Source organism: Caloenas nicobarica, chromosome 2, assembly GCF_036013445.1.
Source record: "Caloenas nicobarica isolate bCalNic1 chromosome 2, bCalNic1.hap1, whole genome shotgun sequence".
NCBI lineage: Eukaryota > Metazoa > Chordata > Aves > Columbiformes > Columbidae > Caloenas > Caloenas nicobarica.
This window is the reverse complement of record NC_088246.1, coordinates 141,033,769-141,177,028: the sequence shown is the minus strand read 5'-3', so window position 1 is coordinate 141,177,028 and position 143,260 is coordinate 141,033,769. Positions and strand designations below refer to the sequence as shown.

Sequence of the window (143,260 nt, the reverse complement as noted above, 5' to 3'; positions counted from 1 at the left end):
TAAATAACACCTCAAAGAAAAGTGGTATGAATTAAGCGCTGATAATGTGAGTGGGCTGAGATTTCAAATACCTCTGCAGACAGTAGGTAGAGGCAGGAAATGGGCACTGGGATGTTTACTTGTTGTGTTTTGTTTTTGTTGTTGTTGTTGTTGTTTGTTGTTGTTGTTGTTGTTGGTTGTTGTTGTTGTTGTTGGGGTTTTTTTGTTTAAACTGCTGCAGGTTGTGTAGTTGATTTGCAATTAAAATACCAAAGACCAAGTGGCCCCAGGAATACAGTCATTTTCAACTGCAGCAGTGAAAGACAAGAATGTTGAAATTTCAGTGAGCGTTATTCACAGCCTCTTACTTATCAAAAGAACCATGTTATTTAAAGGTAACTAATGGATAAAATATGAATAAAGATTAAACTACAAAGGCTAAAAAGGATTATTTAGAGCACTTCCATTATGCAGAGTCCTGACATTAATATTTAGACACTCGTGAACACTTACATAACCACAGCTTATTTTTAATGGTCTTCTGTCTTGCTTTGTTAACAGGCTGACAAAAAGTAATTTAGGACTATAAGCTGTGAGCCCCACATGGAGAAGAAAAGCCTATAATTCACATCATGCTCTGGCTTTTAAGATTTAGGAGACGATGGCGATTATATGGCAGAATGCAGCTTGCAGGGCAATATCCATTTACATGCCATTTGAGACCCTCAGGCTATGTGAAGCACTGCAGAATGCATCATAAAAAAAGAAGGAAGAAAAAGAAGCCGGTTTAGTTACAATTGAACTGACACGATGGCAAATTAATTCATAAGGTAAGGGGAAGAAAAGAAACTCTGGTTCCATCAGCGTGGCCACCTACCCACTGACTCAGGAATGTCACTGACTTCACTTTGCATCATTGATTCTTCACTCCAGATTTTCTGTCCTTCCCTTGATGCAAAACCACAGAAAGGGGGTAAAGCATCAGATCAGCATTTCCCAGTCAAATAGAAAGTCAAGCAGAGCCAAAGTTAAAAAAAAAAAAAAAAGGTTTTGTGTGTACTAGGAAATCAAGGTTATTAGTTAACGTTTGTTTTCTCCTCATCCAGCCTGAAGTTAATAATTATTAAGCCTGTTTTGAGAAAGGCAGGGCTGGGGCTTGACCCATGTTAAGCACAGATGTCACCAGTAATTAGGCAGGACTGTATCTGACATGCTCCCTGGGGACTTGATGTGGGTGCCAGGCCACAGAGGTGCAGCTGCAGCACCTTAGCGGCTGATCCATCTCTAATTTCCATGGCTGCAGCTATTTTCCACTTGGAGGCACTTCTTGCCCGTTAATGTTGTTAGCGGTTCCTCGAGGGAGACCCTCATGTCGTGACCTCTGAAGCATGAAGGCAAAGTTCTGCCCCTGCTGCCCACGCTCAGGTGCAAGGAGCCAGGCACATGGGGATGAGGACACCGGGGTCTGGTGGCTGCTGCAAAGAGAGGAGCCCCGGCCAGCCTGGGGCGCGGGCCGACACTGCCACCGGTCCTGGGGCATGTCCAGAGCATGGCTGGAGGGCCGTGCCACCTCCCTCTCAGTTAGTTGCCTCACGGAACCACTGGCCTCTAAGGAGTTGAGTGGGGGTCTTGTCTCTTTACTTGCAATGGTTCATTCTGTTCATCTTCTCTGCCTGAGAAGGCTTCAGAGACAGCCATGGCTGCCGGTGTCCTTGTGCTTGGGAACAGGATGTGATGTCACGTTATAGAACCGAGCTAACAAACTCCCTTCCCGATGACTCTGGGGAAACCTCACAGGTCCAAGCTGTGACAGGGGACTGCGATGGCAGCAGCTGGTGCCTGCCCTTGGACCAGGAGCCTGCGTCCCATCAGAAATGCAGACGGGGGAAGGAAGAGGCAAGAAACTCCTGAGCCCTGACTGACATCTTGGGCAAATATGACAAATTGTGAGGTTTTTCATATGTGCTAGGACTTCTGTTGTGTTAACAGCAACGTTAGCGTCCTTTTGGTTAGGCTGTGAAGGGCAAGGAAGAGGCTGGTGACAGCCCTGCAAGAGTCACACCAGAGCGAGTTGCCGTCCTGTGCGGTAGCTCGTGTTAGCCCTTGTTAAGTAGTTACAATTCAGACTCAGCAGAAACAGATCTCCGCTGATTCTGCTGCTAAAAGAGGTTTCTAAGCAACACCTCTACAACCTGCCTATATTTTCGTATGTGTAAATACCTAAATGTATCACTCCAGCTCAGGACAAACTATGCAAAAGTCACAGGCAGAGTGGCTGTTAGCCCAGGGCTCCAACAGTGCGCTGGAAAAGGGATGTGACAAGACGTGCTGGGGACACCACTCATTTTGCATGGGCTCTTACAAAACTGCTTGTCAGTGCTGTTTGTGATCACAAGGTTACTTATTGAAAGCTTGATATTGCTGTTAGTGGCTAAAACTAAAATTCCTTTCCAATCCCCCGATGTCCCAAGAAGCAACATGGGTTAGCTGTTGTAGGGAAGTCATCCTTTTAACATGGCAATATTTGTCCTTGCCAGGCAAATTCGACTGAAGAACTCTCTAAGTAACACTGTACAAGATGATATATATTCCTGTTACTGAATGTTTTTGTTGCTTGGGTAGTATTAAACATGAAAATTGTTTAGGCTTTGTAAGGAAACAGTTATGAAGAACATAAAAAAAGCTTGCGGCGTTTCTTTTGCTATGGTTCTCAGGGGCTCTTGAAATCCATAGTAAATAATAATATTTATTAATAATATTTAACATTTACAATATGGTAAATAATTGCAATGCATTAGGCATGCTGTTCAATAACGTTTTGCTGCTGCCTTGAATTCTTGTAATAGAGTGTGGTCCCAGAGTTTTGAAGTAATGTCGTTTTAAAGAAATGCCTGCTCATGCCCTGCTGTGGATGGAGGTTTGGTGCGCAGGCTTGAGCCAAAGCCAGCGGATGCTGGAAACAACCCCGAATGCTGGCTGATGGACTTTGGAACTGCCAAGACATGGCTAGAATGAGCATCTTTAGTCAGAGCAAAGACTAATTTTGCCCTAGTAGCACATACTGGACAGTGTCATTTATTTAATTTAACTTTTTGTCTCTATATTCTTGATGCAAGGTAGTCCATTAAATATCAGGCGACAAATCAATGGTTTGTAAATGCTGTGTGCTGCAGAGAGGCTTCTGCTCATTTCCTGTGTGAAACTGTTTATTTATTTCCTACGAAACCTGTAGACTGGAAATTCAGGCTTTTAAATTGAACATAATTTTTTCAGCACAGCAGGATAGCCACCATATTCCACACAAAATCATCTGTAGTAATAAAAATGCAACATAAAACTCAGACCCCATGATGAAAAAGTCCTCTTCTTCTAATTTTTTAAACCTTCTTCTTCTTCACAATAGTGATACTCTTCACTTACATCTTGCTTTAGTAGTACTGCAAGCCCAGATGAGTCTGCCACAGTGGTTTAATTTTCTTCTTAGAATATGAAAAAAAAAATCATTACCAGAGATACATAGTTATCAACCTGCCAAAGAAGGACTTTTCCATGGTACGGTGGCTGCTGCTTTCTTCTGTCTATCTCAATTTTTAACCTCTCTGTTCATGATTAACTGGGCACCAAGGATGGGGATTATTTTGGGGTGCTGCAGAGTTTGAGGTTTCAAGGTTATTTGGTTTTAAATGTTCCTTTCCTTGACATCTCCTCCGCTCCCAGGCCACAAGGCACCATGAGGAGCAAAGAAGCCCCACATGACTCTTGTCCCTGCTGTGGACTGCAAAGCAGCCCAAGCAACCACTCGAAGGTGAAAGCCTATCACTGCTCACTGGTGGCCAAAATGCATGAAACCTCCCTCCTTCTGAGGTCCTGAACCCAGCTGGGGCATCCTCACTGCACAGGCTTGAAGCTTCACTGAGTGTCAATGGGAAATGAGTCTGCTTTGGGGAACAAAAAACTTGGGTTTGGGTCCACGAACATCCTCTGAGTCTGGTTCTTTAGGCTTCTGGTAGGCAATTTCGCCTTGGATTTCATCAGGGATTTGTCTTGATGCTCGGCGGATCATTTCCTTGGCTTTACCTGCTGGCGTCAGGATTGTGGCTAGACGCAAATTGATTCTCTGATGTCCTTGCAAATGAATTAAAAAATCATTTCAAATACAGTTGAGAAAGGTTTTTCAGGCTCCTGTGAACAGCCACCTTTCAATGCTAGATGGTTCTGGCTCCAGATCTTTTCCTTGAAAATAAACACTCAGAATCCCATAAAACTGGTTAACTTGATTAAGACTGAAATAATAGTTGCTGTTCATGATAAATGATCAATCTGATGATGGAAATTTTTGAATTAGCTGTTTTAATTTCCAAACTAGAAAATTAGATTGAAGAAGAGAATAGAATGGCTTGTCTAACACAGAAATGACAGGAATGGATTTCCCCCTCCTTTGCACAGACATGCATTCCTCGGGCATGAGTGCAGTATCAATCAGAGGAGAGCCCAACTTACAGATTTGGGTGCAAGCAAATCCAGGACGGCTGCAGTCAGTAGGACACTCACTTCAGAATTTGTAGGCTCTGATTTTTAGATGAGCATTTTCCTTTAAAGTAAATGCACATCAGCTTTGTTTGTGTGTGTGTATGTGTATGTGGACCAGATGCACAGATTTGTAAGCCCCAGAGAATTTCAGTGCTTTCAAAGGATGTGATGTAAAATTCTGTACACTAAATTTATTTCTTCCCATGCAACTGTGTACAATCAGTTCTAATAGGAACGAGACACTTCCTGCACGTCTGTTTTTTAATGGAATCTGCTAAGTTTTATAAGGGCCATATTTAGCTGTACATCCTCTCAACTCTTAACCGTATTATCCTTTTAAGGAAGTCATTAACTGTTCACTAAACACTCTTCCTATAGTGGTTTTACAGTGCATGCACATTGAAGCATGGTTCTCTGTGGGCTGAATAACTCTTCATAGTAAAAAGAATCAGTGCATACGTATGTCCTAGAATAAAGGAGGAGAACCCCTAAAATGTATGGCACAATTAGCAAATAATTTCTTCTTACTTGACCTCCAACATCTCCTAACACAAACTTCATTTATTTAAGCAATTTCCTTTTTTTTCATTTTTCTTTTTTTTTTTTTTTTTTTACAACTGGTCCTGGGACTATTGCTCATGCTTCCCAGAAATGATATTTTCAGTTACATTTTTGTTTCAGCTTGAAGAAGGGAAATTATTTTCACATTCTGACTGGTTCAGCATTTGCAGCTGAAGCTGTTTTCTTCCTTGCGTCATTCTGGACTAGCTCCTACATTTCATCTCACATTGTTCTGTTATGCTTTCCATGTACAAAGTGGAATCATCAACTTTCAGCCTAAAAGGTCTATTTTAAGATGAAGGGGAAATAAAATGAGGAAGATTGTAAGTGAATTCTCCATGAAGAAGTTCACTGCACTTCCTCTTTATGAAAACAAACTGAAGACTGCCCCTGGCAAATATGGGGTTCATTTTAATGTAAATGTACAGTAAAGACCTTAATCCCTGAACCTACCACAATCCTGCTCTGTGAGGTCTACAGAGAGATTACATGGAGTTATAAATCAGAAAAAGATAGCACCAAAATAAGCAGTCTGTACTTCGTATGGGATAACAGTATTGTACTCTGCTAAACTGCAGGTTAGTTTTTTGCTGTGCCCCTGACGTATTTGAATAATCAAATGTCAAGAAATTAGAAACTGCATTCCTTTTCTCATTTACCTGCATCTGCTTCCTTTGCAAAAGAAAAAAACAAAACAAAACAAAAAACCACCCCAAACGAAACAACAAAAAAATACCCATAGAAATTCTTACTTTCCAATGTATATGTTTTCTTCCTGTGGTTGTGGTTCTTTCTCCCCCTAACCCAGACTTGCGGAGCTACATGAGCAGGTGCCCAAACAATTTCAGGCATTCCCATGTCAGAAAAACTTCCCTTTCCGACTCTGTCGGACTGTGCAGCCCCTGGAGGTGGGTCAGCCGTAACGGGAACAGCACACAGACTTGCCTGATCTCTGCCAGCCTCATCTGTGAGCTTCTCCTCCTGCAGCAGTGGTAGACTGGAGACAAAAATAAATGGCAGGAAAATGATTATTCTACCTCATTTTTTTGAGAATTTTGGTATTTGGGTTCTTTTCTCCTTTCTGATTCTGTCATGGGGAAGGCAAGAATGGATGGAGTCACAACCCCCGTGCAGCAGCAAAATGCCGAGGTATGGACACACAAATAAGACCTGCTAACCCAGCTGGCTGCCAATGTGTATTTCAAGAGAAAGAAACAATGGGATGGCTGGGGAGGGTGGAACCTTGGCAATGTGTGTGCTCCGAACAGGCTAGTAACAAGCCTTGGGAAGGTATTTGTATGTGTCTATATACTGTGGAGGAAAAGAAGAGCACCCTGAGTAACGACATCAGCTGAGACCAGCCCAGCAGGACCGTGTTTCCAGCCAGTTCCCTGGCTCAGGCATGTTAATACTTACAGTCAGTGCCAGGGTTTCTTGGCTCATCCTGGGATGCTGGTGACATCGTGACCTCAGCCCGACTTGTGGTTGCTCTGCCATGCTCTGCCCAGCAGAGGGGAATGGGGGAGTGGGAAGGAGGTGGTAGGTCTTGTCTTCAGTCTGGCAAAAGGACACCTTGTGCGCTCCCAGGCTCTGTGAAGCCAAGGGGCCACACCACATCCTTCTTCCCAAAACTGCAAATCCCAGGAGTATGATAACTGCGAAAATGCAAAGTAAAACATGGAGAAACTTCTTACAGAGTTTTCCATTCATCTGCATTTTAGGAGGCGTGACCAAGCCCTCAAGGTTGTTAGCCTAACATTTGGCATCCATTTAAAAAATATTTATTTTCAACATCCACATAAACAGGATCTTTGTTTTTCTGCCCCTCTGGAAGAAAAAAATATTGTCTGATATGTTTCTAGGAAGCTAAAAGAGAGTAAGAGTGTGTACAAAGCTACATGTGTCTGCTCCCCATAAAGCTCTGCCATGCTCAGGTATTTGTAGGACTTGGTCCTTTATGAATGAAAACAAGAGAAATTCATTGAACTCAACATGCCTCAAAACAAAGATTCCTGGAGGAATAATGTAAGAACAATGGAGAGAAAATATTTCAATTTTTACAGAAAGTAATGGAAAAAACTAATTTTCAAAAAAATCCCCAACCTGCTTTTGCATAAATAGTCAGAGCTTAATGTTTCAGAAATTCTCCTGATTTTTGTTTTGCTAGTTGGGGACTACATCTCTCAATGGAGCAAGGAAAATGTCAGGATGGCAATGTGTGCAGCAGACATGATCTGAGTCACACAGAAGGGCTGTCATCTGCACGTTAGGCTTTTAGGGGGATTCCAGAGGCCTCATTCACAGATTGGACCCCACCGAACAACGCCCTGTGTAAACTCCCTGAAACATGCACAGCCAATTTACTTTTAGGAGCAGAAGTATACAACGAGTCGTTATTATTATACAATAGGAAACGGATGTGGGGGGTATGGTTTTGATTAAGGAGTAGTTTACCTCTATTATGTGCTGGAACAAACGACTACTCAGAGTGTGGGGCAATGGGGAGAACAGTGTTTTTGGTGGAGAATTTCAGTCTAAAAGTAGAACTCTGGTGTTTGGGGTAAAGGCAGATCCCTGCGTCATAGACCTGGTGGAGGAATCACTGTGCACTGACTCCTGGAAGATGCACAGAATCAGATCGCCTTGCTCAGCCTTCTTGACCAAAGGCTTCTGACAAAACTCACCAAAGCCTTGGGGAAACTACAAGATTTGTTACAAGAGGAAACAAAACATTACTTTTTGCAATGGAGGAAGGTCACCAAGAGACTTTTTCAATTTATTTCTGGGACCTTCAATTCAATAGATTCATAAATGACCTAGACAAGGAGGTGGACAGCAAGGTGAGAACATTTTCTGATCATATTCGGTGTATTCAGTATACCAAGGCACTCTGCATTCCCCAGGGCAGAGTTATAAAGTTCAACACAATGCATAAAACACATGAGAGAAACTCCTGAACACATATCTCCTAGTGGCAATGCTTGTAGCTCTAGACTGCAAATGGCATGCTGTATGTGTAAATACACTGTAAATAGATTTATTTCAGTTTATCTTTTAATTAAATTCATGTCTGTAACCTGCAAAAACCAAACACTTCCTGGGGACTCAGAAGAGCTGTGTCGGATGGAATGACGTTCTTCGTCTTTGAATCAGATCTCGCGGCGAGTGAGAAAGTATGATTAAGAAAGACTAAAACATCTGGAAAACAGCTGATGATGACATCCCCCCAAGGGGCATAATCAAAATATCATGAAAGAATATTTTTGTTGCAGAAGCAAGGCCAGTATTGCACACAGAGAAGTTTTTCTTGGGAAAATAAAAAAGTGTCCTCGTCCAAAAGGCTTTTTATTCCTGTCTCCATTAAAATTTAGGAGAAAAAAATTGGAAACAGTAATTCCTCCTTTTTCGGACAATGAAAACAAATGCTTACTAATATCCCCATATTTAGACAGGCCAGCATACTTGGGGGATATAGTCATTCATTTGATATCAAGGGCTCCTTTGTTTGTAGAAACAAAAATAGCATTTGAACAACTCTCATGGACACTTCTGTCTTCAAGCATAACGTGGCTGTAATACAAAATTGCAAGTGATTCAAATCTCCCTTAAAATCAATGTCAAGATCCAGCTCTTTAAGACTTTGCTGGAGAGGTTGACTCCGGAGGGTTTTGCAGGGTGTTTGGGTGAACGTCAGCCAAGCCCCATCAGGTCCATTCCCAGAGCTGTTCTCCTGGGCTCTGCAGCAGCTCAGGCCGCCTTCCAGCAGGACAGCCCTCATTAGCCTTGGTTCTTAATTGGGCAAAGAGATAGCTGCACATCACAGCTCCTTTCTGCGAAGGAAGAGTGACCTGCTGGTGTCATCTTTAAGGCCTGAACTCATTTTCTCCCTGGCAGAGCCGGAGACTTGCTCTCATTCAGCGACACAGGGCTTGGCTCTGTCCTCCATGGCCATGGGGGTGGTGCAGAACCAGGCGTATCAGTCTCCAGCACAGCTCAGCCCAGGATGGTGATCAGAAGTGGTGGATGCTTGAAGGTGACCTGGGACAGCCTCTCAGCTGGCCCCATGCCACCCTGACAGAGCTGTGGCCTTTCCCACCCGCTCTGTCAGAACCGTGCCTTGTCTCCTCCCTGCAGGGTGTAGGAACCCTCTCCAAGTTTTGACCCCAGATGCTTTGTCAATCCACATTTTGCATCATTTAGCCACCCACATTATCATCAAACAGTCATGTATCAGGGGAGAAGCAGTACTCGGAGAGCTCAGTCTACTCAAGTTTTCCTCCAAGACCTGCTCTGCAAAAGTGAAGATTTGAAGGTGATGAGTTGTAGTAAATCCCTCACATCAGGAATAGCACTGGACAGCTTGAGAATTAAGAGAATGAAAGCCCTATATTTTAAAAGGGAGCAGAGAGGAAAACAATCTACGTAACAGACTATTTTCCTAATCACCATAAAGTCCAGTTCTGGAAGGCATTGCACAATTTACAATACATTTTGTGGGGAAAGGTATTTACAAGCATGGAGGTAACTAGAAAAGTGGATAAAATGGTAGATGTAGAAATTTTTCTTTGATAAGGAGCTGATGATGGAAATTTTATGGGTCACAGTTCTCCTCTCTGGACTGCAGTGAACCAACTGATGGGAGAACATAAGGGGAAGTATTTGTTGAAATGGAGAAGAGAGGATCTCAATGAGAAAGAAAAAGATATGGAAAAGTATGAATGGTGAATTAAGAGATTAGACTGAGAAATTTTTTTTTTTTTTTTAGTGTCTTCAGGAATGGTCTTGACACAAAAGACAGAAGTGGCTTAAAAAGCCTGGTTGTGATATACAGCTCCAGAACATTGCCAGGTTGTAATGGGAGGTTAGATGGGGAGAATGAGGTGACTCCTCTGAAAGCACAGGTAACAGATGGGACTTAAAAAAGTGGAATGGAAAGTAGGAATTCAGGATTTCAGGGATAACAGCTTAGGATTCCTACAACAAACCAGGAATTAAAAGGAATAAGGGAAAGACGTAGGTGCCTCAGTTATTGTCAGGCTATAAATCACCAATGCAATGTGACGGACAGTGCAGTAAGTAGTGAGACATTTCCAGTAGAAATCGGAATTGTCTATAGTATTTTTTCAAGCTACTGGTAAGATGTAACCCAGAGGCGTGTGTTCAATCCTGGCTACCGGCAGTCAGAAAGGATGAACTGAGACTGGGAAAAATGCAAGGAAGGAGCAGCAAGTCACATCTAACTGTTCCCAGCCAGGAGGACATCTGTTCCTGATCTCAGTGCGTGTGCTGGGTACATCCCGACCTGCAGCAAGGCAGGAACTGTCAGCACACACCTGGAGAAGGGAAACCTGGGAGCGTGGTCAGGAGAGATGCAGCACAGCTGAGCAGCTCCTTGACCTGGTTAATGAGGAGAATGGCAGCCCAAGTGCTTCTCGGAGAGTGTTCCTTCCCCTTGGCTTTCTAGCTGCCCCAGTCTCCTCTTACTAGACAGGACCACATCAGGCTGGCTCCTCCAGCCTACCGAGGCAAGGCCTGGGCAACCGCTGTCTATAGGTCCTTTTCTAGCTATCCAAGGTCACGGAGACTGTGATCCAGCTTCCTAGTCAGGCCAGCAGGGACAAAAGAATCTGATGAGTTTTAAGATGGAGCTTGATCCATTTAGTAAAGGACTTTAATGGGTTGTTATACCGCTTCTCAACAACCTAGGAACCCCAAGTTCCCAGGAAGCTATAGGCTTTGTATTTTTCCATAAGTACAGTACCAGCTGTGCTCCCAGAGGACCACTGGCAGCATCAAACAGCTGATTTCTGGAGTGTTGTGCAGAGCTACAGAAATGCTGGCCAGTACAATTTTCAGATATTAATCTTTGATGACGGCATTTAGTCAATCCTTGTTCACGCGATGGTAGCAAAAGGTTCCTCCTTATTCCTGATCTTGTTTGTTGCCTGGTTCTCTTCTATTTCTAGGGTATTTTTCTCCAGTTCTTTTACATGTCCAAAGAGGAAACCAGTGAATCAAATGACTTTAAAACAGCATTTTTTCAGCATGATATTTTCCCAATATGTCTTGTGGGCAGCAGTTGCTATTACCAGCTTCTTGTGCCTGTCTCTGTGGGATTTGTTTTTCCCCTCATGGCAGCATTAAGTTAATACAATCCTGCCATTACCTGCAGTGTTTCCAAGGTGAGTCAAGCCATTTCAGTAGGATCTCAGAAGCAGGCACGCTCAGCTGCAGCAACTTCTGGCACATGGCAAGCACTGCATTCCAACATGCCAGCAGCAATTAGCTTCTGCAGTGTGAAGTCAGCCTCGGTAACAAAGTAAGGGAAGTGAGAAAATGGTGAGGAAATGGGAGAGTTGCAATCCAAAATGTTGGGTAGTCAGAACCATCTGAGATCCCACGCTGTGAAGGCTGGGCGAGATATCTATTAGTAAGGCTGCATGATTCAACACCTCAGTCCCTCTTCATGTCTTCGTGCAGCTGTACTGAAGTCGGGGACAGTCCACGTGGCTTCAGAATTTGTGCCTGAGTTTCAAAGAGTTACCAGAATGTAATGGGAAACGTGATCACAAGGAGTCCGGACTTGGTAGCTTTCTTGTTTAGTTAATAAGCCCATTTGTTTAGACTTAGCAATTTCCTGTGGTCTACACCGTATTTCCAGAGAGGAAACTGTAGTGCTGCTGTACAACTGCCGTCTGTAAGTACCACCAAAGAAAGACAACATACAAGCCACTTTCATTATTTCACAATTCGGAAGCAATCACCCTCTTTTGTAGTCATGCGCCTTTTACTGAAAGCTTTCCATGTACTTCCCCTTAACACAAAGTCACTTTCTGTTGCTAAAATTAATACTCCCTGGATACTGATCTCATGCCGGAAGAGCTGGTAACACCACTGACTGTCCACCACCTGCATATGTCACTCTCCCCAGCCAACACCTTGGTAGAAGGAGTCAAACCTGCCCCCAGGTGCAAGCTGGTCCAGCACAGGCTCCATTTCCCAGCACCCTACACATGTCTCCTACTGACCTGCTTTGCCTCCAGCTCCTGAGCACTGTGCTCACACTGTCCTATCCCACATAGAGGTACCCAAAAGAATTCACTTAGCCTGCCCAGCTGTGCTGGGTGTAGGATTTTTGGCCTCTCAAAACTTTGTAGCACCCTGTTGCTGTCCAAAAACAAGAAGAGCATCATCACACAACAGTACAAAAATAAACAGAAAAGGAAAATTAAGTGGGGTATGTTACAACTAGTTGCCAACTCCAGGTAGCTCATGTTATTCCATCAGATCCTCGCAGAGTTCATCCCTGTAACAACGATTAAATCAGTTGTCTGGCTAAAGATGGACCAGGAGGCTGAGTTTAAAACAGAGGAAAAAAAATCATAGCAATAAAGGAAAATGAGTCCAAGATAATATGCATAGCAGCAAACAGTAAGAAATCTGGCTTCTCTTTTCGGCACCATTAACAGTTATTAAATTTCTATGTGAACATTACAGGTGTGTGTGTAGGATGCATCAAATAGTTATAACCCAAGTTCTTGCAGAAGGCTTCAGTTGTGAATGCAGGGACTGGTGAGAGTAATCAAAAATGCTGTGCTGTCCTCCTGTGCTGCTGGCCCCATGCAAGCCTACGCCCTCCAAAGTACCAGCTGGTTTGGCATGGGAAGTCTGGGAAGGGATCTGGAAAACATGTTCACAAAGATGCTGTTTAAGGGACAGAAAATCTAACCGGCAAATTTGTGGTCAGATTTTATTGTAACATGTGTATTTATTGTTTACCCAGAAAATTGACTAATTAACAGTTCTTCTTATAGCCACAGCAACTGAAAGTATTTGTAGTGCTCAGGGCATGCACAGAGACTACCAAGTCAAGCTACAGTTCGCATTTCTAGCCAAGGCTCTTCCCCGAGTCCTTTGCCAATGGGTGTTTTAAAAGAGTGAAACAATCTCCCTGTCCTTCTTTTGGAAAGACTGTCTCATAAGCCTTCAAAATCCCATATTGTCTCCTCTTTCCTTTCTTGTTGTCACATCGTCTCTGCAGATGCTGCCACCAAGACTGGTGGTCCCTTGCCCACGGTAGCCAGTGCTGATGAGGGATCGATGGGAGCGAGTGGAGCAGTCCCCAGCTGATGGGGAAAAGATCGCCCATGTCCAAGCTCCTGAGGCCAGCCCCAGTCTTACCCATATCATTATAAACACACAAGATGCATCATTCTAGTTCATTAACCATGAGGCAGGAGTGGTTTAGCCACCTAGAAACCTCAGCGGGCTGGTGGGGATGGTGCCCAGAGCAGCAGGTCCTGCCTTGCTCTATCCTGGCAGCTGCGTACAGTGTGTGCTCGCCCAGGGTGGCTGTCGCGGCTCAGAGCTGGGGACAAGCAAGCACGCTGCTCACCTAGAAATTGGGAAATATTGACAGATGGGTGGACTTTAATTTGTGGAGGCAAACTCTTATGCCACTATATTGGGGGTGACTGTGGACTGTTCTCACTTTTCCAGTTAGTCCAAGGTCATTTCATTGGAAAGCGCATGTTTTCCCACATACTAGTTTTGAGGGTTTTCTTTGAAGCATGGTCTGGGAGTGACATTTAACTGGATTTTAAGGGTTTCTCAAAGGGAGCTCCATGGGCAGAGGGTCCAAAGGCTGTTGAGCAGCGCTGTATGGATGCTGTTTTGTCCAGATGCGGCATTAGCAATGCTATCCCACCACATGCAACAGAGCAGGCTGTCTTTCATCTGCCCTTCTAAACCATCACAGCGTTTTATTTCAGCTTTTAGCCAAGCAAAAGACTGGAATAGTTTCTCCTGGGAGCACCTGGGCCTGGAGGCTGGGCTACAGATCTAAACCTAAAGCTTCATTCAGTGCGGAAGTCCAACTAAAAGGAAAGTGGCATTAGAAGAAACTTGTCTTGATACTATCATTGCAGTCTCGTTTTCCTCCCAGGCTAAAGATTTGTATTTAAATTAACGCTACATTTCTAACTGGACTTTTCATCCAGTAGGATTGGCGTGGGACGGAAAAGATGTCATAAATTGTTTCCCCATCCTTTAAAATTTTTTTTAATCAAACAAACTCTAGATGAAACTGTTTTACAAAAAAAAAAAAAAGAAATCCAATGAAATTAGGAGACCAATCTTAGTCTCAGTTTCACACTGATTTCTGGAGCAGTCGCATAAAAATACAGGTGTAAAATGCTGCAGAAAATTTGGTTCCAGAAAACTTCATCTAACATCTTTCGTGAAAAGTATGTTTATGTTTGGAGTTATATATAAATTTTTATATATGTAAGATTTTCAGGCCACTATTAATGCCCAGAATGTTAAAAAGTGGCTCACTGTGTCCTTTTTATGCAACAGAAAAACCGACCAGTGATTGCCACCAGTTTCCTCATGCTTAGGTCTGGAATCACCTCCACTCTGTTTGCAGATGTCTTGGGAGACATAACTTGAGAAAAGACGGTGTGAAGCAAAACCCTGCTTGTAAGACATTAGCACATATGGGCTCCAGAAGAGAAACTACAATGACAATTAGATTTGGCCATTGACAATGGAGCAGCTAATCACTGAAGCTAAAATCAGATTACCCAAAATGAAAGTCTGTTGCCTGGCTGCAGCTGAGTTTCAGATGTTCTTACTCTAAGTATACCAAGAGGAATTGCAAGCCCATTATCCAAACAAAGACCAAAAGCCCAAATCAAATGCTGGAAAGATTGAACAGTGACTTCCCACGTCCCTCCACCACATGCGCCCACCTCAATGCTGAGCCCAGAGCCGGGCACAGGCCCTCCTCAGACACCTCCAGCCACGTGCTGCCTTTGGCTCTTCACCTGCAGCGTCCAAGTCAATTCACAGCACCCGACATTCAGCTCCAGTTTAAAAGATGATGTAGATGTAAACTAAAAAGTCTCGGTATTTTGTCTCGTTGGCCTCTTGAGCTTTTCCACTCTTTGTGTTTACAAATGGGTTGCAGGATTACACTTAAATTCAACAACAAATATTTTCTGCTGGACACGTGAACATGGTCAGAGGCAGTGCAATATCATGTGGAAAAACATTTGGGCTTCTTGGTATTTTTGTAAATTTACTAATATTCAGCTGAAGTTTACAGAAGTGTTTAACTGAAATGTCAGTGAAAGAATATCTGCATAATGTAAATCTAATAATCGAGGAAGATGTAGTTTATTTAAATTTAGGAAAAAGCCAAAGTAAACACTTTCAAGAAATCACTCATATATTTGAAGCTAGCAGTGGGGTAATAAAAATAGAAATTATGCACATAGGACCTATTGCGGTATAGAAACTTAACCTCAACATATTGATTGAGGCAGTTCTTGTCCCTGAATTAATATACACTTATGAGTGAGTATTTGTTCTAGGGAAGTTAAACAGAAAGGCCATGAATAAATATAAAGGCTGCGATGAAATAGCCATCTGGACTACATTAGACCAAAATGAGCAATTGAAGCAAAGAGAGTGCGTATCCTTTGATCCAGTCACGCACAACTGAAATGAAAGTAAATGGGCAATTCCTCTTATCTAATAATCAGAGAAGAGTTTGCAGCACATGTGAGCGAGAAGGACCGCTGGAGGGCTGTAGCTGGGGCCGCCTCTGCGGCGTGAGGACCCCAAGTGTGCCAGTTGCAGGTGTCCTTGTGTCGGATGCTACATCAGGACCAGGACTTCAGCGTAAGCCCTAGCTGGGCTTATGCTTAAACTGCTAAAACCATGCATCCATCCTCAGCATCTTTGCTGTTTCCACGGGATTAACAGCAGAGCCATATGGCAAGGCAAGCTTGATCTTGGCTCTTTGTGCAGCTGGAAGGTATGAGGTGGCTTCCTGGTGCCCTGTCCTGCCATGATGGGGACACCCACTCAGTGAGCCAGGGTGGGCAGCCAACCAGGGAAACACTGGTCCCTGTAAATCCAGATCGGTCCCACAAGCAATGGCAGAGAGAAGGGACACGTTTTGTTGTCCCGCTGTCTTGAAGTGTCCTCCGTTTGATTAAAGGTGAGGATGTGTGGATGGGATTGCCAGAAAACACTGGTGGCAGTGAGAGCCCATGCTTCCACAGCCTGAGTTCTGCCTCAGCCTTTGAACCCAGGGCTGCCTTGGGGCTGGTGCTGGTCTTCGGGGTGCACAGCCACACTTAGCAGTAAGGCAAAGGAACAGGCAGAATCCATGTCTTCTGAATAGGTTTTGTAACCTACTGTTGAAATCCCAGCCAGCTTTTGAATGAGCTAAAAATCAATCAGAATCTGCCTTCAGCAAGGTGTACTTTCCTGAGCACTGCCACCTCCTCTCCCAGGCAATACACCACCCATCATCAAATCAAAGCCCGGAGGAGGTGGCTCTGCCTCCTGGCTCCTTGGTCTCTTGGTCAAAAATGCACTGTTCATCAGTCCTGCAAACAGCCCTATCCTGGATCGATAGTGTTGTGCTGGCAGAGCTCTAGTGGGTAAACCAAGGAACATCAGAAACTTTTCCCTGATGTAGGTGACTTGACTCACATTCCTGTTACTAGCCTCATAGACCACTGAGCTTTTCTAAGAGCTGTAACAGCATCAGGAGAGCTTCCCTGGCTGAATAAAGATACCCCTGGAGAGAAAGGCTCAGATTAGACTTCTCCTCCAGCTTTCCAGCTGAGCCCCTCATGTCTGTGGTGCTTTTGAAAATGGTGCCCTAGCCCTGACGTGTATCCTGAACCTGCTCTGCTGCAGCAGAACCTCAAGGGCTGACCTGCTGACGTCTGATACAATGCTGATACAAAACCTCCCACATCGCTTGCTCACCCCATCTCAACCAGATGCAATCAGGGCATAGCATGGGGCTGGGAGGCAGAGGCACCAGCTCAAGGGCTGAGCAGGAATAAGTTGCCTGTTGCTTTGGTGATGGGCAGCACGTTGCCTGGGCAAGGAGGTAGCAGTGCTCAGGAAAGCAGAGCTTGCCGAAGGCAGTTTCTGATTAGCTTTTTGCTTGCTTAGGGTCTGGCTGGGATTTCAACAGCTGCTTCAACCACAGTGGACCACGCTGTCTCCTAGCAAAGCCCTGTCTGGAGTGGGGGAAGAAGAAATTCTGTTAAATCCAAGGAAATAATTTTTCAAGATCCCGTTGTCAACTGTCAGCTTCTGGAACAGCTTTTCCATTTCTCCTGTGCTTCTTGGTTCTGTGCCTGTGGCTTAGTCCTGTGTTTAACACAAAGGGTTTGAGAACAGGGAGAATGTAAAATCAGCTCTTCTGTGCCGAGGGCAACAGCCTGGGCAATAACCTCGAAACAGCTCTGTGTCCAACAGCATAGTATTATCTAATAACTTTTCTTCATTATTTTCCCAGCTCACAGAGCTAAAGAAATGATTTGCAAATGTTCTTTATTTTTATATATGTATGTATATATATATCTATTTGTATATATATTTGTATATTTACATATGTATATACATCTTCTAACATTGCAACATAAAATATTAATGTGGAGAGTTTTTACGTTACTTCCCAAGCTCAAGCAAAAATTTCTTAGAATAGTTCATCTGGCTGACATTATGTAGGCCATTTCATGGTTTTTAGAGGATAGAGATGATGATTCCAGAAAAAGGGGGTGCCAGAGCCTTCTGATTTGGAGAGAGTGGGAAGCTTTTAAAAGTTAAATTTTCAAATCCTTGAAAAACTCCTCACGGACTTCTAGATTGAGACAGACTCATTTCAACTAGCTCTGCTATGCAGTGGTAAAGCTGGCTGAGTAACTGAGAAATGTGTCTGATATGCTTCCCTTAAGGCTACCAAAAATTCTACGATGAGTCCTGTGACATGCTGGTCCTGAGAGATGCTCTTTGGTAACAACCATTAGTCAAGTGAAGTTCGGTGCTTCCTTCCAGCTGTATGCCAGGCCCTTACATCCAGAGCAAAGACAAAGAGATACAGGCAGGCCAGCTGAAAATATATGCTATGCCTTTGAATAACAGCTTTGAGTCCTGATAACTCCCTTACTTAAATCCAATCTCCAAGCTAGAAAAGGATTTGAAACAAGCTTTCTGTCATGGGCTGTATCCACCACTGTCCTGCCTATTCTCTCACTGGAGGATGTCTTCCCTTTGTGCTCAACGGTTTGGAAGAACTTTTTTTTTTTCCCCATTTGCATTTCAACACATTAAATTAGTAAAACTTGCACAAGATTTCAGAGGAAAAGAGGATAGCCCATATCCCAGGCACTCACTCTTTCCCACGCAGCCTGGCCACCCTCCTGCACAGTCCATCTGCCAAGCAAAACTCTACATCGCAGCGATGAACAGCAAGGGGAAAGATTTTGCATGAGAAATGGTGAATTTTCAGAGCAAATACCATATTCATATTTGTCAGGAACAAGAAGTACAGCTTACGGCCACGTGCAGCTGAATATAAATTAGTTTGCACAGCTGAGTTAACCTTTATCCCTGCCGGGGAGGAAAAAATTTTTCTTAAACAAGAAACCCCTGGTCAGATTTCTCCAGCGGTAGCTCCACGCGCTCCTGTACTGGCTCTTTTGGTCACAGCACCACAACCTGCCACCAGCCACCTACATAACAGAGAGGTTTGTAAAGAAAATGCCGTGATCCAGGAGCAGGGGAAAGAAATACAATTGAGGACTTTTTCCACCACATCATTCTCCAGACCTGCATCCAAGCCTGCCTATATTTGCAAACCTACCAGGAAAGCCCTCTGTGCTCTTACTTATCCAGACTTCATCATGGTTCCATGAAATCCAAAAATATTGTCTGAACATTAGGTCAGGGTGACACACCTGAAACAGGAAGGGTGAAGCCAGCGGGTGAGGCAGATCTTTACAATGATAAATAAACACAATTGCTACCTTTTGTCCCATTTCCAAGTCAGTCTCTCAAGGTCTGTGCTTTCTTGTCTGGAGATGTGGCTTCAAGTTCCTGCTCCATTCTGACTGTTCACGTAGGCATTTCTGCTGGAGCTGGTGTCTTCTTTGGCCACTCTTAGCTGCATTTATCCGGCATTCACAGCATCACTGCCCACCCCTGGCTCTGTGCTTGGTGAACACAAGACCCTTCTTCTTTCCTGCAGACTCTGGGAGGTTTGCAGAATAACTCGAGCCTGGTGGGGGGCTCCCCGGTAGGACTTCCCATCACTGATGTGGTGCTGTGTGTGCTGGGCTGGGGAGAGCCCGTCTGCCTGTGACAGCAGCTGCGTGTGCCACTCGCTGCCACCTTCCCCGGGTGGGGAAGCCGAAGGGAGCCCTGAGGTCTCTCTGATGAAGAGGTCCAAGCTCCACAACTTCCTTCGGTATTTGGCAAGGACCAGCTGGGGATACTCAGGGCACATTGTGAGAGCTGATTAGCTGATGTGGAGTCGCTAGTAGCCATACAGGCTGCCAGAGGAAAGATTAGGGGATAGAAAAGAGGGAGGATGCCATACGTCTAGGATTTGTCCTCTTTACACCCTGTGCGTGTTGCCTGAGTTGAGTTGCAAGGCTTGGTACGTGCGCCTGGCCAGCAGCAGAGGGCAGGGGTGGCAGGTGGGCTGTGGCATCCCACCGTGCCAGTGCTGTGCCAGCCCCACGGCAGCGCGGGACGAGCGGGTCCTGTGTGTTCCCGGCATGGCTGGCTCCTGCGCTCCGGCCGGGCCAGCTCAGGAAGGCAGTGGCTGCTCTGCGAGGAAAAGGCATTTATGTGGCTGCAGGCTGGGGGAGCTGGTGTAGTCATCCCTGTTGAGCTGGTGGGTTTGCTGTTGCTGGAGATACTGAGCTGTGGTTTCAGTCAAGTGTCACAGGGGACAGAGGCCAGCCTTGCATCAAGCAACTCCCCTGCAATGAGAAACTGGGGTTTTAAAGAGTTGGGTACTCACATTGTCTCCAGGATAGTACATTTTTTAGTTCATTGTTTGAATCAAAACTAGTAAATTGCGGGCACAAATAGGTAAACCGAGTAACCTGGCCTTAGATTCACTTAAATGGACAGATGGATCCACCTTTGGTAAAATTCCCCCAGCTTTGGTGGCCTTATCCTAGATCAGCAGCTGCCCACATCTTGATCCATCTTTGTGACAGGTGGAAAGGCTGAAGCAGACCATGATGGAGGAGCTTATCCAGATCTTTATTCTGTTCAAGGCCACTTGAACATCAACTGGTCACTTAAAGTACATGCAGTTCCTGGAGCTCAGTAGGGAAGCTGACAGGCGAGTGTTCAGTCCTCCATCCCTAGGCAATAGAGAAAATACAGGAAAGCAAAGCAAAGTTTTTCACAAGGGAAAAAAAAAGTCAGCTCGCACACATGATTTTTATATTGAGATGCACTTGTCAGGAGCCATGAAACCAACACTTCACTAAGAAAGCAGAAGCCATGAAGGGCTCATTTGCTGACAGGCTCAGTCTCCTGTGGCTGTCGAACTTGAGACCTACAGGGAAGTACAATCATTTATACTGTGCAAAAAACACAGGGCTTTATCATAGCCTGCCACGGGAATACAGATGCCTACAGATCTGGGGGCATAGCTCCGATCAGCGGGCAAGACTAGAAAGTCAGGAAAACTTCCCCTGGGGAAAGGAAAACTGAGAGGAAAACAACCCCCCAGCCTTCAAAGGCAGCTTAGCAAGAGAAACAGATCCCACAGGCTGGTTTCTGTAGTCACTGCTTATCATTTCAACTGCTGGAGGTTTCACACTGTAGAGGCTCACTTGCACTACAGTGCTCACACAACTTCGGTATAATAATATTTCCCTCTCCTGCCTGGAGTCAGTCATTATGTTCCAGCTCCCATATGTATGATCCAGATCATAAACACTGTTTGTGGGCTTTTCTGTGGAATTACTCCTTCACATGTAACATCTGAACAATAAATAATTGCAAATCATTCCCGAGGTTTGTTTTACCAATGCTGTCAGATTTTTTTAAGAGACTTTTCAAAAAACACGTGAAACGACTTGTCCTGAAACCATGGGCAGCGATGCTTATAGCTCGTGGTGAGGGAACTGCAGCCTGTATCTGCTGTTCTCTCCTCTCCCCTTCCATCTGCTTGGGTCTCTGTCTGTCTGTCCTGCCACAGTTTGCCAGCCTTTCAGGCAGCCTGCAGACTGGCAGAGGTGGCATGTGAAACCAGGCAAACACCTCGCTCTTCGCATGGGTCCTCATGCATGTGCACCAATAAAACAGGACCAAGCACAAATAGTAAGCGAACCCTCATAATTCAAGGATGGTTTTTATCTGGTGGTGCAGGTAGTAGCCCTGATGTGTTCCCTCTGTTCAAAATGCCCATGTGGTCTGGGCATGCGCAGCTCCGCATCTTTCTAAGTCATCCTTCCATTAAAGAATGTTGAAAACTCACTGCTTTAAATGCTACGTGCAGAGACAGGCAGAACAGACTGGGTTCTCTGCAAAAGAAAAAAAAAAAAAAAGAAAAATAGTAACGTTCTGGGTGATTTTACCCAACCTATTAGGAACTATAGTTCTGACGAAAGACAAATTGCCAGCATCTGTAAATGGCATAACAAAGAGGACCTGAAATGCCCTATATTAGCATGTATGTTGGCTCAGTAAATTACCTTTTTGTCTATTTTTCTATCTCTGGTCCCTGTCTATCCACTGCATTACCTTATGCAACAACAAAATGTTTTCCAAATAAAGCTCCAAGCCCAAAGGCTCTGCACTAGGTAAATTAACTGAAGTAAACAAGCAACCAGCTAACTGGAGCTAATTATATATCTGCTAGCAGCCTTGCTTTTAAGCACCTTATAGGTAAACATTTTAATTACTTAATGTGCTCTATTGTTCTTGAATTAGATGTGAGAAAAATAACATTGATCCAATCCTTTTTTTATTTTTACGCACTGGAGTTGGAAGGCAAGTGGCTTTGTAAGGGGATTACGCTTGTGTTAATCCTCCTTAGCTATGATAAAGTTCTCTGCTTCCTAGTGAGATTGTTTAACCTTCTTCTAACAGCTGCAGCCAGCTCCTAAAGAAAGAAGCTGCAGAAGATGATTTACAGCTTGGGAGAGTTGAGAGATGGGAGGATGGGAGGAAGGGAGAAAGGGAGGAAGGAAGGAAGGAAGGAAGGAAGGAAGGAAGGAAGGAAGGAAGGAAGGAAGGAAGGAAGGAAGGAAGGAAGGAAGGAAGGAAGGAAGGAAGGGAGGGAGGGAGGGAGGGAAAGGGAGGGAAAGGGAGGAAGGGAAGAGAGAAAGGAAAGGAAAGGAAAGGAAAGGAAAGGAAAGGAAAGGAAAGGAAAGGAAAGGAAAGGAAAGGAAAGGAAAGGAAAGGAAAGGAAAGGAAAGGAAGAAAGGGAGGAAGGGAAGGGAAGGAATACCGCTTATCATACTAGTAGGGAAACAGCCTCTAGTTTAGCAGGTCCTCTAAGAAAGCAGGTGAACAACATGTTCATTCCAACATGGATCCCCTCATTTCCCTTTTGATCTGTAGCATCCTAAAAACACACCATGGGGAAGAGGAGTGACAGTAATTCCCATCCCATCAGATGGGAATTATCCACCGCTAGAGTACAGTATTTCTGCGTTTGGAAAAGAAAATCACACTGTGAGGACCAACAGGGAAAAGAGACGGATGGCTCAAATCAGTGGAGCAACACATGACAAGGGCCTGGACTCATCCCTTGTAATTTAGGTGCTTCCAGAAGATGCTGCAGTGAGAAGGCTGGTGTAGCTACACACCTGCTGCCCACAGTGGGGCCTCCTTCGGAGGTCACCTGAGACTCCAGAGGGTGATTAAAACACCCACGACCTCCCTTGATCTTTGAAGGTGCCTACTGAATATTATTGACTGGCAAGGAAGCCTACGGGGACTCTGCACCTAATTTAGGCTCTTCCATCAATTGTCTCGAGTGGAAACAAATCCAGGCGTCCTGTCCTGCTGCTGGAAAGGGGGAGGCTGGCTGCTGCATGAGGGAAAGCGATGTGGCAGCTGAGGGAGAGGAAGAAAAAGTAATTGTGAGTGGAGCAGAACAGAGGCTGAACCAGACCGTCACCAGGACATCTCTGTCATCCGCTGAAAGCTGAAGCCTTGTGGGATCACATTAGATGGAAGAACAGAGATGAGCCAAGAACCCAGCTCAGAAACAAAAGATATAGGGTTTTTTTTCACTTTGAAATGGTTGGCATCCTCCTATCAAGTTCCAAACCTAATTAGTCCTTGATGAAAGATCTCCGATGTGTCAAGGCAGAAGAGCATGGCTGATGGAAGGAAACACCAGAGCCTGGACAGGTTCAAGAACAATATTTAAACAGCAGAAATTGAAACTTTTTAGCCTGGTCCAAACTCACTTGTGTCATAATCTCCTTTACTCTTGCTATAACAAAACAAGAAAAACAGTATGATGCAAAGGTGATCACCTCACCCGGCAATTTTGATAAATGCAAATCCACGGGGTCCTTAAGGTCCTGGTATTAGTGGCAAATCACGCACTTCTACAAATTACAGCTTCCTCATGCAGGTACAAGAAGGCAATGTGTGCCTGGGCACACAAACCCACAGCAAACAGGTTTCTCTGCAACATCATGGAGCTGTTCCACAACAGAAAAAAAGATTTAAATTCATATGGTGGCCAGACTCCTGCCTTACCCCAGCTCTGGGCTTTGCAGACATCAAGGGCTCCAGAGAAGCAACTGATGTTTCAGTGCCTGGTGCTCCAAGTGATTTATGGCAGTATATTTCTGAGTTAGCAGTTGCTCAGAAATACCGTGGTTGTTTGCTGTGGAGTCATGGCCTATGCCAGTTTTAATAGTCAGTGGTGCACAAGGAATATTCACAGCCATCTCCAGAACCAAGCTAATGAGAGCTAAATTTGAAAGATTTGCTGTTGAGAGAGACACAGGAGGACTGTGCTGCCAGCTAATCACAGCAGTTTTTCTCAGAAAGGTCCTCTGGAAACTTGCTAGGGGTCAGATTGTCAGATAAGCAAGAATCAAGTGATGGTCATTGTGGAGGACCACAATAAGGACAATCTTGCAGTAAGCTGAGAGACAAAACTGACTTGAGCTCATAAGAAATGGACACACCCAAGAGAAACAAATGGTCCAAAATAATCTCACACCCCAAGACAGATGTGGAGCATCTCAACAGAGAGCATGGATCTGCAGGGAGAATGGGTACAGCACCTGCATGTGCCCAAAACAGCAGCAAGGAGCCCGTGAGATCAAAACACTCTTTGCCACGTTATTTATTTTAGAACAGTTCCAGCTGCTATTTTTTCATTTATGTGGGGGAACAGTCTTCCAATGGACTAAGATTTCCCTTTGAAGCCAGTTCTGATTCAAGCACAGGATGAGAATCCCACTCCCAACCTCTGGCTGCTGTCCTTTCTGCAGCCCTCGTTCAACCAGGATCGCTGGACTCTGTGGACTGTGAAGAAGGCAAACGGGGCCGTTCCACCCCTTAGGAAGTCAAATGTGTTGGACTACAAGCGCTAAAGAGAAAAGCAGAGAACCGCTAGGTTGCTTCAGAGCCATGGTGCCCCAGCATGCCTTGAAGATCCAAAGATCTTCCACGTTGCTCCACAAATGTTGACCTACCTTTAGGAAACCCTAATTTTAAATTAACAGCTGAGGTGCTGGTCATGAAAGCTCATTGGAAAAGGTAGGTAAATTGACGTCAGCCAGCAAAATAAAATGAAGATCAAAATATATGAATGGAGGGGAGGTATCACCTCACTTCTGTTCCCCCTTTGTGTAACACAGTATGTTTTCACTTTCAAGGATTAAGAGACACACATAACATTCTTGGATTTACTACAGAAGCCCTTTTTTAGCAAGTCTCATGATAATTTTCTGGTAACAGCATGGGAAGCTAAGGTCTGGGATCCTACTCTTTGTCTTCAGCTTCCTGAGGAAACGTAGACAAGTCACTTACCCTTTGTCCCCATTTCCAATCTTTAACATTAACTTACCACGCTCCCATCAAGTTTGCAATGTCCTATGCATTGTTTCAAAGAAATTCCTTCAACATGGATGCGGTGCAAAAAGAAAACGCTACAGCATGAAAGTTCATTACTGGTAATCGTGTTACCATCCCTGTGAGAAGCACCGGGACTGAATGAACAGTATGTGCTTCTGAAACCTGAAGTCAACAAGTGGAACACTTCACCCTGAGAGATATTTTTGGGATGTTTAGAGAACATGTCGCCAGGAAATTGCAATTCAGCTCTTGTCTGGTTTCTCCACCCCCGATCTCTGTCCTGCTATTCCAAATGCATTTTAAATGTGGGCAAACAGAATGCGCAGATCCCAATTTGGGATCTGAATATGGCAAAGTCAGCAAATGGGCAGAAAGAAGACTATATAAAAAGTTGTAAGCATCATTATGCATCACCTACTGCTCTTGCAACACATACACAAGGGGGAAAAAAGCTAAATGTCTCAGCTAATTTGATAAAAGGTCCTCGTTTTCTTCCAGATTATTTACTCGATTAATGGAAATATATGTCCTTTAGTAGTATTTTTCACTGTATTCTTTTTCCTCCCCATTAAATACTGAAGTCAGTCTTCAACGAAACCGATACAGGCTTCTACTAGTGGCCACTCTGTACAGAACTGGATTGAGAAGAGCAAAGACATCATGTTTCCTCCTGCAACGAACGAGGGCTGCAATTTCTTCTCTCAGATGGCCACCTACAAGTTAAATGATCTGGAATTTTTTCCTTATCCCGTAGGAACATCTCATTTTTAACAGATAGAAATCATAGTAATTGATACAATTTGGGTGGTTGTGTGGTTTGTGACCAACAGGATTTTCCAAATCTTCAGAAAAAAATCTCAGTGACTCTCAAGGAAAAATGGGAATTCTTTGCGGAGTGTCATGAAGTTCTGAATGCTTACTGAAACACACTGACCATCCCAAACTCTGAGCCACATAACGGCATGAAGCAATTATAATCCACACACAGGGTCTTGCTTTTCCCAAGCAGGACAGCAGGGATGAGAGACGGGCTCACCCGAGCAAGCAGGTAAACTCACAGCTTCATTGCTACAGCCAGAAACTCAGGCGAGCGGGCAGCACGGGAGACTGCAGCTGCTCCAGCTGTGTTCCTGGGAGCACAAGCCAAACAAACTTCTCAAACAGTGGCTGCACTGTCCCACCCCAGTGCCTTGCACAAAGGGCAGTGGGAACAGGAGGGAAGCCAGAAGAACGCCGCCCAGAGCTTCATCCCAAAGATCATCTGGAGAAAGTAGCGCTCCCTTCAAATGGGGAAGGTACTTCGCAACAAATTGGTAGTCTGTGTGTTTGGTAGAAACCAAAATAGAAGTCTCTTGCTCTCCAAAGACTAGGACTATCATTTAAGATTTTAATTAAAAGCCTCCACAAAGCTGCTCATTTGATTTTATTTTGCCTTGGTTGTTCTGCAGCAAGTTTGACAACATGGGCTCTTTGCAGGCCTGTGTGTACAGCACGTGTAATTAAAGTCAACAGGAGTTACAAAGTCTTTAAAGCCAAGCCAGGGTGGCTAAAGCCAGTAGCCCAAAATTAGAAGCAACATTTGAAAATCCAGGTCATGTTCTCTGGGAGTTTGTGTTGCAGCATCACCTAGGGGCTGCGGCTGAGATTGGTGCCTCATTGTCCCAAACCTTATAGCACTACGTACAGATTTTGGCGTTTCCAAATGTCCGGGCGCACAGCACACATTGTCACAGAGACTACACTCAACCAGGCCCTAAGCATTTTGATGAGAAAGTTCATCTGGTAGATATATGTGTATATATACATACACACAAGTATTTTATGCTTTTTTAAAGCAAGAACCACCAAAATACTGAACTGGAGGGTATAGCAATTGTAGAACATACTTTGGATCACAGCCATAGGAATGCTACTGCCATAAATTCCCCCACTCTAAAAAACATTAAATAAGCCATCCAGTTATTTCACGATCATCTGTAAACTGAGATCCATTAAAACTATGAAAATTAAACCCATGTGTATGCTTAGCATAGTCTGGCACTTATATTGTTGCTGATTATAGGAATTCAATGTTTACAATTCACATTCTTTCCCAGACTTTTTTTTTTATTATTATTTTCTGAATTGAAGTTAAAACTCACTTGGTCTTACCATAATACAGCTGAGAGCGTTGAGGGCAGACGGACGGCTCCTTTGCAAGGCACACCTGCAGCTACAGCACCGACAGACGAGCGAGCAGGCACACATGTAACACTCCACACATCTCGCTGGGCACAAGCTAGCAGCCTGGTTGTCCTTGTGCATTCAGCCCAGGGCATGAAGAGTTTGTGGCCACCCAGTCCTACTTTCTTTAAATAACAATGCATGTTCTCAATTCCTGACCAGCCACACAAAAAGCAAAGTGAGTAATGTGGGGGGGTGTGTGTGTCCAAAACATGTTTCCAGACCATCGTGAAATTGCACCTTTTGGTAACTTGACTTGTTAAAGTAGGAACAATCCCTGTCAGGGCTCAACTATGTGGTGACAATGGGTAGATAACGTAGACTAGACCTAGAGGAGACGGAGACAGAATACTGCAGGAGGCACTGGGAGCATATGAGGCTTAAAATCAGCTCAGAGACCTCCAGCCTGTGATCGTGTAGTCCTTAGTACTCCAGCACGGTCACGTTTCTCCAGAAACACTGGTGGAAAAACAGTGGCACAGGAGAGCAGGGTCCAGGCCTATGGGCATGTTGTCTATGTGCAGCTGAATTGAGTGCTCAGGTACCTGAAAAAGAGAGCACTGTGCTCCTCTACCTTTTCCATGCGGAACAGCAAGCCGAAGCAGCAGTTCCTCAAACACAGCGTACAAGGGAGAACTGGTTTAGTGCTTCCAGGGTAAATTGCCATGACAGTGACAAAAACTGAATGAGCTGCAGATGTCACAGTAGGCATGGACACCAATACCTATTTCAGTCAGTATCATGCCAGCCTTTGGCTCTAGCATCTAGTCTGTGCCAAATCACACTATCAAAATGCCGGGCAACCTATGCCACAGGATGATGGAGCAGAAATGCAGCTGGCCGCATCACTCGACCCTGCTCTGATCTTGAAGTCAATAAATTAATTTCCCCAAGTTGAGTCTGTTTTGCCTATGATGGTAATTGCTGAGTGATAAACCCATGAGCCTTTCATTGTATTTTCTCACCCCTGTCCCCCTGAGGAGGCGAGTGATAGAGCAGCTTTGGTGGGCACCTGGTGTCCAGCGAGGGTCAACCCACCACACTCAGCTCTCCCATCCAATAGTAAAACAAATCCAAAAAGAATCATAGAATAGTCTGGGTTGGAAGGGACCTTCGAAGGTCCTCTAGTCCAACCCTCCTGCAATGAGCAGGGACATCTTCAACTAGATTAGGCTGCTCAGCCTGGCCTTGAATGTTTCCAGGCATGAGGCATCTACCACCTCTCTAGGTAATCTGTTCCAGTGTTTCACCACCCCAACTTGTAAAAAATTTCTTCCTCACATCTAACCTGAATCTCTCCTCTTTTAGTTTAAAGCCATTACTCCTTGTCCTATCGCAACAGGTCCTCCTAAAAAGTCTGTCCCCATCTTTCTTATAGACCCCTTTTAAGCACTGAAAGGCCGCAATAAGGTCTCCCTGGAGCCTTCTCTTCTCCAGGCTGAACAACCCCAGCTCTCTCAGCCTGTCCTCACAGCAGAGCTGTTCCAGCCCTCTGATCATTTTTGTGGCCTCCTCTGGACCCTCTCCAACAGGTCCATGTCTTTCCCATGCTGAGTGCTCCAGAATAATTAAGGTTAAGACAAGACTTATCCCGTATACTAGAGAGACTTCAGAAGGCATAATATAACTGTTTATATTATCAGATCTGCTGCTCTGAAATAACAAACTACAGCAAAACCTCAGTGCACACTGTGGGCTGTCAGGAACTGCCGCATTTGTCAGCATGCAATTACATAGAATAAAATGTAATAGAGCTTCTAAAGGCAGTATGTAATCATTTCCTACACCTTGCAGGTACAGACAAACACACATACTGGTGACATGGGTTGATTTACTGAGTTATTGCAAAATACAATACTTTGCAATCAATACAGAGCAAGTCTATTCAAAAACTATTAAATACATGGTAACATCTGTGTCCTCTTGTGATAACAAAGTAAAAAATATTACAGTTTTAACAGCTAGGACATCAAATGATGATCTTCACAGAAGAGTAACAAAAGCACTGGTTGAAATCACACTCCAAATATTTAATTAGATGCAGTGTATGATCTATGCGGCTGCTCTAGTACTGGAATCCAGTACCCAAGGCTAGCTCTGGTTGGCTGTATACCTGCATTTGAAAAGCTTCCATTTTTATTTAATCCACTAGTTAATGTTCTTGCCGCTATCCTCTGCTTACACCACGCTGCCCTGAATCAGCCTCCCTTCAATGACTGCTACCACTGGTGGGCAGCCTCTGGAGGGCCAACTCAGATCTCTGCACAGCAGCAGGGGAGATCACCAGAGGACAGAGACAGCAAAGAGCATCAGAAGCAGGAAAGTAGGAATGAGAGGCCGCGACAGAACAAGTACTTAAAACCAGGACAGTGCCTCTGTTACAAAATACCGTTCAAGCAGCAGAATTTGTACACGGATGCTTGTTGCTAAACAGCTCAGTGGTTTGTCATTTTAGGTGTTACACACATACAGAATTCAGCAGGAGCGCACTAAATGATAGAACTGGGATCACTAGTTTTACAGCAGTGATCAAAAGCACCTTTCCAAGGCCTGCCCGTGCAAAGCTCACATCCAGATGATGGGGCTGAAAATACAGTTGTCAGTCAGCGGAGGATTTGTGAGAACACATGTGAATTCCAGCCAGAACTGCTGACAGAGGACACAAAGTGCCATTTTCCAAGCAGCACATGAATAGTTTACTTCAGTTTCCCCTCTCCCTAGCCATCCCTCTTCTAAAGTATCAAAAAACCCCAACCAAACAAACAAAAACCAAAAACACAACCCAAGCAAACATAAAAAAATTAAAGTAAAAAGACTTCATGGGAAATATTTTTAAAGGTGTTGTCAAACAACATTTCTTCAAGGCCAAGCTGCTGTAATAGCATACAGAACTCAGCTTCCAACAAGATGACACTTCATATTTGCCCTTTCAATATTTTTAGGGTGCAATTCCGCAGGGTGAGCACCAGGTCTGCATTTATTATACAAAATGTGTGTTTGCCCCCACAGGCAAATAGATATTGTACTTCAGCATCTGCTTACACATGTAAGCTTTGTATACGTAGTGGGTGTCTATACACCTTGCAAGTACAAAACAGGCTCTCACCTTTGAAAACCACAGTACTTAAGATATCTAAACCATTAGATTTCCAACCTCTTGCTTTGGTATTGAATCAATAGAAAATTTACAATGCCATTCTTCAGCCTTACATAGACTGAGTTAATAACCAAGAAAATAAAAAAGTAACAAGTCTGAGGATCCAAAGAAAGGTACATTCTTCAACATGTAGGAGACAATACATGGAATTGCTATAGTATGAGAAAAACAAGTAGTTGTAGGAAAGCCTGAAAGTCTTCCTAACATTTTTTCCCCTGTACCATTTGATGTCACTGTAGCAATGATATAGCAGCTTCTACTAAGTTACTTCCCAAGTTGTAGACTTTATGTTTGATTGAAAGGGGGGTGAGAAATTAAGGGCCTCTGAGGAGTTCAGCAGCAACACTTAAGTGCATTGAAAACATCGATAATCTGTGGCACATTGGAATTAATGGCTTACACAGGATACTTCTTCTATTTACAGTATCATACACTTGTACAAAGACTCTGCTGCATTTTTTTTAGTACTTAGTCTGTGGCAAATCACAGTAACATCATTCATAGAAAAAGGAAATCCCATTTGCTTATGAAGACTAAGTAACTAACAGGTATTAGTTATTCTTGCTTGAGCTACCTACCCCTCTGAACCCCATAAATCCCAAAATCTAGTTGGCACAAAAACATTTTGATAATATAGGGACTGATTGCTCTTGATTGTTTACCTCCTGATTTAATAATTACATTCAGTGCTGGAGAATTATCCACTTTGCTAGATGTCAGAATTAATATGTTAAACAAACAAACAAACAAACAAACAAAAAAAAACCCCAACCACAACGGACACCCACAACAAACACCACCACACACAAAAAAACGCTGCAAAGAAAGAGTGACTTTGCTGTTGGGTATCTGACTGCATGACAGGAAATACCAAAGCAATGGGGTATATCACAGCAATATCATGCTGCCTCTCAGACACCGAAGACTACAGCAAGCCTCACAAATAATTACATTTATGGCAGTAGTAAGCAACTCATCTTCAGCAAAAAACTGCCTTATCACCAGGCTTAGTAAGGCAGAGCCTTCAAAGCAGTTTCTGATACCAGTCTGAAGACACTGGGATTTCTGGTTCCAGCTGAGGCAAAGGCAAATTAGAGGGACATAGGAAGGAACATTGTACATAATGTGACACAGCTGAAAAAAATACATATTTCCACTTGAAGATGCAAAACACACTGCAGTAAAGGAGGAAAAACAACTAAATGACATGACATTTGTCTGTGAGGGCAGAAGGCACGGCCCTCTACTTTGCGACAGGTTTTTATGTCAGTATTTTAAATACTTAAAAGAAACAGAATCCATAGCAATCAAGCAGAAGGACAATGCAGAACAAAGGAACCATGTTTGAAGGTCAATTTCAAATACTTTACAAGAAACCTGGACTCATTTCTTCACTGGTAAAACCCTGTCACCAGGTCTAAAGAGCCTTTACATAAAAGCAAGCAGCTGGATACAAATATGGAAGTTTTAAATATTTACTAACTGTTGTATAGAAAAGTTTAGTTGTGAGACTGAGAAAGAAGGGCAGTTGCTCTTAGTCAAAGGACTGTGTACTCTTCTAGAGAACAACAAAAACAGTAAAAAAAAAAAAATCCAGCCAACTATGCCAACTGCTTATCGGTTTACTAACTTTTGTGTTTAAGTCCTCAACTGAGATATTAAAAATGCACTTGCAACACCTGAACACAAAACAGGGTGTACCTGCTATGACAAAATTACTTCTCTTTCCAGCATACTCTTCATTAGATTTTGGTGCCACATGCTGAAGAAATTAGATTTAAATCAGTGAATGGCAAGTGTCAGCAGGCAATGGTTTGCACTACACTGGTGGCTCCATCTTGATCATCGTTTTCTTCAACACCTCCTTTTTTTAAATTTAAAAATCAATCTTCCATGTGGAAATTCAGAGCCAGGTCTGATTTTCTTTGTCACCTCTGGTCACACTGTAGGCTGTTGTCAGAGACCACTCATTTCTTGCCGATGCCATTTGTTACTTTTGATTTGGAGTGCCGACTCCTTCTTCGTGATGAATGGCTTTCACTATTGACTGTTTGTTTGGCTGGACTATTGTCAGCACCTGCTGAGAAATAATTTTTTTTTTTAACGTATATACATTTGACACTGTTAAGCTCTTGTCTAAAAGACAGTAAGGCTTTCTAGAGCTACAATGTTTACAGTATGGACTATTTTAAGCTAATACAAACTGGCTGATACTCGTACTCCACCTAGTGGCCTATTCTATTTTTAAAAAAAGAATTTTACAGTAGTCTTGAGAATTGCTTTCTCTTCTAAAAAATTCAGAAGTTTGCTAAAACAAAATATAGTGGTGAAACATCCTACATTTTAAATGACATCAATAATTAAACCGCCACATTTTTATTAATGGCAGGCACCACTATCAGAAGTTAAGAACTACGGAAGGTCACAGATCCTTGTGAGAGTACGTTTCTTCTTTTCAGTCTTTCATATGACAGACCATGTTTGACTGAGAAAGAAAAGGGAGACAATGGGGACTGAAACAAGAATTCAAGAGCAAAACACGAAGGAGGAGGAAGTTTGTAATTAATTAAGTAAAAGATTAGAGAAAGATTTGCTTGGCCAGATTTCTCCAGCATACATAAATAGGAAAAACATTTTGAGTGCAAGCATTTTTTCTCCAAAATATCAAAATCCACAGATTTACTAAACCAAGAATAAATTAATATCAGCATCCAGGAAAATAATGTATGAAATACAAAGAAGCTCTGCTGTAGGTGTTTCTTGAGCCTATGGCAAATAAAAAATATTTTTAGTGATACAAACACCTGGAGCATAAACTCTGACAGAGATAACTACCAGATGTGAGATGTGGATCTTGATATTTGGTCAATAAGCAAGAACCCACTAAAGAGTTAACAGATGAGGCGAGTAACTTAACTGACCTCTAGAGTAGGGAAAAGAGGTCAGAGAATGAGGCTGCCTTTGCTTAGGACAGAGAAAGCTGTTTATGACCACAAGCACTGCATTGACTAGGCAAGTGTCAGTAAGAACACAAGGTCCAGGGTACATTCTTGAATGTTTCTTAACAAGTAGGAATAAAGGCACAATTCGCTTTCATATGTTTCAAATCAAACATGCAATGTTCAGAGAGAAAACCTGTCCACAAGAGTTACGAAATGCATAATGCCCTAAACTCACAATAATGGCCTGGAATAAAGGCAGAAAAATTCAGGTGCTTCATTAAAAAACAAATATATTTCCAAGAGTTAGAAGAAAAAAGGCAGTAAATCCAAATAGCTTTGCAGATGATTTATCTGTATAGCTCCTGCAGGGATGTTTAAATAAGTCCAGTTGTTGCCAAGATAAGTTTCTCAAGCACCATTTCCTAGTACTGAGCCTTAATGCTACCACTTCAGGAATAGAGGTACAAAAGTGCCAATACCTCTACTGAATTTAGAATGAAGCCAGGAAGCATCTGGACTGTACGGGCTGTCTTCGCTTTCTGATAAGGTCTGCAAAAACAAGAAGGACACATGTCATAGGGATGCTGATTCTTGTGATCGGCACTTCTGTTCGAAATTAGACTTGCAAATTTAAACTGTGGCAGAAGTCCCCATGAAACTCAGCCACTACTTAGGACTTTTCCCTTCCCAGTTAGAAGGTACAACATAGATGATACAGTAAGAACTCACCCCTTGACACGTGATCTGTTGTGTAACCAAGTATTCTTAATATTCCCCTAGCATTCCACCTGTACAATGGGAACATTAGCTAACCATTCATCTCTGAATGCTTTGCTAAATTACAGCCTCATTTTGAGTAACTAAGAGGACAGCATTCTTTAGAAACCACAGTGTAATTTGGGATCTGTCCAAGGCCTGCTGAATTCAGAGTTCTTTCTATTGACTTCAGTTAGACTCTGGACCATCCTCCCTCACCCCCATTTATACTACTTCTGGTAAAGAATTCTAATATCTAGGAGCATTGCAGTTTTAACTCTGGTATTAAAAATAGGCTTCCTAATAAAGTACCTTTTCTCGGTGGCCGTAGTATTCTGCGTACCAAACCATACCATATAAACACAGGAAAGTTGTAAAGGCCTAAACAAAGGAAGAAAAAAAAATCCGTAAAACTTTTCCTATATTCCTTGCTAGTTCAAGGTCTCAGAGTATCTGGAGATTCTGCATTCAAAAACTTTCATGCTCTGTTTCTCTCTGCATCTTTTGTCAGGATGAGTAAGACTCATGCTAACTCCAAGGTACCCATACACTTTGCCACCGTGGGGTGTGCAGAGCAGTTCTCACTGGGAGCATGAGAATACATACAGATCACTCGCATACATGCAGGATACACGTCAGTATGATTTCTGTCATCACCCTGTAGAGTCAAAGGCAGTTGGCAGGAATTCATACGTATATTATCAGGAATAACCAGACTGCGAGAAACACAAATTCTCCTTCTCCCTGCCCCATGCTTCAGGCTGGGTTGCATGTTTGGTTTTGTGGTGCTCTGATCCGGGAAGCAATTCAGTACTTTTCTCCTCTGAAGTTTTGGGAGTAAAATCATCATGTGAAATAGGAGAACAATAAATTCTGACTCCCTATCACCTGTTCAAACTGTGTTCCCAGCTAAAAGGGAGAAGTATTTATCTCTCAGCCCATTATAAATGCCTTATTTTTCACTGTTAAAAATGTGTTTGGCATCAGAGCTACAAGTCTGGCAAGACAAACATCCATTTACTGTTATAAAATGGGCATTTCATGCTGCATTTGCAGTAATCACACTGAAGTACAGAAAGTTGCAGGCTGAGTGAGAATGCTTTGCCTGATAAAGCAGGGTTGTTTATGTAGTTATAAGACTTCAGCGTGAAACAACATGCACTACTTACTAATGCTTTTCATTAACTTCTGTTCCTGTCAGTGGGCACTATAGCGAGCACCACCAAAGTCAGCCTCAATCGAACTGACATTTTCTCTCATAAAGCTCCCTGTAACTAGTGTTTGTTTCACTGTTAAGCACTGGTGAAGTTGCTATATTCTGCTATGTCAAGAAATAAGCAAAAAAGTCATTCTAGTCTCTTCGGAGTGTATTCTAAACAATCTAGCATTTGCTTTTCCTGGGTCATGCACAAAGCTTTTCCCCAGCATTCCCACACAATGATCCCCTGCTGCCAGTGTTCCAGGGAGGAAACTATTGAGATGCTTTCAATGCTTTTGCCATGCTTCATGTTTCACATGAGAAATCTCACTTACCACACAGAGAAGCCAAAACACAACATACAGTATTTGTGTTTTGGAAAAAAGATCCTGTCCAAACTTTATGCACACAATAGCTTCAAGGAAAGCAATAACCCTGTGGGTAAATGAAAGAGAGGGAGGGAAAACGTGGTTACAAACACCAAGGATTTAACTCACATGTTCCCAACCCAAGCTGTTAGCTCTACACAAGCACTACTCTCTAGCCAGCGCACACCTCACCAACGCTACCATTAACTGAAATGTATTTTTCTTCCTAAACTTTTCTTCAGCACAAACAGCATACAAGAAGTGTCCAACTGGCAGTTCACAATTCCACAAGCCTTTGCTTGTCCAGGGAACAAGCAGGAGCATGTGCCAATAGCAGAGAATTTCTGTTTATACCTATTACTGTGTTTCAGCCCTCACCAGATATAAATTTCTTTTCCATGCTGAACAACCAACAGATGCCCTGTTGGGTAAACTAAAACTGTGCTTTGGGTGTTTCTCTACTGGATGTGAATTTACTAAAATTCTAGGCAGGCTTGCTTCAGATGGATTTTAATGAGAAAATTAACATGAAACAGCATTCCTCTGAGAATCCATGCATTTGCTCTGGTTTGTATGTAAATGTAGGTCCACACCACAGCATCAGATAATTTCAGGCGAAATGTGAGAGGAAAAATTGCAGTATTTATTTTCCCTTCTGGCATTATAAGAACAAAATCAAGTATCCCCAGCTCTTTCGCTTTTACCAGATGTTTACATCTTTTCAGGCTCAAAGCTAAGGAGGCTTGTCCACCACTTGATGTGGGACAAGGGATTATGAACCCAAAGTTTCCATCACCTTCCATGGAAACATATTTAGTTGGTATAGGTCCTGGACCCCAAATTACATATTTTTAACAAATACAAGTGTAGAAACATCACTAGTGGAGCAGAAGTGCAGAAAATTGACTCTTCTCAAGCTAAAGCAAATAATGAAGAAAACCATTCAATTTCTGCAAGTTTAATATTAAACTTGTTCAGTAGTGACTTTGAGGCTGTACATATGAGCACATGCATGAAAACTCCTCGTCAAATGTAGGTACACTTAACATCGTCAGGTCAAACGTTCCGGTCTCCCAAGCTCAATGCTGTAGGACACATTCCCTGCCAGCACTGTCCACAACCAGGGAGTTGTTAAAACCAGCTCTACTGCCTGGCAGACAGGACCCAGCTCCCTCCGTCAAAGAGGGAGGAAAGATGCGTGCATGACTTAACCACTGGTATTGCAGAGATGGTCCTGGTGTCAATAATAAATTACAGCTTTCTCTGTACCATCTAACATGACTTGCAGGATGATGAGTGGGCCCAAAATTTAGAATTGTGGAATTAACACGTAATTGAACAATAATGCAAATTAACAAGGTGCATATTAGTAAAAACTTGAGAGCAGTGTTACTTTGTTGGGTCACCGACTACTTTTAATTTTGGTTTTGTATTATGTTTCCTGATCCAGCTGCAGATTAAAAAATAGTTAAACTAGAAGTACAGCAGTGGGAACAGAAATGTCACCATCAGGAAACAAACATGGGTATGAGGGTATGATATACTCAAAGGTCTAAACAAAACAACAGGCTGTTTTCAGCAAGGACTCAAAAATGATACCGCTGTTTGTGCTGTATTTATACATTCTTACCATTATTCTTGTCAAGAATACTTGGGTTAAGTGCATTGTACAATAGGACAGCTATTACAGCTAAAGAAGTGGTAAATCAAAAGACAGAAAATGCCACCAGTGAAAAGTGTTGGTGTTCTACTGAGGGGTCATGAGAATACTAAGCAGAAGACATGTAAGCTTTTATTCAGTCCAAATGGTCTTGTAACATCCTAACAGATATTCCTTTTTGAAAGGCTTCATCTTAATGAAAATGGTGCAATTTCCAGCAGAGCTGTTGCACTGGCCTTGTTCATGCCTTACATCACTTACTGTCCACCTATTGAGAGTGACGCTACAGTATGTGCCAAGCCACAGAGAACACAGTTTCATACTAACACAAGGCACTAATTTTAATTATTCCCATGGTTTTGCTGTTACATATTTAATTTGTACCTTTAGAAGAGGTTCTTCATCACCACAGATATGAATATTCTATATACTTGCTTTTAATTGCTTCAGAAATTAGATTCCGGACAGTTTAGTTACTGGAAGAGCGCTGCTTTTCCAACAAACAACAAGAACTCCTGGTGTTGCTCTTTTTTTCTTGCAGACTACAGATGTAAGCAGTATCAAGGAGAATACTTACCTCATGCACATTTCCCTCGATTAGATCGGACTATAGATAAATATTCTATTGCAGTTCACAGAATCACAGAATGTTAGGGATTGGAAGGGACCTCGAAAGATCATCTAGTCCAATCCCCCTGCCAGGGCAGGAACACCTAGGTGAGGTTACACAGGAAGGCGTCCAGGTGAGTTTTGAATGTCTCCAGAGAAGGAGAATCCACAACCTCCCTGGGCAGCCTGTTCCAATGTTCCGTCACCCTCACTGAGAAGAAGTTTCCTCTCAAATTTAAGTGGAACCTCTTGTGTTCCAGCTTGAACCCATTACCCCTTGTCTTGCTTTTGGTCATCACCGAGAAGAGCCTGGATCCATCCTCGTGACACTCACCCTTTATATATTTATAAACATTGATGAGGTCACCCCTCAGTCTCCTCTTCTCCAAGCTAAAGAGACCCAGCTCCCTCAGCCTTTCCTCATAAGGAAGACGCTCCACTCCCTTCATCATCTTTGTGGCCCTGCGCTGGACTCTCTCCAGCAGTTCCCTGTCCTTCTTGAACTGAGGGGCCCAGAACTGGACACAATATTCCAGATGAGGTCTCACCAGGGCAGAGTAGAGGGGAAGGAGAACCTCTCTCGACCTACTAACCACCCCCCTTCTAATACACCCCAGGATGCCATTGGCCTTCTTGGCCACAAGGGCACAGTGCTGGCTCATGGTCATCCTGCTGTCCACCAGGACCCCAGGTCCCTTTCCCCTACACTGCTCTCTAATAGGTCATTCCCCAACCTATACTGGAACCTGGGGTTGTTCCTGCCCAGATGCAAGACTCTACATTTTCCCTTGTTATATTTCATTAAATTTTTCCCCGCCCAACTCTCCAGCCTGTCCAGGTCTCACTGGATGGCAGCACAGCCCTCTGGCATGTCAGCCACTCCTCCCAGCTTGGTGTCATCAGCAAACTTGCTGACAGTGCACTCTATTCCCTCATCCAAGTCATTGATGAATATATTGAATAATACTGGTCCCAGAACTGACCCTTGAGGCACTCCACTAGATACAGGCCTCCAACCAGACTCTGCCCCATTGACCACAACTCTCTGGCTTCTCTCCTTCAGCCAGTTTGCAGTCCACCTCACTACCCGATCATCCAGTCCACACTTCCTCAGTTTTGCTGTGAGGATGCTGTGGGAGACGGTGTCAAATGCTTTGCTGAAGTCAAGGAAGACCACATCCACCACTCTGCCATCGTCAATCCACCTTGTTATGTCTTCATAAAAGGCTATGAGGTTGGTCAAGCACAACTTCCCCTTGGTGAAGCCATGTTGACTGCCCCTGATGACCCTCTTATCCTTGATATGTCTTAAGATGGCACCAAGGATAAGGTGTTCCATCACTTTCCCAGGGACAGAGGTGAGGCTGACCGGTCTATAGTTGCCCAGCTCCTCCTTCTTGCCCTTTTTGAAGACCGGAGTGACATTTGCTTTCCTCCAGTCCTCAGGCACCTCTCCCGTTTCCCAAGACTTGGTAAAGATGATGGAGAGTGGTCCAGCAATGACTTCAGCCAGCTCCCTCAGCACCCGCGGGTGCATCCCATCTGGACCCATGGATTTATGGATGTCCAGATTGCTTAACTGGTCCCTAACCCAGTCCTCATTAACTAAGACAAACTCCTCCATTGCCCTGCCTTCCTCTGGGGCCTCAGGGGTACGGGGCTCCTCAGGACAGCCTCCGGCAGAGTAGACAGAGACAAAGAAGGCATTCAGTAACTCTGCTTTCTCTGTATCTTCTGTCACCAGGGCACCCACCCCATTCATCAGTGGGCCTACGTTGCCTCTGGTGTTAGTTTTGTCTGCCATGTATTTGAAGAAGCTCTTTCTGTCATCCTTGACCCCTCTCGCCAGGTTTAACTCTAAGGAGGCCTTAGCTTACCTAGTTGCCTCCCTACATCCTCTGACAACAGCCTTATATTCTTCCCAAGTGGCCAGCCCCTCCTTCCATGATCTGTAAACTCTCCTCTTCCACTTGAGTTTGCCCAGCAGTTCCCTGTTTAACCACGCAGGTCTCCTGGCTCCCTTCCTTGACTTCCTGCAGGTCGGGATGCTCTGATCTTGAGCTTGGTAGAAGCAGTCCCTGAATGTTAACCAACTATCTTGGGCCCCTTTACCTTCTAGCAGCCTTGCCCACGGGATTTCCCCCAGCAATTGTTTGAACAGGCCAAAGTCGGCCCTGCTGAAGTCCAGGGTTGCAATTCTGCTTGCTATTCTGTTCCTGCCACACGAGATCCTGAACTCCACCATCTCATGGTCGCTGCAACCAAGGCAGCCCCCCACCTTTACTGCTTCAACCAGACCCTCCTTGTTAGTGAGGACGAGATCCAGCAGCGCACCTCTCCTAGTCGGCTCCTCCACCATTTGCACCAGAAACTTATCGTCAATGCACTGGAGGAACCTCCTAGACTGAGGCTGGCTGGCTGAGTAGTCCTTCCAGCAAACATCAGGGTAGTTAAAATCCCCCATAACAACCAGAGCCTGTGACTGTGAGGCCACGCTCAGCTGCCCATAGAAGGCCTCATCAACATCCTCACTCTGATCTGGTGGCCTGTAATAGACTCCCACAACAGTGTCACCCCTGCCAGCCTGCCCCTGAATTCTCACCCACAGACTCTCAACTTGCTCCTCAACCGCCCCTGGACAGTACTCTATACATTGCAGTTGCTCTCTCACATAAAGAGCAACTCCACCACCTCGCCTTGCTGGCCTGTCTTTCCTGAGAAGGACATAGCCATCCATGACCACATTCCAGTCATGTGAGCTGTCCCACCATGTCTCTGTTAATGCCACCAGATCATAATCTCCTGACCGAACGCAGGTTTCTAACTCCTCCTGCTTATTCCCCATGCTGCGCGCATTGGTGTACAGGCATTTCAGGGAGCGAGCCGAGTACACCGATTTCACCCTAGGGGCCTGGGGGGCCTCCCGGTCTTTATTGATTCCAGCGTGCTGCCCCACTGATGCAAGCCCAGCTACGATCCCATCCCCCTTCAAATCTAGTGTAAAGCCCTCCAAATGAGCCCTGCTAATTCCTGTCCCAGCATCCTTTTACCCCTGTGGGATAAACCTTTCCCACATATCACTGACCAGACTGGTGTCTTATAAAACCAGCCGTTATCAAAGAACCCAAAGCCTTGCCTGTAGCACCAGTCCCGAAGCCAATCATTTACGGACTTAATTTTTCTATTCCATCCCACATCATCACCCAAAAATGGAAAGAGGGAAGAGAAGATAACTTGAGCCCCAGACTCTTTCACCATCGTCCCAAGGCCCTGAAATCTTTCTTCATTTCCCTCAGACTACGGGATGCCGCTTCCTCCCCATCTGTCTGGAAGATCAGCAGCGGATAGTAGTCCGTTGGGTGCACCAGGTTGGGGAGCGCCCTGGTGATGTCCCTGATCCGAGCTCCAGGTAGGCTACAAACTTCCCGATGCTGAGGGTCAGCTCTGCATATCGGGCCCTCCGTCCCTCTCAGAAGGGAATTGCCTACCACAATTACCCTTTTTTCTTTTTTATCGGAGGCAGTCTTGAGGCGTGGAGTCGATCGCCTCTTCCTATGTAACCTTGTAGGCAGCAAGTTCGTGTTATGGGATAACAACATGATCATAAAGAGATATTTGGGCTTCTATTTATTGACATATATTACACTAATGTGTTTAGGGAGAGCTAGGATGATGGTTTCTGTAAACCATAACAATTTTTTTAGAGCCAGAAGGCAAACATTCAGCATCATATTTCCCTTCAGTTTGCAAAAGAATGTTTACATTCTTTCTCTCAGATGAAACAGGTTACTCTGCCATGATAATAAAAAAAATCCAATGCCTTTTTAAGGACTGTGTACGTTACAGACTCTCTTTAGGAATAATAATGCAGGAGGTTTAGGCCTACAGAAAATATTATCATTTCCTGTCCAGTACCAGTAAAACTAAACAGAGTGACTACCTTTTGTATGTCCACTGGATGTTACGGTCATGAGTTGAAGACAGTAATAGATACATCGAGGAAGGTGTTAAGTCAGTGAAAGAGGTGAATATTTAAGCCTAGCCAAACCCAAGGAGACATGTGTCATGTTCACCAGGGTACATTTAAAACAAGAGTAAAAACACCTGCAATTACATTGCAGCATGCTCTTCTCTCACCTCAAACACTGAGATAGGGGTATTCCTTACGGTGGTGTACTGTACCTGGAAACATGCCTACCAGCCCTGCACTCTTCTTAAAACTCTGTAACATCCCTAAGCCTAACAGTAAAGGTGAGATAAGTTTGCCACAGCACTGTGTCTAAATTAGATCTGAGTATTTTATGGCTCATTTAAATGCTACTCCAATCTAAAACAGATTCTTCTATTAAAGATGAAAATGGTTCAGACAATTCTGGAAATAAGACACACACTAATCTTGATGGAGAGAATGAAATGGCTGTTTTAATTTAAAATCATTGCCATCAAACATTAACTTCTTGAATAGTTTCTTAAAATATATATTTTTTTCTTTAAGATGTGATTTAGGATCTTTTATGTTTTCCTGTTTGTAAGCTTCCAAGTCACAAATCAAAAGAGACACTATTACACTGCTTACTCATAGAAAACTTACAATGCCACAACAGGATATGCTTCAAGTTTCCAGAACAGTACATTTTAGTCAAGCCATCTAGAGAAGGAAGCTCTCACCCGAATCAATCATGCAAACTCTTCATCTAAAGGTCTCCTCCAAGAGACTTGTTGAAAGAGATTATAGCCCAGGTAACCATCATTCATAGCGTTATTCTTTTCCTTCTTTGAGAATAGAATAAAAATAGTTGATAACTGTGGTTTATTTCACTGTCTTCGGCTGTGATTCCGCTAACAGCATCAATGCCCACTTTGATGGCCAGGTAAACGTTGCCCCAGTGACTGGCAAGCGGTAAAGGCAAATATTTTATCCCTCTCACCTGACTGAAAATACAGGCTGCAAGGCCAATGCTACTTTGAAGAAGCCTAGCTTTATCCCGCAGTTCCTAGTTCTTCCTTCTGTTTTTCTCCTTACTCATTCCATCACTTCCCATATTCTACCTCTAAATCTAGAATTTTCCTTTCCCCTGTACTTAAAAAAAAAAAAAAAAAAGATAAAATCTCTCCATACTGTTCTTTATACGAAAACCAACACAAGACAAGGACTGGCTTCATGCAAAGCCTGTTTCTGTGCTGGACTCAAGCTTAACACTTGTCCAAGTGCTACAAGATTGCAGCAAGAACACTTACCCGAACACCCAGCACACTTACCCGAACACCCAGCACTGAGTTCCTACCCTCTTGCACTGTGTATCTGTGAGGTACGCATAGTATTGCCTGAGAAGGGAAACAGGAAAATTCCTCAGTGACCTTGAAAGTCCCCAAAGTTTTTACATTTAGAAAACAAGTTTATGATACAAATCTATACCTATACTGAAAATGGCATGCTGATGGTTAAAATCACATGCAATCATACTGGATGTCAACCAGACGGCTTCAATTCTAGTAGGACAGATTATCACATAGATCGAGTAGCTTGAAGCAACACAGAAAACAAACCTGAGAGCGAGGACTGGGAAAGTACCCAAACTAGTAGAAAAACAAAGTTAACTTGTCTCCTGCCTCTCCACTGAATCTCCAACTCTTTCAGGCAAAGTGCAACAGCTTCGAAAGAATTAGAGAAACCCCCACTTTTTCCAGAGTTTGTCTTTAATTTATTAGCAATTGCATTTTCTTGAGAGATGTGGGTTTGAATCTTCAAAGAAACTCAATATAGCTATTCAATATCCTGGGTGAGTGCTCTAACTACTGGCATGTTTTCCTTTCAAGAACAGAGGAGATTTTCTCACTATTTTGGAAACTGTCTGGAGACTGTTCTGTTCTTTATGTTCTTACGCTCCTAAATTTTAAGAGTTTAGAGAATGGAATTCCAAAGAATTGGGACCAAAATTCCTTTTCTCAGTCTCTGAATTCCACTGACAGATGGGGAAGACAAGTGTTATTAATCCAACAATACAAGGATTGTTTAAGAATAAAGACTTCTACAGATTACCAAGTGCCATAAAAATACTTAAAAGCTCATCTATACAGGATCTTAGAAGATGTTTAAGGTGATTTAACTAACAGTGTGGAATTGGTGCACATAACTTCAGACACTAACAGCTGTATTTCAGGAATGAACCAATGCATGGCTGCCATTTAACTGTCCAAGGTAACATCACTCTACTCATGAATAGTAAATTCCCTGCTTCTAATTTCAGAACTGTGTGTATTCTGTCTACCTACTCGTAGTTCAAAAGAAAATTTTAAAGAAAAAAGATACAGGGGACTCTGCTAACAATGTGAAACAGTGTGCATGACTAAAAGCAGGTTAATGTTTCTATACAACTCTTAACACTGCATATATACTGTTCAGTTATTCAGAATATGGCAATGCTCTATCTTTTATTATAACACTCTAATAGTGCCTGTAGATAAACACAATAACGGTCTCAGTCAGAAAACCCAACAGTTATATTTTTCCTTATCTACACTTTTGTGAACATCAGACTCATCAGCTTCGATACTTTCACATGTAGTCCTTGGGGATAACATACGCAGTGAACTCACAAAACAGGGAGGTGCTATACAAACAGAAGATGGAACAGACTGGTTCTGCATCCCTATGGAAACACAGATGTTTATATACATTTTACTTTATTAGTTCACTTGTCAGAAAATACACTTTATTGAAAAGTGGTAATTGTTTTGCTTTTCATGGTAGAAAAAGCATAAACTTCTTCAGATGTGCTACACTTACAAACTAATATATGCAGTTCTTGGATGCCTAGAAGTCAAGCTACCTTAAACTGAAGAAAAAACACCATGGCAACAAAATTACCTTACAGTGGGTGCTGTAATGATTCCTATGAAGAGAATTCTCCCCCAGCTTAAAGGGTGGCTGGCTTGGAACACAAAGATATGTTTTAAAAAGAAAGTGTTCAACTCAGTCAGCTGGAAAAAAAAAAAAAAGTTAGCGTTCAACTTCCATAACTCTTAATCTCTTAATAAGTTACTACAGAAAATGTGCAAATATTAATATGAGAGCTAAAACACAGAAGTAAAACTATTTATGCTCTACTATAGCCCTGCTGGTTAGATTGAAGGTTGAAAGAGTCTAAGATTTCTGTTCTAGGACAAGCAACAAATATACTAGTAAAACAAAGAATTCTCCCCTAGACACCTCTGTGAAAGTATTTGCTCTCTTTCCAGACACCCATTAAGGGATCAGACGCTAATTCACACTTCAGAGGTCTTCTGATAGCTTTAATATCCTAAATCAAATGACTGAGGTAAATTTATTAGAGGAGTAGAAGAGATCATATTAAAAAAAATATACACCTATATATATACTAATGGTTCTCCTTTTAAAAACTAAATTCAGTGAATTAAAAAAACCAAAGTTTTAGTGAAGTCTGCTAGCATTTGCATGACGAAATACTGAAGCAGCTGGGACATATTATAGAGTCTTGCTGGATCAAGACCAGAGCTCAGACTACCAGTGATCCATCCAACAGTCAATAGGAAAGAAGAAAAAACACAAAAACCAAACAAAAACCCCCAAACAACGACACCACCACCCACATATCAAAACCCCACAAAACCAAAATAAAAACCAAAATAAAAACCAAAATAAAAACCAAAATAAAAACCAAAATAAAAACCAAAATAAAAACCAAAATAAAAACCAAAATAAAAACCAAAATAAAAACCAAAATAAAAACCAAAATAAAAACCAAAAAACCCCTCACCAACCAACAAAAACACCCCTCATACAACAAAACCAAAAAAAAAAAAAATTAAAAAGCCACTGTCTAGCCATTTAAAAAAAACCTGTATCAATTGCAAAGAGCAATCTGATGGCCAGTACAGCAATCTGCAACATTTGAGGTTTTTTTTTTTTTCCCACAGATTCTGTAATTACACTCCTGAACTATCATGTAACTGCCATGAACAAAGCCCTGACCAATCCTGTATTATCAATTCATTTAACTGTGTATTTCAATGATGGACACACATTGCATTAGAATATCTTCCAGTTAAACACAGCCCATAAGTAACTGAGCTGATGGCAGCTTTGATTTCACAGAATTTCTTACCTGCCAAATGATCATGAAAAGGTAGATTCCAGCCACCCTTTGAAATGAAGACTTAGGGTCAAACCAGCGGACGTAGGTCCAGCTGGCTGGGGTGAATTGTAACACAGCTCTTTTGATTTTCCCTGTGGTTGTGTGAATGTCCCTAGAAAAAGAGAGTGGCTTGAATAAATACAACGAATATGCAAGAAAAAAAAAAGCAGCACAATAGTCACGTTACTGATGTTTCAGCACAATCACACTTTTTCGCTGGACGGCAGACATCTTCACAGACACAACTGTGTACCAGGCAAGGGTGAATTAAGAAATGTAATATAACCTATTAAGCATTTCAGTCAGGGTGCATTCTGCTATGAAAGTCCACCCTCTGCTATCCTCAGCCAGTAAATAACTACAAAACATATCTATCACTCTCTCCATGAAGGAAAGAAACAAGGATTGTGATTCTGCAACCCCCGTGGAAGATGTAAAGGATATTTCTTCCTAGTCTATGCTGCTATTGCTCTTATCCCAAAGACTCTTTGATCTAGAGCTCACTGACATCAATCCTTCAAGAATGTGTGAGATTAATTATTCATTAATTGTATAAGGGGCTGGCTTCACAAGTTTGAAAATGCTGCACTTCAGCACACACAACCCCTGCTGTTCTGATTTTAGATGCACACAAATCTTCTGGAGAGATGTGATAGCACTGTTAAAAGCTAGAAAGCTTTTGAATTCCCTTTTGGAAGGGGACATGAATGGAGGTTCATCTGACAGATGTGTTACTGGTTCTTGCTTTTGATAACATTAATGCAGATGAGCAACAGCATCCAAAGGACAGGGAATGTAAGAAAAACTCAGTTTGCTTTTCTGAAGGAAGACTAGCATGGCTACAAGTCAGTTTTCACCCTATTATTTCCCTGGCCCTTCTGGACAAAAAAAGGAGATTCAGATTTTATTTCTGATACTTGCATTCTTTTAGGCTAGTGCGATCTTACGTCAGGAAGAACCTTCTAATCTTTAAGATCAGTACTTATTCAACAAAAAAAAAAAAAGAAAAAGAAAAAGAAAACAAAAGGACAGAAGTAAAATCTCCTCATTCTATGCAGCTCCTCTTCATATTAAAGGTCAAAAAAATCTACTTTAAAAGAACATGAGGAAAAATTATACCACAAAGACAGTAAAGACTAGTCCTGACATAGATATTCTGCCATTTTAAATGAACTCTCTAAAAACAGAGGGACCGTCAAATCTATAATACTCATTATTCTTCCTGAACTGAAATGCAGGAAAATTGAATTGAGACTAAAGGTTGGATGTTTCTCAAAGCGATTAACAAATTTGTGAGAAATAAAACAAAGCTGTACTGAAGTTCATGTAGAGTACAAATTTGGAAGTCAAGATTTGAGCTCCTTTTCCATCTCTCAAGACAACATCCTTTGGCAATTCATTGTATTTGATCCTATTTGATCTATATCATTGGTAACACGCAGATAACCGTGCTTGCCACCAACTGGCAGGGAAGGAGGCAAGATAGGGGCAAAAAAATATGGAAGAAACCATACCTGGACAGCCAGGACCTGACACTTGCTAGGCTGCAAGCTGTTGACCCTTTATACAACAAATGCTACTTTATTTTGCAATTACTCCATTTACTTTAGAAGGTCAGCAATCGGGTAAGGCAATTCACAGCACGGGTACAATCAGCCTAATTCCTCTTCAGCAATTACAACTAGCACTGGCAGATTGCCACACTAATGCCTCAAAGTGAGCCCAAATCTAGTTCAAAAACATCATATAATGAGAAAACAATTACAATTTTTTTTTCACTGCCTTCTTCAAAGTCTTGCTTGTACAAAATAAACTGACAATGCAAATAGCTTTATTACTTTATATTTTCATTTGGCATCAATGCTTGTAACTTAGATTGCAAAGGAAAATTATATATACATAACCATATTTACAAACATATACTGTACAGTCACATTACTATGAGATGGATTTTTAACATTTAAAGTAAATTTACAGAATTGTTAGCACATGTAGATTGCATGCTATTTCTATACCACATGCATTTTACACATTCAAAGAAGAACGTATATTAAATTCATTTCCTTGGGAAACAGAATACCAAACATAATGTTTATCAAGCTTTAATGTAGACCTACTTGAAGCTTGCCCAGTGATAGGTCCTCATCTCCAAGAAACGACAAACTACCATGCCCAACCAGATGCCACCCCCGTTACAAAGTAGGACGTCCAAAATGACTTGATCCCACCAGCATTCAGCAAAATTAGGCAGAAGGTGCATGAAGAAGAGCTACAGAATACAGCAAAAAGATTCTGGGTGAGAAACAGAACAGAATTCATATAAATTAACTTTTTAAGTACATATTAAAAAAATCAGCTTTTCGGTACATGTCATACTTCAAGGACACGAGCCACAACCACTGAAATTTGATGGGGATCCTTCCATTAACTTCAGGAGGCCTTGGATAGAACCACATGAGACAGAGGTTTCCTTCTTATCATTCCTGTTGGGACTCTGCTGTGTATAAGGATATCGCGCAGCTCCTTAGCCTCTCAAAGATGCTACACAGAACATTCATAGAAATGCACGAAACAAGCAAAACTACTGCATTTCTTGGAGAAAGGAAGGTATCTTGTGCTTTAAAAAAATAAACTGAAGAGAATCTTTGTTTTATTTCTGCTAAGTAGTTTTAAGAGGTCTGTTTTCTAGACCAGCAACAAGATGCAGTAAGTAGAATGGATGCATTTGTAACAACTGTCAGTACGAAAGCATGTTGGAGTTCAGGACTTAACACTTGTTCTATTTCAAAACCCTTTCTTTCATTTAGTATTTTTAGAAAATTTAGTGACCGTAAAAAAATTAAGAGTTCACCAATATTCCAGACACTACAAGCTCTGCTGCTATGCTTGATCCAGAATGGTTCAAGAAGTTAAGAGGATATTTCACTATCCCTTCCTACTTGGTCTCTGCTAAGCAGTAATGATGAAGGTACTTTCACGAAGAAGATAATGAAAAATAGGTCAGAAACCAACCAAGATCAGACTGAGAAGCTGACATCATCTGGATACACCAAAACATATTCAGTCTCAAAGATTTCCCCTGGAAAGTGCACAAATCATTTACCTCTGAAGCAATCTTTTCCTTTCCAAATACTCAGCTAAGACCACTATAAGGCATTAGTAAGGCAATCAAATATATTTACAGATACATTTGGCGACTTCACACTTGGCGACAGAGTGAAGGAGGACAAGTGGCTAGAGCTAAGGCAAGATACAAACATAATTTACTGACAGCTAGAAATGGATTCAGCACCTCTCATTCTCCTTTAAAAGGAAATAATTGTATTCTCTATTCTACAAGAAAAAAATCACAGCAACCCAAAAAATAGACTGAAAAAGTTAGCTGTGGACTGGAAATCAATACAGCCAGGTGTTAAGCAGTCCCTCTGGAATATTCAAGAAGATGCTTAACAAAACACATAGCAAACTTGAAAATATTCATCCCTCCAAAAAAACAGCACAATTTTTGACAGTTAACGTACATACACTGTGTCTGTTCAAGATTACTGGTATAATTTTGTAATAAAGTATCTTTTGTTAACAGATGCATAAATAAAATAATGAAAAAAAATCAGATGTGGGAAAAGGAACAAGATTTTTTTCTGTATACAGGAAGAATGAATACCAGTCCATTTATAATAAGTTACAGTGACTGATACTGACAACCACAGTTGCTTTGAAAACTCTTGCAGAAGTATATCAAAGCAACTTGTTTTTCGTTGACAACGCTATGGGATTTTCAACATGGAGAAAATCTGAATTTCTCTTCAGGACCTAAGCTCAGCACCCTGCTACATTTTAATGTTTTAAATGAATTTAACCTGAAAGGGAACTAGGCTACGAATCTCAATCTGCAATAATCCAAAGACACCAGAAGTTACAAATAATAAGGCAGCAAAAAACAGAGGACAGGTGTTAGCCAGCCTATCTCTAAGGTGCTAGCTGTTTTCTTGGCATGAGAGACCAAGGTCTGTCTGCATCCCAACTTTAATCTGATAGCATGGGGCACGAGCCAAGGGTCCCATTTCAGAATGGGGAGCCACCTGAAATCCATTAATGCTAACACTAGATGCACAACTAAATCCCTGTGTAACTGCCCTGATAACTTGGGTAGGTTTCTAATGACTTTCTTGAATTAACGAATTCATTAAAAATCCATTTGAGTGGTGATAACCTTTCTCTATGTTGAACCTTACCCAATGCACTATCTATTCCAATAATACGCCTTTCAACAACAGGGAATGCTAGACACCCCATGCGGTGTCAGGTTGAAGACGATGGTTGTGCAATGATCAACTGAATGATAAGAGTGTGAGTGAAACAAATCCAAATTCATTCTTTTCCAGAGGGAAAAAATGAGTACAATAACTAGCAAAGTTGCTTTTTGTGGATGGGTACTTGTGAAATCCCAATCTTAAGCAGTTTCAAAAGAGCTCAGAAAACAGCATATCCTTCAAGGCCACAGAACAAAAACATGTTTCAAAAAGGAACTCATGGCACCAGTATTTTCAAACCCTGATGTTTAATTTTAGACAACTAAATCCTTATCTATTTTCCTGAATTATAAATGACTTGTCAGATGAGCCAAGCATTCTCAAGACAGCAAGCTCTACAAAAAACTACGATTTTAAAGACTAAATTCAGCTGTCTACATCTACATTTAGTATTTTAAGTGTGACAAGTCAGTCTACGCTGTCCCAAAAGCTGATACCAATTGGACTTTTATTTTTTTCCTCTGAATTGTCCAATCAAATAATATAATTAAATTAAACTCATTTCTATAGACACATTACCTTGGATTTTAGGTGACATATATCCTACTAATGAAGCTCTAGCTTACATCCAAATGAAAATATTTAGAGTAGCAATTAATCAGCTTGAATTCTTAAAAAAGATCTAACAATAAGGACCAGCAGTCCAAGCAACAATCAACTAAGTCAAGTATCTGTATTTTTTTTAATCCAAAATAGGATTTGCAAGTGCCAACAGTCAAATGACCTAAGCACGTGTTTGGGAGAACAGTGGTAAAGCTGGATAACAACAATAAGTCAGTGGTCCTCCAAAACATGATGCAGGGGACTACACTGTGTGTGAACTAGCTTAGATCCACGCCTATTAAAAAAAAAAAAAAAATCACATTTTTATGTCAGTGAACATGAATAAACTAGGCTTGTGCAGTACAATTCAGCAAAAAAAGGGCCTCATGACAGAAAACAACACACCAAATGGTGTCTTGCCATTCCATATGGAATTCTCCTCATGGGTCCTTACACCTTCCTCAGGCATCCCTTAACTTCCTTTCACCGTACAGTATGCACAACTATACACAATATGTAATACTGTTGTATTTGGGGTAGGGGGATCATGACAGCAGATCACAGATACTACAAAGTGGAAAAAGAGAAAACTGCTCTGAATCAGGGAATATTAGTCAACTTCTGAAGTAGCATGAGCATTGACTCTCATAACAGCAGGACAGGACAGGCTGGAGAGTTGAGTGGGGAAAAATTTAATGAAATATAATAAGGGAAAGTGCAGAGTCTTGCATCTGGGCAGGAACAACCCCAGGTTCCAGTATAAGTTGGGGAACAACCTGTTGGAGAGCAGTGTAGGGGAAAGGGACCTGGGGGTCCTGGTGGACAGCAGGATGACCATGAGCCAGCACTGTGCCCTTGTGGCCAGGAACGCCAATGGCATCCTGAGGTGTATTAGAAGTGGGGTGGTTAGTAGGTCGAGAGAGGTTCTCCTTCCCTGCTACTCTGCCCTGGTGAGACCTCATCTGGAATATTGTGTCCAGTTCTGGGCCCCTCAGTTCAAGAAGGACAGGGAACTGCTGGAGAGAGTCCAGCGCAGGGCCACAAAGATGATTAAGGGAGTGGAGCATCTCCCTTATGAGGAAAGGCTGAGGGAGCTGGGTTTCTTTAGCCTGGAGGAGAGTGAGGGGAGACCTCATCAATGTTTATAAATATATAAAGGGTGAGTGTCATGAAGATGGAGCCAGGCTCTTCTCGATGACAACCAATGGTAAGACAAGGGGTAATGGGTTCAAACTGGAACACAGGAGGTTTCATTTAAATTTGAGAAGAAACTTCTTCTCAGTGAGGGTGACAGAGCACTGGAACAGGCTGCCCAGGGAGGTTGTGGAGTCTCCTTCTCTGGAGACATTCAAAACCCACCTGGACGCCTTCCTGTGTAACCTCACCTAGGTGTTCCTGCCCTGGCAGGGGGATTGGACTAGATGATCTTTCGAGGTCCCTTCCAATCCCTAACATTCTGTGATTCTGTGAAAACGAAGTGTGGATGGCACCAACAGGCTGGCCTAGACTTCCCTCCTATTCAAGTAATAGTAAGCCACTTAGCTAAACCACAGCTTGCTGTTGTTCACTAATGCAACTGCATCAATTGCTCAGCATCTGGTTTATAAGGCTTAAAATGTAAATCTATACCAAGAACCAGTGAGTCATCCTTCTAGTAACATTCACATTTCCCCCAAAGAATAATTCAAGTCTCATACATCTGCTTAATTAAGATAAATGGGTGGCCTACCTCAGTGAGTTCCCAGGTGATGCTAATAGTCCAGCACAGCCCATAGCTGCGGATCAGCAAAGCCTTCATAGCCCAGCCCCAGAAATGCCCAAACGCAAATATATCAAAGTGGCTGAGGATTCTCTCCCAGGTGATAACATGACAGTTCACAGCATACTCCTGTTAATGCAAAAAAACCAAATAAAACCAAACCTCAATGAAAAGGCATCTTCAGAAACACTAGAATGAAAAAACTTCTTTCTATCCAGTGCAACAAGCCTGAAATTATATGGATATTAAAATATGTTATTTCACTTTCTCATCCTTGTAATCTTTGTAGAAAAACTTTCAGTATTAAGACACTGTGTCTTCAAAGGACAGCTCTAATTCAAAGGGAGATAAAATAGACCTTAGTTCCTGAAGGAGCATGTATTTCATATGTGACAGAGGAACAGCAGAAGCAATAAAATCAATAACAAAACCAGCAAACAACACTCCAGAAAACAGTTATTTGTTTTTCTTTGGAGTCATGATTTGAAATAACCACCTTTCCTCATTTTCATGCTGTCTGGTGTTCAGATGTGGCTCATGGGTGGCTAATTCTCACCAGTTTGTGATACTATGTTATCATCTTAATGCTCATCTGAGTATATTTTGTGTCTCATTTTCCTCACCAAAGCAATCTCCTAGATCACATTCATATTGCATAAGTTTGGTCACAGGGCCGAAGAAAAAAAAAAAAAAAAACAACAACACAAAAACCAACAAAAAATGAAGGGAAATTGCAAATGTTCTGTCACAGATGAGTGGCAGATTCCTTAGGAATATTAATTAGTATTCTAGTCATCAATAACAAAGGAAACGCGTTCATAATGTTGTACAGCAAGTGCCAGAAATCACTGCCCAATTAAAAAATATCTGTATGCCATCAGGAGGCTGCATCTGTGGGGCATCTGTGTCTCATCACTGGGCACAAACTGAACTATTCCCAACTGGAAACACACATTTAAAAAAAATCCCTTCTAAAATATATATTGCCACCTGCAGGTGACAACACATCACTGCTCAGTGCTGTTGAATTAAGAGAGGATTCTCTTTCAGGCCAGAGCTATTGCTAATCCTGTGTAAATGAACCATGATCAAGTTGAAAAGGAGATGGCAGAGAAACATTTAAATCCTGGTCTCCACATAGAGAACAACGTACAATTTCACATACATACTTCTCTTACCTCTCATTCTCCCTATCAGGAGGCACTTAAGTCCTACGATAAAAATGTTAAGTACCCCTTACTGCTGGTGCTCCCTAAAGCGAAAGCACAGTACTGCTTCTCACGTGTACCAGTGCTGCTGGATATTCCGAGAAAGATGCACCACCTGTCCTAAGGATGGCAAACCTGCAGCTTCAGTGCACACGCTCACAGAGATCTGAAACTGGCACATTTCGCTGTATTCCCAGTACAGCTGGGAACACCTTGGCAGAATGGCAGACAAATCCCCACACACTAGAGCTTCCTTCCACATTTCCGCTTCTTTTACCTCATATATAAATGCAGAAAAACATCCGGGTTCAAGCCTCAGGAAGTTCTGATTTGAATTCACACCAGCACCTGGATCTATATGCACACAAAGTGTTATAGCCACTGTGTTTAATTTCCTAACAAAAGCATGAGAAGCACTGAATGCACCATGGAAGGCGCAGGCTACACCATGATATCTGAAATTCTGTGATGAGTGAACACAATGAGGTTACTCCAAAAGTAGGCTTTTTTTCAGGGCTCTTGCTTTTTTTGTTTCATTTTTACCGAAGCTTTTTTCCCCTCTACCTCATCTTTCCAGCTGTAGCTCTTTCAGTCATACAGTGAAATGTGTTAAACTTTGTTTAATACTCAAGGAACTTTGCCAGCCCTGTGCAAAAGATCAAGCTGCAGTCTTCATTACAGTTGCATTTTAAAAATTTACTCCAACTTTAAGTGACAGTATCAGGATGGCAAAGTAGTACAGCGTGCTCACTGCTACAGTCAGGAAATCTGCTGCACTTTGGTTCTGTGCCAGTAGCAATACCACTCCTCCCCTGACTTGAGTCTACTTATTTCTAACTTAAATGACAGAAGAGCCAGGTGAACCTGACTTACTTACCAACAGACTCCTCGTGTCAGCTCCCTTTTGTTGCTCAGCAACATCACTAACCCCCCTGCTCATGCTCTATTTAGCAATGCGTCCTCCCACCACCTAACAGCAGGCTGCCCACGCCTCACCACCACTGCACAGCTCCTGCAGAACAGAAAGTCACAGCCCAACTCTGGATGCTGGAGTTGCACAACAGGTACTGCTGATCAGCTGAGGTGCAACACCTGAAGCATCCAGAGTTTTCCAGGCAGGGAGCCTTCACTGTCAATCAGTCAATGTAAGCTTACTGCACTACAAAGATTTCCATTCAGTCTTACATGCTACAGGGCAGGAGTTTGAAGCCACTGCTGATTAGGTGCTGTGTAGGAGTTTGCATATGCAGTAAATTGCTACTTGCTAAAGATAATCAATTATATTTCCTTCCTCTTGAGGCACAAGTCCGATAACAGCACCTACTATACAACAGGTGGCCACAGAGCACTGATGCACAAACCCAAGGGCAAGGAAGCACACTGGTCAGGTGGTGGGCAGTAGCCTGATGCGATAGCGAAGAGGACAGGACTGGCAACTCTTGCCTTACCCTCTTCTGCCTGCCTTCCAACATACCTCACATACTCCTCCCACCCTCCTTTCACTACCTCAACTTCCTGTGCTAGGGGTCTCTCCTCAAGGGGAAGACCAAGCCTGGCTTTCCACACCACTCCAGATCATGGTCTGTGGAAGTAACTTCCCAGTGGTAACAGCACCAGTGTTTAGCTGGGCAAATGGAAGGCAGCAGAGCCTTGCAGTTGCTGTACCTGGATTTCCACATACTCAGAACGATGCCAGTCATGTACTAAGCTCACAGCAACAAGGCAAGACCAAAGTTCTTTGAGTACAGCATTGTGGCATCAAAAAAAAAAAAAAACCAAACTACTGATCTGGGGGACACGTACTGTACAGACCTCATTTAAATACTACCTTGCTAAGTCTGTTTTCAGTATCCAGGCTCATATCTATTAAAGGAATCCAAAGCCATCCCAGTGCAAACATATCTCACACTCTGACTGCACACTCATCTGAGCATCTGCATCAGAAAAAATAAAGACTGTTTTTCACACCAATTGATTTCCATGTAAAGAAACAGCAGTTGATACAAAAGGCTCGTTGACTCTGTCAAGTAGAGGCACAAACTTGCATCACTCATGATTTACCCCTTCCCACTCATGTAAAACTTGCCTAAAGTAGCCAAAATGTCCCATAAAGTACCATAGATACATACCATGATATCTGCTTCCCTTGTGGCATATCGAAGATTGGGATCCAGCCAGTACATCACGGCTTTTACCTGCTCGAAGTTAAGGAAGAGCACAAACACCAGGAACAGAAAATAGAGCACACTGAGACCTGCAAAAAGAACAACCTTTTAAATCATGTTCACTCACAAAACTCCTTGGGACACATAGAGTCCAAAAAGCTAGTTTCAAACTGTTGTTCCATACATGCCTGGTTTGCACAAACAAGTTTTCTACATACAGTGGCTACATGCAAAAAAGCTCAAGAGACACGAGTCACAAGACAATCTCTGAGCACTCAGCCCTTCATATCACCTCCCGTTTCAAGTGATATACGCTTGACTGCATGAACTCAATCAAAACAAACTCAGTCTTCTTAGTTTAGACACAGTAGTACAGGGCTGTGATCAGGAAGCTCTTTATTAAGAGATACATTAGGACCCTAGGATTGCATTAGCTCTTTCCCTTGGCTTTAAGTGTTCTTCGTCTCACTAATGCAGGTGCCTAAGCCTATATGCAGATTTCAACACAAAGATCAATTTAATAATCCCACCTGGCAATTCTGAACTACACTGGCAATAAAGGATAGTTATATTTATAAACTAATACATGCTTGAATTACTTGTGAGCTGGAATATTTACTGTTGGAAGCTTTTAAAGAGAAAGACAATTATGATTTGTTTTCACACCATTATAAATTATGAAATGCTACTGCATTTGGGACTACTGCCTCTCTCCTTCCAACATCTGAATGTTTTGTTTTGTTTTAAAAAAAGAAAAACTCATTAGAAGTTAAGAGTCCTAGGTGTAGATCTGTGAGTAGATGAAGCTGCTGTTGGCAGCACATGTTTATATTATTCACATGTTCACAGATATCTAAGACCACATTTTGAAGAAGCATGTAAATACTTTTTCCGTACTCTAGCACTCAAACCTACTTGTGTCCTGCCACAATGTCATGGAAGGCAGAAAGATTAATGTGAGTAAACTTAGAATCTGCCATCCAAAATAAACTATAGCAATTCTAAAAAGTTATTTTAAACTATAACCAGAACTCACATGTTATTGATCCACAGTGTATGCTAGAGAACAACTTCCGTTCAACTACACACATGAACAGAAAGTACATATAGTGTACTCGGCAGTACATCCTAAAAACACATCAGGTAAACAGATGCCAAACTACTACAAGTGCAGCCTGCAGGCAAGGGTACGTCCTGAAATGCTGAGAACACGCTACTCCTGCCTCTCATCTACCAAACAGGTCTGAGACCTCAAGCATGGCTAAACAAGCAATGCCAGAAGCAGCAGAATTACACAGGAAAAACGTGGCTCTTGATTTTGCATGCAGCCTTTGGCTGAAAGTACAGGGGGGCCAGCTCTAACAGTATCAACATTGAGAATGACCTTTAAATGTACATTTTCTGAAACCTGAAATGAGCAGTAGGACCTTTGTTTCCCAAACTTCACAAGGAGCAGGAATTTTTAACACATACTATCTAATCAACAGTGTCCTCTCAATGTCAACAGATGAGTAATCAGCTACTTTAGAAGGCTACTTATTTTTAGCTATATAAAGTGGTGGGAGAGAGAAACATTCAGTCCCCGTAAAAAGAAACAGATCAGCTTTTAAATCAAATGTACCTAATTCTCTGTAAATGTACTTGAAGCCTAGGATATGCTCTGTAAACCCTGAATTATTTCAAAATAAAATTCCTAATGTTTTTGTAATGTAATTCAGATGTCTAAGAAGCAGGATTTACCTCAGTAAGTTCCGTAGTTAATAGAACTATTTTCCAAACTATTAATGCAACTAGTATTTACAGGTATTTTTGCTGAAATTATAAGTTAAGAATATGAATATATACATTGAGAATATTAATAAATGTATGTTAAGCTACACAATGATACAATTTAATAAACAAGCAATATCATATTTTGCCAATAATGAAAATAAGCACCCTGCTAAACTGGACTTAGTTAGAAGTCAGATAGTAAATGCAGTAGCTATAAAAAAATTTTGGGGTGGGAAGAGATGACAGTAGGAAGGGCGTAGGGGAAGGGGATTAGGCAGCACAAACAAAAAACAGGATTAAAACAGAGTATCAGAATGAATGATCCCTTTCTGCTGATTTAATTTACGCCATCTTGACACAGAGTAACTACAATGACATTCTCAAACATAATTAGGAACAGATTATTAGCAACTGCTCAGGAGTGGGAGGGAAGGGACATTCACGTAAGTCTGATGTACAATTACGTTTCATGACAATTCCATTCATCTGAAAGTTAAAATGGTCAGTCTCGCAGAAGCACTGAAAAAGTCAGAAACACAAACTTACCAAAAACCATTCTCCATATTGCAGGGTGGGGGCGTGTAAAGGGTCCTGTGGGCAGTAAACAAAAAGCCTATTAGAAGACAGTCACTAAGAAACACAAAATCTATTTTTGAGTATATCTCATACAAGGATTTGGCATGGATCAGTTCTCCATCAAACTATATAATACACCTGAAGACTGGGGCTCTGTTAAAAAAAAAAAAAAATGGTCATGGCAGATTTCAGAAAGGAAAAGAAGGCTGCTAGTTAGTAAGGTATAGCCAAAATTTTCCATTATTTTGATGGAGCTTTTTCCAGAACAGGAATATGCTGTTTGCTCAGCAGACAACATCTCATGTGTCACCTGAGGATCTCTTGATCTGGTTTCTGGCCAACAGCTCACACACATCTTGCCCCCAATTAAGTCATCAAATACAAATTTCAGTGTGTTAGCAAAGCAGCTGGGTGCTAAGCCTTCAGGTGACCACAAAATGTTAGCAAACAGGCCTCCTAAAACTTCCAAACTGAGTATCACATATCTGACAAGAAGCAAGAAACTTATGCTCTTTACCAGTGTCAATATTATTTACTTTAGAGCCAATGATTAAACTGACTTTTTAGATTAAAAACCTCTCCATTAGTGTGAAGAGCAGAGAAGGTAAGCCTGGTGAAACTGGAAAACCTCTAAAAATGAATCATATGTTTAGGTTGCAAGAAGTGGCTGAAAAAATATTTTCAGTGTACACTGTGCACTGCTCTTTCACCACTGTGTGCATAAAGCTCATTTTTCTCTCATTTTTCACTGTTTTCCAGGGATTGCTTTATGAAAAGTAATGGATTTTTAATTTCTTATGATTTTTAAACTAGGAGAAAAATATGTCCCAACTCTGAACTACAAAGCTGCCCTGAGCACCATAACTATTTTTTTCCTGAACACTGCCAATCCTGATGTAGTTCAGACTTGCCCCAAGAATTTTGCTCTTGCTGCCACCAATAAGTCAAAATTAAAAATGAATAAATAAATGAAAACAGGAAGACGGCATTTTCTCCACAAAGTTGAGTGTCACACATGAGTTTTTACCTTTTTGCATTTTCTGCTCCTCACACAATTACCAGAACTTTTGTTCAACTTAAATTTCTACTGAGCAACTGTGGTTTTACGTTGTAATGCAACTTAGAACATTTCTAACTATCACTAGCTTCTGGTAAGGTGATTTATGTAAGGCGTCACATCTCTGAGAATTTGTAGAATGACACTTTTGCTAAAACACACAGAGGCAGACTCCTTTTAAACATAATTTAAGGATCTGGCAGTATCATTACTTAGCAACCTGTGCTGCAGCTGCTCACCTGCAAATAGAGACACTGATTTGGAAAACCTGACTACCTTGTTAGACACAGACAAGCTATAAATAACTCACATTTTACTGTTATCTCTGCTCAGTATGATTGCAACCCATTTTTAGACTACTCCTTAACATAAAGGAATTCAAAAGCATAAAAGAAAAAAATACATTTAAAAATTGTACTTTAATAAAAATAAAAACAAATATAGTGGCAATAAAAATAAATTCAAATGAATTGAAGTTTAAACAGTATAAACCTTACTTACCATTAGGAAAAGCTAGAACGCTGATGATTAGAAAGAAGAAAATCACAGAAAGGATACCCCTCCAAATATTATCCTCTGGGACAGAATCATCCCTGAAGAGACAGACAACATCAAAGTGTTAAAGACCTTTAAAAAAAGATGGAGTTAAAAGGCTCTGAAGATATGATGTTATTTAAATAAAGACTATACAGAAATAATTATAAGAAATAAGCATGCTGGTTGTATAACAAGTCAGGATAGTAGCTGCACTGAATGATTTTCACTCTGCACTTCTGGGTATCCCTTTCTTACCAGAGAGTTAAACATATAATCAATACATGCAAGCCATAAGCATTGTTAGAAGTCACAGAATCACAGAATGTTAGGGATTGGAAGGGACCTCGAAAGATCATCTAGTCCAATCCCCCTGCCAGAGCAGGAACACCCAGATGAGGTTACACAGGAGGCGTCCAGGCAGGTTTTGAATGTTTCCAAAGAAGGAGACTCCACAACCTCCCTGGGCAGCCTGTTCCAGTGTTCCGTCACCCTCACTGAGAAGAAGTTTCTTCTCATATTTAAGTGGAACCTCCTGTGTTTCAGTTTGAACCCATTATGCCTTGTCTTACCACTGGTTGTCACCAAGAAGAGCCTGGCTCCGTCCTCATGACACTCACCCTTTATATATTTATAAACATTAATGAGGTCACCCCTCAGTCTCCTCCAAGCTAAAGAGACCCAGCTCTGTGCTGGACTCTCTCCAGCAGTTCCCTGTCCTTCTTGAACTGAGGGGCCCAGAACTGGACACAATATTCCGGATGTGGTCTCACCAGGGCAGAGTAGAGGGGAAGGAGAACCTCTCTCGACCTACTAACCACCCCACTTCTAATACACCCCAGGATGACGTCGGCCTTCTTGGCCACAAGAGCACAGTGCTGGCTCATGGTCATCCTGCTGCCCACCAGGACCCCCAGGTCCCTTTCCCCTACACTGCTCTCCAACAGGTTGTTCCCCAACTTATACTGGAACCTGGGGTTGTTCCTGCCCAGATGCAAGACTCTACACTTGCCCTTGTTATATTTCATTAAATTTTTCCCTGCTCAACTCTCCAGCCTGTCCAGGTCTTGCTGGATGGCAGCACAGCCTTCTGGCGTGTCAGCCACTCCTCCCAGTCAATGGAGAAGCAACGACTGAATTTAATATAAAGGTGGGAAAATGAAATCTTCCTGCTTTTACAATCACAGAAACATCATCAAAAGTACTTTTACACAGCAACAAAGACCTAGACCAAAAACTCTGGAAGCCTGGCTTCAATTCCTAGGTTTTCCTCTGCTCTTTTGGTGCTGCTTACAATCCCTTTCCCTTCCCTTGGCCCGCTCCAAATGCCAAATGCCTGAGGTGAGTGCAGAGAGGGGAGAAGTAATGATTACCATCAGCCTTTGGAAAGAATGATTACACAGTTCAGAATCCACGTGTAACAGAGAAGCCAAAACTTAAAAGAACCAGGGAAAAATACTGACTTGCTTTCAGACCTATTAAGCTAAAGCTCTGAATAAAATACAATGTATTATTTGTGCTGCTGTCATATTATGGCCAGAGGAGAGACCTAAGAATTCAGTTTGGAATGCCAAGGCAAACATGACTGAGCTTTCTTTTCAGGCAGGTAGAATATAGTGCACAATGGTGAGATTAACAAAAAAAAAAGCCCACACAAGTCTTCTAACCAGCAGGCAGCTTCTAGGGCACTTCAGTAATACAAACGGAAACAAACTTCAGACTACCATAATATGCACAGCTAATATTTCATAATGCATCTCCCACTACAACTCGAAGTTTTACTATGTGGGTAATCTTCATGTATTTAGGACCAGCTTACCTATTTAAATATATTCCTTTATTTATTCCCAGTCCATGATACCAAAAAAATCCCATCAAACTTCAGAAGGAAAAAGCTCTTCCTGGTATGGCATGTCACATTTCTGGACGGTTCAGTAAAGAATCTGTGACAGCATAAATGCACTCCACAACAGATATTTGCTGCACTTGCAAAATGTTTCTCACCCTGCCAAATTATTTCCCTTTCCCTCAAAATTGAACCTTAACAGCTCCACCACAGACTTTCGTCATTGAGAATCATTTAAGCACTGTGTTAGCTTAACTGTATGGCAGGAAAAAGTCCACTAAACATGAATGGTTTCTCTGCAGGACTCAAGGGCTCCTCACAGCACTTTTTTTAAACCAGCTCAGCACAGATTTACCAGTCATTTCCCAGCAGGCGTGCTACACAGGCTGACACTTTACATCAGCTACGAACCCCAAGTTCCAGAGCTTGACTCTGGCACTCTTAGCAATCTCAAGAGCCTCATGGATCCTGTGGACTTCCCAGCCAGAGCCTCAGGCTGCGATGGCTCAGACAGCAAAGCCATGTTCCTCTTTCAACACGTGCAAATAACACACACGCACGTGCTGCCATGAGTGCTACCAAGTGGGCCAAGAAAGAAGTGAAAGACATCGTGATCACATCACTTAATTGTCACGCCACCTGATGTGGGTCTTCACCTTTGCATATCAGGATTCTTAGTACCACTCAGCTTCAGGAAAGCTGTCCTAGTCACATCAGCACCACTTCCCCGCAAAATCAACAAGGATGTATGCAGCGCTAAACTGCACTTCATTCCAAGTGAGTGGTGGAGACATTTCATTTTGGCTTGCAGATACCTTTCAAAAAGGACAGACATCCAACCTTCTTGCCAGAAGCAGGTAAAAACAGGTGGGAGCAAGAGGCTCATTACTGTGCCCTACTTAGGATAAGAATTATAGTGTTTGCCTGGAAGAGCTATTTTGGGGAATGCCAAAAGAAACAGGGAAGCAAAATAACTGTTGGAGGAAAGACATCATCACAACAAGCTGCAATCAGGAAAATGTGCTAAATCATCTCCTCACTTAGCCTTAGGAACTTTGATGCTGACTTTGAAATATAAGCATTCATGCAGTAAAAACAAGATTTCTAACACTTGAGTGGGAGGACAGATGGAAATTCTCTCAATTTAAACTCACTTTACCAGCACACTTTTCAATTCTGTGGCATTTTGGAGAAGAAATAATAAAAAAAACAAAGCCCATAATAACTGCATAACCTTTTTCTCTCCTGCTCCTCTCCTTGCTCCAGAGCACCACATTGCACTTGCACATTACAAAAATGTAAACTAGTAAGTTATTGTATCAAGAATTAAAAAAATATAGGATAATCAACTGAGGAAAAAATAGCTAAGACACCAAATTGAGAATGTGTGTGGGGAAAAAAATGTTCCATAGACTCCCCAAATCGAACCTAAATGCACAATAATCCAGTTTAATCAACTCCATTAATCAGTGGATGTGAAAAACAGCCCTACATCTTCATAGGTCTTACTCCTGCATAAGCCCCTGCAACTTCACACCAGAAGCTACCAATCTGTCACCCTCCTCTCTCCTGTTGTTGGCTGCACAAAATATCCCCTCCAGCACCCAGATGCCCTCCTGCTGGCTGCCTCGGGCTCAGAGAACACCACATCCCTTCCTGCGGGGAGGAAGTGGATGGAAAGCTGAAGCCGCTCCATGCCTCTGCTCCAGGGCACAGCCTGGAAGCAGAGGCCTGCGCCTGGCTCATTTAGCAGGAAATAGCCAGGGCAGCTGCAGCCATTGTCAGAAGCACTAGAAGGATGTGCTTTAAAAACCAGAATACCCTCTACCACCCACTTTAACATGGAGAAGTTGAACACACTCACATTTCTTTTTCTGGATAATTATTATTGCTACCTGAAGATTACTGCTATCTGAAGTTGATCTTTACCCTTATCTATCAGCTCCAAGACAGCATCAACTGCTCTCAGTGATCCCAAGGGAGACTCTACCTTCTGGCTTGGTACATTCATGGGAAAAGCATTCTCTAAGTTCATTTGAACCCCCCCATATTTCTGACATAAAACAATTATAGAAGAGACAAGAAAGGCTTTAAGGGAAGCAGAATTTCCTCTACCTATGCTGAAGTTCCTGAAAAAAAAAAATAATTTAACAAGATCAGTATGAATGTGTCATAGAAAATCCCCTGCTTAACAAATTGACCAGCTACGGAACAACTGACAGCACAAGGGAAGAAAAGAATCACTTGTCACACCTTATTGGCAAGTCTACGGCACCTTGTGCCCAGGAGGTGGAAATACAAAACCAGTCACCAGAGACTCAAAGCAATAAACTGATGTGAACAGAGGGACCAGATCTGGGAGCACACACTGTAGCCATGTGGGGAACTATGTCCTCCCCCCAGCTTCTCAAAGAGTACATATGGTTTGGGTAGCATTCCAAATAAGGCAACAAAGACAGCACTCTGGTATCACCCAGGAGATTTAGGAAACTTCTGCGATAGTTAGAAATAGCAAAAGGCAAGGGGGTGAGGGGAGACGAGAAGGAGGGGGAAAAAAAAAAAAAAATTCAAATCAAATTAGCTTCTACAACCTGAGAAGAGGAGAAACCAAGAAGTTAAAGACAAGTCAACCAGTACTTAAACACAGGAAGTGACGCAGAACAGAGACAGCCAGAGGAAAGAAAATGAAACTGAAGAAGTCAAAGTTAGAAAGCTAGCAAGACAAATGTAAAGAAAAGCTAGCAATCCTCTTGGAAAAATGCAAACAAATGCCCCAGAAGTGAAGCAATGTTGTTTGGGTCTAAAAGACTCTGTAATTCTGAAATGGCTGCTTGGCTCATCCTCTGCTTGAAAGAATTAACAGCAAAATTACTTTCCACCCCGAAAGGTGAGCAATCAATTCCATTAATCCTTCAGAACCATGCATGGATGAGAATTCCTTAGAATTGTGCAGCTTTTCAAACTCACAAGTTTGACCTAAATTAACCCTATAATGACAAAAGTGATTGGGCACCAGGAGACAGGACAAGAGGAGCATTTGTAGCAAAAGTCTCTAATTAAACATTGTACCACAAGCACAGAAACAGAATCATTGAGCTGTTTTGGCTGGAAAAGACTTTTAAGATCATCAAGTCAAATTTTTAACCTAACACTGCCAAGTCCACCCCTAAACCATGTCCCTAGGAACCTCATTAACGCATCTTTTAAACACCTCCAGGAATGGTGATTCCACCACTTCCCCGGGCAGCCTGTTCCAATGCCTGACAACCCTTTCCATGAAGAGATTTTTCCTAATATCCAATCTAAACCTTCCCTGGTGCAACTCGAGGCCATTTCCTTTTGTCCTATCGCTTGTTACCTGGAAAAAAAGAGACTGACACCCTTCCTCACTACAACCTTCTTTCAGGTAGTTGTAAAGACCAATAAGGTCTCCCCTCAGCCTCATTTTCTCCAACTAAAGAGTTAAGAAGGGATCCCTGGGATATTCTGCCTTAGCTTAGATCTTGTTACCTAAGTAGAACAAAAGATGTGTTCACCAAAAATATCCTCTTTGGGGTCGTACGCAAGTTGAAACAAGAAAAGTCCCACCTCAGACCATTTGCAGCTACACTATTTTAAGTTTTCTTATTCTCCTTCCTCAGCTCAAGGCAGGCTTGACCACTATTGTCATAGTGGTGACAAAAACTATACATTTTGATTTTTAGAATAAGATAGAAGATTACACACTGAACTGTATATCACACCTAGGGACAAGTACCGATGTTCTTCTGTCAAATGCACAGTTTAATCAACAAGGACACTGAAATCTGTCATTGTGTACATACAATATCACAGAAGTGTAAACAAGCCCAAAACACTAGCACAGCTCAGCTAAAACCTCTCAAGAATCAGTTTGCTCAGGGACTGCATGATTTAGCCTAAAGGAAGATGATGTCATCATCTTCTTCACAGCCCTTTTCAGTAGAAGGCAAAAAAAAAAAAAAAAGTATGCACAACTTAGAAAAATACTGCAAGATACCATTCAGACTGCACTGCTATACCTTTTGTTTAGAAATAAGGTTCCTGGAAATAACTGTGCCCATTCTTAGCTATTTCCATGAATGACTGCAGTGGCTAAGTCCATAGAGCTGCTCCTGTGGTGGGGAAAGGATGTGGCTAAGTGTGTCAATACTGGGGCCTAAGCCAAGGTGTGACGGGCCTCTAAGTGTGTTGTAAAAAAATGATGACACAAAACGGTCACTCCTGGTAAATTATCTACTTGAGTGATGTCATTGCTCAGCTTTTGATAGCCTAATAAGAGCCATTATTGGCAACTGCTTGAAACACACACTCATTTTGGTAAAGCCTTTAACAGAGAGCCACGAAACGATCAACAAGTTCTCGGGAAAGGCAGCAGAGGAGGACACCGGCTGTCCGCAGGGACGGCGCCCGGGCAGGCTGCTCCCAGCCAGCAGCGATGCACCAGCCCTGCCCGCAGCGCCTCCAGCGAGTGCCGGCCCCACACCAGCGCTGCCGTTAACCTGACCCCAGCGGCAACCGCCGCCCGCCAGCGCCGCGCTGCTCGTCCTTGACCCCAGGGGACCGACCCCGGCCCCGCGCCCCGCACCCCGCCCAGGGAACCCCCTTCGGCCCGGGCCGCTGCGGGCAGCGCGGGGGAGCTCCGTGGCGGCGCCGGGGGCCGCGCACCTGGTGAAGGCGAAGGCCATGAGGCTGAGGATGGTGAAGCTGAGGAGGGTGATGGTGTGCGGCCGGTAGAAGAACTCCAGCGTGATATCCTCCACCTGCTGCTCATTGATCATGCGGAAATGCAAGCGGTAGTTCACGTCGTCCTTGCTCAGGGTCCGGCTCCCCACACACGACGCCATTTCGCCCCGTCTTCCCTCACCTCAGCGAAGCTCTGGCTCCCCGGGGGCGGCGCGGCCCAACCGGCCCGGCCGCCCGCACCGCCTCCCGCTGAAGAGACGGCGCTGAAGGGAGAAGCGCCACGCCCGCCTCGCCGCGGGGCGGAGCTCGCCCTGCCGCTCCCGCGGCGCCCCGCGCCCACGCGGTGAGGGAGGATGGAACGAGCGGAGAGGGGAGGCGGAGACACACCGCCCCCTTCGAGCAAGCGGTGGGAAGGACCCTTTTCAGCCTGCGCCTCCCTCTCCGTACTCCCGAATGGTCTCGCCTGAGTAGGGCGGGGACACGCACGTGGGCTGGGCCGCGCGCAGCAGCGGCCTGAGGCGAGTGGGGCGAGTAGGTGCGGTACTGGCGGCTGGCCAGCGCCGGCCGGGGCGGCCTGGCCTGGCGGGGCGGCCGCGGTCGCCATCGCCTTCCCGCCGGCCGGGCTCGCTGCCTGTGGAGCGGCACGCTCTGACGCAGCCTGTACGCAGAGGCTGCCGGCCCGGGGAGGCCAGCGAGGGCCGGTGAGCACGGCGCGGCCCTGTGGCGGGATGTGAGGTGACGGCTCTGCGCGGAGCGCCCCGTCCCTCGGGGAGGGTTTGGGTCCCGGCTGGGCTTCCCCCGTGCTCCCAGGGGAAGGGCTGTCGGACAGGGCAGCGGGCTGTGGCCGGCTCCTCAGTTATGCCTTTTCTGTTTATTTAGAGTCTCAAGGCAACTACTGAATGTTTTGAAGGGAGTAATCCCCGTTTTATGTTCAGGGATTTATCGCTCGCACTCCCAGCCCCGCGGGCGCGGTGGAGCAGCGCCTGTGTCACCCCTCAGCCCTTTCTCTCCCACAGGATGCCGCGCTGAGGTGCAGGATGGCGGTGTGGGCTCGGCAGGTCTCCCGCTGGCGCTGCCTGCTGCGAACGGGATGTCCGGGGAGGCCGAGGGGCCGCAGCAGCTCCACACAGCCGGGTCGTGGGTTCGCCCCTTCGGCTCTGCTGCCCTCTAGAAATGCCGTTCTTCCGTGGAGATTGCAGGCGTGCAGGCTTGTGTCTGAGGGAAGCTGTTCTCCGCCTGGCAGTGCCAAGGATGGATCCTTTTCTTCTCCCGAAAGTAACTTGCCTTCACCAGTAAAACAGGAACAAGCAAAAGCAGAACCGTTACCTGATCTGAATGCAAAAATACTGTATGAAGGTAAGAGGCTTTAGGGATACCATTTCTCACAAATCTCCAAATCATGCTTTCAGTATTTATCTTGGTTCTCCTTTTTTGGCCTGTCTGTCTAAAATATTTATCTGAAGTTCCTGACTTTCACTTGATTTTAGTCCCATAGTTAAAGCAGAATTCCTTTGGTCACTCTAGCATATAAAGAATACCTTTAAGCCAAGATAAAGACATAATGTTTTGGGTAGAAATGTCAGTCTGGAGCTGCTGTTTCAAGGGCTTTTCATAACTCTACCCGCAGCAGGCAAGCATGTGCCTTTCCTGTCACAGTTGCGCTGGTACAAAATAAAGTGTTTTGTTTGTTGAGTTTTGGGGTGGTATTTTTGAGCAGGGGTGGGGGAGGCCACCCTGAAGCAGCTCGCAGGACACAGCAGTGTAAGCGATCAGGATGAACAACAGGAGGCAGCAGAGTGTGAAGCCTGCTTAAGCACTGCCCTGATGAGAAATGCCTGTCAAACTGTCTCCTGAGGAAAGAGATACAAGGTCGCTTGGGTGTTGTTGCTTTGAGGAAATTGCCTCACTTTTCTCTACTTATATATCTAAGTGAGAATAAAAAAAAAATCACCCTCTAAAATAATTCTAGTATGCTGAGGAAGTTTGCTCTGGATTACTAAGCAGTCTTGTACGTTCAGATTCATCTTTGAGCCCAGCCAATTTGGATCCTACAGAGCTTATTTTTGGGGTGGCTCAGAGCTGCAACTGAGATCTGTGTGTTTGTGCAGCTGGTTCTGGAAACAGTGCTGCACCAGAACTGACAGGTCAGACAGCTCGTATATGTCTGCACCTGCGGTGCAGTTTATCTACATGCCAGATTTTTAGCTGCCAGTAGGCTTACTGTTGTGTATGCGCATGTGGAGCATTTTGCCCAGTTGGCAGTGTATATAATGGAATAAACATTATTGCTTACCTTTTTTTTTTTTTTTTTTAATTGAGGTATGGTTGCTGATAGGTCTAAAGAACTTAAAGTGGCAAAAGAAGGTCATCTATGCCCCTGGAATGGACATGGGTATATATTGGTTTCAGTCCTCAACAAGTTGAAAGAAAATACTCGGTATCCATATAGATTCCTAGAGCGTTCTTATTACTGTTTAAGGTGTAAATGTTGCTAAAAACATTTTATTGTGCTTTTGCTTCTGAGACTTTGAGAAAAAGAAGCGGCAAGACCTTCAAGAGCTATTGAGCTAGTCTGCGCAACTCTTCCTGAAATATTAGAATCATCCTACTTATTTTGGAACCAAACTTGGTAGTTTTAGTGTGGCTTTGTTTTCTTGACATGGAAAAATGTTACCTTAGTTTCTAGGAAGTCACTGTGTGAAGGTTCAGGGCACAGATCCCCATGCTGAAGAGTTTATAATTAGGGCTGTTGATCAGTAATCAGTTTGATAATTGAGGTGGATGCTAGCAGCCAGCCTGCAAACAGTAATCTTGATCTAGCTGCTGCAAGCTTCTGTCAATGGAAAAATAGATCAGTTTAGAGAAATATTTTTTTAAAAAGACATTGAGCTCTGTGACTTGGAACACTTAAAGGGAAACAAGCATAATGATGTCCACTTGGAAACCTTAATGAATGGGAAATGGAGCTTGATTTCTTTAGCCGTTAGAAGTGGTGGCAGTCAGCAGCCATTCTGTAATGGATAAGACATGATAGCTTGGTTGGAGTTGGCTGTGAAATACCTTGAAAATTAAAACAACTGCAGTTCAGGTATCAGATTCAGAAGAGGCACAAAGTAGTGGCCTTGTCTGGTTATGAAAAGTAGTCTTTGCCGTAGCCTTTGATCTGGATATGACCAGGAAAGAATGCGTTTGTGAAGACATGAAAGCAGATTCTTTTTCAAGAGGGTGATGTGATCTCTTGTCTGCAGTGATCAAGGCAGCAGACTGAAGGCAGGCTTGCTGGGTACTGTGCTCAGATTGGCCACATAAGCAAGAGCTGATGGGCAGTGACAAGGAGATGGAATAGAGACAAAAACTGGGAATAGAGGTTGTTTTCATACATTTTCAAATAATAACACATTGGCTGTTCATCTCATGCACAGTGTTCTTGTGGTTTTAAATGGATTTTAAGAGATCTGTGTAGCGTTTGGTGGGAGCAACTTTGTCTTTCACAAAATGCATTTGGGTCTTCTATATTTGTTTCTTAGACTGGGATGATGTCCCACCTTCATCTGCTTTGGAGGAGATTTCTGAGGAAGAAGCTGTAAAGATCATTGCAGAACCGCTTCTTCCCCTTCATTCATCCACGCTCCGAGATTATGTTGATCACTCGGAAACCCTGGCAAAACTTGTCCACCTAGGTAAGTGTGATTTTTTGTTTGCCTACCTCTGGAGCTTTGTAGATTCTGTAACTTGTGTTTTGATCTTACTGGTTGCCTTGTAAACTTGAAAATGGGAACAGTGACCAATGGCTAAAAGGAGTAGAACGTTGTCCAGGGTAAACAGAAAAAGAGAGAGGACTGCCTGACTCACTTACAGTGCCATATTACTTGAAGACAAAGTTGGCTTGTTTTACTCTCTTAGTGCTGTAGATACTAGAAGGAGACATCTCACACAGCTTCCAGAGATGGGGAGGACTTTGTGTAACTTCATTGGTCTTTGTTCTTTTGTGCTGGTTAAAGATACTTTAAGAAGGAAGGAAGGAGTACAGAACCTTAGAAGTGGGGACAGTAAACTGGAGAGGCAAGAAGAAAGGGATAGAAGAGAACCTTCTCATCAAAAAGCACTTGGACTGTGCAGGGATAGCTGAGCTTCAGCTTGCTGGCCACCTTCTTGTTTCCCAAAAGTGCAAGGAACACTAGAAGGGGGTTGGAGAAATAAATATTTCAGAGGGGGAGATCTGGCCCCATGTAGTAACCAGTTGCTATATGTGAGCCACTATCCAAAGGCACTTCACTGCAAAATTGTCTGTTTCTCATGTACAATGGAGTTGGAAGTTCCTTGCATATGGACTTCTGTGCAACAAGAGCAGGTCTCTATGCGTGGCACTAGCTAGCGTACTTGATTCCTCACATGCAGGATTCACTGCAAATGTCTTCCTTCAGAAAATAAATGCAGCAGAAGAGTGTAAAATGATTGCTTGTTTTATCTGGAATCTTTCTACAATATATAAGGTGTTGTGACCTTGCTGTGTTGAGCAATTAAAGTGTGCTAAATCAGTCCAAAAAAGGAGTAGTCCTATAAATTTCAATGTGCCTTCATGAAACGCTTAAGAGGAAGTAGGGCCTGTGTTTAATTCAAACAATTTCTAATTTTGTTTGTTATAGGAGTTGACTTATCCCAAGTGGAGAAACGTCAAAAGGCAGGTCAACTCTTACTGACCTTGGACTTTGAAAAAGATATAAAAAAGATACTTCTGTTTCTTAAGGATGTGGGTGTAGAAGACAATCAGCTGGGACCATTCCTGACCAAAAATCCATACATCCTTGGTGAAGATCTAGAAGCTTTAGAAACCAGGTAAGCCTTTCAAATAGGACTTAAAATGGCTTGAAGATCTAGTTTCCCTGTTGGCTTAACCTTGTCTGAACCTGTGCTGCTGCTGCTTCTTTTCTCACTGGATCCTTGACTCTGTGTTCCTGTGCCTTACCATCAGTCAGCATTAACGTGGTGTCATAAGTTGAGTTGACACTGATCCACCTGAATACTGACCATTAACAAATTTTACTACTCATCCCCGTCTCTGTGCCACAGAGGAAGCAGTTTGGTGTCCTAGCCCACTTGCTTTACTTGTGTCAGTGTAGATTCCAAAATGTCAGTCCCCGAGGCTTTACCTAAATTTGTAGAACAATATTAACCTCTTCAGTCATGCTTTGAAACTGCTCTTCTAGATGATATGTCTACCCATACCTTGTGAATTCTGCAGTAAAAGAAGCAGAACAGGTCTCTTCTGTGTTTACATCTAATAGTAGCAGAATGTTTTGGTGACCTTTTTGTTCCCCGTTGTCCAGCTCAAACTGAGCACAAGACTACGATGAACTGATTTTTGTGTGTGTTCACACTTGTATGGCCCTACACTGTTCCTCAGTCCATAAAATGGACTTAAAATTACTTAAAATTACTCCAGACAGGCTTGCATTAATTCAGCAGTTCTTTTACAGAACTTGTGTGTGTGTGTGCACACTTTGTAAAGAACTCAAAACGTCTTGGTATTTAAAAATTCCAGAAAATAAAGTCTTGTCTGCTTGGCTCTTGCATGTTGTAGCTGTCCAAGACAGTAATGTGAAAATATGGCTTTTTGGAAACAGGCACATTACTAGGCTCATGTCTAACATAGATCTGATTTTCTTCTTTCTTCTCTCTTCTTCCATCCTCCTGTTCAGTAAGTGGCCTTTCAGAAACAATATCTAAAAAGAACTTGTGTCATTTTTCAGCAGTAGTTTTGAGTCTAGGTGTCAGAGTTGCTTAGACTCTTCTGAAGAGACTGGTTTTTTGCTATGATAAACGTTCTAACTCTCCTGTGAAGTCAGATTAGCTTTTCAGTGGCACTGCCTGGTTAGTGAAGTAGAGGCTGAACAGGACAATGCAATTTCTTCTTCGTTTTCTGCAGCTTTATTTTTCAGTAAGTTTATCTCTGGCACTGGTGAATGGTTTCCTGCAAGCTTGAAAGTAAGTGTGCTGCAGGGGGTGTATGGCAGGCTGTGAAGTGAATGTGTCTCGGATAGCTGTCTTCTGAAAGCCGAGTATCACCTTTGCATAAACACTTCGGTGCAGATGGACACGGTATTGGTTACATCACTCTGGAATGTTTTATTGCTATGGATTCCACGTTGCCAGGAAACAAAACACAAATTTCAATAGATTTGGCATTTGACTTCAGATAAACATTGTAAAAGTCAAAACATTCCATAATTCATAACAATTCTGACAGTTGCAAATCAGTGTCTGTACTGCAGCTGCACCAGATGCTTTGTTTTACGGTATTGTTAATGATGACTTAAAACTGTTAACATACCACATAGAACTGCTGACCCCTGTAGCAGACCAAGGGCTAACCTTGTTGCCAACACTCACAAATTTATGTCAAACTTTGATCAGGTTGGATTATTGTATTTCTTGAACGTACCAGTTTCTAGAGCCAAGTTACTACAATTTTGCCATCCCTCTTTTAAGCTTCTTGCATTTCCAGGTTGCAAAGAAATGCTCCAGGTGTGAATCTTAAAATGACTTGTTAACAGAAAGCAAGTGGAGAGGAGTCAGGACAACCAGAAGGTTTTGGTTTTTATCTGCTCAGTTAGCTCTGTTTCTAGGATATTTGGCAGTTGTGCCCTTGAAAAAATGAGTGTCAGAAGCATAGTGTAGCCAAGCTGCAGCATTCAAAACATGATGGGATAATTTTTGAAGGGCCAATTGTTTATTGTTGTGTTCTGCATTTTTCTCTCTCTCCTAACCTCTCCTTGTCTCTGAGGCTCCTGCAGCCAGTTCCCTCAGCAATGTCTGGCGCCAAGGCTGCTACCTTCTGTGTTGGGGTACTTGCTCGGTTAGGAATTGGTCCTCTAGAGCTTGTTCTTGGATATTCTGTCTAGAGGTTTTTTGCTTGTGGTGACTTCATTTTTGAGGGTTTGTGGAAAGAGAGGGAGGTTGTAGTGACTGGAATGCATTTTTATTTTTTTTCTCTCCATGAGACATGATTGAACGCATCTTCTGCTGAATATCTGCTTCTGCAGAATATTCTGCAGTCTATTTGGTATCTTAATTACTGCCCTATAAATCAGTTCTTGTATACTCTAAGTTCAGCTGACAGCAAGTGCTTTGCATATGCTTACCTATAACCAAAGGAAACCTCTTCAAATTGTAGTTTAGTTTTGGGTTTTCTTTGTAAAAGGTGGCATGTGGATTAATCGTGTCTCTTTATTTTGTGTGCCATATTTCCCCCCCATTCGTTTTTCTCAGAGCTGTGGTAATAATCTACTGCACTTGAAACAGGATTTCACTTTCACTAAATTCAACAAAGTTTGGAAAAAGTTTTGAGATGGAAGGAAAGAAAGCTCTGTTAAACATAAAAACTTTAGTCAGCTCCTTCTTCTTTCTGACAACCAGATGTTTTGTAATTAAATCCTTGGACTAGTGACTGAAAGTAGGGACCTGGTAACAAAAGTAACTTCAGCTGATTTAGAAATGTCTTTTTGGACAATGTCTCTACAGATGGCATTCTTGTATGATATTTCTACTCCAGTGCTATTGGCAAAACAGGGATGTATGAGGTATAGTACTCTGTTCTTTCAACAGTAGAAATGGAATTCATTAAAATAGCAAAAGGCTGTGTATATCTTCTTGTCCATACCCTGTAATGATCTATTAATGTGTTTGCAATCTAGGAGACAGGCTGGTAGTTAAACATAGGTTAACATAGTTATCTGCTTAAGTACAGCTGGAAGGAATTAAAATCTGTCTTCAGTATTGACATTCTGCTCTGAGGTTTATTTTACTTCTAATTAATTGGAAGGGATGGTATTTTGCTTTTATGATAACTGCAGATTTCCCCCTAATTATTTTTGGCAGGGTTGCATGTTAATGCTAGAACATCTGTCCGTTTGTAAGATATCACTGAGGAATTTAAGCAAGTACTGAATAAATGGAGGCAATAAAATTTTCATCACTGGATTTTATTTTGTTTTTGTTCTCTTTCTAGAGTGGCTTACCTAAAATCAAAAAAATTTGGTGAGGCAGAAATTGCTCAGATGGTCTCAAGAGCTCCATATTTGCTGTTGTTTTCAGTGGAAAGACTGGATAACAGACTGGGTTTCTTCAAAAATGAACTTGGTCTCAGCGTAAAAAAGGTAAAGACACTGAAGTCTTTAGGTACTTTGTTAGTGACAACTGTAAGGCCTTGGAACGTGAATACTTCAAGTGTGTGGAGGTTATTCACAAACAGTAGTGACATTACTGATGGTAATACAGAGGGTTACAGGAGGACAGCATGATTTTAACTGTGTGTAGAAGTCATATGAACATCTAACATTCAGAGGGTCCTGAAATACGGTTCTTGAAGATCTGTTGCAGGTTATTGTCAAACAAGCATGTGTGTGTCCAGTTTAGTTATCTGAGATGGATCAGAGGACTGAATCCATTGCTGAAACAGCAAGCAGCTTTTTTAACTTTAGAAAATCAATTTGTTCTCTTCATCTCTTCAAGATACTGTAACATACTTAACTCATTGGTGAAAAATTGTCTAATCTGCAAATACCATGTCAAACTAGATGCAAAATCATACGCTCAGCTCACCAAGAGTAACCCCTGGGTTTGCTGGAAAGTTCTTACCATGGTACATGCTCGGCAGGTGTTTAGCACCATGCTTTGGGATCTTCAGAGGAGGTAGTAGCTAGAATTTCCTGGAATAAATGGGCAGTGTTCGTTGTTTCCTGCAGTAGCTGGGGATTTTAATAAATGTCCAGTTCCAGGTGGAATCTGGTGTTCCTCTGTTGGCTTCTGTCAGCTGGACAGTCATAGCTGTCACAGTACCTGTTGCTGGCCTTGCCATGCCTGAGGTGAGAGATCTCTCTGGAAAAGGGTTTAGTCGCTGCCCTGTACTCAGGGCGGATTACGAGTGATCACATGGCTTAGAGGATGTGGAGCAATTTCTTGTATTACCATAGTGCTATGGCCTAACCAGATCCTGAGGTAGACAAATTCCTCTGCAGCTGAAAAATCCTTTTATAGCCTCTATCAGGTAGTGTTTTGTTTACTTTTTTAAAATAGGCAGGAAGAAAGAACTTGAGCACTGAGAGAGACTGGGCACTTGAGCATGCTTTCTACTTCTGGGATGTGCTTTCACTCTCTCTTCTTGTCTGTTTTACAACAGCTATGTTACTTTTTGTTTTCAAAATGGATATTTTTAGTAACTTTTTGCGTCTTAATATACTGCTGCTTCATGCAAACTCATCTTTTGGGTAGAGATAAATTAAAATGCAAGGGAAAATGCATCCCTCTTCCAACTGGGAAAAAAGAAGTTTATATGAGATCTCTGTCTGTCTTTCACAGATGGATATACAAACAAGCTTTCTGTAATAATCTTTCCTTTGTGTGTTTTCCCTAACTGTAGACAAAGAATCTGGTAATCCGTCTTCCAAGGCTACTGACTGGCAAATTAGAGCCTGTAAAAGAAAATCTTCAGGTGAGCTTATTAGTAGACATTTAAAGTGTATTGTGTATCTACATAGTTTAAGAGTTGTCAAAAGATAAAAAGCTTGGAGAATCCTGCACAGAAATAATTTAATGAAGTCATTTTAGTGGAGATATAAAATAACTGAGGATTTTGTTAAACAATTTCTTTCCCTCTATAGCTTGCAAGCTTACAGCATACGTGGAGCAGTATCTTTTTCTGTCTGCTACTCTGATGTATGTTAGAAACTGCATCTGGGTCCCTTCCTGCCAAAAGTTGCTATCTGATGACACAAGTTGTTACCCATTTCTTTACAACAAGTGAAAAATAGTGCCTGTTCCCTCCTTCCTTCCCCCCCTTAATTATGTTTTTTTGCTAACTTGGATTGTCCATGAGGATTTAGGAGCAAGAAATGTGCAGTTGATTATTTTCCTCTTGGCAGGTAGCTAGTCTGCCAAAATGTGCATTTGACACCTATTGTCTGATAGCAGATGGTCGTTATTAACAACTGTTGGGTAAATAACTTCAGACCCACAGGGACTCCTTTCCCTTTTGAAAATGTAACTGTGTATTGGTTTAATTATTGTGCTGTAAAGCCATCTAGGCCAAACAGCATGATGTAGTGTAACAATTTGAAAAATCCCATTATCCTATAATATATAACTATGAATTAAAATATATGATTTTCAGACAGACTCACTGCTCTGAAACTATTCAACACTGCGAATCTTGCAATCTGAAATGTGTGTGTGGTAAGGGAGGAGACTAGAAAGTAGCAGACTGTTTCAATTAATAGTGCTTTCTTTTTAATGAACATTGTTTCCATGAGCTAGGGATTCAGTATATTATAATGGATGTTTTTAAGATCTTCAGTTCTATGTGACTGTCTTGTCTAGCTACCAAAAAGCATATAGTGTAGCATACTTATTTTTAATGTGTTCTAGAGAGAGAAAGGATTTTTAGGTCCTCACTATTAGAATTTACTGATACATAGATGCCTCCAGCCTTTCAGGAGGTTGGATGCCTGGGTTCAGACCTCTATGTCCTAAGCTGATGGTGGACAAGCATTTCTCAAAGTGGAACCATGTACCAGCAGTTCAGAAGTGATCCGCTGGTATCCGTCATTCTGAGTGGGCTGTTGTTTATAAACGACTGCTGCAGCTGATACTGGTTGTCAGAAGGTACAAAATCATGAACTAAATGAGCTGAAGGATGGCTTATTCCATCGTCTGAAGGTTTCATCAAGCACAATTAGAGATTCACTGATAGGGTAAAACTGAAAAGCTTGCATTACCACTGCCTGTTGTGGGAATCATACAGAGTATGTTGAATATTGCTGGGGCTTACACAGTAGGGATATTAGCATATGTGTTCTGGAGAGTTACTGGATATTAAGTGTTTGCTGTCAAACTGAATGCAGTCAAAGCAACTTGCACTTGAGCTCACCGTTCATGTCAAGAGAGACCTGTTCCACTTCACAGAGTAGAAAAGAAAAGCTCAAGATTCTTGCCAGAATTGCCTCTACAGTGGGGCCAGCTATACATCTCCACTTAACATCAGGTCTTGACTCTCAGCTGTGCATCCTAATGCAGTAAGTTAGCACTGCCAACTCAGATCTGTGGAAGACACCACTAAAGTGCAAACACATCTCTTCATACTTGAGTGCCGTCTTAGTTGATTAGTATTTCTTGTGATATGCAAATATTTATAAAGCAGGTAAGGAAGAACCAGGAGTTGAAGGACCTGATTGTAGACACCTCTACAAACAATTCCATGTAAGGATCTGGAAGTCCTGAGGTATAATAGCTTCAAAACACAGATTCTAAGCTCTTCCCTTGGTATTTGCCAGGCAGTTTTGGAAAAGAACTGCAGTCTTAGCACTTGAAACTAGAAAAAATACCACCTTTTTACCAGCTGAAGAAGTACCTGATTTGGATTTGAAAGTCTGGTTAGGTTGACTGGCAAGCACACCCACTTCATGAGTGAAAACAAGCTGCTTGTAAATGTCACTGGAGGACAGAAGAAATGGCTGAGTTACCAGACACTCTTGTATGCTGAATTCCTTTCTCAACAACTCAATGAACTGCTTGTCATTCTGCACTTTGGGAGGAGTGCTCATGATTTTATTGAAAAAATGTGCTTTGCTTTCCTTTTGGGAAACCATAATTGAAGTCAAAGCAGTCTCTGAAAAAGACATCTTACTTTAGACATTAAGCAACTGTAAAATAAATTGGAAACACTGCATTCTACACATCTTTCAGGTTCAACAGACTTCAGGTGAAGACTACAACACTGAAATTGTACTCCCCAATATAAAAATATAGCTTGGATATGTTAATAAATAACACATTAACAAAAGTAATCACTAGCTATTTGATTGCTGTGTTTTACAGAGCTCAACAGCTCCGCAACTGGAAAGTCAGTCTCTTTTGACAGCTTGGTTTTGAAACTGATAAAAAAGACTCTTAGGGGAGAATTTTTATGCTTGTAACTGCCATGCATACAGAGACATAGCTTTTTTGTTCATATCTCAGACAAGCTGAAAAATGTGTCGCATTCATAGAAGTCATCTTTACTTCAGGGATACTGTATAAACAAATTACACTTTAATCCTGAATGATAAATAATTTGCACTGTCTAAATTGAGAAGAACTGGAGTGGCAGATATTATTATGGGTTGCATTCTTGTTGCTGTGTGACAAAAGATAGAAGAATTTTGCATTAGTTTATTTCAGTGGCATGTTAAAAGAAGCTAAGTTTGCTGTAGCTGACTTTCGAAGATAAAATTGTGCTCTTTTTCAGGTTTGTCAGATTGAACTTGGTTTTCAACGTAATGAAATTCAACAGATTGTGTTTAAAACCCCCAAGATTTTAACTGCAAGTAAAAAGAGACTCAAACAGACATTTGACTACTTGCACAACATAATGGGCATTCCCCACCACATGCTTACTCGCTTTCCTCAGGTGAGCTGTTAATCTGGGAATAAACTGTAGGTGCTTTTGCACAGCTGGTTCACTAGTTCGGTGCTGAAGGTGGGGTCTCATGCAGGACATGTGAATTCTTCAACTTGTCTGTGTCTTTTACTGTGACCGGGATAACTTTTATTAGCAATTCAGCAACCATTGAGGATGCTGGTGTGGAAGTGCCCTTTTCTCTCTGGCATGTGCAACCCCACTACACTCAGTCTTGTGAATTTTTAAGTTTTCAATGAAGTAGTCATGCTCACCTCTTCCAGAGTAACACAAGAGAGATGCCTGCTTAAGGATTCCTTGTCCTGAAATCTTACCTAGTGAAGAGACACATGGGAAGACAGATCATGCAGAAGATCTGTTCATTAAATAACATACATATAAAAACATTTATTTCACATTAGTCTAGTTACAAAATAAATGTTATAGATTCTAGGATCTGAAAATGGTTTTTAAAAGTAGAAGTTCTGTCCATTAGGTAATCAGATTGTCATTGAACTTCCTATTGTTGCTGCAGGAATAGCTAAAAAATCAGAGGGGTGAAAATAGATTAGTTTCTTGATGACTATTTTGCTTTTTCCCTATCTCCTCATTTCTGTTATTTCCTCACAAGTTCAAAGTTGAAAGCATTAGTCACATCCAACACTGACATGCAGTCACACCAGCTTCTTAAAAGGCTGAAAAAGAAAGCACAAATTACAACTTCTGAACTGCAATGATTTTCTTCCTAAAGCAAGCCTAGTAGGGAATCAACTTAAAATTATACAGGGAAATAAAACTACTCCCCAGCATTTTGCTAATTCATCTTGCTATTTAATATATTTTTTACTTAACAAGGATGCTTGCTGTAACTGCTGTCTGTATGTCACTTTTGCCCTCCTTGACCAGTAAGTGACCACAAGTCTTGTTCACTTCCTTCTCAGTTGTCATATTGTTGGCTTTGTGGTGGTTCACCTCATTATTTCTCTTCCCTTTGTGTAGAAGCAGAAGTGGAGAGCTTCCTCTGTTCCTTTTTCTTGGTGCAGTCATCTCTTTTCCCTGTTCTTCCATCCTCAAAAGCTCTGAGTTCCAAGATATGGCTAGTGCAGCTCAGTCTGTATGTAGTCTGGCCATTAATTGGTGCATTCAGAAATGCGTACTTGTCTCCATCTGTTCTTGCTTCTATCTGGAATGACAATAATGCTGAAAATAGGAGGCATATAGAACTTTTTTGTCAAATCCTCTGTGATGTTACAGCTGCTGTTGGCACTACCCTTCCTGTCAGCTAGCTCCATAAATGGTGGTTAAGGTTTTTTCCCATCTTCTGACTCCTCCTTAAAATTCAAGGAAGGCAGAGGAAGGGAACAGTAGTTTTGCTTTCTAGTTCAAATTAATTTGTATCCTCATGAAATCCTTCAGTAGTGTAGTCTCTCCTTTTTAGTAAAAACTCTGCTCACTTTCATTGCTTTAGCATTTATGTTTTCACCATTATCTTCTCTAAAGCAGCATCTCTCTCTTCAGTTGTACTGCGCAGAAATGCAGATCTCTGCTTTTAAGTCTTAACTGTACATCTCGTTTTCCCTACTTCTCTCCGTTTTTAGATGTTCCACTGATTTCTTTCATGTTTTTCTTACCACTGTTCTCGCCTTAGACTGTCTAGAATTCTTTTTGTGACAAATATCTTGAAAGGTAGACATTGCTGTGCAACAGAAGTCGTTGTTTTGAACCACTGCGCTGTGCCTTTTGGCTTTGTTCATGACAGGAGGTGCAGCCACTCACCTTTTCTATTGCCGCTGTGCAATTCACTCGTTTGTATTATGCCATGTGGTCACCTGCTCGTTTCTTCCTTGTAACAAAGCTCAGCTGAATCTGACTGTATATATAAACACTTCTGATAGTATAGGGAAAATGCGTAGGTATTCCTGCTCCCTGTTTCTGAATGTCTCCTCTCCACTTCCTTGGCTATGCTTACTCGAAAGTAATACAGTTACATAAACAAAAAAACCTAACATGCTTAAGACAATTGTATCACTCCCTGATTTCCCCTGTGCGTGTACCTCAGCATATTGTATTGAAGCATTTATTTAGAATTTAGATAATTTCTATATAAATGTAACCCTACCTGGTGTTTGATATTTAAATGAGAAAGGATGCAAATTAGTTGTTTTCTTCCTAGATCTTCAGTTTGTCTAAAAAATGCTTTTCTTTTAGATTCATGAGAATCTGAAATTTAGGCAACCTAAAACATTCTTCCCTTTCTTTCTTTCTTTCTTTCTTAGGTTTTCAACTCAAAGCTATTACGAATCAAAGAGAGACATATGTTTCTTACATTCTTGGGAAGAGCCCAGTATGACCCAGCACAACCCAGCTACATCTCTCTGGACCAGCTAGTATCCTTGCCCGATGAGGTGTTTTGTACAGAGATTGCCAAAGCTTCTATACAGGACTTTGAAAAATTCTTAAAAACACTTTAATTAATAACACATGTAAAAAGGAATAAAGTTATGAAATAAACATTTTATAAAACTACTCCCGTTTATGGTCTCTTAACTTCTTAATTACTGGTTTAAGAAGTTGTTGCTTATGAAACATTTGTAGGACTTAGAGGCTTACAGTAATATTCTTTCTGGTTACTTAAAAATATGTTTCGAAAGGATTGAGTAAATACGTTGATTGCTACTGATGCAATCCTTGTAATTAATTGCTAACTTAATTCAGAGTGAATGATGCAGCACACTAACAGAAAAGTAAAGTGGATTCTTCTTTAATTTTTTTTTCTTTCAATAATTTCAGAGTTTTGGGAAATGGAAAAACTGGCTAGTGACTTATTGCCCGTCTCGCCCTCTGTCTTCTACCCTCACCCTCCCAAAAGCTAGAAAAACAAGCTAATGCAGTAGTGAAGAAGTGACATGTTTACCTGCTTCTATCTTAAGAGCTAATAATGTTACTCTTGTACGGCAGAATGAAGTACTCTGGGACATAACGTGAAGCCCCTCATACAAAAAGGCATTTTCCAGCAGCTTGCAAAGGTGTTTCTTTGTGAAGCTGGCTGCTGAAGTTAATATCCTAAAAGCTGTGCAATGAAACTTCGTTTGAAATAGCAAAGAAAATCAGCAAACTGAATCTAGGCAAATTACAAAAAAAAAAAAAAACATATTATACATGCCCCTGAAATCTAGAAGGAGCTCATTTTAAGTAATTTTTCGCTTTTTTTCCCCACCCCGAGGAGATTTGTGTGGCTTTAGTATACAAGTAACTATATGAAAAGAGGCTGTAGTATATACTTTGTTGACAGAGTTATCTTGCTCAGTTATAGTAGTTGAAATAAATGTTAATATTAGGAATCGTTAGAGTATTGGAAGTACTTAATCCTATCAGTAAGCAAGTCACATTAATACAGAATTACCAAATGCTTTACAGTGTATTTGAGCAAAGTAAAGAAACTGACTAAACCCAAATGCAAACTGTCTGATAGTTTATTGTTTAGAAGTTTCCATTCTTTCAGTTAAAACAGTTCAGGAAACTGAAATCCAGATGTTTTATTTGGATTTAAGTTTAATGAAAAAGACTTAATGTTTTAAAAGCTCAGTGTTGGAGCTTAAACTACCAATTTGTATGCAGATAGCAGAATAAAATTCAAAATATTAAATTCCCCTGATAGGTGGGAAATAAAGTAAGGTTAAGGAGACATTTAAAGAATGAGAATGGTTGTGATCTCTGTACTACAACTGGAGTCTTTTATCCAAAATAAAAATTTGGAATTCAAATTACAAGACCCGAGAAAAAGGAGTGTTGTCGGAACAAGCAGGGTGCAAAATAATTTACTGGGGCATCTTCACTTGAAACACAGTAAAAACCCACATTCATTGTCTGCAGTACATATCTGAGATGCTCTCTTTTGTCTTCTGTTCTCATGTTTCCCACTCCATTGGCCTGGGAAGATCACTTGAAATCCTCTAGTAAGTGGAATGTTCTTGGTGGAGATGCATGACAAAATTTGCCTGAAGTGGTGGCTGAAATGTGATGGTTAAATACTTTCTCCATTCCCTCATTTTAAATAAAAATACCTAATTCAATATACTTACTTAGATTTTGACTGTATTAGATGCTAGTAACAAGCTATAATCGTCAAACAATCTGATAAAAATGCTTACAGTAAAAATTAATGTTAATAGAAAATATGTGGGTTCATAATGCCAAAGTAGAGCTTGTTTTGGCAGATTTACTCTGCTGTCCTTATCATGATCTATATTACTATGTGACGAAACCATTATAATATAAATTATCTGATAGAATGTGTATATTTTGAATGTTTCAAACCTTGAGCTTTTAATTCCTTTAGTATTTTTTAATGCAAAAATTATTGCTGTCAGAGCTAAACTAGGTTTTTTTAAATATTAAATGGATGAGCTTATGCCAAAATAGCTTCCCAGAAATACCATGAAGAAAGGAAGCAGAAGGTTTTATGAGAGTGTTAAAAGGGGAGAGAGAAGAACTTCTTGAGGATGGTGCTACATAGTGTTTTGGATTTAAGATGAAAAAAAATCTTTAGATGAAACATTTGGCCCAGAATTACCCAATGTACTGTAGTCTGCTGTTCCTGATAAGGGCGAGCAGCCGTTGGTGGAGCACGTTGGTTAACTGAGGCGTGCCGGGTACGGTACGGCCACGACCCTCTGCGGTCTGCGCACACGCACTCCGGGCTGTGCTCTTTGCCTGCGCGCTCCTCTGACTGAAACTGCCTACTGTAACAGTATTTCTAGAATAATTCCACGTATTTATTTATTTAAAATCGCAGTGGTCTGCGTGCGAAGGAATTGCTGGGGAGAGGCAGGATCTGTGCCTCAGGAAACAGCCCTTCACGCGGCAGCTGTGGTGCCCAGCAGAGGTTCCTGCTGCCTTCTGTGACTGACTTGGTGCTTTGCTTACCGCGCTTCACAAACGTAACCTTATCTTTAGCTAATACTCACTTTTACCCTTCAGTTTGTGGTTGCTGGTTTGAAGACTCATCACAGCGCAGGCAGTTAGGCCGGTTCCGCTACTGTGATTGACAGTGATTGACTGACAGGGGGATGGCCTTACGCTGAAGCCAGTGTTCGCATCAGCTCTCCGGGCCCTGAGCTGCAGCCGTGCCCGCGCAGGGGACAACACGGGCACCGCCAGCAGAGGCGGCAGCTCGGCCTACGCTGGCAAAACATTTTCATTCCCGAGTCCCCGCGGGGAGCTGGTGCTGTGGAGGAGCCGCCTCCCCCGCCGCCCAGGGGCGCATGCGCCCGCGCTGAGGCGGTGCTGGCGGGCCCGGCCCCGCCCCGCGAGCGCCGCGGGTTACCCAGGAGGCAGCGCGCCGCTCCGAGGTCAAAATGGCGGCGAGGGCAAGCGGTGAGGCGGCGGTGGGTGGTCAGGGCTGTGTGTGGGGTCGCGCCACTCGCATTCGCGACCCTGGGCTCGCCTTGCCTTGCGCTGGGAGGTGAGGCGAGGCGAGCCGGGCCGTGAGGGGGAGCCGGTCCGCGCTGTGCGCCCTTGTTGGGGGCGGCGCCCGCAGCTCGCGTACCGCCGGCCCGGCCGGTGTCCTCCCGCCCTTCCCGAGCGGTGCCCTTCGGCCTCAGCAGAGGGAGCCGGGCTCCGGTAGCGAGGTGTTCCGGGAGCGGCGGGGCGGAGGGTGCTCGGGAGCACTGGCCGAACAGGCCCCGGGGGTCGCTGTTCTGGCGCTGGCTCCGGGCTTAGTTGGTTTGATGTTCTTCCTTCTCAAGTCTCAAAGTGTGGAGGAATAAGGCCTGACGAGGCAATGTGCCAGTGGTGTACTGGTATCACATGTAGCGCTGGTTTTATGGGGTGACCTAGTAAGACAACTGACTTAAAGACATATTGTGCTCTTTTTGGATTTCTACACCCCTTGTTGAGTTACTTTAATGGCATTTGGTACTGCATTGTACTTGGTTACATGTAAAAACACTTTTGCTATCCAAAATCACAGTTAAGGGAAGATGAACATTCTACATGTGGTGTATTTATTTTTTCTTTTTAAAGTCAGTTTTTTTTTTTTTTTGAGGTTTCAGTGTTGGCTTTCCAGTTGATATTGGCAGCTCTTTGGAAAAGGAGGATCTGGAATAATATTTAAGTGACTGGAGAGGACAGTAGAAGGTTAACAACATAATAATATGCTGGCCTTTAAATTGAATTAACCCCTAGTGGAGCTGTGGAACTCAGATGAGTGATTTGAAAAGCATGATGGGTTTGCTTTATGTAGAACATAATGTTTTTAGCTTAAGTAAGAGTTACGGAGACTAGAAGTGCTGGTGCTGCCTTTGACGGTGAACTGTTCCAAGTTGTAAAGCAGTGTAATGTTCAAATTTAGTGAAACAGGTCAAATTATTGTATGTAATAAGCACTCATTCTACCTATTCAGTGTCAGTTCAACGATACTGAAAAGCAGAAAGGCCAAGTTATGTATATTCAGATTCAAACTTGATGTAGTGTTGCAATACTCCATGTGCAGGAGGCCAGCAAATGTTTGTGTACTGTCACAGTGTGTAAGTGTTGAATTTTATCTTGCGCTGCAACTGATGATGGTCACGTTCAGTTGCAGGAGGTGGTCGCCTGATAGACAGGATTCGCAAGTGGTATTACAATGCAGCTGGATTCAACAAACTTGGTAAGTGTTTAATTGAGCTTTAAAAACTCTGCAAATGTAACAATGCTCAAACTAGTTATGGTTCAAAACTGGGGTATGTCCATGCAGTTTGGCATAAATCTTTTTGATCAAAATTATCTACCAGTTTCCTGGGGAAAAAGTCAGCAATAGCTTCAGTCATCATAATTTCTACCTGGTAATTAATCAGTGGCTTTTCTGTTATTTCTGTGTTTGCTCTTGTTTACAGTGTCATAACTTCTAACAGCTAAGGTTAAGCAGGAGCAGATGAAAAAACTTTCACAAAGCAGCCCTGAAAGCTTGCTTATTTGCTTTTTCCCACCACGTCACTTTCACTGGCCAGTATCTTCTAACCCAAAGGCTGCCCTTGAGGCTGGAGAGGTTCTCACTGATAGCAGTCAGTCTGTCTGCAATGCTTATGCAAAGTGTCTGAAGTGCAAAAAAGGGTTTAGTTAGTTCTGCCCTTTGTATCACCATAACTTCACTTGGTGTCTCTCTGGCCTGCGCAATGGTGAAGTAGGTGTAAAAATAGTGTTTCCTTAAATAGGGGAGGATGCCTCAATGGTATTGTCTTCGTTTTGTTCAGAGTTGTTACCAAGTTTATTTAAACTATTTAGGTGGCAGAATTGTTCCTGAATGAGAAGAGAATCTGGATGTTCAGAGGTTGTAATTTACTGCTAACCACAATATGAGCAAATCATTTAAAGGAAGTTAACACACCTGCCCTGGGGAAGTTAGGAAAAAATTGCAAGACAACTGTAGAGGAATAAGCTTGGGTCTTTCCTCCAGAGATGCAGTGCTTAGCCCCTCTTTATATCTATTTGCTAAAGTTCTTAAAGGCATTAATAACTTTTTGCTGCTTTTCTGGTACTGTGACTAAAAACTGAGGAGAAACACAGAATTTAATCTAGTGATTAAAGTAGCAGCCATGCTCCCTGTGCGTTTGAAATAAATTACAAAACTGAATTCAAGAATATGTGGCTCAAAAGAAATTTCTGTTTTATTGGGACACTACTGCCAACTGAGTCACGCGAGATCAAAACCTTTAACCATGAGTCGGGAGGTATAGTCTTGTAATCTGCATCAATTTTGGAATGTTACAGAAGAAACATTTTGTCCTGTGTTGCTAATACTGAAGCTTAGAGCAGGATTGGTTGAATTTCAGGAATCTTTTGTTCCACAAACAGCGTGAGGATGTCCTTGGCTTTGAAAAGACACGGTACTTCTCCCTTGTTTAACTTCTTATTTGGGACAGCATCGCAGGGAATCAACTTAGGCACAAACATCTAGCTTCAGGTTTCCATAGTTTAATATAGTCAATGGAGATCTAGTCATTATGCACAGTGGAGTTTAGAGAATAGTTCTTCATTACTGAAGTAGCCACATCTGTGGTTGACTGACTAGTGGATCCAGAGCTCTTAAACCTTTTACCTAGACAGTCATCATTAATACAGATGTAAAATTAGATGAGCGTAAGTCCACCCCTCAGATCCAGAATAGTTATTCTTCTGTGTATGTATATGTATACTCTTGAGAAACATATTAGATGAAATACTCATTTTCCCTCTTCCTCCTTAAGAAAAGGAGTAAAACCAAGTAAATAGAGTATGTGAAAGCCAGCGTTTAGGATTTGTTCTCTGTGAGCAATTAGTGGTTCTTTTCTCCTGGATTTTTTTGTTGTTGTTTTCTTCATAATTTTGCGTTGGAAGTGTTTTGCCCATGTTATGTAGAAACACTTGTGTCAATCCTAAATCTTATTTAAGAACTTCTAGTCTGTCATATTGTAAAATCTTCTTGGTACAGGGTTAATGCGAGATGATACATTGTATGAAGATGATGATGTAAAAGAAGCACTGAAGAGACTTCCAGAACACATTTACAATGAAAGAATGTTTCGCATAAAGCGAGCCCTCGACTTAAGCCTGAAACATCGCATCCTTCCGAAAGACCAGTGGGTGAAGTATGAAGAGGTACGTGTACAGAGTGTTTCCAAGGTGGACGTCTTAAATGGTGCTGCTGTGACCGGTCTTTGGCATTTTCAGTCTCTGAAGAGATACACACCTACATGTTTTTTACAAGAAGTAAATGAGCTTTTGATCACTGTTTGAAAATCTCTGGTTTTCAGTGGAAATTACAAAATTTTTCTCAAGATGACAACAGCTTAAACTACAGCTCAGAGCACATTGTATTTAGACAAAATATTTATTCTAAGCTCTCAGATAAAGAAATAAGCTCTAACTAGCTCCGAAATTCTTATAAAGGGCCTCTTGTTTTACTGATGAGTTTCTTAATTTTATAGAAAATCTAGAGCCAAATCTTCTATCCATGAAGATGCCAGGAAGAATAATTTAAAGGGAAATCTTGCATTAAAATAAGTGGTGTCTTGTAATTAGAAAAACAAACCACACCTTCCTTTTCAGATGTTACTAAAACTTATTTTTTGGTAGCGGATTGATTCCCAGACTTTACCGTCCATCTTGACTTTCTCCAAGTTACCAGACAGAGAAGAATCTTACCGCTAAACTTTTGACTCTGATTGTATAAGGGTATTATGCTTCTTTATGTAAGCAAAGACTGTTTCTTGTGGTCTTTTTTGTCATATTTAGGTGACTGCTGCTTTGAATAACTGGTTGCGTAGTCCCTTAAGCAGCAGTTTTGTTCTTAAGTGTTAAATATGGTCAAGGTGTTCCACTGAATCCAAGTTTACAGAACTGCTTAGAAGTTAAGTTCAAAATGAGTTGCTTCAGAGTATTGCAGCTGGGCTTTAAACTAATTCAAGTGCACCTTGTACATTTGGGTATCTGCCAAAATAACATCATTTCTAACTGTCCAGCTGGAAGCATTGCTTTGCTTGTTAATGTTGGTGAGGCATTAGGAATTAGTGGTTGCTGCAGTAAATAACTTTTCATTGCAGACTTGGTAGATAAAAAGTTTACTTCTTCAGAGTAAGTAATGTTAGGTTGGATTTCAGTCAAATCAGAGGAGGAATGAGAGGTAAGTGATCTGTAGGAATGGCTTGAGATGTTTCTGAACTTCTAAGTTTAAATATATTCTATTCTTTTTCAGGATAAGCATTATCTTGAACCATACCTAAAAGAAGTAATCCGTGAAAGACTTGAAAGAGAAGCATGGAACAAGAAATAACTGTTGAACTACTTCATGCAAATATCCACATACTTCTGATATTTTAAAACATTTGGTTATAGAAGTCTACAGGGAGGCAAATGTGAGGCTGAGGAATACTGTTTCAGCTTGTTCATTAAATGCATTCATCCAACTAAAATAAACATGTCAAAGTATAAAATCTACTTGGAAGAGTTCTTTGTAAATGTTAACAAGCTAATGTTCAGGTCTTTCCTATGAGCATATACATTACATATTAGCTTAGTGGTATGCAGCCTTCATTCCAGGTTTTTGATTCTTACTATAGTACAGCTGTATTCTGCAGTTGTAGGGTTAGGTAGGAAACACACAAGGCTGTTGGTGCATTTACTCTGTTAAATTTAAAAGGGGTTCTTTATTTCATTCATCACTTCTCCCTAGAGACAGCAACATTGAACCAGTGCTTGATGCTACAGTGGCACTATGAGACAGCAGAATGTAATATTCTGTGCATCTAAGCACATACATATTACAATAATGGAAAATATAGATGATTCCTTAATCATGAAATCAGGAAATGCTTCACTAGGTTTTTATACCATATACATTGTTAATCCTTAAAAGACTATTTTCATATAAACCATAATGACTGTCTCATTTCAGCTTTTCAAGGGTTTTTTAAACTATCAGGGTTAATGATATTAGATATACACATGGAATTCAGGCTCTGCTTAAAAACAGAAGGAATTTAGTTGTATCTAGAAAATACTGGTGCTTGCTGGCTGAAGACCTTGAGTTTAGTCTGTCATAGTTTAATGGTAGTGTTAATTTGAGAGAGATTTTGGTGTTACATGCAAAGTTCAAAGCCTATCTTTTAGCTCTCTGTATGAAGTACACAATATTGTGTGATAGTCCCAAGGTTGGTTTGTTTGTTTTGCATGCTTGTCTGCCAAATGCAAGAATCCATTGACCAAAAGCTCAAGCAGTTTAGAAAAAAAACAAACGAACATAAATATGGAGCAAACCATGTCTGTGCTTTTGAATTAGTATGACCAGGTAAAAAGAATACTGGATTGAAAGTTAGAATGGAAACAGTCTTCTAGCTTTGCTCATCACTGATATTCACCTTCAGCTGCTTGCTTCAGTTATTTGCATGTGTAGGATGGATACAGTGATCTCTGCGTTAAATATATATTTATTTCAAAAATTCACAGCCTAATATGGTAAAACACAACGCTGCAAAATTATCTGTATCACTGATACTCCTTAAAAGTCTGTGGGGAGATTGTATTAAGAATGTGAGGTTTCATCTATAGTAAAATCTTATGATTGAAGCATGCATAATTTGTTGTATTTTTGAGAACTTTCTAATTTTCTTCCAAGAGACAAACAGGGTCTGAAGTTTCACACTTCTGTTTATCTAATTATTAGAATACTTAATTTTTCTAATGGAATTAGAACTATTTTATTATGTGTTAGAGTAGTATTAGGAGACTTAATTATCTAATGGAAGCAGCACTTGAAAGGCATAGCTAGGATTTTGTAGAAAGACAGCATCTGCTTATTTGACGATATGTTTGGATTAAAAACTACTTGGTTTAGAGAAAGGGGTTTTGTTGGGATCAGGTGCTTAAAAATCAGCTGACCTTATGAGTGGCATGCAAAGCAACCATGCTCCAATTGGCCTGACACACCTGAAATCACTGACCTCTTTACACTCAAATTTAACATTTTAAGAGTCAGAGGTGAATAGTAGAATAGAAGAGTCTTTTCAAGTGATCTTTATAGCATTTCAAGGGGAGGAAAGAGAAGTAAGCCATGTTAAGAGCTTGGTAGTTCACAGAGGTTGTTTGACAGCTTTCATTTAGACATGTTTTCAGATGCTTCTGATTTGAGTTGATTTTTAATTTCAAGTTCCCATAATGTGCAGTAGTCTCCTGTTGAAGTGTTTTGAAAAGGTTCAATGAATACTGTTCAGTTGTATCTTAGAATGATACTAGTAAGGAAAATTTATTTGGTTTTTTGGCAAAGATGGGTCTGTATTCTTTGAGATGTTCAGGAGTGAGAAACAGAGAGGAAGGCAGTGAGTGTAAGAGAGGGATATCTGCTGCCTGGGAACCAGGAACAGTAGCAGCTTTGCGTTGTTCGTATGTCACCCTCTGGTCCTCCCCTCTGTGCATGCTGAGGTACTAGCATTAATCTGTAGCCAGAGGAAACAGGAGTTTTCTTGTATGAAAGATCTGAATCCTGCTGCTAACTAGTTAGCGGATCATGTGATTACTTTTTTTTTTTAATCCTTATGTTTATCCCTAAAAAATATCTGCGATGGGAAGGAATGGACTTGCAAAAATTAGAGATTTTCTGTTCTGTAATTTCTTTGTGATGCTTCCATCCCACCTGTGCAGCTCTTGATGGGATCCTGCCATGTTCCTTGTGCAGGCTGTGTGCTCCTGTGTGAATGATCCAGGACTATGCAGCCATGAGCTTGCTATCTTCAAAATTGCCTCATTTTAAGGAAAAGCTTGATGACAGTAAAGGAGGTTAAATTGCCAGAGGTTAAAAGATAGTCTGTTGAAGGAAAGAGCATTCTGGTTTGGAGAACTGGGTTTTTTTTCTGCCACTGTCACAAGGTTCTTCTGTAAAACTGAGAGAGACACTTGGTTCACAAAAACTCACGAAGTATTTTGCTAAATGCTTAATATGTGGTGCTTGGGGCTACATGTGCAGAAGTGCAGTGTAATCACATCTATGTCTAGGTTCAGCAGATCTGTTCTGACAATATTAGGTGAAAGTGTCAGTTTTCATCCATGCACACAATGGATACTACAGGTGGTGATACCAGGAGCAAATCCCACAGGGATTCTCACAGAGACCTCACAATCCTTATTCCTCTGATGGTAAGTGCAGAAATACCTACAGAGAAGCTGATAGATTTGTGGCCTGTACAGAGTGCAGAAAGCAAGTTTGAGCTGTGTACTAAAGAGGATTGGAAAGAGTTCCTGAATCAGAGAGGGCTTCCTACTGGGGAAAAATGCAAACCTGCAATTTAATATCATCGTGCACAAGGCAATGCCGCATCTTGCGTTTCTCAACTTGACTTCGAAACTTTATCTTGATTAATGTAGTTCTTTGGATGTAAATTCTATACAAATGCCATAAATTACTGAGGTCTTTTTGTAGTTTGAGTTCACAACATCTTGGGCACATCTAAATTATGCGTGTCAAATTAAGAGAGAATCTGAGTTGATATTGCTAATCCTGCAGTTTGATGACAGTTTTAGCTTGAGCTATTTTTCATCACTTTTAAGCAAACCTGCACTTCGCTTGAAGTTCTTTTATTAAATACGTAGTGAAATATAATAATACATTATGATTTCTGAAGATCATGTTTGTTATGGCAGACTGATTCCTTTAAATTTTGAACCGGTCAACCCAGAAACAATAGATTTTTTTTGCAGCTCCATAACAAGAAACATATGCTTGTTTTACATCCAGCTTCCATGTGAAGGAAAGCTACAGCAGATATAAATTGCTTAAGAATTTTGATGAAATATCATGCTTGTCATTATAATGGAACCGTTTTAGCATTAATATGGTAAACACATTCCCATTTGAAGCATTTTCTCTCTAGATAGCAAAGGTCAAATATTATCTGCAGGATTTCCCTATGGTGCTGTTGCACCCTTGCGGTCAGTTTTCATGGGCTGAAGCTTTGGCCAGGGTCAGGGCTGCCCTGGCCCTGCTGAAGAGATAGAGGCAACCTGAGCCACTGCTGCTCCAGGGCTGGAGCTCGGTGTCCCACCTGGTATGCAGCCGACCCGAATGCCCTGAGTGCCTTCACTTCTCTTTACCTCTTTTAGCTTCTCTAAGGCCCAAAGGGCTAAGATCTTGAAAAATCTCTGGGTGAATATCTCCACTGTAAACAATTTGGGTTAGCATCTAAGTACTCTTGAAGAACTGGGTCTGATCACAAAACTTGGTTTCCTCAAACATCCCTGCAGAGCTGTAAGCTCCCTCAGTGCAGTTTTGTATATCCTTCAGTGCCAAATAGTTCTTGGTTCACCTAGGGCCTTGGTGCTGGGACTAGGTGACAGGCTGGGGTAACAGAAATCAAGTAGACTTCTGGTTACCTGGCGAGGTGGGTCTTCTCCTGGCGTGTCTGGAGAAGGAGCCTTCAATGCCTTCTGCTCACTGGTGATTTTATCATGGGCTCAATTATTTTTTTTTTCCTTCATGAAAAGGTATGGATTCACAGTTCCCTTTTCTGTGAATGCTTTAGTTCTCTAACATGTTTTCCAAGCAGGGCCATTGATCCCTTTGGCTGACTCTGTTCTGTTTTGAAACATGTAGTTAACTGCACCAGGGAGAGACTCTGACTTGAGTTGGTTGGCTAGAGCTGTTTCCTATGCTACTTTGAAGTACGGGCAATGCCTGACTCCACCTGCCTGGAGGCACATGCCTGCTTGGACAATTACCACCCACCAGCTGATTGTCTGCAGTCACGTTGTCTGCTTCTGTCCTGCTCAACTCTCTCCTGCAGTACCCGAGCCAGCCCTGGCACCTGAACCAAGGAGCTAAGCCAAGGGCTTGAGCGAGGAACACAGGACATGTGAGAGATTGGGATAGACCCAGGATTAGGAAACCATGTGCATGGATTTGGAAGAAATGTAGGGAAAATAAGTTAACCTCAGTCCCCTTTGCCTGCTTTAGGGGTGTGTGGTGAGGAGGAGATGAGATGAGATTGAGGAATTTATATGCAGACAAAACGTGGCCACTGGGAAGGGGGAGAAGAACAAATGTGGTTGAACACATTTTGGGAAATGGGACCATTGAGTAGGATGGTGAGGAAGGAAAGGTGTGTGTTGGTTTGGCAAAGGCCAGGGTGCTTTGCAGGCCACTGCAGAGGGTGATGTCCATATGTCCCAACTTTGGGAACCCCAAATTCACGGCACTGACTGAGGCTTAAGTTTTCCCTAAAGAGTATTTAAATATCATCCATTGAACCAGATCATGAGTGGAGCCCAATCTGTCCTTGTCCTGCCTCCAGAATGCCTGGATCTGACCTAAATGTCCATCTCCTCTCACCCAACCTCATCTGTTTCTTTCCATTAAAACCAGAATGGTTACCAGAAGGTGCCCTGACAGCTACAGGGCAGGTCTGGGTTTGGGGTGCTCTCATCTCTGCAGCGAAAGAGCACTGGATCTGTCTCTTCTAAAGCCTAAGCAAGTGCTGGAATTGCTGTTGCTGTTTTGTGAGAGTGTGCTATTCCAGTTTCTGTGCTGGGAAGGGATCTGGGGCTTGAAACCTGATCAGAAAGAGGTACCTCGGCACAGCTGGGCTATGCTCTCCTTGGCAGTTCCTAAAGTGGTTCCCCACTGGCCTGTGCAGATCTGGTTCTTTGTGTCTAAATCTTCTGGATTGCACAGGAAGGCTGGATAGCGAGACATGGAGTTAAACACTGCTGCGCTCAGTATTACAACACCTAAGCCCTTTTATGAAGCCTCATACTCCCACTGCGGCCCAGCAGATTGAAATGATTGTTTATAAGCAGCAAAGTTCAGAATCCAAAGCTCAGATCTCTTCAAGGCACTTCAGAGGGCTTTTTTGTCTGCAAGTTGTGCTCCCCAGTGGAGTATTAGCTTAAAAAGATACTGTTATGAAATAGTCATAAAATCAGCTAGATATGTTTGGTTTACTTCAATTAACTAAAAATTCTTCAAATTCTAAATGTTTCTCAGCTGCACTCTTACCCTGGAGAAGATGGAAGAAAACTCCTTTAATTTTCCACCAGTGTATAAGCAGGCCTCCAGCGATGCTCAGCGCCCAGCCTGCCTGCTGGAGCTCACCAGACTGTCACAGCAGCGTGGAAGTGGCTCTGATAAAAAGCAAAATGTATTCTGCTGCCGGGTGAGGTTTGGCTCAGCTCTGTGCATTGCAAAAGCTGCGGTACCAGAGGAGGGGTGAGATCAGCATTTCAGAGCTTTATGGAGGCAGCTGTCCCTTCCTAGGACAGATTAGGGTGTAGCAGGGACAAAGTCAGGACCTGGATCTGCACTGGCAGCAGCCAGAGATGCTTTATTTTGTTCAGGAAAAAAAAAAATCCAGGGAAAAAGTAACACAGCATATTTCCTTTCAGAAGTACAGCTGTCTTAGAGAGAGACTGCTATTTCCATTATGACTGGTCATGTAATTATGACAGATTAGACATCTAGATCTGTACTTTAACGTTTGCATATGGTAGCTCAGGTTCACCTGGTTTACTCCAAGGAGCATTGTTATTCAGTCAGTCCGTTCCCCAGGTTTTGAGGACAACTTCTGTTGGGAGCAGCATCTTCTGCTGGACAACTTGTAGGTTTGCAGCTGTTCATTAGTGCTGATCTTCATGCAGAACTTGGGGTACAGGATGCCTGACTTTGCACAGCCTCGTTCTTATCTGGGCACAGGCTTCTGCTGTTTCTCATGGAAAGAAAGGGGGTAGCCACCTCCACCCCTGGAACTTTCAGATATTTCTTTGATTCATTTTTATACTTAGTTTTTCATATGGATATCAAACGCATTGGTGTGGCTGGACACTTCCAAAACAGCCATTAAAGCCTTGATACTTGATAGTAATTCAACAAGCTACTCCAAAAAGAACATGAGGGGGTATGCTTTGAAAGGGGACTTCTCCAGCTCTTCCATACAGCACTTTCAAAACACATAAGACACAATAAAGCACGTGTTGACATAAGTGAGCTTCAAAAAAACCATTGGATTATTTTGAAGGACTATAAACACACGTGGGGAGAGTTATCATCCTTCACCGAGCAAAACAATTACATCAGTGCAGCTTGGACTGGGATCTGCCTTAAGATCTCCCAGATGTTGCAAACGGCACAGTTGCCAATCAGTTGCTCCGAGTAATTATAAACTGTCAAATGGAGGAAGCGAGGTTTATTCTCAAAGAAAGAAACATAAAGGCCTTTTGGAGAATCAAAGAGAAGATCCACTGTTCATAGCTGATACCCAGAGCAATGACAGCCTCTGCGTATGCCTGGCTTTGCTGTGCTAGTGTCGCGGACATGTCTTAGAGCCTACCTTGTGCCTGAGCTCTGGTGTTCTGCATGTGATGGATGAGCCCACCAGCAAGGAATTGCTGCAGAGTGATCCCAGGGATGCTCAGAAATTGTGCTGGTGGCATCTCCCAGCCTGGAGTGAGGGACCTGCCACCCACCTCACTAGCAGAAGCCCAACTGGTCCTGAAGCAGGAGATGTCAGCTCTAACCCTCAAGCAAGAAGGGGGACCTGGAGGGAGAAAACTCAGCTGGCCTCAGGGCTGGTCTCCTGCTCAGTCCTGGGTTATGCAGCTGCAGGAGGGAGCCTCAGATGAGGTGTTGGTGCTGTGCTGCAGCACGAGCGTTCAAGACTTGTGGAAATACAAGTAGATGGGGAGCAGGTCCCTGATGCCGTAGCTGGGCAGCTCAAACACTTATCAGAGTCCATCCCCAGCTCAAAGGTGTGGTTTTGTGCAGTTTCTGTGAAGTATTTGCTCTTCAGAGCACAGGAGTAGCTGTGGGTGTGGGGCACAGGAGACCTGGTTGAGCTCGTGTTGGGAATGAGCCCTCACTCCTTTCTTCCCCAGGGCTGGGTGTCCTCGGGCCACCAGCAACCTTCTGCTCAGCCCTTTGGAGGACACTGGAAGGTACCAGTGCCCTGAAGAGCTGTCAGGACTCGTCAGTGCAAGCACCACAAGATGCTTCAGCCTCAGAAACGGGAGGGATTTCAGAAAGCCCCTGTGCTGGTGTTTCCATGGGGTGACATGGGTTGGTGAGCTGGCTCTCCAGCATCTCTTCCAAGAGCCCCAGCCCACGATGCTGCTGGGAACCAGCCATGCCTGTACTCTTTGTCTCCTACTCGGGTGCCGAGGCAGCTGCGGCGGCTCCGCGCGGCCCAGGGCACATGGCAGAGCAACCGGCTTGTGTCTGCCATCTTGCAGCTGTACGTCAGGCTGTGAACGGCGGTGGGTGAAAATCAGAAGTTGTGCTGTGCTGCTGCAGTGACATAGCCTCGGGCAGAGGGCATGGGCGGGCAGTGACCCCTTCGGGTGCCTTGGCCGAGGCAGTGACAGCCCCAGCAGCTAAAGCTCTCAGGTGCAATGGCAGAGCAAATACAGGCACCCAGCCCACAGCTCTGGCTTCTATTCCTGGCGCATCGCTGCTTTACCAGCACTAGCCCAGTGGGACTGCTGACCCCCAGCACAGAGTGGTGGTGGAGCAGGGTGCCGATCGGACGGTGTGCTCGTCCATCGCCCTTGGAGGAGCTCCCTGGTGCTGGAGACGGATGCTGCTTCATCAGCACATGGGGATAACAAGCTAAGTAGCGGGTCAGCTACACAAAAACGAGCCCCTGGCGATGCCAGTCCCCTGCATCAAGGGGCTGTTTCATCCTGGACACGATGGCAGCAGCGGGGAGAAACACATGGCTCATCCCCAGCATCGCCGGTCAAGGCCCGCTTACCCCGGCACAAGGTGGGGCTGCGCTGTAACAGTACGAGCGCCACCGGAGCGTCCTGGCATTGTCTTCTTCTCTATTTTAATTTCATTTTTCAGGATGACAACACTTTAAAGGTTTATGACCAACAGGAGAATTTACTACTAAGTCATATGCTGATGTAATGAAATCTAATACATGCTGTGTAATGAGTTATGAGATGTTATTTAGTTTCAGGGTTTTATTACTTCAATCAGTTATGACCATATTTCCTTTTATATGATTGCTCACTCTTTAAACATACCAGATGACTGTATAAAGAACACCTAATAAAGTCTGGAGATGTTAAAATATAAATGTTTTAATTTGCCATAAATTTGTTTTAATTCTACCGATCATGGCTTTTGTGCTGGAAGTGGTGCAGTCCTTGTTAGCAGCGCAGACCTTGGTAGTGTTGTCTCAGATCCTTCGTGGGAAGGAGCTGAGCAACTCTGCTTCATTGTAAAGTGCAGTTAGTCACCAATGCTCACCCTTGGTGATTATACACAGAAGTTGAAAGATTTTTAGAATGAAACTAAAAAGACAGAAAACATTGATCTGTGTCTTAATTATCCTCTCATACTTAGCAGAGTAACTGCAATATACTCATCTTGTTTTCTGCCAGTCTTGAAGAGGGGAGAATCAGGCTTAAGATCTTCAGCATCCAAATCAAATATGTAAATGTTCTGCCCATGTGCCTTTTGGCAATCCAAATTTTTCCACATTTATGCATTGTATTTTAAAGTAATTCAGGATAACGTCATAGCAGCGGAGTTATATAGCTATGAAATAACATCAGAATCAAGTCTTTAATAAATCAATGTTTAAGTAAGTGAAGGATTTACACTACTGAACAATTGCAGGAACCAAGTGTTGTCAAGTCCTGGTCATGATATGTTAATAGCGAGTGTTCAGTTCTCAAAAATTATTGTAGAACAAATTTTATGATGGTTAAGAACTTTGCAGTAAGACCTTGTGTCCACATTCATACAGATTGTGGCTATCGTGAGGCTTCAGGATGCTGCTGCTATCCAGCAAGCCACCCACTGCGGGCACACTGAGGTCTCCAGCACTGCTGCCTGGGGTCCTGCCTGGCTGTCACCTGAAGCCCCAAATACATCTAACTATGGCTTTATAATTTCCTCCCCACCTCTGCAACAGGCTGCACTTGTATGATTTATTTAACCTGATTGAAGTCCCCGCTGCCTCTGTTGCAGAGGCTGGTTCTCTCCTGCGTCAGGCTGGGTATTTCTGCCCAGGGCATGTGCTGGTCCTGGTGTGAGGATGAGGCACCATTGCAGAGCTACTGCAGTGGGGTGGTGGAGCAGGGAACGGCCCCCTCCACCTGCAAACTGTTATTACAGGGGCTCAAAAGCAGCAGTCAACGAACTGGTTCATTTAAGACCCCAAAAACGGTCTTTGCAGCAGAGGATGTATTTCTGCTGTGCATGTACTAGGCACAGGGCTCTGGTGCCTGGGCTTGCTCCGGCTGCTCGGCAGCGTGGGGGAAACCAGTCTGTGCTGGGCTGGCTGGGAGGCTGAGCTGGGGCTGCCGTGGGAGAGAGGTGAGCTGGGAGGAAAAGAGCCTGGTAAACCTGAGCATGCTGTAGATGTTTCTCTGGCGAGCATCAACAGAGGGAAAACTGCCTTTTAGTTACAATTTCATCTAGAATTCGCAGCATCCAGAAGTAATTTTAACATGTTTGGTCTGCTGTGGCTGTGGCTACCGCCTGTATCACGGCCCAAGGATGACTTTGTTTGGAGTAATGATCCCTGTTGCACTATTGCCTGTGGCAGAAAGACGCCAGAGGCCAAATTGGGCAGAAGTCCTCTTCCCAGCCCCATCCCAGCATCCAAGCCCTGTTCCTGACCAGCCTGTGCCTTGTTTTAGCTGTGGTTAATATTGCTGCCATCTGTAAACCCCTCCTTCTGGTTCAGTAAGGCAGGGTGTCATCTCAGGGTAGTCCTTCTGGACGGTTGTTTATCATTTCAATATTTTTTTAAATTGTGCGTACATCAAGAAGCTGCACTTCTAGTATTTATTCAATTATTGATAGAGCTACTAACAGAAGGGAAAAACTTCTAAATGGCTCATCTTGCTTCTCCATTCTATTAATATCTCTGTCACTAATTGGATAAATTTTAGAAGAATTACAGCAAGTAATGAAGTAAAGACTTTACTATTCACAAAATCAGGATAATAATTCATCCAAAGAGAATAATATATCAAAGAAATCGCCAAGAATACTTAAAATATGTCGTGTACACTAGCAAGGCACAATTTAATCCTATTAAGAAAATGTTGGCAGTAGCTCAGTGTTGGGAACATGCCACTGAACTGTCCTATTGTAACCTTGGATGCAGGAAAAGTTGACACAAAGCAGCATACTCAGTTTGATATGTCTTTGCCCTTTAGGTCCTTAATGATGCAATGAATTACTAAAACATTTAATATTGTTCATCTGCGGAAACTGTCTTATATGCAGAAGCTAAGTGACAACCCACTTGCTGAATGTGCCCTAGCTGCTACTTTGTATTCAAAGTTTATTTGCATCTCTATAAAACACAGATTCCTGAGCTATCTCAAAAGAGCAAGCCCACATATTATTTTAATTTGCAAAAACCAAAATCTTTGTTCTCTCTATCTTATTTAAAGAATAAAAAGACAGGTGTTTAGTTTCTCACTAACCAAAATTCAAGAAAAACATTGGGGTTTTTTTCTCAGGTTTTAATTTGCACCTGGTTTATTTAGCTTTTACTTTGTCAGCAGTATTTTCAATAGGATCCAGAGTACTTTTCTCCGGGTACTTCAAATGTGGCACTCAGCTGCCGAAACAATTGATTTCTCTTATTTCTAATTAAGAAGGATTTAAATGTACTGTAGAAAAGATCGTATGGCTAGATGCATTTCTCATGGCCACATATTATATCCTTGGAGTTTCGGCTACAGATCTTGGAAAAAAAACCTGCATGAATAGTTAAAGCATTAGATTTTCAAGACGAATTCACAGCTGATTCTGTATAACCTGAGACCGGCGGTGTGCTTGGGGGTCAGCACAATGAGGGACCCGCAGATGCAGAATGCTCCCCAACTCTCTGCAGCTTGGAGAGGTGTTGGTGTTGCTCCCACCCACGCACATAGATTTCTTCTGATCGGTTGTTGTGGCACTTCCCGATTTCTGTAAGAATGGAAGGAGAACAGGTGCTTTGAGTGTTATTAAAACATGCAAACATTATGAGTCAGAGATATCAATATTCAGTGCTGTCCACTGATTCTCTGTGAAGGTCTTGCCCTTAAAATATCAGCTGTGTGGTTTTCCTTTGTTGTTACTTGCAATATCATGTTGTTGTGCTGAGTGACTTACTTGACAGCTTTGTGTCTCTTTGTACTGTAATAGCTTCTAGAAAAATTTAAACTGATAGTGCCTATAGCAAGGAATTAGAAAATATGTTTGAATAGTGCATGTTTTTTATAATGTGAGGTCACAGAGTACACATACCTCACAGGCTGCAACAGGGAATAACGGAGTAACTATAGATACACACACCACACACAAATATGAGTGATTATTATTTAGTACTTGATCCATCCTCTGGCATTCACTGCCAAAACGAAGGGAAAAAAAATGCTGTCTCCTTTCTACGTGGTTGCAGAAGGAGTATTCACTCCATGGACTGTGGTTTGGAAACCGCAGAAAGAAAACAGCATGGCCCATAGAAATGGCATGGACCCATTTTTCTTGCATGAGGTATGGTGCCAAGGAGCTGCCATGGATGCTCAAAGGGGCTGTTCTCCTGTGCCAGCGGCTCCACCGTCACGGCCAGGATGGGGTGACCTTGCTGCTTCGAGGAGCACAGGAGCAGGACAGCTTGGTAGGTCAGTGTACCCTAGGTGGGCTCAGCACCAGTGCTGGCTCTGAAGTGGCTCTCTGCCACCAACAACCTTGCATTGATGTTTTAAGGGCAGCTTGCTGACAGTGTAAGCAATATGACAAAAATTAGGTAGGCAAGAGGGATTAAAACATGTACAGTTGTGCAGAATTTGTTAAGCTCAATTACATGAGTCAGGAACTAGTGAAGTGTTTGAAGACCTGGAAATAATTCCAATTTGTCATATCAGGAGTCTCTTTCCCAGAAACAGGCTGTGGAAGCAGGGGGAAGTCCACCATATGGAGAGCAGATGTCTCAAGGGAGCTGAAAAGAAGATACTCTGCTAGTACTAAAAATATTCAGTATGAAGAGGTGATAACAAGTGCTTCTCAAGAAGAAGCAATTATTTATCACTGAGTAGACAATTTTTACTATTTCCTAGAACACAAACCTATATGCTCAAATAATCCTGGACTGTCACAGTGAAGAGGCACTGATTCACAGCTTGAGGCAGAAGCTGTAATAGTAAGCAGATTGCACATCTTGTTTAACCATCTGCTTTTTAAAGCACGTTTTATCACAGGCTGTATCACACTGAAAAAAAAGGTAGGGAAATAGGAAGACAATGAGTTACCAGTGTACAATTGGTTTGATGTAAAAAGTAGTATGGTTACCTTTGCCATTTGCAGCTTCGATGTTTTACTTTTTAGTACTTTCATTAGGAACTGTGTCAAGGAGATTGACTCAGCTTATCACTCTCAGTACTGTGGTGTTAGATGATTCCTGTGAGAGCTGCCTCCAAGTACAAAACCTGATTAAGCATCAGGAATTAAGCTTCAGAAAAGAACTTCTTTGCTACCTACGGGTGTCTTAGGAGACTTGCTAAGGAAGGATCCCATTGAATGAGGAAGCTCAAGGACAGCTTGAATTCAAGTGGAGCTCTGCAATGTCTTGCTCTGTCAGCAAATTTATGCAGCTGTAGCTAAGGCCTGTGTAAGTACCAGGCACCACGTGCTCACGTTACTCATGTCCCAGGTAGATGTTTGGGTTTTCCTCCTGCTGGAGCTGCTCTGCTTCCCAAGCAGCAGATCAGGAGCTATTGACACAGCTCCCTCAGCTCCTGCAAACCTCCAGCAAATTACTGCAGGGAAAGATAAAGCAATCCCAGCAAAGTAGGGCCGTGTGGATTATTCCCTGGTGCTGAGGTGAGACAAGCTGTAACAGACCATCTCCAACAGATGTTCATCTAATCTATTCTTAAAAACCTCTAGTGACTGTACTCCCCCAGTTCACATAGGTAGCCTGCTCCTGAGGTTATCTTTGATTGTAGTTGGGAAGTTTGTACTTATATCTAATCTAAATCTCCCTTGCTTCCAGTTGAACCTGTTACACCTTGTCCCACTCTCAATGGACATCAAGGCAACAGATTTTCATCCTCTCTACAGTGATCCTTGAAGGCTGTTATCCTTCTCCCTCCAGACCCATCCATCTTCACTAGACTAAACAAGCCCAAGCTCATTCAACCTCTCCTCACAGGTCAGGTCTTATAAACCTCTTAACACCCTTGTTGGCCTGTCAGGGCTTTCTGTTTCATTTACTTTTTTCTTAAAAGGTGATTCCCAGTGCTGCATACAGCACTTGAGAAGTTGCCAGAGCCATGAAGTTACCAACATCCCTTGGCTTTCCCATCCCCATGGCTATCATTCATGGGTGTCACCATGGTCACCCACTCTGTGCTTATTCCCAGCTCTCTTCTGCCATCTGGTCAGTCACCCCCTGTTTCAATACAAGTCCTTTTGACCACTGTGCATTTTGTACATGTTCTCTTTGGTTCCATTTGTTGATTCTGGAAAATCCCTCCAATCTTTCATAGCTATTTTGAATTTTAATCCTGGGCCCCAATATGCTCTCAATCCTCCTGGCTTAGTGTGATAGACTGATTTTATAAGTATATTTTATTTCATTATCCAAGTTACTAGCAAAAATATCAAACAGAAACAGGCTCTGGGCAGACCCTGGATGACCCTATAAAAAATGAAGTTTCAGTTTGGTGGCAAACCATAAGTTCAGCATGTTTTTCAACCACTTGTGTATCCACTGACTAATAATTTAATCTGGCATGTATTTCCTTAGCTAACCTTATAAGAATGTCATGGGGGACACATTCAAACACTCCGCTGTAGTCAAGGTATGTATTGCTGCTCCCTGCGTGTTGCCAAGAGAGGGGAAACATCTCTGTTCTTCTGAATCAGATTTGCCTTGGCCGTGCTGTGCCAGGCTGTGAAGAGGACTCCTCCTGCCCAAGCAGTTGCAAGGCATCAGCTGGTGTTGGGGAATTTTTTGGCAATTGTTATTTTAAAACTGTAAAAAAAACCCCATTGTTAAAGACAATGTTTCCTACTGCTGATAAATGCTGGAGTCTGCAGTGATCATGAGGCATAAGGCTACTACCAGGCACCCAAGGAAACAGCGAAGAAGGGAAGGAGAGCAAGTCAGCATCCCTCCCTCTCCCCGTATCTGAACCTGGGTTCATTCACAGCCCCCTCCAAACCAATACCCAACACCTCTGGTAGCCAACGATGAGAGGGGTGGCACCCACAGCCCCAGAAAGGCTGAGGGATGTCATGCTGTTGCCATTTCCAGGTAAAAAAACCAAAACTCTTTCTCCTTGATTCAAGACAGGATTAACACTTCCGTGCAGCCCTGGCAGGGAGGTCAGAAAATGGAGAGGGGTTGTTTTGCCCAGACCAAGAAAGGCAACCGCTACAGGAAAGGAAACCTTGGGGAAACCTTCTTCGGTGAAGGATCCCTCAGAAGGCGCAGAAAAGTCCTGCTGGGAGAGCACAGGAGAAGACTGGCTGTGCTCCTCGAGCACAAGCTTGAAGAAGATGCTTCAGGAGTGACAGGACTTTGTTATTCATCATAAAGGAATGGACGAATATTTTTTAATACCCATTGTGGTTGCTCAGGGCTGGTTGTGCACTGGGTGCCACAGTGGCCTCTGCAACCACGGGATCTGGAGCAGAGTCTTTTGTGCTGGTAGCTCTGGGCTATGTATCTTGCACCTTTACATTCAATTTGATACTGCCTTTAGCCTACTGGCCTCCTGCCAGCACAGCTGCAGAAAGGTTGGGAAAATTTGCCATAATATGCTTGGGAATTCTTGTGGAAAGCAAGTTTCACCTACTGCAGTGGAGGTGGATAGGTTTAAGGAGCTTGGGTTTCTTTTTGTCCTGAAGTGCTCATCGCCACTTAAAATCAGAAATAAAGTGGAGTTTAATGTTAAAATATTCCATCCTGAACATACGGAACCACTGGAAAGTAGTGTTTAAAACTGTTTAGAAAATGCACAGAACTCGTGCCCTAAATTAAAACCTGTGGAAGCAAAACGTTACTTTAATCCAGTTGGTGTTGCTAATACCAGTGAAGACAATGCTCTCAACCCAGAGTTGGATGGATGCCTCCAGAAAGCACAGAGATGGGCATCCCAGCCACTGCTCAGCCAGCAGCACAACCCCAGCCCGCCACGGAGCTCCGGGCAGTCCTTCCCCTGAACTCCGGGAGGGAAATCCTGGAATGAAAATCTCTGCTGGCACCAAGCGCCCCGACTGCTGCACCCTTCAACTGCAAGAGGGTTTTATCAAGCCTAGAGGAAGATGATTGTGAGGGCACAAATGATTAAAGATAGAGACATGGCAGATTTTTATCTGTTTCATATCAGGAAAAGCATAAGTGATGTTTTAGGTTTTCAAGAATACCCTAATTCAGCATTTTGCTGTGAGAGGGTGGTCACTGGGCTTTGGACCACAGCCCAGCCAAACAGAATAGAGCTTTTCATCAGTTAAAATCCAAGAAGGGAATAATGATCTCAGAATTTTGTATTTATCATTGGATTTGGCCCACTGACCTGCCTAAGGAAAGGCAATGGCTTGAAGCGGTTTTCACAAAGCCAAGACCTAAACGGCTGCAGTAAAAATTAGTTTTATACTGGTCTCTCTTTTTTTTTTTTTTTTCTAAACACACACATTTCTCTAATGTTTGGATAAATCCTGCCCCCCCAGTTCCCTCAGAATGGTCAATGCATCTCTTCACGCTCCAAAAGTCTAGACTGGCCTGAAGATGTCACTATCTTGGCAACGACTCACATAGTCCCAAACGGGGCTATGTGGAGTTATGTATGATTCAGCAGCAACAAGTGTGAAAAGTCTGAGACTGCTGGCGCTCACCCTTCGTCAACCTTTTCATACTCCTGGCACTCGCCATGAGCATTGCTGGCTGCAGATATTTAAAGAACAGAAAGAGCGAATACTGTAGTTAGCTGTAGGTTTGGGGTTTTTTGTTTGTTTGTTTTTTGGTTTGGGGTATTTTTTTCATTTAGCATTTTTCCCTCCTCTTTGTTCATTTAAGCAGATATTTATGCCTTTATGGACATGAAGAGCTTCCCCCAGCCCTCTTAGCACCACCATGGGCCCTCTTGTTCTCCCAGCAAGGGCCATGTGTTGATGAGCAATACTCCTTGTCCTGGCAGCCTTTCTCCTCAGGACAGGCACTTTTCCCCTTACCCAACAAAATATGTGGGCTTTGGGTGGTGAAAGCACAGGGGTTTCCATCATGTGATCGGAGCATGTTCAGCGTGGTGGGGCACAAGTGCCAGCTGAAGTGACAGGGCATTTTACCTGTTCTCCGTTATAAGCTGCCCCATGCCAAGAGATCTCTGCATTTCTGTCAAAAGGCTGGACATTCCTGCTCCGTGAGAACCTGAAGAACTTCACATTAAAAAAAAAAAAAAAAGCATAATGTAAAATATCTCTGAGAAAACACTATGGGATTTTCAGGCTTCTCAATACACCTGTGGAAAACAGACAAAATCCCCTGCATGCTACACCTAGCAAAGCATGCTACAAAATCCCTTTGTGTCCACTACATCTCAAAGCCCAATGTTTCTTCCTTCTAATATAATTCTTCTGTTATGAAACAGGGGCAAGACCTAGACCACCTGAAACTCAACTAAACTGGGACTTAAGACTCAAAAATCCACCTAGATCCTGGGCTGTGATTTAGTCTCCAGGACTGTCTCCTCCCAGGATGTACCCACATTCATTGGGCACTTCCTGGGTCCCTAGCACCTAACTTCTGCCATCCAGATGTCCCTCAGGCATGTTGGTAATTGTCAATTGATGTTAAATTAATTTGGTTGTGGGTGGAGGTTGTGAGGAGGGGTGTTCAGAGAACCAACACCACCACAACAGGCAGCATTACTTTACATCTGCATTGGCTGCCTCAGCAGAGTTGATGATGATGGAACAGATGGAACCTGATTTACCAGCCAAAGATGGTCTCTCCAGGTTCACCGTGAGCAGCATTGCTTGCTGCTGAATCCAGAGCTGAATTCACTTTCAGATGAAAGCAAATTCACCTACAGTTCTGACAGCAAAAGAAATCACATGCTTAAAGACAAATGAGAGGTATATTTGATTTTGTTCTTCTTTCCCACAGCATATGTGATTGCTGAACATTCTTTCTTTCCTGTGCACAATCTTTTTTTTTTTTTTCTGTTTATTTGTCCTGATTCACAGCTAACAGCTGGTTTTACCTGTGACAACCAGCTCACAGATGCACTTCAGGATATAAAGCACATTTATGATAGGACACCTGATAAATCCCTTTTACGTTACGTATCTTTCCCGTAAAGCTGGGGGTGGGGGAGCAGAGAAGGAGAAAAGACCTGCTTTAGGATGATGTCATAGCTGTTGGGCACATCTGCCCCAAATTAAATTACCATCTAAAGGGCTTATTTCCCAAACATATTTCTTTTCGGCTTGGAAGGAGACATAAAGCAGTGTATCCCTTCAGTTTGCATTTCAGGAGTCTCTGAAAATTCAGGATCACCCTTCATAGTATGCCAGCAAGATTTACTAGTGCTGAGTCTCTCAGGTGATGATGCTGTACAAGTTGCATGAAAAATGAATCTTTCTTGGTTCCTTGATTAAGTTGTGACTCATAATAAATCTTCTAGAGACAATCAAGACTGTTTTGCTAAAAGCATGAGGGACCTTTGCAAAGCCCTCTAAGAAGGTGTGAGAAAGAGATCTCACCTTTAAGAAGAAAGCTTGCAAAAGTGAACCTATTTGAATTCTAAAATATCCATTCTCCATCTTTCACAGCAAACTCTGCATGCCTGCCAGAATTTGAAGACAAAATGCAAAAGGCAAAGAAATAAACAACGATGTTTAAACACATCAAGGATAAAATACTTGCAAATAGGCTGCTTTGCCTACTGCAATATCAAAAAAAAAAAAAAAAGTAACAAGAAAAAGAAGGAAGGGAATAAAATGCAAAAAACCTATTTTTTTTAACACCTTCTATGTGATCTCTCCCTACAAAGGCACTCAGGCTGTATGGCTTCCAGGTGATAAAGAAGAGGGAAATGCTGCACTAGACAAAAACCCCATCTTCTTGCTTTCTACTAGTGCAAACTGCAGGTGTCCCCAATGTGCCCATCATGGCAAAGCCCCATGTGACAAGGATGTGGTCTCTTTTGGCTTTGGTATCTGTTTCTGAGCAGACTCCCTGGGCCCAGTGGATGTGACAAATTCGCACACATGTGTAGCGCGTGCTGCATCAGAGGGACAGACCCTGGTACTCCCCGGGCAGCCTGGACAGCTCGGGCAACCAGGATACTGAACACAATCACACTGGCATTGTTTTACAGGAGCTCCACTAAAAATCCATGAACCTGTCATTTGTCCATGGTACTTACTAAAAACGGAGTAAAAACGCCCCAAAATGCCTCTTTCAAAGCACCTGACAAATAGCATTAAAACACAGCGAAGCCTTTCAGTCCATCTATAATGCATGGACCCAGTTTTATGCTGATGTGAACCAGCAGAGTTGGTGGAGTTATGCTGATTTACACCATCTGAGGAACTGTTCCTATATTTTCACCTGGTTCATGAAGATTTATATACTAATTCCCTGCAAAGCATTATAAAGGAAAAAAAAGAATTGCCCAGCCGTGTCCATAAGTCCTATTTCATAAGTAAGTTATCTCCGCCTTGCTGGGTCAGATCTTACTGAGAGGATGATACATCCAGGGCTGTCATGTAAATCATTTCCTTTTGAATACTTCTGTGTAATCAACTTCAGACCTTGTTTTGGACACATTGTACTTTTCATAAGCTGAAGAACTCTCTCTGATTAAATCCTTGCCTCCTGACCCCAAAATACATCTGAACAAAATTGTCCCATCAGGAGTTCGGATAATTGCTTGGCCTTTCCTGTCAGTCATAAACCAGACTGATCCAACTTTTTTGGACACTTCCCCACACTTTAATGTGCTTTTCAAACACATTCCGAACAGCATAACAGAATAGGAATGGTTGCTTTTATAAATGTGTGGTACTTTATATGCTACAGCAAAGAAATCAGACTCTCTTTGCTGGTGCCATATGTCTTACTGTGTGATAAAAATTTACCAGCATGTAGTTCTGCAATTATTGTTCTTACAGCTCCATTAGTCTTAAATCTTATTTATGTAGTGTGGGCTTTGTTCTTTCACTGGAACTCCCAGGCTCTCCCTTTTCTCATGACAAAGCTTACAAAGCACTGAGTAGCCCAGGCACAATTTGAAGACTTGATCTTTCTCATGCCCAGAGTGAGTATGTTTAAGAGAAACGCCTTTCTGCTCCCATCCACGAACTTCTTCGGGGTCCACAGCCACGCAGCTCTTTGGATCTGATGGAGGAGGCTGGTGGTTGACACGGCAGGGCACCGGCACCGAGCAAGATTTGTGCTCACTGCTTGGCCATGGCAGCATCTGCCACACAAGGATGGAGATTACAACACGGAGAAGCCCAAGTCCTCACTGGGGTCTGAGCTGGGATGCTGCCCAAGCACTGTGGGGGACAGTAGGGCAAGATATCCCTGTGGAAGGGATGGTGTGGACCCAGCAAAAGCCAGCAGAAAGTTTTCTGCTGACTGCTGAGGGGGCCATGATTTTCTGCCCCCAGCCCTTCTTGACAGCCTGCCGGTGTGTGCAGGAGAGCTTCGGGAGGTGAGGAGGATTTGCTGGAGGAAGTGCGGCACATTTCTGCCAGTGAATGGCAAGCCGCCCTGTGCACTTGGACAGTTCTAAATCCTGAACAATGAAAAGTATTACAAATATTCCGACATCACAGACAAGGGTTTACCGAGATCATAGTCTCGAGTTGAAAGCCTGGGAATTCCTCAAGGAGAAGGTGTGGTCTGGGGCAGCACATGTGAGCCGAGAGCTTTCCAAGTGCCTCTGCAGTTCTCAACATTTGATGAGAAGATTAAGTTCATAGGCAAAACACATTGTGAAAATGGAAAGCAGGCTGCTAACATTTATCAATAATTTAAAAGGACAAAAATCTATGTGAATACTAGAAAAGAACAATAATTCAAAGGCCTTTCTACATCAAGAAGAAATCTTTCCAAGGAGTGGAGAACAGGGGCCTGCAGGGCTTGGGTGCCATGAAGGAACTACATTTCTGCACCTGAGTCCCAGCTGCACGGGTGGAGCTGCAGAGCCACACGTCACCTCACAGACCATTAGGATGCTAAGCCTGTGTATCTCCTGGTTCCTGCAAACAGACAGGCTCTGTTTGACATCACCATGCCTGTTTGAGTTGTCAGCCTCCTGGCAGTTTGCTGGAAGTCATTGCTACCTAGCAGTGGTGACAAAACTGAATATAACATGACTACGGGCCACAATTTATGGTTTAGCACTTCGCACCTTCAATGAAGAGTTATCTGGACACACAAACGGTGTTTCTGACACCGGTGAATGATACATAGGGCAGGGTTTTGGCTCTGGCAGAGCCTCATGAGAATACGTGCTCATGAGTTTCAGGTCTATACGTGTTAAAGAACTGCTCCTAGAGCTCACACTGGCTTGTTCATTTTGCGGTGCACCTTTGTGAGTTTGTAATCACGGGCAGATTCTTGCAGGATTTCTAAGTTGTCCTTGAAGACATAAAAGCATGAATCTTCAGAAAGTTTGCATGCTCTGCAGGAGCACTTGCAGCAAAGGCCATAGGAGTCTCTTGGGCAGCTGTTGCACTCATCAGGTTGACAATGCCGATGGACCAGCACATACTGAGCTGCTTTTCCCCAAACTTGTCACTATTTCAGGACCTACTTACACTAAGTGTAAGAAAATAACTTTCAATTTTTCATAGCCCTACTTTTCTCCTCTCCATTATTGTGAGAAAAACCCTTGTCTCATCATTCCCTTGTGCTGTGAAAGGCTTTTGTGATTTCCAGGTTGGATCCCCGCTGTTTCAACCTTTACCTTTTTGTTTCCTCAGCTCGGATGCTCTCTGGAGCTGCTCCGTGTCTCTGATATCATCCTTGTTTGATCCTCGCAGTGCGTAAGGCAAGCAGCATAGGGAAAAATCGGTCAGCGGGCTGCTTTTTTGAGCACAGAAGTGAGCATACAGGGCAAATTAACACAGAAATGAGGTCAGAGATTTTCGTGAAGTCAGAGCAGTACCAACAAAATCAGTGAACCGTCCTAGAAAAGCGCTGTGTGACTGTCACAGGGACATTCAGGAGACACTCACAATGGCGTGTGTGTGTGCCTGTGTGTCAGGAGCACACTGACAACAAGGAAAACCCACTGCGGGGCGCCGCCGGGGGCTGCTCCGGGGTTCCCCGCGCCGCCCCGGGGCCGGATCGGGCGGCAGCGGCGCGCCCGGGTCTGTCCGCCAGGTGGCGCTGTCGGCACGGGCAGAGCCCCGCGGGAGCGGGCGCGGGAGCGGGCGCGGGAGCGGGCGCGGGAGCGGGCGCGGGAGCGGGCGCGGGAGCGGGCGCGGGAGCGGGCGCGGGAGCGGGCGCGGGAGCGGGCGCGGGAGCGGGCGCGGGAGCGGGCGCGGGAGCGGGCGCGGGAGCGGGCGCGGGAGCGGGCGCGGGAGCGGGCGCGGGAGCGGGCGCGGGAGCGGGCGCGGGAGCGGGCGGCGCTGCCCCGGGGGGCCGCGGCGGGGAAAGGGGCCGCCCCTGACCCCCGGGAGCACAGCGGGCTCTCCGGGCCGCCCGTGAGCGGGGGGTGCGGGGAAGAGGTCAGGGAGCACGAGAGGAGAGCCGTGACACCGTGGGGCGGGGGGGCGCGTGTCCCCAGGCTGTCGCCTCTCGGTGCAAGGAGTGCTCGTGGCTTCGGGGAAAAAAAGTCTGTATCCCCCCGGAAGGATTTATTCACAGGCTGCCCGGGTTTTTCACATGGGTTTTGTTAGTTCATTTTGCATGCTGCATGGAAAGGCTCCGTGATTTTCCCAAAGACCCTCTGAGGTAGCAATTTCTCTTGGAATAGAAGGAAAAGTCGTCTCCCTGCCCAGTGTCTCGTACTAGCCTCTGAAATTCATCACCTAGTTCAACCTCTGTGGTTTGGTGCTACTATGAACTGGTCTTCTATAGACAAGTGTGTTTCTTGGCTCTTCCCTCTTATTTTATTCTGTGCTAGTGCCTCTGAGCTCCCATCTCTGCCCAAGACACTTGCAGCAGCTTCACGATATTGTTTAGCAACAGCTCACTTTAGTTCAGAGATATTTGATATTGAAGCAAGTGCACAATTCAGAATTCCGTCACGGTCCAGACAGGTTCCCTCCAACTCAGAGACTAGATCCCTGTCCCAGCTCTCAGCAGTCACCAAGTCCAGCCAGCATTTTGTTGGCCACCCGTTGTTTTCTCCACAGCTCACTGCTATGAGCACTGCCAGGTCTCCCTGTGGTGTGCTCTCCTCCTTCTCCAGACACCTGGGCAAAAGGGGCAGCCTATGACATTTTCCAGTCACCATCTGCTGCTGTCTATTTTGGCCCTCCTACAGGTGTTTCCAAATGACTTTTGTGGGAGAAACATGGAAAACAAGATTTAGGGCAACTCACTGAAGGAACTGGGAGACTGAAGGTGAAGAGTCCCCAGGGTGACATCTGCTTTTTTTGCTGCTTCAGCGCTCTGTCCTGCCTTGCTCTGAGCTCTGGTACGAGTGCACAGCACCAAGTCCCTTGAGAGAGAAAAGGGCCATCCACAGTTCTCAAAACCTAGAAGTTTGTCCAGAACCCAAACTCTGCACTGGAAAACTTGTGACCTCAGAAGCAAGTGAGGTTTGGACAGGCTGAAAAATGCAGCAAGAGCAGCAGATTTTCTTCAGATACATGGATGCTGCTGCAGGATTCATGAGGCATCGGTAAATGAAAAATGAAGTTATTTTAGTAAACAAATATTCATATGTAACCATCGGAAGGTGAAGTAGGAAGTTTAGAGTTGATTTGCATTTTAGCAGACGTAGAAAAACAACAAACTGAGGAAACATGCTTGCTTGTAAGGCTGCCTGAGCAAAGCCATATGAATCAGACTGAGAGCCATCAAACTTACTTATGCTGAATAATATCCTGTTACTCCCTGAATGAATAAGGCAATCCTCGATGGAGCTATCAAGGAACAGGATTCCAGTAAGTTATGTACAATTCTGGACTTATTTTCTAAACACATGCATTATTATTTTTTTTGTAAGAAGACCATTACATTGTTTTTGGCCAATGGTTTCCTTTTCTATAGCTCTGATAAAGCTCAGTCTGTGAAATATTTCTTCAGCTACCTCAAAGCAAGTGTTGACATCACCAAGAAGGAAGCAAAAGAAATGTATATAAGGGAAAGCCCAGGCTATGATTACATGTGACAAAACAGTAGATGCCCAGCCAAACAGTAGATTATTTCTATTGACTTGCCCTGGAACTTAGTCCTTTTGCTGAAGAACTACTGTGAGATTTCAGGCACAAATGAGTCTTGATGAATTTTGAGGCAAATTTTGTTGTCAATTAATTATTTGGTGAGTTTTGAAAATAGCATACACACCAGGGAAGTCTCTCTATAACACGCATTTATCTGGTTTCCATTCCTTGTTGTGCTCCTGTTGGGGATATTGAACACCTCCTGCTGTGGAATCCCTGCCCCAGGAAAGGGACGGTGTCAGCTGAGCGCAGGCAGTGCTGAGATTTATAGGGAAGTAAAGACAACTTTTGATATTAAGCAAAGAAAACTGAGCTGGATAAAGAGCTTGCTTGAGTAAAATGAAGCGCTTTTTTCCCCCCCTCTCTCTTTCTTTCTTAAGCTTAACCAAAAGAAAAAAAAAAAAAAAAGAAAAATGGAAAATCCCCATTGATTGCATCCAGCTGTTAAAATTTTATGATACCGAGATCCCCAGTTGTCATGACCACTTCATGTAGTTTAATATGCAGTCGTATTCTTTTCAGTTTCATTTTCTTCCCCAACTTTAGTTAATAAAACACCTTTCAGACAGCCTGTTTTTAGCGGTTACAGAGTGCCTGGTCTTCTTTTATAAAGAGGAGAAATGCATGCAGCTTTAAGAACTAATTCATATACACACACCCAGGCTGTTACCTGTGGGATACCTTGGCACGTGAGGAAGTTAAACCGCAACTATAATTCCCATTAACGTCAGTGAGAGCAACGTTTGCGCGTTTCTCCATGCGAAGGAGACGTGGGCTGAACAGCAGCAGCTCTTTTCCGATCACCGTAGATCAGCCCTGCCATAAAAAGGTTGACCCTCTGCCCCAGCCAAGACTCCCCTTGCCTGCAAATGGCTTTGGGCTCAGGCCCAAAATGAATAAATCTCTCCGAAATTTGGCAACTCAGAGGCAAACCAGCACCTCCCAAAGTATTGCACTTTTATTCTCTGTTTCATCCACAGTGAGCATGAGGGTTGTTATCCACACTGTTCTCACAGTTCCAGCTTGAATTTCCTAAAGGATGTATTCACCGCTCAATGGGCATAGAGAAAACACCCAGGATAAAAGCAATGCCTGCATTTTCTGCTTTTAAATGCACTGATGTTTTCAGTTTGCCATTGCTCCCGGTTCCCTCCTGCCTTGCTGGCGTTCGGCCATCCCAGCAGCCGTGCACGCGTGGTGTAGGAGGGGCAGCAGTGTGACTCCCCATGCCAGGGCAGTGTTGGCATCGGTGGGGAGCAGTGATGCTCCAACATCCACTTCTGCTTCAGAGCTCTTTGTTCGCTACAGCACACTGGTGTTTCACTGGCTTGCTACCGCTGCTCTACATACAGGAAAAAAAAAAAGAAAAAGAAAAAGAAAATTACATTAAGAAAGAATAAAGGCGGAGTATACGCATCAGTCCGTAGCTCCAAGATCAGACCAGCTGCTTTAATTAATCCCAGAACAAACGTTTCAAAGAAAGGAATCCAGAATTACAATTAAGCTGCAAAAGAATCGGAATATGCTATGAGAGAGAGGTTTTTGCTGTGCTCTGGCTGGTGAACATTTCTTTTCCAGCCTCGACATTCTTTTGTATTAGTCTCTTGCCTTTGTGGTGTTGAAAATTGTTTGGGGAATTTATGTAACGATGCAGTTTTATGTAAAAGGTAACCACATTACTGCATTAAATATAGAGCAGTCAGAGGAACCGAAAATAAAACGGTTTGGTTTCCTAAGAGGTAGCGCTGATAAATATTTTGGGCAGCCAATGCATTTTGTGGATGATGTTTAAGGAAATACTAGCTGCTAACTTGCTTAGCTTGAGGAAGCTTTATCCTCCCTGTGCCAGTATTTATAGTCATAGTTTAATATGAAGCCTCTAACGATAACATCTTACTGCTTGTTTAATCATCCTTTACTCAGCAAAATAACTGAGTTAATTTGGGACCAAGAAAGGATGTGGACACCCATTCAGCATGGGACTGTGTGCTGTAGCACTGTCCTCAGAGAAAGAGTTTAACTGTTTCCCTGGGGAAAGTCAGCAGCTTCCCCTCGCTGTGCCCATCCCTCACACTGTGCCAGGGACAGGAAAAGTGTCTTTTTAAAATTACACAGAAGCAAAAATGGAAATGCAAAGGAAAATAAATATTTTCAGCACACGGAGGTGTTTTTTGAGATGGAGGTGAAATTTGCACTGAGGGTTTTCCTCTATTTACTGATCTTCTCAGTGATAGGGAAGATCGAGCCGACAGCTAACCTTTTGATAGAAAGCCACTGCCAGCCTGTCTTGTCCTCTCTTTCCTTGATCCAACAAAAACCAGAAAAAAGTGGCATTATCATGAGGGCTGTCACCATCACACAGTTCAGTTTGTGCCTCCGCTTCCCTGGTGACCGTCTTTGAGCAGAAACTCCACAGATCAGGAAACATCCCCAGCCTGGGGACTGCTGCAGCACGGCTCCTTCTGACACCAAAGCATTAACAAGTGTCAGCATGAGTTTTGTACTTCCCAGAAGTGGGTTTCCTTTGCCAGAGGCTGCTTGGTTGGCACCACCTGGTTTGGGTCTGTACACAGTGAGACTCCTACACTGCTCCTAAAGGGATTTCTTTAGGGGAAACGGCTGCAGAGCACCGTGGAAATCCTTGCCCAGGACGACAATAAACAACACCCAGCAGGCCTGGCAGAGCTGGCACTGGTGGACTGCTTTGAACTGAAGAAACATAAGGAAAAACTAAATTTTCCCTACCAAGAAAAAAATTGAATGGCAGCGGTATGGTGGGAAGCAGCCCCTGTCCTGAAGCATTTGGAGCTGAAACAAAGAATGAGGCAGAAACAGCAGCAGGGAGGGATGGAGTGAAACTCCTGAGGTGATATGAGTACAGAAGAGATTGGTACTCACATTTTTGGGGTCTCAGGTAAACTGCTCACCTGCATCCCGACACTGGTAACAGGACAATAACTAAGACATCCTAAGGCCATCTCAGGGCTGGCAAGAAAATCTGGCTGCCATGCTCAAAGTGCCCATGCAGTGCTGAAGTGACAAGAGAGAAGCGAGGGAAATTAGAGGAGCGAGTAAGGAATTGTAAAATAAAAGAATACAGCTAAATTCCTTCATGCTGTTAGGCCAGACTGTGATGATGCAGTGTTTGACACAGACTCCTTCATTTTCTTAAAAAAAATATATAATTTGTTGTATGTACCTGTGCCTTTCTAGGCAGAACATGTGGTCGTGATGATTCATGACAGAACATCGTTTCATAACACCAGCCTGAGCAAAGCCAAAGCTGGAAGCCTGAGTTCGGGTATTCACCCCCTAAAAAAACCCTCCAAAACCTACAGTTAAATCTAGCTTATCAAAACTGTAAGTATCCCCACGTAGAACATAAAAGTGCAAGAAATGTCTACAAATTATTCCACATTTTTTCTAAGATCAGAAGTTACTATTCATATATGAGTTCCTGCACTCATAGCACTTAAGTAAAGAGCAGCCCTGGAAATATGGCCACTAAGTATTAAAGACAACAAATAGTATAATTCAGCCCACAACTGGAGGGCCAAATCCTGCTGGGGCTGAGGTCCTTTTGTGTCCTACAAAATGAGGAATTATGGATACTCAGCACCGAACAAGAAATGTCGAGTGTCCTCCGGGGTGGAAAGTCAGACTAAAAAGAAAACAATAAATTAAAGTGCCACCCAACTCCTCAGAAAAGCAAAAACTGAATTGAAGCAACAGCCTTTCGCTTTTAGCCCCCCAAGAGCTGAAATGAGCAGGCGCCAAGGCAGCAAGTAGTTCCCATCCTGCCACCAACAGCAGGATATACATTATTTAGAAATGACAGAAATTGTCCGAGTTAGCAGCGTAGCTGAACAAATTAGAAATGATAGTAAAACTGGGGGTTCAGTTTATATAGCTGGAGCTCCGAGACAGAAATACAGATTATGACAGGTTAATGGGGACTGTGACATTCCCTATACATGTAAATAAACACTGAATTTGAGAACCTCTGGTTTCCCCAAGCACTAGTAAATAAAAGTATAACAGAGACCTCATGTAAAGTAACCATATGCTTATAATTATACAAACATTGTAGATCCCCTGTGTGAAATTTCACATCTTTATTGCTTCTATTTTAATGTTTACAAAGTTAGCAGTAATTTTTCAAACCCAAATCTATCCTAAACAGGAAAGACAATTTCCTACATCATTTTAATTTTCTACGCCAGAGCGAACGAAAGCAGAACCACTCTTGCAAGCCTCTTCCCGTTCTTGTGCTCTATACACTGCAGTTTGTTTCCCTGACATCAGGACATGCTTTGACGCACCAAGAATGCAGGAGTGGCTTCACTCTTCATGCCTATATATTAAGTTTTTAACTGTGAGTGAGAGACAATATGGTTCTAATCTAAGACAGTGACAAAAATGCAGAGAGTTTGCAGAGAAGCTATGTTGCCACTGGTTCGTGGCAAAATAAAATGCTGTAAAAAGAAACAGTGGTGCAGAGGATTAGCCCTGCTACTTCTCCCGATTTTTCTTGTGAAAAGAGTAGCCACCAAAAGTAGGACCAAAAGGAAGTGAAATGGGAAAACCCGTCCCTGTGCTATGGGACTGCACAAGCTGCTGCCGAGCCGGAACACGGGGGATTTGACTGGAAAAGCCCCGCAGGCTGTGGGGCGCTGGGAGAGATGCAGATCCCTCACGGGATGCTTGGAAAGCAAACCAGAACTTTCCTTGGAGGACCACAATGTGGGAGCTGATTCTGACTCTAAAGCAACCCTGTTTATTTGAGTATGCTCCTTCACCTCCTGTTAGTTCACATGCCATGGCTTTGACAGTTCAAATTCTTAGTCCACTTAGATTTTCAAGGTCTATGTTGACAGTCTGGAGAGTGGGTAGGCTGAAACAAATAGCCTGAGAAAAAAGTTATGGTTTGCTGTATTAAGAAAAAGAAATATCTATATTGGGCTAATTTGATGTTCCAGAATGCAGGCAGCAGAGGAGTGAGCTCGGTGCTCCCTCCCTGAGGATGCTCTCAGCTGAGAGCAGGGCAGCCTGGCGGGGAGGGAGGCAGAGAGAGGAGCTGGATCTTTACCCACCAGGGAACATCAATCTAGGAAGGTGAAGCAACTTCTGGGTCAAAATCTACCTTCTGAAAACAAATATTCCTGCTAGTGTGGAGCACTGAGAAATGGTATTTTCAGGAGCACTGCAGCAAGGAGATAGGAGTGCTAAAAAAGTTGCAGCTAAAAGCAATGGGAGTTTAGTGCCTCAGATTTGGGGTCTTTGAAAGATTGTTCCCATTTTCGAAGCTGAGGCTTGTGGAGGCTGGTGTTTTGCTGAAAACCAGCACATATGGACTACACGGGCATTTCAGAAACCGTCGTGCTAACTGCTCTGCCAGTAGGACTCCCTACCCCCTGATTATGTGGTGTCACCACAGCCTTTTCGGAGCTTTTTGTGGTAAAGGGAGAAAGAAGCCTGTACTTTGAGTGGGTACATTTTCTAGTCCGCCTAATAGAGCATGAATTTGGTTCACAGAAAAAAAACCCCTACAATGGCTCATTGATGTTAAAATAAGCCACAATCTAGCTGTAAAAAATGTAAAAGATTAAGAGGGACTGTCTACAAATGGATCAGCTCTGTACTAATGCCACTCACGCACCACAGTAAGTCTTCCGAAAGGCCACAAACCAGAGGTCAAATGAGGGTTGCTTAGGCCTTGGCTTGACCACTTGTGGAGGGCTGAATTTTAACCTCTGACACTAGTCCCCAACACTGCTGCTCATTTTATAGTTATAACAAGAGAAATTTCCATTAAACTTCCAGGGGAAAAAAATAACATTTGATTTTCAGTGTCTCCTGGCTTTCAAATTTTTCCTCTGATGATTTTTTTTTTCCCAGAATAGCAAATTCACAGAAGTAAATAAATTTGAAATATGTGAAATCTGTGTCTTCTAGTGCAAGGAAATTAATGAAACTGCTTCTAAAACTGCAGCTTGGAAAACTTCCCCAAATTTCTTAGTTTGCAGAAATGTATTTGAAATAAAAAGTTGTTACAAAATATTTATAATGCAATTATAAACTGAAATTCTGCCAAGTTTTATTGTTGGGAAAACCGGAAAGGAAATAATTTTTTAAAATGCTATTCTTCTTTCCTTGTGGCTGCTATTATTTTACTCTTCTTATTGTTGTTACTGCCGTTATTACGCCCTTTGCCAAGCTCTGAAGCTGCGATCCCAAGTGTTTCACAGGCGCTGATTCATTCACACGCTGCCCACAAGATGCCCACTCCTGCCTGAGGTTCCCAGGTCCGGTTCCATGCGGTTTTCTCAATGCCGATCAAAACCAAAACTTCTTAAGATGGTTTGATATATACAAGTCCCTCACAGTGCTCTGACTGCATAGCTGCATAAGGCGCCACGATTGCTACGGCTTCTCAGTTCCCTATGCTCAGTTGTTCCCTTAAGTGACTGTCCTGGCTATCAGCTGTATTGAACAATGGCATTGTCTTCTGAAATGGAAAGGGGACACCCTGAGCAACAGGACCTAACCTGTGAGAAAGGTTAGAGAGAAGCACTGTCTACTTTATGGCTGTTACTACTAGCTGTGTACACTGTCATCTGGTGTCCATCGCTGGTTTGGAGTGATAACAACAGGGTTGTGAGCTTCCCTCAGCCTCCGTGCTGCCTGAAAGGTCCCCAGAGCCAGGGGAACGGGCCCCGTTGGCTGCAGAGGGCTTTGAGTCAGGCCCCTGATTAAGAAGCGAGGGTGGAAAGCAGCCGTCTGAGTCAATTTGAGAGAATGTGTTAAAACACGCAAAAGCAGCAGGTAGAAATGAAATTGGGCTGATGGAAGTTGCTTTCGAGACCACTCAACCCTTGCAGCTTTGCATTAGTATGAAACCACCTTCCCTAGGGAGAGGAGGAGGCCAAGGGAGGAAAAAACTGAGAACAAAGAGAGAAGAGGAGAGACAGACTGAGAGACAAAGGCAGGAAAGGAACAGACACTTCGGGAGCAGCAAGGGGACCCTGGAAAATAGCGGGGTGGGAGTGGGAAAGGGCAGCCGTGCAGCAGCAGCACTGGGAACCGCAAGGAGGGGATGTGGGAAGTGGAAACAATATCAGAAAAGGAAAATAGGACAATGGAATGCAGCAGGATAGAAAAGAAAGAGCCTGGGGGACTTGGGTTGGGCAGAAGTTGGCACAGAAGAAACTGGAGCTGGGCAGCTGATTGGAGATAGCAGGCAGGAGTGTGGAATAAGTGAAGAGGGCACAAAAGGGGCAGAAGGAAACAAAAAAGTGGTGATATGGAAGTGGGTCATGGCAAACGAAAAAATAGCCAAAATGCTAAGTACAGAACAGAAAGGGTGAGAGTGGCAAAGGGGACCACAAGTAACAAAAGTGAGGCAGCAGAAAAGTGAAACCAAAGGGACAGGAGGAGGGGGAAGGTCTCAGAGCAGAAAGCAGCTTATGAAAAGGGAGCAGAACGGTCAGTAGGGCAGCTGTGAAGCTGGGAGTTAGGTGGGAGGAGTGAAGGCACAATAAATAAAAGCGGGTGAAAAAAATGGGATGGAGCAATGTGGGAATTGGTTTTGCAGAACACTTGCCTCATTTCTATACTGTCACTGATACTCTTTTGTAGCCCTGTTTCTTCACAGTCCATCTGCCAGCACCTCGCAGTACATCTATCCTACTAAAAAGAAGCTAAAGCAATGACGGGCCCTGTTCTCTCATCTGAGCTATACAATGTGTCCCACATCCACATGGTCACATCCAAATAACCATCTATGGGACAGCCCTGGGCACAAGCCACAACTTGTAACAGGCCTGGGCATTGCCTGGGAAAGTGCTAGGTGGCAGGGGCAAAAAACACATGTGGAGGGTTGCAGGGCAGTGCGTGAGCCCCCGCCTTGGAGTCATCTTCTTCCCTAGTGGAGATGCAGCCTGAGTTGCTTGGAACCTGAGCCCCTCTTTTGATCCAAATCTCCCCTTCATGGTCCTCATCTCTACTTCATGGTCTGAATCTCCCCCGTCTTCTTTCCCCAAGAACTGGGAAGCACAGTGGGACAGAGCTCACTGCAGGCAAACTGGGAACTACCAGGATAGCTGCCTGCTCTGTATGCCCTGGCTGGATCTGCCTCATCCTGCTGATGTATGTGTTATACTGGAAGTGATGCCAAAAGCCCAGGCATGAGTTGCCCTCTCTTGGTGGAAAAGGAGAAGAGGGAAGAAAAAGACAAGAAAGTGTATGACTGCATGGCCCATGAAGAACAGCTGCTGGTGAAGGAGTGTGGTCAGGGATATCAGATTCAACTCAAGCTGAAAGCCAGATTCCCTTTATTTTTGCTATGGACTGAGCTTTCACTGCTGAACATGGAGAACCCTCAGGCTGCAGAATCTCTTGCTGGAATGAGAGGAAAATCCACCAGTGGCAAAGCTGGGGCAGATAGGAGAGGTAGAAAGAGGTGGAGAATGGGACACAGTGGAGGAAGATCTGGAGAGGAGAGCAGGGGAGCTCAGAACAGGGCAAAGGAAAGCAACATTGGGAAGCAAAGGAGGGTGGCTTGTGGCTGCCAGCAGCACCATGGTTCAGGCAGAAAGATGAGAAGAAGGTCAGGAAAAAGCAAGGAGGGAAGAGGTGAGGTAGGGTAATGCAAGCTTGATGCCATCCTTTGTCCATGGCTGTGAACCCTACAGAGGTGGTTGGATGAAGCCATTTGGAGAGCTGACACAAGTCTTATATTGGGGGATGCACCTCTGAAAAAACGAATGAAGAGGGCTGGATAAATCCTCTTGCAGAAGACAGCTCCAATGCAAGGAGGATCTCTGCCCTGCTTAGGAGAGGTTTTCTGCCTGTCACAGGCTGCACCATTTATGTTGCTGCTGTCGTCTGCCCATCACTGAATTTTCCCAGGTCCTATCCTAGCACTGTGCTCCCTCTCAGGCTGGTCCTCTCTTGGTGGCTGTGCAGATTTTGAGAGAACTGTCTCTGTGTCTTTGCTCCTGTGCTTTCCTTTCCCTCTCTGATGAGTGGCAGGGTTTGCTGCAAGGCAGCCTGCTAGCTGGGCCCTAGCGCATTCCAAGGTGAGACCCCCACTTTCCACCAAATTCTCCTTCTTGAGAGACCCCTGCTTTATGCCAAGCTCTCGACAGGCACATAGCTGGGGGAACACGGAGAGAATTGCAAAAGACCGTTAGCTTCGCCGGAGTCTGTCCACACCCGAAACCAGAGCACCCTCAGCACCTCAACGCACCAAAGCGTTGGCCGGTTGATGAGAAGCGGTACCCGAAGGGTTGGCAGCGAGACGCTCGGCAGCTGTCCCGGCCCTCGCGTCCACTTCCCGCGTGGAGTCCGCACTGAGGAGGGAGCGAGGGACCCCCAAGCACCCGACCGCGGGGTGTCCCGCCCCGCCGCGGACCGCCCCGCGGGGGCGGGCTGGGTGCCCCCACGGGGCGGTCCGCGGCGGGGCGGTACCCACGGGGCGGGGCGGGCTGCTCCGGGCCGAGCCCGCCCGGGTGCAGTCCCCGCTCCGCGCCACGCCGCCGCGCAGTCCCCGCGCCGCTCCGTGGGCCGCCGGAGCCGCACGTCGGGCCGCCCTCCTCTTCTTCCCCACCGCCGCCGCCTCTCGCTATGAATGCACGCTGGGCCCTGCTCTCCGCCGCCTTGCTCGCCAGCCTCCTCTGGGATTTACCTTGCTGCCTCCCGGCTTCCCTCCCCGCCGCCTCGGAGCTCACCGCCTCGTCCAAGGGCGGACGGGGCCGCAGGGTGCCGCGGACTCCACGGGACAACCGCCCGCGGCAAGGGGGACACGCCGTGGGCCGGGCGCTCCCACGAGCGGAACCTCACGAGTACATGCTGTCTCTGTTCAGGACTTACTCCATCGCGGAGAAACTGGGCATCAACGCCAGCTTTTTTCAGTCGTCCAAATCCGCCAACACCATCACTAGTTTTGTAGACAGGGGACGAGGTAAGTTTTTCCCCCCCACGCCCCTCACCTTCCTCTCGGGGCTGCGGGCGCCTCGTCCCGCGGCGCTCCGCAGCTGCTGTCCCGCGGAGCCTAGCGCTGGGGAGGCGGGGAGCGCACTACATCGGTCACTGGTGTTTTTCGCCCCCCTCGGTATTGCAGAAACTGGATTTTTCCGTAAATTGTGGATCGAATTGTTTTATTTTAAAGCAAACTGCCCTGCGGCGCTAAATCCGAACCGCAGCAGCCGTAAATGCTGCGTGAGAGAAACACGCGTGTTCGCCCCCGAATCGTCACGGGGTGATGCGAAATACGTCCCAGCTTTGCAGGCGCACTTTGGGTGTAAACGCAACCTTGGGGAAAAAAAAAATCGCTCTTCTGGTTTCTTTCTGTCTGCAGAAGAAATGATCGCTCTTATCGCTGCGGCTGTAGTGCCAATATTAAGTTCAAACTGACCGAGGGCAAACATATGCTGCCGCAAGCTGCTCTCGCGTAGGGTCGCTTTATCGGGTCCACCTGGAAATTCACCAGCTCCGTTTGAAAGAGCTGGGGCTGGGACACAGCCGGCTCCGCATGCGGGGGGTCAGCCTGAAGCTCAGGTAACTCCCGGCCGCGGGGCTCAGTGGGGAGCGGCCCAGACTCGCCGTCTCCTTCGGGGCCGTATCCTACGGCCTTTAAGCCTGGTGTGTGCGGAGCTGGTCCTCACCCATCCCGGAGCCGGGGGTGACAGCGGGCGCCGCTCCCTCGGGCCCTCGGCTGCCCCCGCAGCGCGGAGAGCCGAGGGGAGAGGGCGGGGCGGGCGGCGGAGCCCGGAGCCAGCCAGGCTCCAGGCCTTGGCCCCACTCATCCCGGGGAGCACCGGTGCCGTGGGGCTCCCGGGACCCCTCCGCGACCTGCAGCCCCGGCCGGAGCCCCGCTTTGCTTTTCTCTTGTTTTATCGCTCGTAACCGAGGCAGCGGGTGGAGATTCCTCAGCGATCCAGAGGAAAAGATAATTTCTTTTCCCTCAAAATTGTCTCTTTCCCCACTCCCCCCCCCGATTACCGTTGTTTGTGAGCCTTTAACGATATTAACAGTTTCTCAATGAAGGTTGTGTACTCTTTACTCCTCTCCCCCTCTCTGCGATTTGAAGGTCCTCCCCTCCGTTCACGCCCCCCCGCCGCGGTACCCTGCCCGTGTACCTGCCGGCGGCTGGCAGCGGCGTCCCGTAGCTGCCGGCAGCCGGGAAAGCACGCCGACCTCCCCGCTTCCCAGCATTTTCAGGGAAAAAAGCAGCGCCAGGAAAACCGCACGGCTTCCTGGAGCCACAGGAGCCACTCGCTCCCCAAAACAAACCAAACCCTAATCAACTCCCTCCGCCGCCTCCCCGGTTCTGCAATCTCTCCTCCCGCCTGGGCACCCACGGCTCAGCCCCTTGCCCCATCGCCACCCCCGGCTCGGGGTCCTCCTCTGCAGAGGGGGCTCAGTGAGGCTCTTCCCTTCTCGCCCCGGTGCCCGTGGAGTCCCTCTGGGCTCGGGTGGGTGCGTGGAAGCGCTCACGGTGGGTGTCCCCCGTGGTCGGAAGCGCCTAGAGGTTTCCGTGGGGAGAGGGGACACGGGGTTTTGCTTTCCGCCTTCGCCTTGTGGGAGTTGTTTTCTTCGTCGCTGCTAAAAGAGAGGGTGGAGGGAAGAGGACACGCTTTCTAGAAACACGGTTTCGAAAGTTCAGCCGTCAGAAACGCGCTGTCCCGCTTTCCCCCCGGAGAGGAAACAGGGTGCTAATTCTGCGAGCCGCAGGGAAATAGAGACGCGCTCAAGATCATCTTATTCTTGATAACCAGAAGAAAGACAGTTAATTTAACAAATTTAGCTCATCTCGCTGCATGGGAGATTCTGCTCCGGGGGAAGTGATTTGCTAACAGAAGTCCTGGTTTGATTAGGGAAAAGCCTCACTTTTCCCCATTGATTTTGATTTGATGTGTCACAGGCTGTGACCTTCTGCTGGACCTTCTGAGGGTTGCTTAGCATCAAGCCACTGATTGGAGTATTTCAACTCAGTGATCTAATTGAGTGTTCATGTCATAACATATCAAATATTGTCTAGTCTCCCATAATGAAGAGGACCAGCCAATGGCACATCACCAAAAAACTTCAAGAGAGCTTCCGTTCCTCTGAAGTGGTAGCTATTTTACTGCCCACCTCCCCGTGGGCTCCTAGCCCAGTTAATTGGCGAGCTGGAGCTGTGCTGATGATGAACAGTCTCAGGGAAAGCGGGGGGGCGGGGGGGAAGTTTCTGTCAATTCATTTGCAGACAATATAGCCGCCCAAATTGACCCAATTAGATGGGCTGCTCTTTACCTAAGCGGCAGCTCCGGGGGGAGACGGCGGTGGCCGTCCCTCCCTCCCGCCCGCACGGCATCCTCCACCGCAGTATTTCGGGGGGACAGCAGCTGGGAGAGGGAGTGTGGAGCAGCTTTTAGTCCTGCCGAGAAATGCCCTTCCTGCAAGGCGTGGGCTGCTGTGCCCGCGTGTCCGTGAGAGCGTCCCGCGGGAACGGCAGCTCGGCATCCCCCGGCCGCAGCAGCCGGAGTGGCTGGGAGGGGCAGAGAGCTTCGGTGAGGAAGCCAGAACCGCTCCTCTCCGACTCTCGTTCGTTTTCCTTCCCGCTTGAAACTAATAAGATCGCTTCCAGTCTGGCTCGAGAGGACGAAAGCCATACTGCTGCATTGTCTATACATACTTTTTTTTTAATTATTTTTTTTCAGAGGTAGAAATAAGTGCATAAAGGAGGGAAAGAGTTTGCGATTCCCCCTTTTCCACTTCCTCCCGCCCCCCACTCTCTCCCCCTTGTTACGGTCGCAAGATCAGACAAGACTTAGCTGAATGTAGGAAAATTACTGTTGGCACATGAAGTAACTCATTAAAACGCAGATGGTGCTCTCGCTGGCCTCAGGACCCCCAGCATTGGAGCTCCACAGTAACGCAGGACAATTAGGAGCTGCAAGGACTCCACCAGGCAGAGGAAAAAAAAATAGAGCAGGAGGGAGCTAGAGAAGGGAACTATAAACAAGCAAATCCACAGCTAGCAAGAAATGCGGCATGGCTCGGAAAAAGCCGAAAACAAAAAAAGAAATATCTGGGGTGCGAGGAAGAGCGATTTTCAGAGAGATCTCCCGTGGGAAGGGAATCCACAAGGGCCGGCTGCCGTGGGTTCAGCTCGCCTTTCCCTTTTGTGTCTGCAGAGCTCCCCGCAGCCGCGATACCGCGGCCGGGCTCTCCCATACGAAATGTTGAGCTCCGCGCCTAAGGGAAGGGGAAACCAAAGTGGATCGAGATCATCTCCTTTCCCCTTCTCGTTTTCTTTGTGCAGTTTCGTGTTCCAGTTAAGAGACAGCTGATTCAGACGGACCAGGGTCCGACCACCGTTATTTTGCTCTTGCCGTTAGCAACGGGAGGGGGGTGAGGAAAGGGGGCAGGAGGAAGGGGGGATGCCGTATGCAGGAGCTGGAAATGGCCGGGCTGCGCGTGTGGCTGAAGAAAAGAGCGTAAATCCCACTTGAAGTTCATCTAGTGCAACATGTTTATGCAAAACAGCGGGTTTCTGGGTGGACCGAAAACTGCAATGTACTGTAATCTGTGCAGAGCCTTTGCCCAGGCAGTGTTGTAGTTGGCAGAAGGAAAATGAAATATAAGCAGGGAAGTATTTTAATGGGGAAGGAGGGAATTCACAACTGTTAATTATTTGGTGACCTTGTATTCGATTTGTTTGAGCCCCTTATAAAAACACTAATGCAGACCAGACGGCTGGAGCGCGGCAGCGAGCAGCCGGTTCCCATCCCCGCCGTGCGCCCGGGGAAGGAGCGGGCGGCCCGGCTGGCCCGGCCCGGCGGCGGGGCCTCCGCGCCCGCGGAGCCAGCAGCACGGGGACGGACGGCGGTGGAGGAGCGGGCTGCGGCTCCGCGCTGCCTGCTACTGCGGGATATCTGGAGGTCTGGGTTTTCCTCCGCGCTGCCGGAGCTGCGGAAAGGGAGGGGAGCGGAGCGCGGGGCCGGGGCGCGGATGGACCGGGCAGCCGTGCGTCTTTCCCTCCTGAAACTCGGGAGTTTCTTTTTGTTTTGTTTCGTTTGTTTGTTTTCTTTTGCAAAGGCGCAGCGGGACGGGAAGAGCGGTCTGGGGAAAGCAGAGCCCTCGGGCGCCGGGAGACGCAGCCCCGCGGCCACTCCGCGGCTCAGACGCCTCGGCGAGGCGAGTGCGCGGCCGCGGAGGCACTCTACTAACGACAAGGGATAAAGCCTATCAAGGCATTCCGGTGGCTCATTTCAGACCCGATCCTGACTTTTTGTTTTTAAGTTTTTAATCCAGAATCTCCTTTGCGGGGCTTGCTAAGAGGCGGCGTTCGATTTTTTTTTTTCCTATGAGGAGGGTAGCATCGAGCTCTCCGCTTCGGGACTGTTGAGTTTCCGCCGCCCGCGGGCGATGCTGTGCCGCAGCACAGGCTGGCCAAAACCAGGAGACGAGAAGCCCGTGGGGAAAAAACCCGGCGCAACCCGGTGTCAGCCCGGCTCGTGTGCTCGCAGCAGACGGCGGCATGGTCAGGCTGCCCAGCGCTGGGCACTGCAACTGGGCGCCTAGCCCTCCTCTTTTTCCTCCTCGTTTCGTAGTTCCATAGAAAAAAAAAAAAGCAACCCATTGGAGAAATGATCATTTCCTTGCGATTTAGGCGCAGGATGGAACTGAGGCTGGTCGTCCTTGCGTGCCTGAAGTCTGGTTTCTGAGCGAAAGGGGACGTTTCAGTCCTTGCTAGTTGTGGCCAGATCTGTATGTTGGGTTGCTCTGTCCCGGTGCTTCCGCATATATCGCTCAGAAATATCCTCCAAAGCGTCCCCTCGCTCCGTTTCTTAGCTCCCAGTGCTGGGAATATTCAGTCCAATTTTCTCAATACGAATAGTTTTGGAGGAATGATTTATCCTCGATCGAAGTATTTCGGGTAGCGAAACGACCACAAACGGGCAAAGGGAAGTGGGCTCGGTTAATGTTTGTTACAGCAGGTTGGAACCCCACAAGGAAGCCCCTCTCCGCCTCAGCGCAACTCCTGGGGCCATGTCGGCAGACGGGGGGCCAGGAGCCCCGTCGCACGGCCCGTGGCTGTTGCGGCGATCTCTCTGTCCCCGAGGGCCGAGCGTCGCTAGTGGGAAGCGGGGAGGTGGCGAGAGGTGGCTGCCGGCAGCGGCGAGCGGGGCGAGGGCAGGCAGCCTTCCCGGCGCAGGTACGGTGAAGCGGTGATCAAAGGTATATTGCAGCCAGGTGCCTCCGCTCTTCAGGGAAAAAGAAAAAAGACGGCAACAGCCCTTCCTCTGCTCTCTGGGGTTTCGGCAGGATTGGGAACCTGTCCGAGGAAGATGTGGTCTTTCTCGATTACTCGATAGAGGAGCGAACGAAACATTTAAATCTAATCACTCGATGTAATAAAAAACCACGGCAAGGCAGGCTCTGCGAGATGCTGAACTGAAAACAGGAGAAATACCACACATGGAGAGTCAGCCTCTTGTTTCCACAGCTCGAGTAATGCTCCGAGAGAAGTACCTGTCAGCCTTGCGACTCTGCAGACAACGTGTGGGCAGCCCTTTGCAATTACGGGGGATATATGTTTTAATTTCCAGATTATTGTTGAGCGAGCGCCTGCAAAAGGTCTTTAAGCTGCAAATGTGCTTTTGGTTTGCGAGTTTAAATATGGCTTGAAAGAGAATTTGGGAATGGGAAAATTCTTCTTGAATGTGGTTTGGGTATAATTTGCAGTGATGTAAAGTTAAGATCTGAGCCCTGATGAATTGGCTGGGAGCCCAGTACCTGATCTGCCATGAAAAGGGAAACTTTGTATAGCCTTCCTTAACCCCCGGCTCGCCTCAAAGCCCAGGCTGCCGGCGAGAAAGCGAACCCGGGAAGCGGGAGAGGGTTCACACAGGGAGTTAAAGGAAACGTCCCAACCCGATAATTCATTTAACCTTGGGAGATGATAAACGCGTCGCAACCGCAAAACGGAGGAAAGCGGCGGCAGAGGCGGGCGGGGGCCCGGCGCAGCCCCCCCGGCCCGGCACGGTGCACACCGCTGCCCGGGCGCTTTGGGGAGGGCAGAGCGGAGCAGGGCTGCTCTCCTCCCCTGCCGCTGACACATTCTTAAATTCCAGGTAGATCTGCTCCCTTCTCCACCCCCCTTCCAGCCCCCCCGCAAGCTCCCAATATTTTGTCTTTGTTCGGAAAAAATAAACAACGGGGAGTCGAAATAATAGTAATACTTACTGCGTAACTACCATTCATCTAAGTTAACGTTACAAATATAAACCCTCCCCTCCGGTGCATTTTCTGCAATGTGGCTTTCCCCAGCCCGGCTGGATGTGAGATGACTTTGGTGCTCTCTCCAAATATTACGGTAATGGGAATAACGATAATGAGAATCTCGACTGGCCTGAGAAAAAAAGGCAGATCTCGAACTGGCTGCTGAAAATCCCGGACCTCACCACAGCCACTCGAGTTTAAAGGCAAACTGAAGAGGACAAGCTCTGATCCGTGTGTGCTCCTCACAAGGAGGTAGAGGGACAGCCACGGTGCCCCCACGCCGTCACTGCTGCCGCTCTTTGTGTGCTGGAAACGCGGTAGCTTCGCTGGAACAAAGGTTCCCCAAACCAGACCCATCTCTCTCCAGTTTCTGGAGGCTCCGGAGGTACCGCTTTCCCTCCCGCCCTCCGTTGCTTTTCCCACCCTCTCGACCGTGCTGGGAGCGAGCCAGTACTGGTTTAGGATTATGTATTCATCTGGAATTATTAGGTTACAAGAGTGAATAAATAGCGTTTATCTGATCGGATTCAAAGCTGCTTATTTGAAACAACCGGCAGCCCTGCCCCTTTCGAGAAGCGGGAACGGGCAGCCGCAGGAACCAGAGGGAGTCCTCCAGCGCAGAGTCGGTGCTGCCTAAACCCGGCTCGGAGACTCGAGTGCCCGGGGACACTTTTCTCTGCCTTTCGGCCATGTCCCCAGCGTGCCATGTCACCGAGCTAGCCAGATCGGCCGTGTAACGCGTTCAACCTCCGCCAAGCTGGAGCTTCAAAAGATGCTGCTGGGTACGCGTCTTAGGCGCACCCCCCCACCCCGCCGCATGACAGGGGTCTGCAGACCCTTTATAAACCGCTTGCAGCACCGGGGACCGGCGAGGAATTCAGCCTTTTCCTGCTTCACTCCCATCTAACCCCCACGCCTGGATGTCACCCTTGAAGGGGCCGAGTCCCTTCGCCGGGGACACCGGCCAGGAGTAGGACGAGGAGACGAGTGAGTGGGGTGTCTGCTCCGGAGAGACAGCGCGCTGGAGGCAGCCCATCCCCCACCCCCAACCCATCGCGACAGGGAGTACCAAACGGGGCGAGCATCTGCCTTTGAAACCAAGCCTGACCACCCCCTCCCACCACCCCTCAAGCAAAGAGGTGGCTTAAAAGCCAAGCTGTGCCCAGGTTCGGCTCTGCCCACACCCTAAAGCCAGGAGAAGGGGCTGATCCGGTTTCCTCGACGGTCGCTGGAGCCGTCGGAGGAAGATGGAGGCAGCTCGGCGGGGCAAGGACAACCGCCTGCGCCGTGTCGAATGCTCGGGCATCTGAGAGATGCTGGGCGCAGCGAAAGCCAAAGGCGAGAAGAAGAAGGAAGAAGAGGACCTGTGCGTTCTTGCCCGAGGGATGCACGTCCTTTTCTGGCTGAAGTCCCCAGTTCTGCCTGGGACCCCCTTGAAGAAGGGGACGATGGTCCCTGAGCTCTCCTGAGTTGTCAGACCCTTCTCCTGCAACCCAGGACAACCTCAGCCCCCAGCCACACTGGCCCAAGTGTGTGAAGGGCAAAAGAACACTCCCAGATTTACAAGCGACCCATGGGCCAAATCCTGCTCCGTCCTTGCAGCGCTGGCGAGACCGTCTAGCGCCTACAGGCAGGTCCCTCTGTATTTAACTTTTCCTTTCAGCAGATAGTCAGAGCAGATGTTGTCGTCACCCGGGGCTGTGACGACATTTTCCAGGCTGTGTGTGTTTTTTACAGACTCCCTCCGGACCCTTCCGAGAGGTGTGTGCGGCCGACCGAGCTGCCTCTCGCTCCCGGCCGTGCTCTCCTCGCTGGGGAAGAAGCAGCCTTGCCGCGGGGAAACCGCCGAGCCTGGGGCAGGATGCGGGGACAGGGATGCGGCAGGCCTAGGTCCAAATTCCCCGGGGTGCATGAAGGGCCTGACCTATTTTGGCACCGCTCCCGTCGGCGCGCAGCCCCCGCGGAGCGCAACGCGGTCAGGGCGGGGCGGCTCCGGCCCGTGAACTCCCTCTCCCTGACCGACCCTCGGTGTCATGCTGGGGGCGCGGCAGTGTCCGCGGCCTTGCACCGGCCTCCTCCTCGCCCCGGCGGCAGGACAGGGGTATGGTGTTAGGCGGGCACCCAGCTCCGCAGCCGGGGGTGCGCCTTGGGTGCGCGGCGCGGCACGGGCCGGCGGCGCAGCCTCCCACGGCAGCTCCCCACGGTGCGGGAGGAATGTGCTCGGCTGGCAGGCAGCCTCCGCCGTGGGCTCTCGTGGCCTGGAGTGGGCTCCCTGTCCATGCTCCGTGTCCCTCTTGGCGTCTGGAGGAACGCGCAGCGACACAGGGCGACTTTAGAGTATGCTAATCCGCACTGATTAACTGCACGTTAATCCGCATTGATTTTTACATTGCCATGGTGCGTCTGAAGATCTTGGATTGCATAAATCATCCCGTCGTCCCTCCTGCCCCTTCAGGAGGTCCCCTCAGACCTGTCGGGTAGGGCCGAGGTTGTGAAATACACTGATTAGGAATCGCAATGACCTTTGATATCAATAAATAACACGGGGCTGTATATCTCTTTAGTCTCTGTTTCTGCCCCTGGAGCGGGCTGAGTTTGGAAAAGCAGTGAGGGGTTGCTGAACAGAGGCTCCAGTGACACTTTTACTATTGAAATCTACACAAGCTTTACTAGCTTCTGGGGAAACCCAGGGGCTTTGGGAATTTTTGTATTTGCTGGGTTGTAAACATTTTATTGGAAAGCAACTCAGGGGAATCTGGTTTGCTTTCCGCACTGCACTTCATACACCAATGTGTCAAAAAAGAAGTCCAGGTTTTTCTCTTGAGGGAGAATATATATGTGTGTATGTATATATGTGTGTGTAATGTACATGAGCACACAAACATTACCATTCCCACTTTGTTGGTGCGGGTGATGGGCAGAGGATGTGCATGGAGTAGGGACTGCCTCTGGTGCAGAAGAGTGGTCTCCTGCCTGGTGTGGATCCTTCCATACCTCTCTTCCTTCTCCTTCTCCTTCTCCTTCTCCTTCTCCTTCTCCTTCTCCTTCTCCTTCTCCTTCTCCTTCTCCTTCTCCTTCTCCTTCTTCTCCTTCTCCTTTTCCTTCCTGCCGTCCCCCGGGCCCGGCTCGGGCCTGACTCCCGGCGGAGCCCCTGGTCCCGGTCTGGGGGCGGCCCCGGCTCCGGGGGGCGGGGGTGAAGTCGGCAGGAGCGGCCCTGGCCGGGCAGCCGGGGGCCCTGTCCACCTTTCCTCTCGTCGGAGACCTCTTGGCAGATCCCCTGAGCGCAACTGACTGTAATTATTTTTTATCTCGCAGACGATCTCTCGCCCGCTCCCTTGAGGCGGCAGCAGTATGTGTTTGATGTATCGACCCTCTCCGAGATGGAGGAGCTGGTGGGGGCCGAGCTGCGGATCTTCCGCCGGGCCCCCCGCGGCCGCCCGCTGCCCGCCGCCCCGCTGCACATGCATCTCTTCCCCTGCCTCTCGCCGCGGCCGCTGGACTCCCGCGCCCTGGACCTGCGGGCGGCCCCGGCCGCCGGCTGGGAGACCTTCGACGTGCGACAGGCCCTGCGGGAGCAGCGACCCTGGAAGCGGTTGTGCCTGGAGCTGCGGGCCTCGGCGGGCCGCGGGCAGCCGCGCTGGCTGGACCTGCGGGACCTGGGCTTGGGCCGCCGGACGCGGCCGCCGCAGGAGCGGGCGCTGCTGGTGGTCTTTACCCGCGCCCGGCGGCGGAGCCTCCTGGGGGAGCTGCGCGCCGAGCTGGGCGCGCCGCCGCCACCGCCGCCCGCCGCCCGTCGCCCGCCGCCCCGGCGCCAGCGCCGCACCGCCTTCGCCAGCCGGCACGGCAAGCGGCACGGCAAGAAGTCCCGCCTGCGCTGCAGCAAGAAGCCGCTGCACGTCAACTTCAAGGAGCTGGGCTGGGACGACTGGATTATCGCCCCGTTGGAGTACGAGGCCCATCACTGCGAGGGGGTCTGCGACTTCCCGCTGCGCTCCCACCTGGAGCCCACGAACCACGCCATCATCCAGACCCTCATGAACTCCATGGACCCCGGCTCCACGCCGCCCAGCTGCTGCGTCCCCACCAAACTGACTCCCATCAGCATCCTCTACATCGACGCGGGCAACAACGTGGTGTACAAGCAGTACGAGGACATGGTGGTGGAGTCCTGCGGCTGCAGGTAGCGGGCGGGATCCCCCTCGGCGGCAGCCGGGGCTGCGTCTGGCGGAGATGCGACGAGCGGGGACTGCCCGCGTCCGCCCGGAGCGTGCCTGGGGCGGCGGGGACCGGCGGGCGGCGCGGAGGGGCGTGTGGCGGCGGCGGCCCCGGCGCCGGTTTGCCGCGCCGGCAGCTGGGACTCGGGCAGCGCCTGCCCGCGGCTGCCGGGCGGGGAAGGGCGAACGGGCAGGGCAGGCGGCGAGGCCCCCGCCGAGTCCCTTCCCCGCTTCCCTTCCCGCTCCCGGGGTTTATCTGGCGATCTGTCCTCCTCCTTTCGAAGGTGAAGGCAATTTACCAAGTACAAAAGGAGTCGGGGGAGGGAGAGGGAGCAGACTGAGCCCTCTCTCTGAAGTTGCTCCGAAAAGGGCTGTTTCATTTCTTCCCTCTCTCTTTCACATTCCTGCAAGATTACCAGCCAGAAATAGCCTACGGCCCCCACCCCCCAAAGAAAAAAAAAAAAAAGGAAAAAAAAAATCTCAAGATTGTAATTACCAGTTAGGTTTTATTTTAAGACAGCGATGAAAAACTGTGAAGAGCGAAGTGTTACAGAAAGCACAACCTGGGTGAATTGGAAAGGAAACTCCTTCGGATTTCACAGCCAGTGCAAGGATGCCATTGCCAGATCTCTAGGTAGCTCTAGTTTGGCAGCCCTCGAAACCTGCAGCAGTATTATACGCAAATGTTGTGCTGGAAAAGGCATTTTGTGTAAGATTTCTGTTTCTTTCCCACCTGTGGTCTCAGCTATGGCTTCACCTGAGGAAAGTGCACTTCGAAGCATGCCTAGCCCTTTCTTAATGTAACTATTATGTTCTTAGTTTCAGGCTTTTCCCCACTGATTTCTAGAATTGTTGGCTTATCTGGTTTTGCAGAGCTATAAACTGGTGGAAAAAAAAAAAAAAAAAAAAAAAAGAGAAGAGAATAATAATATAAAACAGTAATAAAAAGACTCGACCAGGAGCAATAATTTAAAATGCACATTTTGTTTTGGATGCACTGTTGTTCATATAAAAGTTGTAAATATTTGTTTATTTAAACAGACTGAAAAGTGCAAAATGGAGATGAACAACATGCATTTCTTTTTTTTAATGTACAAAACATTATATGCACTCGAAATGTTATAATTTTTAATATTTTTTAAAGTTTATATTTGAGTTGTACAGAATTAAGCATTAGTCAAATATTTCATCCTTACTTAACATTATCGTTTCCTTAAGATATTATTACAAGATTTAAATTCTGTGCTAATAATGGAGAAAAGAACTTTTTTTTTTTTTTACTGTCTACCTCACTATAATGCAAGTATTTACAACTCTAAAGTTATCCGAGGTAAATTAATATTCAGAATATTTTTACAATACACCTTTACTGGACGATACTACACCTATTACTGTATTATTAAACATTTTTTTTTCCAAAAGTCAGCTTGCTTTTATATGTTCTATTATTTGGTTAAGTAATTCTGAGTTCTCAAGTAAACATTGGCTCCAGTTCTAAAATGCTGCAGAATTGAGTTGGAGCAAGTGCCACTTTAAGAGGTACCTAAAGCCATTCCTTCTATCTGAAGACTTTTTGTACTCTCATAAGATCTTTAGTTTCGTCTTTGGTTTATGCCGGTGGCATAAAGCTGCGTTATGTTTTTATGCATTTTATGCAATGATTACTGTAAGTGGGAGAATGCGTTAAGGGGAAAAATTGAGGCAAACATTTGTAAATCTCATCTGTACTGGGCACATTTATATACACTGTATGATGATGATGAGCAAAAGACAATGAATGTTTTATAAATTATTTATTTTGATGCAATGGGTAATATATTTATTAAATATTTCCTGGCTATCTCTTAGATAATGAAGAACTATTGTATGAGTAGCTGTTTCAGCAAGAGAAGGATTCCCCTGCTCTCTCGCTGCAATGCACGTGGAGAAGGTAGTGCAGGCAGGGTGAGGGCTGTGAGCCCCACTCTGGGGGAAAAAATATAGCCTCATCTTAAATGCAGAAGGGCTGAAAGAGCTGCTCACCTTGTGGAATGTGTTTGAAAACAAGGTTCTTTTCATGGAAAGTGGAATTTTCTTACCATATCACAAGATCTGATCTCACACGTTTTTCTCTGGCCAACTTTCACCCCCTCGGACTGGTGCTTGAACAAAGGATTGCAGAATCAGACTGAGTGTTTGAATAGCAGCAGCTGAGAGACCTGCAGAAGAGTCCAGCCTCAGAGCTGGTGCAACTTCCAGAGAAATGTTTATTTTGTAGAACTTAATAATGTTTCAAGTTCATGACTGATAGTAGATTCGGGAATAGCATCTTTAAAAAGAGCGTTCGCTTTAGAGCTGTGTTCACTGTTTGCAGCCAGTGGTGTTCTGACTGGTGTGAACTTTGGTTGCTGCTCCGACCGCACCAGTTCAGTCTTCTGCTGTGGATGAAGCTCCCACTCTCTTTATGAGGGAAAGCAACGGAAAGATGGTATCTGCAAGGTCTGGAATACGGTCTCTGAGGAAAGGTAATCAAGATACATAAGACGCCGTCAACTGGAAATGAACACAAACTAAAAATCTGAAATTTTACAAAATTCATGCATAGTGAAGGCTGAATTGTTTCTTTATTTGGATGTCTATGAGCAAATGAAGTACCACATGTACAGACGATGCTTTGGCTAAAACCATACGCTGAGATTTTTGTTGCAATTTCCTTTCTGTGTAAAAACCAACATCGCTTCTATTGCAAGCCTGTACACTGCATGCTTAGTAGCACGCTGTCCTTTCTGCTCTGCCTCAGATGTGTCTTTGGGGAGCTTCATCAGACAAAGGTCAACTGTGGAAGGCCTAAGAATCTCTCCTGAAGGGATGTCCTCCAATAAGTAACAGAGAAGATTTTGCTGTCTTGGATGTACAGTGTAGAGCAGTTTGCACCTTCTCCTACATTAGCTGAATTTTTGGTGACATCTTTAATGGTGAGAAAAGGTTTGAAAGTCCTTTGTCCCAAATGTCTGGCCTGTGCTTGTTAGATCCAAGGGAAGTGAGGGTACCTGAAAAAAAGCAAAAAGTCAGAATCTGCAGTATCTGCTTTGGAGACAAGCCTTTTGGATTTTACTTACTAAAAGAGAGGAAACGCTGGCCTGTCTGAGCACGTACTCTGGATGCTAGAGCTAATATACCATTATCTGAGCCCATTTTGGCAAGTCTGCTGTTCCTAAAGATGGGATCTCTGCTCATTTCCTTTTTTAGGTCTGCAATATTCTTTTGCACAAAACTGAGAAGGAGCAGTACAGTGCCAAGAAGGAGAAGGGAAAAGATAGAGCAAAGCTGATCGATGGTCTTTCCTTCCTTGCACCTCCCTTCCTCTCTCCCACCCTCGCCCCAAGAACTAACCAGTGACCTGAACAAAAAATACCAGTAATTATTTTTTCAGCTTTTACCACAGATGCTGCAAGCCTTTGTTAGAGAGAAATCCAAATATGGAAATTCAGTGGATGCGCAGCTCAGATCTCTTTGTCTTGCCAAAGTAATACGAATTTTCTTTTCCATTTCTCAACTCCCCATGCTCAAAATCATATTTAAAAAGGGGAAATTATTTCTTTTATTATGTTGCTGGCCAGAAGAGGGAGCAGAATCTATGAAGTAGGGGAATAGACACCAGCGGACAGAAGACAGCTGAAGCCAGTCTGGCTGATGGTGTGATACATATCAGCAGATGTTACACGATTCACCCATCGCACTGGTTGTGTTGCTCAAACACAAGAAAACCACTGGCTCATCTTTGAAGTATAGATATGCATCAGAACAATTAAATTCTGAGTATTTGAATGAAAAAAAATAGCGCGGGCTTAAGCCCTTACTTTGCAAAGACTGCTTCTCTTTTTTTAGACTGCAGACTCCATCTTACATTGATTTATGGGAGGGTTGTATGTTTGCAAATGGTTTTTGTGGGAAAATTCCCCCATGAAGAGTAGATCCAATCTTACTCTTCCTTATATTCATGTAGATGAGAGGTCAATCTGTTTACTGAAATGTATAAAATAAGCATGTTTATTCTTTACACCTAAATGTTTAACCTCAAATGTTAGCTGAAGTACAGAGCTAATCACATTGTATAAAACATCTTCCTTCGTAAGCCCTTAATCATTGCTTCAGAAGCACATCTGAAGCTTTGAGGAAGTTGAGTGGAACTTCACCTTGTCAATCATTCAGAGGCTGGGCAGCAGGACGGCACATTTCAATAGCACATAATTTGTTCTTTTGCAGAGCGACCATATGCTATGAAGGAGAATAGTCCCTGTCCTCTTGTCAGCGTTCAGCTATATTATACCGTTAGATTTCCAAATATTTGTTCTTGTTTCTTTTCCATATCGGACCTGTTGTAAACTGAGGATGTTCCAGCTGTTCATAATTGTGAGGGAGGACAGTCAACATATTATCCCTGCTACGCTCATCATCTGCCTGTTCCTTGATGACTGCAGCCTTGAAAAGTACCACTGTCTTAGTTAATAGACATGACTGTGTGGTGTATTGTACCGCTGGGAATCAGAAAGGGTTCTCCCAAGGTTGTAACCAGTGCTAATTTTGCACAACATCATCCTTACACAGGGTGTAAGACTCCATATTTGCCCATGTGCTAGCATTTTGACAGAGGTAGCGTTCATTTAAACTATGTACGCTGTCAACCCTCTCTCTGGAACTGAGAAGTCTGGAATAGGACTGGGGACTTCTATCCCATAAGACCACTTTCTTACTAACAACTTTCTGCGCCATTTTTTAGGAAAACCCTTAGGAGAATTTCCATCCTATAGAGCACTGTTTAATTAGTGAAAAAAAAAAACCCATTCTTTTCAGAATGTAAGAATTTTATGACTAGAGAAGAACAAGTGAGAAGACTCCTAGGACACCAGTTTTCAACTGGGTGGGCAGGAAAGACCTCAGGTGAATAAGAAAACTGGAGGTCTGGTTGACAACTAATTTCTAGAGTGGAAGTGGGAAATTGCAGGAGGGCCATAGAAGAACAAAAGGGATAACGTAAGGGCAAACTGCCAAACATCTGAGATGTCTTTACACTAATGCTAAGAGTATGGAGAATAAACAGGAAGAATAGGAAGTCTTGGGACACAACAAAGGCTACAGTTTAATCAACATCACACAGGCTCAGTGGAATAAACTGCAGCACTTCAATATTAGCAGAGAGAGTATCATTTGTGTAGGAAGGACAGGCAGGAAAAAAAGGGAAGAGTATTATCTGTTATATTAGGAATGTGTAGAAGGTCAGAAAGAGGGGAGAGACAGAGCTGTTGGAGATAAAATAGAGAGGAACTGTAAAGCTCTACTAATGACTACTTAATGAGGAGGAGGAGGTTGATGTCACCTTTTTTGAGCAACTACTGGGAGTGTCCTGAGGATATGGGGTAGTGGTAATTGAGGACTTCATCTAACCAGATATCTGCTCTAAGGAAAAAACCCCAAACAAACCAAACAAAACCCAACAGCACAGCACAGACAGTTCCTCAAGTTTTTGGAATGTGTTGGGACAGCTTCTTGTTTCAAAGAGTGGAGGTGGTTATGGAAGACATGGCCAGATAAGACTATGATAGATATAGCTAATAAAAAGGAACTCACTAGAATGCAATTGGAGCTCATGTGTCTGTGGAAAAGGAGGACTGAGAGGAGGAAAGCAAGACCAAATGATTCCTGTAAGGCAGATTTCCTCACGTTGGGGAATTGATAGGAAAGGTTCTGCAGGGAGGTGCCGAAGGGAGCTTAAGGAAATAGACAGTTTGGAAAAAGTCCTTATTTAAAGATTCAGTAGGAAGCTATCCTGCTGGCAAGGAGGACAGTGTTGGAAGAAGTCAGGGGTACTGAGTCAGGAGCCACTTGGTTATCCGAAAACAAAAACTCATCACACAAAAAGTGAGCAAAGACACTATACTAGAGAAAGTAAAAGAGAAGGGCTACAGTATAAATAATGCAAAAGGGACCAGAAAAAGAAATGAGAAGAAAAACAGGAAAAAGTTTATCACTTCATGGGGATGGTGAACAAAAGACAAACAATACAGTGGGCTGACGTATGAAACACCTTTGCAAGTAAGGGACACTTGATACAAGAGACCAAACACACTTAGAGCTAGCAAGGGAATAGAAATGCAGGCCACAGTAAAGAACTGAAAAGGCATTTGAATTAAGTGCATGTACTCAGAGCAGGAAGTCCTGGGGATGTTTTCGCTGGTGTAATTAAAGAACTAACCACAATAATTTCTGAAATATTAACAAGTGTGTTTAAGAACACACAGAAGAATGAAGAGGTGCCAAAAATTACAGATCAGCCGCTTGTCTCAGATATCTCAAATATTTGAATAATACTGCAAAAAAAATAAGTGCTTAATGTAATAGCAACTGCAGAATGATAACATGAAAACATCTGACATGAATTTATCTAGAATAAATCATATCCAACTAGCCTAGTTTTTTTCTTTGATACGAGTGAAATGTAACTCGAGCACTTAAGAAAATGGGTTTCCAAATGATCTCGCTACATTAAAGGGGTGGTTTGACATAAGTACAGTGAAACAGAATAGTAACGAGTGCAAAATATTACACTTAAGGAAGGATAACCTCAAGCATAAGATGCAAGATCTGGCTAGACAGTGGTTCTGCAAGAAAGAATCTGGGCTTTATAGTGGAATGAATTCTGAATATGAGGTAATAAATGCTGCAGTTACCCAGGATATTCCAGGATATAATAACTGGGATGTTAGATGTGGGAAATGCTTCATGGTGAAGCATTCTTTGGACTGATGAGGGCTCAGGTGAAGTTCTGTATCCAGTTTTAGAGATCACACCCTTGCAGATGATTTTCTGATGCCTTCTGGACAACTGGTGGTCTCTTGACCACAAACTGAATAACAGGACCTAGCACCTGAATATATCTGGGCATGACAGAAATGCATGTAAGACTGGGCAGCTTGTGACCAGGCATTCTTTGCTTTCTTTATATGCTTTGAGAAATATTTTGAAATATATCTACCAGGATGGGCCTTGCTTGGTCCTTCACCATTGGAAGAGGAAGGAGTGGAACTCCCAGGGGCTCAGTGCTCAGAGCACACTCTGCAGTACCACAATGTCCTTTCATCATCCTGAGACCTAGGAGAACTGGATGCCATGGTACTCATAAAAACTCTGTTATGCACTCATCTGCAGTTAACTCCCTTGAGAAATACAGGCCAGAATTTTGTTCTTAGAATGGGAAAAAGGGGATTTATTACTATGCCTATTGTGGCACCTAAACTGGACAGTACTCTTGCTGGGACATCATTAGAACTAGGCAGAGTGGAGCAGATGTCTCCCGTAACTTCATATAAGGTATTCTGTTCAATATAGCCAGCTGAATGCTTCTGAATGAGAGTTCGCTCCCACTCCGGTTGAGTCCTGCACTGGGCAAGTGTCTCTTTTTGCCATCATAAAACAGACGATGGCTCATGGCAGGACGACAATGTACTGTTTTGATGGGCTTCTGTGGATTCACTAGGCATGATCTGCTGTTGATGCTTATGCTGTCCAAAAAAGTCCCAAACCTGACTCTGCCTGAAACCAGTTATCTCCAGTTTCCAGCAAATATTCTGCACCTAGCACCATTGTGTCCTGCAGCTGCATCCCAAATAGTGTTCAGAGACTCGGTTTTACGTCTTCAAGAGTTTTAATTTGGTTTGCTGTTCTGTTTGTCATTTACTATTCATATTGGTTCAGATGAAGACCTCTGGAGAGGAGGTTTGTATCTTATTGTGATCAGCTAGACAAATGCAACAGAAAGCTCTGGTCTGTCTTGAACCAGAAATCCTTCAGACCTGAGGGGAAGGGGTTCTTGGATATGTCTGCAGGCTGTTGGCACAGCTGTGAACTGAATACAGTGTACCTGCTCATCAACGTCTTCACGTATGTCTTGTGGCATACTGGATGCTTACCTTCTATATTTGCTTTGTTCTGTTATTTTAGACTGAAATAAATGACTACCGTCATCCAGAACTGGATTTCTGTAAAACATACTTCTGTCCCCTTTTGTGAATACCTAACACCAAGTCTTGTGAGCAGACTCTTTTCATTATCAGTGCTGAAGTTCTGCTGACCCTTCTCAATCACTCAGTTGCTGTTTCTTTTTATTCTATTAGACTAGAGTCTAAAAACCTATTTAACCTGGGATGTAGCTCTACCAAAGGCCAGTCTGCTGGGAGGCAATGCAAACAAATCCATCATTGAGAAACAGGCAGCAGAGCTATCAAAAGTAAAACAGCTACAGCTACTCTGGCTGAAAGGTTTTGAGAGAGAAAGAGGAAATAAAAAAGTGTTCATCATATAAGGGTTTCTCGAGTATTTCTGATTTCACATTTCTTCCTAAGGAGGAATGAGCCTCCTTAGGAGAGGATGAATGCCTGAGGGGATGAGGCAGATGGGATCACCCTGGGGCCACTAGAAGTGTGACAAACAATTTGAGAGCTTCACATTTTCTTGAAAAACAACAAAAACCACTCTGTTTTGCCTGATTGACTTGTCATAGTAGTTAGTCTGTGCAAGGAGAACTGTCTTCAACACACATGAAAATATTCTGAATTTTTATATACTTCTTAGTGCTATAGTGTTAGAAATTGCTGAGACATCTGCTTTCTAGCTGCCTTGTAAGTGTTGCACTATTACAGACGTGAAAGGGGTAGAGGAGCTTAGAGAAAGCCCAAATTATGTACTCCTACATGTCATGCTTTGTACAGCTTGGTAGTCCTAGTGTGCCTGCTAACATTTTGTGCTCTGGGTCTTGCTCTGTCTACTCTCAGCAACCACTGCTCCTCAGTATGACGGTGGAACTTGTTTCAGGTGGCACAGCCCAGTGATAATGCCTTCTCCTCCCTACAGCTTTGGTTATGGCCTTTTCTGCTTGCAGCACAAGCTTCACCAGAAACTCTAGAACATTTAGACTCATAGACTCATAGCCTAGCAAGAGGGTTTTGTTTTGTGTGAGGAAGTATATGCATTCAAATTCAAAGCAGATTGTTTTATGCAGTGTCAAATTCTGTGCAGATGGAACATGATATGATACGTTGAAGTGGGATATATAGCATATGGCCATAATTCAGGGAAACACTTTTCTCCAGCTGGATATCTGCTATTGAGTTGGAAAACATGTGTCCTGTATTCTGGTAGGCTTCTACCAGAACACTGAGAGGACATAAGAGACAGGTCATTCTTGGTATTGCGTATCAGCTAATACTTACATCTATCTCACTGATTTCTTAGTGCTGTTCAAAATTAAGCCTCCTGTTGTCACAGAAGGCAAAGTACAACCGAAAAAGGAGCTATTGCTGAGCTCTGAACTCCCAAGTTCATGTTGAGAAGCCAGTGCATGCAAACAGGCTGGATCGCTTTGCACGGCTGTGACTTTGGGCTGGCATGGCCATGCCTTCTCTTTCCTGTTCCTGGGGGAAATGAAGCCCACACTGCTGCAGGGCTCAGCACTTCTTCTGGGCACCAACCCTCGACTTGTGGGCTCAGGGCATCCCCCAGCTCATCCCACTCCCTTCAGCAGCACACACCCTCAGCCTCACTGGCATGCTGCAATGAGCACCTGGATGGGTGTGATAGGTGTATTTGGGCAGAGGGGCTGTGGTTCTGTCTGGCTTCCATATGGCTTTGCAAGGTGTGGGCATCACTTTGCAGCATCCCCAGGCTAGTGGGAGCTGAGCTGTATGTGGCAGACCTATTCCTCAAGGAAAACGGGCGCATGGAGATGTGAGCTGTAAGTGACTCAAGCTGTATTAATCGTCAACTTGTGCCTCCTGCCAGGCAGAGGCAGGCTGTGAGTGCAGTTTCTTCTGTGGTTCAGATACCTCGTGGTCCGACTCATGAGTAATTACCTGCCTCAGCCTGCTTTTAAATAATGAAACAAGTATAAACCATTGCCCTGGAGTGATCCATCCTTTTCAACACTGCCGT

At 44.2% G+C, this 143,260-nt stretch overlaps 4 protein-coding genes across 7 annotated transcripts; 3 read left to right on the top strand and 1 right to left on the bottom strand.

The window, feature by feature from the left end:
• Nucleotides 1-28,798: 28,798 nt before the first annotated feature.
• PTDSS1 (phosphatidylserine synthase 1) lies at nucleotides 28,799-66,822 on the bottom strand. Of its 2 annotated transcripts, none has more exons than XM_065629760.1 (13): nucleotides 66,493-66,822; nucleotides 59,928-60,019; nucleotides 58,340-58,384; nucleotides 55,985-56,109; nucleotides 52,618-52,776; nucleotides 48,150-48,301; nucleotides 46,003-46,144; nucleotides 44,745-44,857; nucleotides 43,136-43,201; nucleotides 35,575-35,674; nucleotides 34,354-34,422; nucleotides 33,765-33,834; nucleotides 28,799-32,423 (listed from the first exon to the last, which is right to left on the bottom strand). In XM_065629760.1, the coding sequence occupies exons 1-13, from the start codon at nucleotides 66,669-66,671 to the stop codon at nucleotides 32,311-32,313; spliced, it is 1,425 nt and encodes a 474-aa protein (XP_065485832.1). In that variant the 5' UTR covers nucleotides 66,672-66,822; the 3' UTR covers nucleotides 28,799-32,310. The 2 variants fall into 2 exon arrangements, with proteins under 2 accessions (XP_065485832.1, XP_065485833.1); XM_065629761.1 differs by having other exon boundaries at nucleotides 28,799-32,420.
• A 303-nt stretch (nucleotides 66,823-67,125) lies between these two features.
• MTERF3 (mitochondrial transcription termination factor 3) lies at nucleotides 67,126-81,446 on the top strand. Of its 2 annotated transcripts, none has more exons than XM_065627217.1 (8): nucleotides 67,126-67,211; nucleotides 67,527-67,866; nucleotides 70,038-70,190; nucleotides 71,157-71,346; nucleotides 74,519-74,666; nucleotides 75,929-76,000; nucleotides 78,791-78,952; nucleotides 81,217-81,446. In XM_065627217.1, exons 2-8 carry the CDS (start codon nucleotides 67,548-67,550, stop codon nucleotides 81,409-81,411), a joined length of 1,239 nt encoding a protein of 412 aa, XP_065483289.1. In that variant the 5' UTR covers nucleotides 67,126-67,211; nucleotides 67,527-67,547; the 3' UTR covers nucleotides 81,412-81,446. The 2 variants fall into 2 exon arrangements, with proteins under 2 accessions (XP_065483289.1, XP_065483290.1); XM_065627218.1 differs by having other exon boundaries at nucleotides 67,169-67,245.
• A 2,760-nt stretch (nucleotides 81,447-84,206) lies between these two features.
• Nucleotides 84,207-88,894, top strand: LOC135984737 (cytochrome b-c1 complex subunit 7). Of its 2 annotated transcripts, none has more exons than XM_065627220.1 (4): nucleotides 84,207-84,316; nucleotides 85,518-85,589; nucleotides 87,390-87,556; nucleotides 88,653-88,894. In XM_065627220.1, exons 1-4 carry the CDS (start codon nucleotides 84,298-84,300, stop codon nucleotides 88,728-88,730), a joined length of 336 nt encoding a protein of 111 aa, XP_065483292.1. In that variant the 5' UTR covers nucleotides 84,207-84,297; the 3' UTR covers nucleotides 88,731-88,894. The 2 variants fall into 2 exon arrangements, with proteins under 2 accessions (XP_065483292.1, XP_065483294.1); XM_065627222.1 differs by having other exon boundaries at nucleotides 84,308-84,327.
• A 33,544-nt stretch (nucleotides 88,895-122,438) lies between these two features.
• On the top strand, nucleotides 122,439-133,267 carry GDF6 (growth differentiation factor 6). The gene is made up of 2 exons (XM_065629695.1): nucleotides 122,439-122,775; nucleotides 132,399-133,267. Exons 1-2 carry the CDS (start codon nucleotides 122,439-122,441, stop codon nucleotides 133,265-133,267), a joined length of 1,206 nt encoding a protein of 401 aa, XP_065485767.1.
• Nucleotides 133,268-143,260: the final 9,993 nt, after the last annotated feature.

Bases quoted from the DNA above. Each gene is read 5' to 3' on its own strand.
- PTDSS1 (XM_065629760.1), bottom strand. From the start codon at position 66,671: ATGGCGTCGTGTGTGGGGAGCCGGACCCTGAGCAAGGACGACGTGAAC. The intron at 46,145-48,149 runs GTAGGTCTACAT...CTCTTTTTCTAG, and splicing joins TATCACTGGGCAAGCTTCAA to GGACATTCACACAACCACAG. The intron at 33,835-34,353 runs GTACTTTATTAG...TTGTTTTTGCAG, and splicing joins ACTACGGCCACCGAGAAAAG to ACCTTATCAGAAAGCGAAGA.
- GDF6 (XM_065629695.1), top strand. From the start codon at position 122,439: ATGAATGCACGCTGGGCCCTGCTCTCCGCCGCCTTGCTCGCCAGCCTC. The intron at 122,776-132,398 runs GTAAGTTTTTCC...TTTATCTCGCAG, and splicing joins TTTTGTAGACAGGGGACGAG to ACGATCTCTCGCCCGCTCCC.
- MTERF3 (XM_065627217.1), top strand. From the start codon at position 67,548: ATGGCGGTGTGGGCTCGGCAGGTCTCCCGCTGGCGCTGCCTGCTGCGA. The intron at 74,667-75,928 runs GTAAAGACACTG...CCCTAACTGTAG, and splicing joins TTGGTCTCAGCGTAAAAAAG to ACAAAGAATCTGGTAATCCG. The intron at 78,953-81,216 runs GTGAGCTGTTAA...TTTCTTTCTTAG, and splicing joins TGCTTACTCGCTTTCCTCAG to GTTTTCAACTCAAAGCTATT.
- LOC135984737 (XM_065627220.1), top strand. The intron at 85,590-87,389 runs GTAAGTGTTTAA...TTCTTGGTACAG, and splicing joins AGCTGGATTCAACAAACTTG to GGTTAATGCGAGATGATACA. The intron at 87,557-88,652 runs GTACGTGTACAG...ATTCTTTTTCAG, and splicing joins AGTGGGTGAAGTATGAAGAG to GATAAGCATTATCTTGAACC.